The following is a 144179-nucleotide window of genomic DNA, read 5'->3' as shown; positions in this document are numbered from 1 at the left end:
AAGGGATGGAGCTCTCATTTGGCTAAATTCTTGGATGGGATTAAGTATTGGAGTCATTCTGGACACAAGAAAGCCAAAGAAGTTCAATGTCACAGTTCAGAACCGCGCCACAACAATCGCCGGGAGCCAGGGGATTGTGGTCCTCTCGTATGCCTTTGCTTGGCGTTTGACGACGGAAGCACAGATTTTTACCTCCCACTGATAGAGATAGAGCTGCAGTAGGCTTGTGGTTTCGGCATTATATGGCTAGCCATATATTCGAGACGCTGCCTACCTGCATCCGCGTTATGAAAGTGTCCATTGTTAATTGGTAAGTCAAATGCAAGTTTTGTTAACATATATACTCCTTTTGGTTTGAAAATGTTTGGTTAAGTACCTAGAATTCAATAATTTGCTGTTTGTAGGTTTTAGATGTGTAGGAAGTCTTGTTTGAGCAATGTTTGGTTCTGCAGGTTAATCCTTAAGTGAGCTCGTGAAATGGATGTACGGGGTCACAAAGTTGTTGATTCATTGATTCAATAATTGATGAAGAAATAAGAATTATTATTTTTTTGATTGTTTAATTGATTTGTAAAAGATGATTTGTAAATCTTGATTTGTTTAATTGATGTGTACAGAATTTGTGTTGAAATGTAATAGTTGATTTGTTGATTTTCAATCTGCTTTATGTTGAAGGCAAAACAGACTATCGCAACGCGAAATGGCTATCGCAACGAAAATCGCAATGCGAATGAAAATCGCAATGCGAAATGAAATCGCAACGAGAAAATCGCAATGCGATTTTCATTTCGCATTGCGATTTTCTCGTTGCGATAACCATTTTCACGTTGCGATAGCCTTTTCGCGTTGCGATAGTCAATGAATGTCTAATAAGTGATGACAACTGAACATATCATAGCAATGTTCAAACTCAAGTTACTAATACATGCCTAACTGAAAATGTTAAAAGTGCACACATAAAATACACATAATGCAAGTTTTGTTAACATATATACTCCTTTTGGTTTGAAAATGTTTGGTTAAGTACCTAGAATTCAATAATAATTGTTAAAAGTTTATGCATGTTAATCCTCGTTACCTTTTTCATTTCGCATTGCGATTCTATCGTTGCGATTTGCATTTCGCATTGCGATGGTCAAATGATTGCCTTTCGCAACGCGATTCTGACTTTCGCAACGAGATAATACAGAATCGCAATGCGAGTTTCAAAGTTCGCAACAGGTTTAGTTTCGCAAGCCAAATTTTTAGTGTATATATACGCAGCAGCAACAACTAACCTAAATCCCTAAATCGCAACTCATTCCATCTATCACTCTCTCCGGCGACATTCGTTCCAATATCCAACGACATCCTTCCCCATCCGGCAACAGGTCTTAGTTTCGCATCTCGTTTGTTTAGTTACAACCATGAATCATCTAATGTTGATCATGTTTGGATAGATTTGTGTTTGGAGGGTCATGGGAGAATGTTCATGGTGTTTTACAATATATGCCTTTACCCATGAATCTTCAACAAAACTGTCATTAAAGAAGTTAACTTATGAAACCCTAATGTTACTGTTCAAAGAAATTGAATTTAGAGCCCCTAAGTGGATTTAGCTATCTTATCAGAGAAATGGTAAAGTTTATTTGTTAACCGACAATGAAGATGTTGAACGATTCATTGCTTTCATTAATGTTTCAAGTGATGATGTTACATTGTATGTTGTTGAACCTAGAAGTAGTATTGGGTCAGTACGGGTAGTAATCAACTAAGTGGGTCAAAAACCCACAGCCTTTCTCTAATCCAAATCCAAGTCAACTTTCAGCACCAAATTCCGGTTTTCGTATTGACCAATTAGACGATGATGAGCCAAGAGAAAAATTGTGAGTACTAGTCAGTATTCGAAATTTGATCTTGGTCAATACCCGGACTTTGATTGGTCAATACACGGATTTGATGATGTTTCAGAAGAAACAGACCCTGCGTGTAATGATTTGATATTGGTTAATACCCGAATTTTGATGATGAAACACCCGTTGCCGAGGAAGATGTTGTTGATGATAATGAGGAGGAAGTTACGACTGTGAATGAAACATTGAACATCCATTCTGTAATTCATATAATCCTGAAGAAGAAAAAGAAGAAGAAAAAGTCCCCGAAGAAAAGAAAATGCCACGGGAGTATAACTGGAATATGCCAGAATTACTTCAGTTACCGGAAGAAGAGTTGGCAAAGAAAACAGTTGATTGTTACACAAAAGTTATTCGTATCAAGAAAGATGATTGTTTTGATACAAAGGAAACTTGAAGATAGCTTTGTATACGAAATGTGTGGAAGATGGCTATCAACTAAAAGTTAACAAATCAAGCAAAGATCGTTTTGAAACAAGGTATACGATTGACAAAACTGTACGGCGTATGATTGCAAAGAGGATAAAAGATTGCGCAATGTTTCAAGTTAGGACTTTTATTGATATACATACATGTTCAAGAACCCAAGTTTTTCCTCACCATAGACAGGCAAACAAAAAGGTGTTGGGTGGTTTTCTGGCTGAGTTAATGTTTTTGAATGGTAGGGTATATCAGGGACATGAAATTATGACTGACATGAATGCTCGGTTCAAGATTAGTATATCATATTCTCAAGCTTGGAGAGCCAAATGTTATGCCTTGGAATTGTTGAGGGGGTCGCCAGAAGCATCGTTTGCCCAACTGCCGCTTATTGTCACAATTTAAAGCTGAAAAATCCTGGGTCGGTAACTCATCAAAACAGATAGAGATGGACGCTTTGAGTTGCTGTTTATCGCCATTGGTGTTGCGGTTAGTAAATCAATATAATTCTGTTGACTCATTTCTGTTAGTTACATACATTTAACATTTAAATGATTATATTTCTTGTGTATATTATTTTGTAGATTCGTTCGTTATTACTTGCATGCGCCCAGTTATTATAGTTGACGGAGCACATTTGAAAGGTCGATACCTTGGAGTAAACTTATTAGCAGTAGCCATGGATGCTAACAATGGGATATTGCCAATAGCTTACGGGGTTGGCAAATCTGAAACCTCTGATTCATGGACATGGTTTATGGGGCATCTTAGGGATTGCATAGGTCCTATTAGCAATCTGACAATCATATCCGATAGGGCAAACTCAATTGACAACGCTGTTAGAAGGTGTTTCCCAGATGCTTTTCATGGACTTTGTGGTGTTCATTTGTATAGAAATCTAAAATCAAGGTCTGCTGGTATAAAAAAGAACAAATGGACATACTGGAAGGCTGTAAAGGCTTATCGAGAAGTGGATTTCAATAAGCATATCAACTGTTTAAGACGTGTTTTGCCTCAGTGTGCTCAAACACTAGAAGATGTCGGGTTTGAAAGATGGTCAGAGTACATCAACTTGGAGCAAGATATGGTTTCATGACGTCTAATAGTGCAGAATCAATTAACGCTCTAAGTCGTCATTCCCGGAAATTACCCATTACTATGTTAATGGAGTTTTTTCGAGCCTCTATTCAACAGTGGTACTACAAGAAAAGAAACCATGCATGTATTATTTCTTTGAATTCGTAACTTATATATTTTACTAAGTATTATTTATTTAAATTTACAGGAACATTGGAACATCGTGTTACACCATGGACTGAAAAAAAGATAACGAAACGTGTTGTGAAGTCAACGTCATGGAGAGTTGAACCATGTTCAAACACTTTGTTTGAAGTACTGGATAATAACTTAAATGGTCTTGTCGATCTAAATGCAAGGACGTGTAGTTGTATGAAATGGCAAACATCTGGTTATCCATGTGGCCATGTTATAAAAGTTGCTCTTCATCTAAACCAAGATGATTCAAGCACATACGCTATGGATTGCTACACTACAGAAGTATATCGACAGACTTATGCCGAGATTGTCTACCCTATTTCACATCCTTCTGAGTGGGACATACCATATGACTTACAAACAGTTTTGCCACCAGCCATGGACAGAAGGCTACCTGGCCGACCAAAAAGTCACGATCGTATACCGTCTAAGGGTGAAGAGAATAAAAGATCGACATGTAGTCGGTGCAAGGAAAGTGGTCATACAAGGTTGACATGTGGATCACCAGTGCCATCACAATCATCTTTTCCTCTACCAAAATATGGATCATCATCAAAATCCAAAGCTCATATGGTGTCAAGAAAAAGGCAATCAAAATCGCAATCATCTTTAAAATCCCAATCACAACTGGCTTCACCTTTTGGGACTGTTAACTTAGGTGATTTTTAAATGCAAACGTTGTATTATGTAGATTTTATGTGTGAACTTTTAACATTTTCAGTTAGGCATGTATTAGTAACTTGAGTTTGAAAATTGCTATGATCTGTTCCAGTTGTTATCACTTAATAGGCAATCATCTTAATGTCCATCGCAACGCGGAAATTACTATCGCAATGAGAGAATCGCAATGCGAAATGAAAATCGCAACGCTAATTTCGCAATGCGAAATGAAAATCGCAACGAGGGAATCGCAACGCGAAATGAAAATCGCAACGCGAATTTAATTTCGCGTTGCGATTTTCATTTTCGTGTTGCGATTCTCTCGTTGCGATTTTCATTTCGCATTGCGATAGTACTTTTTGCCTTCAACATAATGCAGATTGAAATCAACAAAATCAACCATTACATTTCAATCAATTAAACAAGCACAAATAAGAATTATGTTAACATCAATTAAACAAATCAACTTTTACAAATCACCTTTTACAAATCAATTAAACAATAAAAAATAAGCAATAATTATTAGAAAATAACACTTCTACTATTGAATCAACTTTTGCAGCCATACATCATTTTCACGCAGCTCACTTCTGAGATTAACCTGCATAAACCAAACATTTGCTCAACAACACTTTCTACACATCTAAAACCTACAAACAACAAATTATTGAATTCTAGGTACTTAACCAAACATTTTCAAACCACAAGCCTATAAACATACCAATTGTTTATGGACATTTTTATAACGCGGATGCAGGTAGGCAGCGTCTCGTATATATCGATCTAGCCATATAATGTCGAAACCACAAGCCTACTGCAGCTCTATCTATATCGGTGGGAGGTAGATACTTTATACTTCCTGTGATCAAACGGTCCAACGCCAAGCATACGAGAGGACCACAATCCCCTCTGGGTCCTTTCGTTTGTTGTGGTGCGGTCTCGTCTCTGCTAACTGTAATATTGAGCTTCTTTGGCTTCTTGTTTCCAGAACGAGTCCAATAATTTATTGCATCCAAGTATTTAGCCAAATAAGAGCTCCATCCCTTAATAATATCTCTTAAATCAGCCAATGATATGTAATTTATCATGCTCATATACTATTGCCTTAAGGGATGGGATCTGAAGCTCGACGAGAAGCCAATGGTTACGTTCCAAAACAGGGATAAACACCTGCAATCATAAGTAATTCATTCATTTGCGCACTTATTTATGAATACCTTTAAACTCAATCTAAAATAAACACTAACCTTATCGACCTCCCACCATGCAGGATAAAGTTTAGCTTGTCCATTGCCCAACGCAAATGATTCTCGTTGATTCTTCAAGTGAACGGCGTTAAAAGACGTCAGCATAATTGTATACCGTGTATTTCTTTTATTTTCCTTAAGTTTCCTAATTATTAGAAGACGTGACACCCACGCATCGATATGTTGTTTTTACAAAAAAAGACATATATTAGTAACTTACATAAATTTACAAAAAAAATAATCAAATGAAAATATAAGAAAATATAAGACTTACCCCTCCATCGAAATAGCCATTGTCTTCGACCCCTAATAATACGCCCCACCAAGACCGATCAAGCAACAAATAGATATCATCATTGAGCTTGCATATGTCAGTGAAACACCCCTGGCTTCGCTCATGTAGATAAAAATCAACTGCGGTCTTAGCCCAAAGGGTGTTATCCAGAATTGTGTCCGGTAGTTGTTTCCTCTCCTCTTCAGATACCGGTATGGTACTGGTCGGTAACTCATACGAGAGCCAACTTGAATCCATCATGTCCGGCACGTCAGAGGGTTTCTCAAGAATCCTACATATGACGCCATGTGAATCGGGCTCTTGAATGGTGGGAGGGACCTCTTCAACGATGACAGTGGCCTCTTGAACGGTGGGAGAGGACTCTCGAGGAATAATAGGGGCCTCTTCAACGATAGGAGTGGACTCTTGAGGGATGATAGGCGAGTCGGGCTTCTTCTTGCGGTGTCTTCGCACTATTGGGTATACGGAGACTTAATAGCATGTGCACGCCGTCTGATGCGTGAACTCTGTCGTGCAAGAAAAACCCGACGTAAAGCATCCACCTTATCGGTCCGCTAAATAAAAATACAAATATCAGTAAATAAATAGACATGATATTTAAACAGTGAAAACAAAGAAATATATTTCAAACTTTCAACCAAAAGACAAAACAAGACAAATACTAACTTCACAGTGTTAAAGTAAAAGTTTAGCAGTTTTGGCAGCAACCGAATAAATTTACTAAGCAATCTAAGTGAAATGGTTAATTTAAGTGAAATTACGAGTAAATTTATCATCAAGTTAATATGGAAAATCTTAAACTTACCTCGTTGCGTAGAGTATGAACCTCATTCTGCAACGATACTACCATCTCACGTAGAGCGGCAACCTCACCACGTAAAGTAGACACCTCCACACGCCATGCACCATCGTTATCGCGTAGAGTACCGATCTCCTCACGCAAGGCATTGACCTCATCACGTAACTCCCTTGACTCATCCCGTGGAGGTGGAGAACAGGGAGATAGAAGTCGTGGCATCTTTGTCGGTCGCCTATCATGAGGTGATGGTGGAGAAGAGACTCGATGATGTGACAGGATAGGTGATGGCTCTCGTTGTAGAGGTGTATAGTCGGGTCGATCAGGTGATGGCTCTGGGTGAGGTGATGGCTCTCGAAGTGGAGGAAGTGGAGGCTGCTCATCATTCGTTCCATCAAAAAAACGCTGACTAGCTTGCCACCAATCAGTGGCAAGCTCAGCCTCCGTGGGTGTCAGTCAGTCTCATTAATGGAGTGTTGGCCTCCAAAAAATATAAAAACTAAAACAAAGTTAAACGTATACTATTAATAACTTGTTTATATATGATAGTATTTGTGTTAACTTACATTATTTATTGTCGCATATGGTATTAAGTCTTCCCAATCCAACATACGTTTCCTCTTCCAGGAAATAGCCCTAGGAATATCATCTGAGGATTTTAATGCATATGTCCGCATGCTGGGGAAAGCCTCGAATATCCAAATCTACAAACAATATAATAACAAACATTAGTAATTGTTAAATAATTAATTATAATTTTGAAAATATTATATAGAAATTCTTACCTTAAAGGCCCAAACAAAGCCTGACAAAGTGTATTTTGACCCATCGCCCCGCAAACTTTTGCGGTCATCAAAGGCAGACGACAACTTAGTCCAGGTAGCTTTCCATATATACGAACCCCACGGAAACAGATTTCATGCATTTAGGTCCTCTACCAATAATATTAGCTCCTGAGGAATAGGTTGTCTGGCCTCTCTACCTAAAAAGCTGGCATACAAAAGTAGTAGAAGGCATACTCGGACAACATCGACGTCATTCATCCGAGTAAAACCATCTTTTTCTTATTAAACAATTTCTTCATGTCGTCGACGTGTAAGTTCGGCTTCTCTATTGACTAATCAGGAAAAACCCTGGATAACTATGATGGGCGGGTGATATGACGAGTGTACCGGCCTACATCATCGTGTCCGAATTGTAGACCAGTGATTAAGCAGAACTCCTTCCGCCTAAAACAAGTATACACCGGTGGAAAATGAAACCATATCTCTTCCTCACCACGTTGTATACTGTCGGGTAGATCGCTAGTCATGGTCTGAAGCCACAAATGGGTCAAACTAGTATCTCCACCCGGATGTTGTACTCTCAGCCATGGCCCGAAGCAGGTTCTTCAAACAATTTTCTTTGTGCAGGTGAAAGCTTCGAAGCAATTGTAGTGGCTAGGCTAACTTTATTCCTTAATGTCAATGAAGCCGAAAAAAATTTCTACAAAAAAAAATAAACATACCAAGTTAGATATACCAAAAATTACACTGTCAAGATATACCAAAAACAAAACAATAAACATAAATAGTAGTTTATTCTTGAAACTAAAATTTGCAACACTGTTTTTGTCTTTTGGTTGAAATGAAAATCGCAACGAGATAATGAGAATCGCAACGCGGAAATGACTATCGCAACGAGAGAATCGCAACGCGAAATGACTATCGCGACCAGACAATCGCAACGCGAAATGAAAATCGCAACCGCGAAATAAAAATCGCAACGCGAAATGAAAATCGCAACGCGAAATGAAAATCGCAATGCGATTTTGGTTCGCGTTGCGATTTTTATTTCGCGTTGCGATAGTTATTTCCGCGTTGTGATTTTCATTCTCGAAACTATTCTTCTTCTGCATTACTTCAACCAAAAGACAAAGCAAAGACAAATACTAACTTCACAGGCTAAACAGTTTAGCAGTATTGGCAGCAATCGAATGAATTTAATAAGAAATCTAAGTGAAATGGTTAATCTATTATTGAAATTACCAGTAAACTTATCATCAATCTCAATATGAAAAACCTAAAATAATGCAAAAATTTCAAAATAAAAATAAAAAAAACTAACCCTCGGAGGTTGATTTTCCATTTCTGAATGATTGTGAGGGATTTTTGACTGTGAATGGTTGTGAGGGATTTCGCTGGCGATGGGGACGAAAATCTTCGGAGATGGGGACGGATTTCGCCGTAGAGAGTGAGAGATGGAGATGGGACTGAGTGTTGTGTTTTTGGGTTTGAGGTTATGAGTTGCGATTACTGTGGACGGTTCAGTTTCCAAGTTATTAAGAAAAAATTCGTGTTTGGAATTTGAAAAAAAAAATACGCGTTATTACAAATGGCGCTATGTAAATCGCGTTGCGAAAGTCAGAATCGCGTTGCGAAAGTCAGTATCTCGTTGCGATTTTGTATTATCGCATTGCGATAGTAAGTATCGCATTGCGATTTTCCCAATTCGCGTTGCGATTTACTTATTCGCATTGCGAATTGGGAAAATCGCAACGACACTGTATATCATCGCAACGCGATTTCCAACTATCGCAACGCGATTTCCAACTATCGCAACGCGAAATGCAACGCGAATTTGCGATAATGGAGATCGCGTTGCGAATTAGCGATCGCATTGCGATTTTGTTGGTCATTTTGGCAAATCCGGAAAAAGTTGGTTAAAATCGTATATTATATGGGATTTTTGGTCACTGAGGTTATTTTCTCTTATTTTTAATGTGATTAACATGTGTTTTATGTATCTTTAGTCGAACCCGGTTTACTGCGAGTGTTTAATAATGTGATTAATAATGTGATTAATATGCATTAATGATGATTATAATACTGGAGTATCAGATGTCACAAGTATTGCCTGAAATTTTAGAATGTTGTGTCAAAGAACAAAAACATTATGTGTTTGTCATTTATGTTTCTAGACTTTAATTATTTCTTTTATTATGGTGTTTTATGCACTTTAAGATCTATATTAACACTTAATTCAGATAATCATTGGTTTATTTTTTATGTTTCTTAATGGACGTGTTTGTTTTATGTTTGTTGCTTATGTATAACTTAAGTTTGCTGTCAGGTGGGTCTAGCCGGGTACGTCTCTAGTTAGGTAGTGGGTGTGGGGATGGATTTGAGAATGTACCCGCGTAGGCGGGTGTGGATTTGAAAATTTTTACCCATCATAGGTAGTGGGCGGGTGGTGGAATGAAAAATATTAAGTAGGTATAGGGATGGGGGAGGGGGTATCCACACCCAACCCGCCCGTTTACCATCCCTAATTGAAATATCCATAAATATAAAAAAAATATAAATAATCTTCCAAAACACAAAATATTCAAATCTAAAGACAACCAAATATCCAAATACCAAAATATCAATGTATGAAAAATAATATCCAAAAGCATAAAATCATCCAAATAGCCAAAATAAAAAACACAAGTCTAATCCAAATGCAACCAACAACACACTAGCACTCAATCATCCGAGGGCAGAGGAGGTGGAACGACATCCGATGAAAAGGTATGAAAAGATGGAAGTCACAAGCAAGAGATTCAACTCTTCTCGACATCGTGTCGATCTACTTCACTTTTCTTGTCCACGTCGTCCCAAGCTTTTTTCATCTCGATTTATGAAGAGATTTAAGATCAATGTACGAAGATAAGGGAATAACAGGATCTAGATCGACATTGATACCGGTTTTGACAAAGATATGGCTAAGAAGACAACCATAAACTAAGGTATCAATTTTTTTAGATTGAACGTTATTGATGATGCCGACAAGCTCACCAAAGACTATTTGGGGAAAATTAATATGTTTATTATTTTGAAGGCATTGGATCCACCAAATTTGTACGGTACGAAGGATAGAGAACTTACCTCAGGATGGTCAAAACCACCAAGGGATAATAAGATGCAAGAAACGCTCATGAATATCTAAAGTGTTGACACTATGACTGACCGCATAAGGAGATTCAACAATATCTTTCTCATTATCTATACCCTTAACCTCTAGACTTAAGTCTCAAGCTATGGAAGCGACATAGATGTGAATGTATTACCCCATGAAATAGGAGTGAATACTAACGGTGGCATTTTGAGCTTTATCAACAACAAACATCATTTGAATAGAATGTAGATACAAGCTGCTGAAATATAATAGGTTTGCTTTTAAAGGTGTTGTCTAATTTTCATGATTTGAGAATTGGAAGATATTTAAATTTTAGCTAATTCTTAGCAGAAAGAGAGGGCATGCGCTCACCAATAAATGCTAAATTCTCAAAGAATTGAGTGTACCTATGCCAAAGGTTTTGGCGATCGAGTTCATTAAAGCAAGAGCTTTTTTATTGTGGACTCATTTGGATTTTGAATGGAGATAGAAATAGGATTTGAAGGTAGATTTTTAGGAAGAGGTTCTCGGGGAGGTTGAGCTCGGGAAGTACGTGGCCATTTTGACATTTTTGGGATAAATATCGGGATAGGATAACCTGCACAAATAAACAATATATATGTATGTTAACATCAATTCCCAAAACTCAAAAAGAGTCTACAATATTCAAGGTATTTAAGTTCAAATTAAAAATAAAAAGACTAAACGTTAAAATAAAAATGATATATATAATGAAATGGTGTTGAAAAATAAGTAATATATTTATATTTATATTTAAAAAACAGTAAGTGTATAAATATAAATTTGTATTTAGATTTAAAAACATGTATAAAGCAAGTTTTTATGTTTATATATATATATAGTAAATTAAAAACATGTATAAAGCAAGTTTTTATGTTTATATATATATATATAGTAAATAAAAAATAAAATTTAATTTTTTAATTCAAATTTAATATATATATATATATATATGTATGTAAATATGTAAGTAAACACAAAATAAAATTCGATTTGTTTAATTCGAATTTAATATAAATTAAAAAAAATTGAAATTTTTGGAGTGAAAACCGTATATTAGGGTGCGAAAATGAAGTATAACCAATACCCATTGACCAATTTAACTCAAACTAGCAAGAAATTAAACTTGACCTTTAAAATGCGAATCTGACACCGATCATCGGTACTCTTATGTTGAAAGAGATGGTATTTGATTAGTGTTTTATTTTGTTAATATTTTATTGCTAATTACTTAGTGTTATCTCTTTGATATTGCTAATTTGGGTTGTTTAGCTTTAATTCTGTGCAAAACTCTCTAGAAAACAACATTTAAAGGGTGAGTTCTTCATATTTTTTTATTTTCTAGAATCAAGGCAGGATACATGGGCATGATGATATCGACGTGAAAAAATCTATAGTTTAGTCAGCGATAACTTCTAGAAGACGACCCAGACAACGATATTAAGGAAGAAGGCCGAACGGACAAAAATTTATTTTATAAAACCATTTAGAAAATACTTTTAACATCCATTTGATATAAAGTAAAACCATGATAACATGAAAATGCTAATAACATTCTAATTGCCTTCATCCTAGCTACGGGCGTATAAGTTTCATCAAAATTTATTTCTTCTTCTTAAGTACACTCTTAAGCAACAAAACTAGCGTTGTTCCTCACTATGTTACCACTTTCATCTAATTTATTCATAGATAATCATTTTCATCTTTAGCTACTAGGCATACATTTAAGGAAACAATACCATGTACCATGTAAATGTTTCCTATTCTATATCCAACAAGCATAATCATGTTTGATGCAATGTCAACTATTTTACAATCATTAGACTAAAAAATAACATCATATCCTTTATCACACAATTGACTTATACTAAGTAGATTATGTTTCAAACCATTGACATATAACACATTTCAATTAAAATGGAAGAATTGTTACCAATTGAATTGATTCCTTCTATGTGTCATTTAGAGCTGTCACCAAAAGTTTCTACTCCACTTTTAGGTTTAAACTCTTTAAAACGGTTCTTTTCAATGGTCATATGTCTTGAGAATCAAATATCAAGGTGTCATGAATTTGCGCTTACATTTTGTTCCTTTTGGTAATGATCCTCCACCTACGACAATAGAATAATTTTTTATTTTTGGTACCCAAATTATTTTGAGTCCATAGGCATAAGTGCCCAATAATCTAGTCTTTTTAGGTATCCATTTTTCTAGGATATCATTGTCCTTAGTAGTAATGAGTCATTTGGGGTCTTATATGCTTCTAGCAACTTTCTTATTAGAGGTTCTTTGGGGACCTTTATGTTTGTATTGTCTAAAGCTATTTTTAACATAGTCGGATTTAGAAACTTGAATTTTTGAAATCGGTTTAATCTAACCTTGTTAAAAGAAGTTTTGAGATCATCAAGTTTCTTTTGATGATCATCATGAACTTTATAAAGTAAGTTATGCAAATCTTTATTTTTCTTTTCAAACTCATCAAATTTGACTTGCATAACTTTCATCTTACTTTCAAGTTCATTATTGGTCTTAACTAAGAGATTATTTTCATTTTTCATTTTTTGAAATATTTTTCTTATTCTTTGAAAGCATGATCTCAAATTCTAAAGTTAGATCATCATAAGCCTCTTGTAGTTCATCAAAAGAATATTCATTTAAATTGGATGAACTAGAGGTTACCTTAGTTTCTCCCTCGATGGTCATAAGACACAAGTTGGATACTTCTCGTTCTTCTTCATTGGAGCATTCTTCATCGCTCCATGTAGTTACATGTACCTTTTGTGTCTTCTTGGATGACCCATTTTTCTTCAATTGTGGATACTCAAACTTGATATGTCTCGATTTCTTGCACTCGTAACAAATAACGGTGTCATTCTCCTTTGATTCATTCTTAAAGCCTTCATTTCTTTGAAATCTTCTTCCTTTGTTGGACTTCATGAATCTTCTAAATCTTTTGGAAAACATTATCATTTCCCCATATTCTTTCTCAATAGAGTCACTCTCTTCCTTTGTGGACTTGAGAACAATCTTAACTTTCTTCTCCACATTCTCTTATTCTTCCTTCTTCTTTGAAATCTCACCTTGTGAGTGAGTAATGATCCAATGAGCTCGTCAAGGGTGTATAACTCCAAATCTTTTGCTTCTTCGATAGCGGTTGCTTTGTCTTCCCAAGATGTAGGTAATAAGGCAATCATATTTCTTACAACTTCTTCATTGTGATAAACCTTCTCAAAGTTCTTCAAGTCGTTGATGATGGCGGTAAAATGATTTGGCATGCTTTTGATGTCTTCATCGGCCTTCATTTTGAAATTCTCATTATTGAGTGTGAAAATTCTAATCTTTGATTTCTTCACTTGAGTTGTACCTTCATATGTAACTTCAAGTTTATCCTAAATCTCTTTTGCATTTGAGCAAGAAAATACCCTACTATACTAATTAGGGCCTAATGCACAGAATATGATGTATATGTCCTTAGCATTGAGTTGAGCAAGTCTTCGGTCTTTATTGGTCGATTTTGACTTCACCTTTGGTACAACAAGCTCTCATTGCCTCTTAAAAAGAATTGATGCTAAGTTGGTAATGACATCCCACACCAAATAATTGGTGGCTTAAATGAACAACATCATTTTATTCTTCCGATAAGAATAGTTAGCATCATTGAAATAAGGAGGCTTCGATATGGATTAAGACTAACCAAAAATTTTGGAAGTAGATGAAGTATCCATTGAAGAGAAATGATTAGCTTCTTCAAATGATCTTCTCAAGAGGATGTTAAGCATTCCAATGAGATTTGCTATGATACCAATTGTTGAGTCAATCAAGAGGATGAAATAGCCAAGTGGAGGTGAATTGGCAAATAAAAAATTTGGTGAAAGCTAAAAGAAAATAGAAAAATGAACACAAGAATTTTAGAGTGGTTTGACTTTCTAAATCAAAGTCTACATCCACTACTTAGCTATCAACACTAAGAATTTCCATAAATTCACTAATTTGTATCAACCTTTGAGGACAAGGTGTAACCTTACAACTCCCTTAAGAATTATACCCCAAAATTTTGAGACACTCTGTCAAAGAGAAAATTAAAAATTTGCAAACTTAGAAAAACTTTACAAGGAAATTGTTTACAGAATTCAAGAACAAAGAAGAACACTTAACAAATAAACAAATGAGTACAAAATTTCTCTTTCAAAACAAAATGAATATTGAAGAATATTGACTCAATTTTGGCTTAATGTGATTGTTTTGGCTTTCTCTATGATCTCTTTTCTTCACATATGGCTTGGAATCTTGTTATTATACCCCTTCATTCAATTATATCTGTTTGAGTTGTTGTGGGAGTTAATAGAGCCGCTGTGATGAAATTTTTCACAATAAATGTTGCCAGACGCCTTGAGTATCAATACTCGGGCTTGGAGTATCGACATTGCCTACATTAAATACAAAAATATAGTCATTGGTGAGAGAGAAGTATTGGTACTCCAACATGAGTATCGATACTGGTATCGATACTTGAACAATATCGGTACAAAATTGGCTATTGGAATATGCATTTGCCAAAATCACAAGGGGAGTATCAATACCAGTATCGATGCCACATTAACAATATTGGTATTGTTCTTGCAGTATCGGTACTCTATAGTTAAAAATTGATTTTTTGACTCGATTAAATTCTGAAACTCTTTATAAAAAAGTTTGAAAATTAATTCCAGTATATGACTTGAATTTTCAAAGAGTAAGGTGTAAAAATGAAGTTTTTTACCTTAAAATATTTTCCATATTCGAACAATTGAATCGAATATAAACTTAAAAATTGAATAAAAAATAATCTTAAAATTTCTTTAAAATGTTTATTTTTGGTTATATCAAAATATCAAAGTATGGTTGAACAATAAATCTTCTCATTTTCTTATGAAAATATTAAATATTTTTGTTTGTTCTTGTATTAATTTTTATCTTGTTTTTTTACTTATCTTTCTTTTTAGGGTTAGATTTATCTTCATCTTTTCAATAGACCATTATTTAATTTATTTTTATTGGTCTATCTTACTTTGATCCCACATATTAATTCTATCATATTAATATGTATTTGTAATTTTTTTTATTTATATCGTGTTTGAATTGTAATAAAATCAATTATTAAAGTGTATCTATTATACTAATTCTTGAAATTTATTGGATATACATTTTTACTATTTTAGTTATTTTATAATTGTTTTACATATTATTATATTATACATTCATTCATTCATCAAATACTAAAATTAGTTATTAATTTATATGATTTTTAAATTTTTTAGTTTTGACCTAGAAAAAAATCAATGATTAAGATAAAGTTCCAACCGTGTAGTTTTGGGAGTTCAATAATTAATATAATAATGAGAATATCTGATGGTAAGTCGGCACATGGCTAAGTACAAACAATAAAGACGTGTACACGGCAATTATTTGATAAGATGTATTTTAGATTTATAAAATGATGAACTATAATGATAATTAATCATATTGTCTATGTAATAAATATATATCCTCTCGCATTATTTCTATCCAAATTGATATTCTTTTTAATTTTTTATATTAAAAAACTTGGTATATTAAATTTAAACATCGTTATCTGATTTTATAAAATTATTTAAAAAATAAATTCTAGATGAAATGATTGTTTTTTTAATCCTCAACTCACTTCTTGGTCCCGTAAGTTACATATTCTTTTGGACTGTTTTTAAAATATTTCCTTTATGGCAGCGGTAGTGGTCTTCTCCGACTATCACCCTGTCATTTTTAGTTATATTTTATTGTATTTATTATAATAATATTTTTGGTTTTTTTTTTAGTAAAATGTATCATGGCTACTGATGTTTTTGAACTCTCGGTACATGTTTTTAATTAGTCTTCTTCTAGGTTTTTATTTTCTTTGAATTCATGGTTGTTGCTTTCTCGATGTATGGTTCCTCTATTCGTTTGTACAAGACGGATTGTTGGTTATCGCATCTATCTATTGGATGGGGTTGCTGTTAAAGGGAGATCTTTATTTATGTTGGTCATTTTGGTTATTCTTCAAGTTTCTCTCCTCTATATTTGATGCTCGAAGTCGTTGGTGTGTTCAGTGTTTGTACGTCGTTGCTTTACTTGTTAATAGTTTTGTTTAAAGAGTATCTCTAAGCGATCGTTGTTATATTTATTTTTGATAGTCTCAATTGTAATTGTTCAGTCTTTCATTGGTATGACGTTTGTTGATAAGACTTTCGATAAATGAATTTTCCTTATTATTTTAAATTTAATATATATATATATATATTAAAACTTTGAAAAGAGGTTTATTCATGTGAAATTAGGGACGAGATTTTACGTCATCTATTTAGAATAGTAAATGAACAAATTTTTATAGTAAATTTACATGAATATAGACTTGATTTACAACAATTTTTACAAAAGGGTATTATTAGTAATGGACCATTTAGAAATGCTACACACACCTTACTGACAGGTCTTATGTGCAAGACAAGTGAAACCAACATAATCATGACATATAATGAGATGTGTATCTGTAAAAACGGAATTTCATTACTAAAAATGATGAAATATTGTCTGAACTAAATGCCAGTAGTGCCTTGGGTCATTTACGTGACAAGATGAATGCGACATATCCTTAAGAGTGTACACTTTAGTACCTAAGGTCACGTTTACAAAGTAAGTACCTTCATTCGGGGTCGATGGGGTCCCTTGTTTCAAACCTATTCTTAATCTCCTTCTCCATATTTCTATATGAAAAACATGTATCTTGATATTATTTTGTATACCCATAAATATAGAGAGATGAAGTAGGTAATTGTTAGGAATTTAATAAGCGAAAAAATAAAAAATAATATCAACGTAAAATAAAATAAAGTCAAGATAAAGAAAAATAAAGAATATTGAATAAAATTAGGTTTTTATATAAATAAAAATAATTTTTTACTTCTAATCAAACTAGATTTACTACTTACGTTAATTATCTCTTAATTAATTTGTATCACATCAAATTTGAGTCGTACTCCCATAATAATCTTATGGGCCAACTTGAATTATAAAATTTTAGAAGATTTAAAACGTAATTATATTATTATTTTAGTTGATGATTTTATAAAATTTAAAGATAATAAACTACAATTTTCCCATTCGAGGGGATGACCAATGATGACGTTTAATGATGCTGTCAAAATAAAGCCTGCAGAAAGTAACTTTCTTTTCATAAGCCCCCCAACTCAAGGGGGAAAAAATGAATTCCTTGTTTGGAAAAGGATGGAACTGGGGAACCCAAATCAATGTTCTAAAGGAAAGAAAAATGAATTAATTGACTGAAGCCAAACAAAGAAAAACAAGATAAAAGGGGCAAGCAGGACCAGCCATGGAAGTCCTTGGTGCTAGTGGTGTCAAATATCAATATCGTTAACATTAATGTTTATATATATTAGTTGACTAAAGAAAACAGCTCATGTGCGTGCATATGACGAGCTCACGAATGAATGATGAGACACATGATTGATATATAATTACAAGTATGTTTTGTTTTCTTTGTAACGAAAAAATATGATTCTTTTTCTAATAATTTATATTTTGATATTGTTGGATGTATGAATTGGGACGGTACTAAGGTCAAAGAAGCCTTCGTAATAAAAGAAGATATAATACGAAATATACGAAAACAATTAATAAAAATAAAAGAAAATTAAAAGATGCTCGTAGCCATTGTGCAATGGACAGGGTTTTGTTGTCGGTATATAGACTTAAACCGCATAAAGGAATATATTTGCCTGTGCATGAAACTTTATAAATGCAATTTGCTATAGGATGGACTTTTTCAATGTTTTTCTCCGGATACATTAAACAACCTTAATCGTCCTATTACTTTTTTTAAGAGAAGTAGTTAGTGTTATTAAAAAGTTAAAATATCTAAAATTACAGTAAGGATTTATAACTATTATTGCAAACTAAATACATAATTTGAATATTTTATTATAACATTGAAATTAGTCACTTTAGATCATACAATGACCAAACATGAAAAAGATTAAAAATTCAATTAAAAGATTCGAATGAAAAATAGATACGAAAAAATCTGACTACATCAACGAACGAATCACAAAAAGAGATTTAGCTATTGAAAGACTACATAGAATTGTAAATCAGGGTCGAGCGTCATGAGAAATAATCCATGACTACAAAAATCATGTGTCTAAATTCAATCTGAGTGTCCATAGTAGGGAAGATCAACAAGATTATAAATAAGCGTCATATTTATCAGTCGTGACGTCATCAAATTCAACCATGAGAAAACATAAAATAAAAAGAACGACCAAACGATCGAAAAAGAAGACAAAAAATGTGTCACAAAGATAGATAAAAACGTGTCATAAAAACAAAATTATTCTTACTAAAAAAACTAAAAAACAAAGAAAAAGAGAGAATCAACAATCGACAAACAACATCAAAATCTTTATTGCCTCCAACTAAACAAAGCTAATGAAGAAAACATTAATCTAATCTATAAAAAAAATTGGCACAATCCCTAAAGGAGAAAAAAGAAAGAAAGAACGGTTGAGGTATTTCTTCCTACTAGTTTTAAATATTACATATTTGAATGGTTAAATAAATATATTTATATGTGGATAAAATACAAGGAATCTTATGTCTTTGGTTTTTTTATTGTTCAATATATTTATATATAAGGATGGATAGAGAAGATTAGTGGGGCAATTGTTTATTTTGAGAATTTTAAATTTATATAATTTAAATATTTTTTAATGATAATATATTTTTATCTTCTAACATTTTACAAATTTATTTTCCAAGAAAAAATTATGTGTATGTCCTTATATATATGGAGAGAAGCTAATTCTATTGTGGCTGCATGGGGAAGCTTGCAGAGAATTATGATGCTGGAACCGCTGTATATGAAACAGCTGCTAATGCTGTTAAAACCAGGGCCTTGCTTATGGTCTTGATTTTAGCCATTTAGTTGCTGCCTAGTTGTACTTTTTGCACAACAAAAATTGTTTTCAATGATATATTTGTGATTGCAAATAAGAAAAAAAAAGATATAATAGTTTTTATTTAATTAATTAAAGGGTAAAGTATAGTAATGGTCACTGAACATTTCTGAAGCTTGCATTTAGGTCCCCCAACTTTTAAAACTTGCAATACAGTCCCCCAACATTTATTCTGTTTGCAATATAGTCCCCCAACTTAAATCACTGTTAGAAAATTAGGGTAAAATATATAAACGGTCATTGAACTTTTCAGGCACTTGAATTTAGGTCCCCAACTTTTAAAACTTGCAAAACAGTCCCCCAATAATTTTATTTTCTTATTAAATATAGATGTATAGAAAATATAAATGATTCAATTTATATTTAAATGTATGAATCATTTATATTTTTGATATATTTTATTTTTCTTGTATAAACTAGTATTTAAAATGTGTTTATATTTTAATCAAAATATTTCAATATACGAATAAAAATATATTTATATAAATGTGTATTTATATTTAGATGTATAAATAAAAAAATATATTCATATATTAATGTATGAATCATTTATATTTTTTGAATATTTTATTTTTAATAAGAAATTAAAATTATTAATTATATTAGAAATACTCAACTTAAGATTATATATATAATCATGAATTATAAATATGAAAAATATAATTATTAAATTTAGTTTAAAAATATATAAATCTTAAATTTATTCTTTTAAAATATTGTATCAACTAATATTTAAAAAATATATTAAATCTATCAAACAATTTATCAAATATAATATTTTTTATTGTAAAGAAATATAATATTTTCCCATCATTTATTGCTTTCAAATTTTTTGCCGAAGTTCAAATCTCATTATTTCCATTTTCCATTATATTCTTTTTTTTTTCTGGCATTGGTCATACTATTAGTATATGTATTATTGTATATCTCTTAACACAAACGATGGTGTTAGCTTAGTGGCTCCACCCTGTATCTTTCATTTGCGTGACTCAGGTTTGAGTTTGCCCAAGACCCAAATTTTACTTCTTTGTAACTTAATTTTCTTCTAATTAGGTGGTGACATGTGTCACCAATAACATATATCATGATAATGTGTTAACACATGTCAGATCCTGGTTAAATGATTAATTTATTAAATTTTATTTAATTTAGGACCAAATTGATAGCATATATAAATAATTAGGTGGTGACATGTGTCACCAATGACACGTGTCATGATCATGTGCTAACACATGTCAGATCCTAATTAAATGATTAATTTATTAAATTCTATTTAATTTAGGACCAAATTGATTATATAAATAATAAAGACTGAATGTATAATAATGTCAATTCCTTTTAACTGCCACTTCATCATTTGTATCAATTGGTAATGACTAGTGGCTTAGTTGAAACAGTTAAATAATTATGTTGTATGATTGATAAATTTAAAAGATCGATGACAAAAGTAAAAAGGGCTAGATAGTTAAGTTGTCAACCTAGTAGTTTACACGTTTATTTATACGTCAAAATAACATTTTATAAATTTAAAATTCGAATTATTTTCAACCTCTTTTATATCCTAACTACTTTTTTTAATTAAAAAATTTCTTCAACAGATAAGAATTATACTACTATTATATTTATATAAAAAATATATATCACATGAAATAAGATGAAATTAAATAATAATAAATCTGACATAATTGAATTTAATTGAATTATTTTAGAATTTAGGGTTTAGAATGAAATTGAATTACTTTGGAAATTGGGATTTAGAATGAAATTGAGGACTGTTTTGCAAGTTTTAAAAGTTGGGGGACCTAAATTCAAGTGTCTAAAAAGTTCAATAACCTTTTATATAATTTACCCTAATTTCTAACGGTGGTTTAAGTTGGGGGACCATATTGCAAACGGAAAAAATATTGGGGGACTGTATTGCAAGTTTTAAAAGTTGGAGGACCTAAATGCAAGCTTCAGAAATGCTCAGTGACCATTACTATACTTTACCCTTAATTAAATTTAAAAAACCAGTAAAGAAGATAATGAATGATGAGGAAGTCTGTCGGTAGAGGAGTCCGTATATTACATGTGTATGTATTTATTGTATATCACATATTATATGTAATTGAACTGAAAAGGGACAAAACAAAAATAAGCATTTAATCAATCATACTAGGGCCCTTTTCCCTTCCCTATGACATGCATAATTTAGAGACATTTTGGGACCCCATAAAGATGGCGTAGAGATATGTTATCTCTACAGTACACCGTCTCTTCTCTCCGTATAATTTTGGCATGCATGCACTCCCCACTTACTCACTCATTCTCAACCGTCCCATCCACTTGAAGTCCATATCAGCCCTCGATCTTCAAAATCTCTAAAATTAATATACTGTACAATTTGGAATCTAAAATATCCAAATTATTATTCTAATCTTGAAGCAATTATTAGGGTTAAGAAATGTGTGAATTGATTATGTTACACGCCAAACGAATCACAAAGAAGATGAAAGAGAAGTAATTGATGTTAAGAATCCTGTGTTGCCGCCTATCGATGCTTTGTTTAACCCTTTTTATGGAGATTCCCCCTTTGGCCCCCTGGGGTTTCACAATTTCAAAGCGGGGTCATCCCTGCCCTCTACTGTACTACGCCTAATGATTTGGATTAATTTTGCTCCCTCATCTTTTGCATCCAATTTGTCCGGGTTTTAACCAGAGCTCAGATCCAAAACCCTAAAACTCCAGGCTTGATTACAAAAAATCAAATTAAACTGTTTTGGGTATTGGAACCCTTAAAACGATATCATTTTAATCCATTTTTCATACCCTAAAATATTTTATACGTTTAACCTGATTTTTACCTGTGACGCTACAAATCCAACCCGAAATAGGTAAGAATTAAGGGCTTTACTACCGTTAGCAGGTGACAATAGGGATAATTCGAGTATTTTTGCATAAACCAAACCACGTAGTAAACCATAAAAGCTCATTTGGATTAGATTTAGAGTCATGTTGAGCCTATACCCATTAGTGAATTCCAGTATCAGTACACGTGGAGAACACTCCTAACTCTTGTTTGTCTTTGCTTGCTTTGTATTGATGATGTAAATTAAGCATGATTGTTTTTTACACAATGATCATGAGGGTAAAAAACATGTGTGGGTATGACCTTAAAAAGTCATGATGTGTAGTAAGCATGTATAGGATAGGACTCGTGTTCGTAATTTTGCCCTTTGTATGTCATTTCTTTGCACTAATTTGGATTTTTATTGTTTCTTTCTTGCATGCGTCATTTTTCATATCATATGATAAAAAGGCATTGATTTATGTTTGGTCGTTGGTTTTTAAAATTTTAAAATCTCAATGATGCATTAACCCGGAATTTTAAAATTTTCCAGAAAATTTGTAGTTTTTAAATCAGGCTGTTCCTAGTTGACCACCTGTCAATTGGGAATTTATTATCACCTTTGTCCTGGCTGGCTAAAGAAAAAGACGAAGAAAAGGAAAGGAATATACAAACAGCGAGGATTAGGGAGTTTAATAGAAACGCAGAAGAAGTTGATTCTGTTTTATTTTAATATGCAGCGTTCAGAGTTTACTTTATTTTTAGGAATTTAAATATTCAGTTTCCGGGCATTATTGGCTGCATCGTGAATTTCTGCTGTAATCTTATACTCATCAAGGTTTTGAATTGTGCAAATCAAACTCCAGCAAACATTTGAGATTCTTCTCACTGGAAGTCTTGTCTTGTCTATGGACGGCCGAAACCAGTAAACTTGTGGCATTTAGAGGGGTTTTTTTCACCCAGAATAACATGGAGCATTAATCAAAAGGATAAATTGTGTTGAATTTTCTGCTGGTTTCAATCATTTCTGAATGTTGAAAAGTCCAATTTTACTGCTGGATTTAGATTCATGAGAAATTTTGATACTGACAGTTACTTTATTTGGTCCCCAAAAGTTAGCATGCACGTTGTAATTGGTGAGTACCCTCTGTTTTGCAGTCGTGTACCCTCTCCTTCTCAGTCGTCAGAATTCATGACCAGTCGCCTCAAAGCTTAAAATACATTGATTCGCTTTTGGTTCCCCTTTTGTTTAAGATTTTGGTTTCTCGAGTAACAGAGGAGTTAGGTTTTGCTCAATCCGTGGCATTTCAACTTATACCTAATTGACACAGTCTTTACCATTATAAATCCCAAACACAAGATTTTAGTTGAAATATGTCGGCTGATACTATGGAAGGTTTAATCATTAGAATAAGTGTTCGAATAGTAAAATTATAATTCTCAGGGACTGGTTTAAATGATAAGTATTAAGCAACTTAATATTGTTTCTTCATTCTCGTTTACTTTTACGAAAATAAAAAACTTTAAATCCAAAAGTTTAGAATAAAACACTCTGATTCCGAAAACCCTTCTACAACATAGTGTAATCAACACTTCAACTCTAAAAATAATACTAAAACTCTTCGATTTCACTTGTAAATTGTAATAACGAGTTAGAGAAATAGAAAATTGAAGAGTTTGAAGAACCCATCGATAAAGTAACAAAATTTTTTTAAGAGACCGACTTGAAATAGTTAAAAAAACAAAACATTACGTATCTATTTGAACAAAAAAAATCAATAAAATATATACTTAGAATACTTATTTTAAAATAAGGCTAAAAGGAATACGTAGTCACCTTCAAGGAAGTAAATATGTGAGGACAACAGTTTTATTCTGTTTCTCAATTTCGATGATTTTCGTGTTGAGAAAGGATTCCGAATTGCAAGGAAATTGGGAAATTTGGAAATTTAGGGAATTAGTACTAAATCTCAAAGTGGACACTCTTTGTGAAGTAAGGCAAGTTATAGCACTGAATGGAATTCATCGAAAACAGGAAACGCATTCTTAATTGTGAAATAATTGCTAAAAATGGTCACAAGAATTTCCCTAAAGTGCTGGTGGAGTAAACAACTTGTGTTGCGTGCATACGCGTAAGGAACATTTATTTGTTGCAGAAGCGGACACGTTATTACATTTGAGAAATTATTTACTTTTGACTTGTGTAAAACCAGAGTTACTTGTAACAGAAATTTCACCACACCTGCAGAGGACATTAATTCTCAGACCTTGATGAGACACGTGCAACTCACACTATTTATCTTGATTTTTTTAAATAATGTGTTGGAGACTTTTGTATTAATTTAGAGTAATAAATAGATACTATGTTAAAAAAATAACTTTTTTATTGATGAGATTAGTTAATAAAATTTTTGTTAGTTTATTAATAACGAGACTTGTTGTAGGTGTAACTATTTAAATTTAATCTTATAAAAATTAATATTTTATTTTAAGAAGATTTTATAACGCTCGACGGGTACTGTTGAGTACCGCTAACGATGAACACTATTAATTTAATTTATAAAAATTTAAAATTTTAAAGTATAATTATAAATTAAATAAAAATTTGAAGGTAAATTATTTAAAATAAAATATTAATTACATTATTTTTCATAATCTTTTTGGGTAAATTATACCAAGTCCACCTAACTATAATTCCTTTTCATTTTGATCATTATTTTTGAATTTTTTTCAATCAAGTCACTTAACAATTTAAATGTATTCAATCAAGTCACTTTCGTTAACATTTAACAGAAGTGTTGACTTGGCAATTAAAAAAATTGGTATAATTAAACATTTTGTCATTTTTACTTATATATTCTATCATTTGGGTCCAAATTGTAATAAATTAAAATAAATTTAATTTTCAAATCAGATTGTGCCACATGTCACTAATGTCAAATATCATAACACATGTTGCCACCCGATTGGAGGATTTAATTATTTTAATTTAAATATTATTATGTTAAAGATTTTACGAGTTTTGTTTTTGGATCTTTAATTTATTAGAAATATTGTTGTGATTAGAAAATTTATGATATGATAAGGTGATAGTTGAGTCTAATTGTTTGAAAATTATTCGTGATTATTTGTTTTTTTTTCTTTCAAATAATTCTTTTAATTTTGGGTTGATTATTAATGATCACCATATTTATCGACATGTTAATTAGGTCATTCATGTAGAGGCCTTGTTGATGACCAGACCTATCTCCTTTCTGTCTGGTTTAAACCCCCGCCCCTTGAGCTTGGTTCTACATTGTTTTGCGGTGGCAATATACGGTGTTGGTCGTTTATTACTGCCATTCCCTTCGCCTATGCAAATCTGGATCGGAGCTCGATTGATCTCCGTGCCGATCGCTATCTAAATTCTCTCATTTTGTTTAATTTCATCTTTTGGTATTGCAGAGTATTATTTTTATCTACTCAGATATCGTGCGGTATGTTACAGAGAGTGTCGGGAATCATCTTCCCCATTATCAAAGCAGGAGTTGGGCAGATGTGTTTACCGGCCATGGTTCCTGCAATAGAGCTCCTCCGCTTGTAAAGTAAGGCAAGAAAAATATATTCATATAATAATCTATATAGAGAACAAGATAATTAACATTTTGGACTATTAGAAATTTACAATCCAACCCAATTGATCCAATCCTATATCCTTTAGAAGTATAAATAACAAAAAAACTAAAAATATAATTATAATATCATGAATCTAAAAGGAAGAATCTCATATAAGTTGATATGTTCGCTATAATACTATTTGTGTTGTGTTAGACAATGAATGACCTAATTAACATGTCGATAAATATGGTGATCATTAATAATCAACCCAAATAAAAAGAATTATTTGAAAAAATAAATAAATAATCACGAATAATTTTCAAATAGTTAGACTCAATTATCATCTCATCATATCATAAATTTTCTAATCACAAATATATTTCTAATAGATCAAAGATCCTAAAACAAAACTCGTAAAATCTTTAACAAAAAAGACATGTTTCGCAAAATATTATGCCAAATATCAATGGTAATTTCGGCCTTTAAGGGAATTGGGTGTTTTTGGTATGATTTGGGAAATTTGGCTGTACAGAAATGAAGTTAGGTTCAAGGGGAGTTTTTTCAGTGGAACAAATTTTTAATATAGTCATGATCCAGATAGGGGTTTGGGCAAACATTTAATGGTCGACGCTGATTCCGGACGTTCAAGATTTTGTGCGAAGTCCTTAGTCCATCATTCTTGGCGTGTGTTGATAGTGAATTTATGGTGTTATGCATTGTCTTGTTGTTGTGTTTTAGGAGGTTTGGTCAATCCGGATTCCGCTGCTGTTCTGATGCATTCCATTGGTACTGTGTTTGCATTAGATCAGTATTTGCTTTCGATTTTGTTCTGATTACTTATAGATGCTTGGTTTGTATTGGTGATAATATCAGTTGGGTTGTGGATTGGTGAAGGGTTGGGTTGTAGATTGGTGAACTTATGGTGTTATGCTGTTGTGTTTTAGCATGTTTGGTGAATATGGTTTCCACTGTTGTTCTGATGTATCCCATTGGTGCTGTGTTTGAGTTAGATCAGCATTTGGCTTCTATTTTGTTCTAATTACTATTAGTTGATTGGTCTGTATTGGTATTAGTATGAGTTGGTTTGTGGATTCGGGTATGTCTTGTATGATGTAATAGCTTTACTTGTATAAGATCCTTTCCACCTCAAGGTATACTTTTTTTCTTCTATTTAGGGTTAGGGAGGTTTTTTTTAATGAGGTCCTTTAGGTGGTGAACTTTGTAATTGGTTATAATACAAAGTACCATCTTTAAAAAAAAATCAATGGTAATTGTATGATTCGAATTAAAATTAGAGTTAAAATAATAATAAAATTACTCCTTTGGAATCATAGTCGACATACTCCACTCCTTGTTGTAAAAAGTGAAACAAACATCAGTAATTATATTATTATTTTAACTCTAAATTTAATTCGAATCATAAAATTACCATTAAATTTATTTTAATTTATTAAAATTAGGCTCAAATTAATAGAATATATAAGTAAAAGTGATCAAATGTGTAATTATACCAACTTATTAACTACCATGTCAGCAATTCCGTTAAATGTTAACGACAAGTGGCTTGATTGAATGCACTTAAATAGTTAGTTACCTGATTGACAAAAATTTAAAAATAGTGGTCAAAATGAAAAGGAACTATAGTTAGGTGGTCACTGATACAATTTACCCAAAAAAGATCATATAAAATAATATAATTAATAATTTGTTTTAAATAATGTAACTTTCAATTTTTAATTAATTTTTAATTATATTCTTTAGAATTTTAAATTTTTATAAATTAAATTAATGGTTCTCATCGTTAGTGGTGTTCAACAGTACTCATCGAGTGTGGTAGACTCATCATTTATTTTATCATTTAGATTAATCAATAGTTTCTCGTATTAAATATTAATAATATTGAATAATTTGCAAAATCTCTTTTGACAATTGATAATACATATAATTTATTGTATATAAGTAAATGTTTGAACTCAAATCTCTTTTAGAATAATAATAATTTTTTAATACAAAAGATATTCAAATGTATTAGATGTTAGAATATATATATACATATATATATATATATATATATATATATATATGTTAGAAATTAAGATGTATGATATGTGGTAATTTCAATATTCAAACATCCGTTACTTTTGTAATAAACAATAAATAAAATTGAAGATGATGTGGGGGAGGGAAACTATAGTTAATGAATGCGACTTTTCTTTCATTGAGAGTCTCCTCTTATATTAATTCGACACCTTTTCTCAGTTGCTACTTCACTTCCTAGGCCTCCACCCCTCTCTCTCTCTCTCTCTCGCAGTTCTTTTTTTTTTCTTACCAAAGCATTTAAAAGAGCACTGTTGAGAAACCAGACTCCTAGTCATTTGCTGACAACATCTCACCTAGGACTCAGCGAAGGTTGCTGTTTTAGGAAAGTTTTCTTCCTCATTGCGATTTGGTCTGGTCTACAAATGGGGCGACACTCTTGTTGTTACAAACAGAAGCTAAGGAAAGGTCTTTGGTCTCCGGAAGAAGACGAGAAGCTCTTAAGGCATATCACCAAATACGGCCATGGCTGCTGGAGCTCTGTCCCTAAACAAGCTGGTAACTTTTTTTTTCCGAACATCATCCTTAATTTACCCATTTTTTCATGTCGATTTCTTCTTTAAATCATTAACTTCCCCGAATTATTGACGAAAATTGCAGGCCTGCAGAGGTGTGGAAAGAGCTGCAGATTAAGGTGGATTAATTATTTGAGGCCTGATTTAAAGAGAGGTGCATTCTCTCAGGAAGAAGAAAATCTCATAATTGAACTTCATGCAGTTTTGGGTAACAGGTATTTTTTTTTTCCTTTTTTGGTTATTTGATTTTATAAATTATTCTGCAGGTTTATTTAACATTCTTTGCTTTGTTTTGGTTCGATTCTCAGGTGGTCCCAAATTGCTGCACAACTGCCAGGAAGAACCGACAATGAAATTAAGAATCTATGGAACTCTTGCTTGAAGAAGAAGCTTAGGCAGAGGGGCATTGATCCTACCACTCACAAACCACTCTCCGAGGTTGAAAATGGGGAGGACAATAAGAGTAAACAGCACACCAACAGTAAGGACATGGCGGCTTCAGACAATCCGAAGGCCGGAACGTCGGTTACGTTACACGGCTACCGACAGGAAACGGAAGGCTCTCCCAGCTCCAAGACAATGAACATCAGCAACAACAATGGAAACAACCACACCAACGACCAGCAGCCATCTGATTTGGAGGGGCATCTACCGGTTCAACAATTGAACTATGTGTCCAATCCCAGGCTCTCGAACCAAATTCTCTGGTTTAATCAAACTAGGCCAGCCTTCCATATCGATTCCGAATTTCCATCGGCCACGATGACCACTTTTCTCCCGTTCCTCTCTGCTCCGATGGGGTTCGAGCCTTCTGTTGTCACTGTAAATGGTTCTCACTATTGGGAAACCGGTACGGCCTCGGCCAACAACAGCAGCAGCAACAGCACCGAGCTACAAAGCAACAGTTCGTTCTACGACAACAATAGCTCGTCTTGGGGATTACCAGATTGCAGCACACCAGAGAAAGAAGCTCCTCCAAACCCAATTCATCTAATGGAAAGTCAAGCTGATGAAATCAAATGGGCCGAGTATCTTAATAACCCATTGTTAATGGCGGCTGCTTTGCAGAACCAAACTCCACAATCCATGTACAACATCGACATCAAATCCGAAACAGATTTCCTCACTAATAATTCATCAAACACCATGTGGCCTCATAATCAACAGCAAGAAGAACCTATAACAAATCCCAGTATGTGTGCTAAGGATATCCAGAGACTTACAACAGCTTATGATCCATGAAAGTGGGGGAAGTACTTGAATTGAATTAATGCAACTCTCTCACATATCAGGTGTGCATCACAGAATTTTCTTTTCTTTTTCTGGTCTTTTATTGTCGTGTATATAGGTCTGATACAAAGATTAATTATCAGCTCTGAGTATATGTGAGCAAATCACTCTTGTTTTTAGCTTCTTTTGTTGCGTTTGTGGGGTAGAATTCTGCAGAATAAGGTGTCTTTTAGTCTGCTTTGCCTCTTTGCAAATGGCCATATGTGAGGTTTGGAATGTTGGAATTCTATATGTAAACAACTGTTGATAAAAAGGCGGAAGAAGAAGGATATATATATATATATATATATGGTTCATCCATGGCCATGGGGCTCTAAGCATTCATATCTTTGATATTTGAACCACAGTTTGCTTTAAAAATTGAAAAGTGTTATTAATTCAACAGCACGTGAAAGTTATTTTGTCAGCACTTTTTTTAATTTCAGTTCCCACACTCAAAATTGCTTGTCTCTGTCTATCGTTGTTTAGAGGACACAAAGAAATCGTTATCCCTTTACAAAAGCTTTATCACATTAATTTCAGACTTTTTTACTAAAATCATTTAGTTTTTTATTTAAAAAGATTAATGATAAATTTGTTCACGAGTAGAAAGAAGATTCGGCCCGGCATGATGGGCTGGGCTTTAAAATTCAATTATTTTTTAAAAAAATAATGATAAATTGATATTTGGTCAATGCCTAAATTTGTCATTATATATTATTTAATTATTATTTAGCATCATACTTTTAAATCGATGATAAGATTATTCCTATATTTTAACCCTATGTGACAGAACTTTTATTGAGTACATTACAAATCAAAGCAATAAACAAGTTCAAATTCAAAGAAAAATTGGAGAGAAATCAATCATGCAGTGATTGGACAGCAGCCACTTGCCGAAATGTAATTGGCTTGGACACATTCAGCTCGGTGTTTGGTATGATTTTTAGAGGTCGGAATAATACATTTCTTTTGTTTGGTATTTCAGTTGATTGAATCATAGACCTCTTGTCAAGCACAGTCCCATCTTTTATGATGTTAAAAATAAATAAAGCATGCTAAGGCCCAAGGCCAATGCCGAATGCCGTTCTCTGGCTATTCATTCAATCAGAGATTCATACAAAATAAAGTGATAGAGAAGGAGCTAACACTGATTCCATTGGTGAGCATATGTATCCGGGGGGAAAGGAAATTAAAACTCGAATCAGATTGTTATTCTACTGTCCATGTTTTAACTTCCCAAGGTGAAATTTCAATAGAGGTCTCAAGAATCTACCACATTTTAATTAGGACTGATTGTCGGCTTGGCTCAATTGTCTAGCGGGCCTTTGGATGGGTATGATGTGGTTTTGTATATGAATCCAATTACACATTCATATGGGCTTAAGCATACAAGACCGTCGTTTTACCCTCGCCATTACCAACAAAGTTGGCTTCAAATCAAAGCCTAAAAAATATAATAAAATAACATAAAAGAAAGGAGACTGGTCAAGGATCAACGGCCGGTGAGTGGCCGTGTTAACCAGATTATTATTATTTATCCAAAAAATATATATTTTAAGGTAAAAAACTAAAATGGTTGGATAAAAGAAACAATTAAATTTTAAACCAAAATTTTAAACATAAAAAGGAAAATCAACAGCTTCGTGCTAATTGTAGCGTTGGGTACATGTTGGCGAGGCCACGTGCCAAGATATGGACCTTCACCCATTTTGGAGTCATGATGGGCCCACCTGATTCTTGGAAAACCCGAAAATCCGCCTTTGGTCCAATAAGAAGGGGTTGTCGTTTTGAAGATAATAACGACATAAAACGCGGACAGCTGGCTCCGTAGACGTGGCTAGATTGTATCAAAATCAAACACAATTATGGCGTGCCTAATGCCTGCCAAACACCCCCACAATTAAGCTTATCCGTTACTCGAAATTGCCCCTTTGTTTTGTCCTTGTCGGCGAGCTTTCGTGGTCAGTCTTTGGATCTTCTTTGAGGGTAATATTTGGATTTTACATGCGGATACGTTTGAATTAACCCATTTTTAAAAAATTAGCGTCGGCTTACTCCCAAACTATATCGAATTCAACTTATAATGCAAGGTAATAATTTTTAAAGGCTAATATGTCCCTATATAAAATACTATACAGCTAGGGAGGAAGAACGGAGAAAACAATGATTGAATCATCTAGGGATAGGTTCATTTTGGCAAGAAAGTTGGCTGCAACATTTGTTTCTCTGTAGATTTTCTAAAAATCGACGTACCAGACCTTGGAGTAAAAAACAACAATCGCTCGTACTAGAGCAAAAGGACTTGAGCTGACGGAGGGATAATAAGCGGTGGGCATCTTCATTATCAGTGTGCACGATCAGACGTTCGAAGCCATGTTCCCAAGCTAGCTTTAGCCCTTCATAAATTCACCAAAGCTCAGCTTTGAAAACTGATGAGTTACCAATTTGCTTGTTGAAAGCTAGGAGGGTTGTACTTGAGGAATCACAAAACAAGCCCCCCACAGATCCACAATTATTCAGGATTGAGACGACAACATCTGTATTTAAACAAATCCAACCATGTCTGGGTGGCTACCATTGGACGTTGAGATTTGTTGTAGGCAGAGCTGGGATCAAAGTGCCTCGTAAAGCTTGATTGTTGAGATAGTGTCGACTCCATTTGGTACTGATCCGCATAATGGTATTGGAATCAATATGTTGTCCTTGAAAAACATAAGAGTTTTAAGCTTTCCAAAGCTGCCACACAGTGGTTGAGAATATTATATTCCAAGGACCATTTATTTCAACACACAAAGTGGAAGTTTGTGTAAGACCTGAGATTCTGGTGCAACCAATTCTTAAGGGAAATGTTGTAAAATTGAGTACGAGGGTATTTACTTAGCAAGCAGTTCCAAATGGTCTGAGCGACATGACATTCTCAAAGAATGTGGAGGAGAGTTTCAGCTGGTGCATGGTAGATTGAACAAGAAAGTCAATGGCTTAAACCTCGGTTACACCGATTGTAGTTCGTGAGTGCCCCCCGTCTTTCATTGCTAGCCAAAGAAAACCGCAGATTCGTTCAGGGACACTCAATTTCCATATTAAACTCCAGCAGGGGTCTTTTAAATCCCAATGGGAACTATCAAGTGACACAAAAGCACTCTTCACTAAAAATACGCCTATTGGAGTCTTCCTACCAGTAACAAAAGTCAGCTCATGAAGAAGGGCACGGTGGTTCAATGTTCTGCAGACGAGGAAAGTTGGTCGTGGGAAGCAGTAGATGGAGTTTATCCCAATCCCATGAGCCATCGGGGTTGGCCATTTCATTTACCAGTAAAGTATCATCAATAGTAGCAGTTGAGAGTGCACGGTGGTTCAATGTCGCAGAATAATGCCACCAAACCAAGTCATATTTTTAATGTTCATTTTTTCAGTTCTCAAACTTTTTATTGCTACTATAAAAGTGATAGTATCAAATGATCTCAAATTATGAAATGTCAAATTATCAAAATCAAAATTCATAGAGTGCAAGTAAGGTGTATCCAATCAATACTTAGTTAAATTAGAAAAAATATTCATACTCAATTAATGATTTTCCATGTTGTAGCAATCATCCTAAAGCTAATGTTGGAGATTCCAACTTATTCAATTTCCTAAAACTATGTTGGAGCATTCCAACTTATTTCCTAAAATGTTGGAACCATTACCAACTTTTCCAACTTATTCAATATATACTTTTTTTCTTTCTTTGTTTTTTCTCTCTTTTTTTTATATGATTGCTATAGCATCTAATAAAGATATGGGATTTAAAGTTAAAAAATTTCTATTTTTTCTAAGTATTGAGAACATACACCTATTGTGTAAAAGGGTTTCTAGGGATCCTAATCTTAACAAGTATCTAAAACATTCCCGTGACACTTCACAACTAATTTTTCATCACCGAGCATCATAAAAAAATCATTAAAAAAATTTCATTAATATAGCAGCATTATACATACAACATTATATATGCAATATCCTAAATGCTCTAAACAATATGAATAACAATACACACATCAAAGAAACAAATATAATATGATAAATGCAAATATGAACAACATAAATGAATGACAGTATGACACAATATAAACAACAAAGATGGACAAAACACCCCAAACCTAAGATGTGCATTGTCCTCAATGCATGTAACAAGAAAATAATAGAAATTTGAATAAAAGTAAATGTGAGAAGGGAAGTAATACTCCCCTAGCGAGTATTTCTTGGGCCTAGAAAAGTTGGGTGAGTCTGTTTTACTGATGTCTTATCTTTCGGTTGCATTTTGTTTTTCTAGCTGGCAGATGATGCTATAACAATGATTGTTTGTAACTCTAGTTGATGTTGTTAAGTAAAGATAACATTGTGATGGATGATGGTGCGATGATCAATGTGGAAGCACGACTTAAAATGAGAAGAAAAATAAAACTAATAAAATAACAAAATGAAATAAATAAAATAAAATAAAATAAAAAATTAAACTAATCGGGCTTGAGTTCATAAAACCAAATTGAGGTAATGTGTTTGGGTATATTTCCACCATAGTGTTTCATCATGTGCTCATTAAACATGCTCCAACATTCATCTAAGTGTGTGTGTTTTGTTCTTTCGATGAAGCCAACAACATAACATTCAACATTGTCATTGCATTGCAAAATATTAAATGTAATATGCTGGTCATTTAGCCACATTGTGAGTTCCCCCTTATGGACTTCAATCAATGTTTGTGCTATAATAAGGAAATGCCTGCCTAGTATTATTGGCACATCCTTGTCAGCTACACAGTCCAATACAATAAAGTCTGCTGGAAAATGAATTTGTCCACTTGTACAAGTACATTGTCTATTTTTCCAAGATGGCCAATGGATTGGTAAACAAATTGTAATGTAATAGTTGTGCGTATTGCTTCAATCCCAAATTTTCTGAAAATAGACAAAGACATTAGATTAATGCTGGAAGCCAAATCACACAATGTTGTAGCAATGAATTGATTGCCAATAATGTAAGAAATAGTAAATCTCCCTGGATCTTTCAACTTCGGTGGTAATATTATCTTGACCATGACGCTACACCCTTCAGTGAGTGCAACGGTTTTGAACTCGCCAACGCTATATTTCTTTGAGAGCATTTTTTTATGAATTTGGAATAGTTTGATATTTGTTCTAATACATGGATCAGTTGGATGTTGATCCTTAATTCCTTTAGTGCATTAAGAGACTACTTGAATTGTTGGTCCTCCTTGGTCTTTTAGAATCTTTAGGGAAATGAAGGTGGTGGCTTTCCTTTATGTTACAGTAGCAATTGTGGCGGCATGGCAGCTGGCAGTGTTGTTGGTATTACTGGTGGAAATGTCCAAGAAGTACTACACTGGCCTGCATCATTTGTTGTGACATCAATGTTGGGTAGCTCAATCTCTACTTCCAGCTCATTGTCTTTTGAATTATTGTTTAGGCCTCTTATCATCTTTCTTTTTTAGCTAATCATTCTTCCTAAGTTGGAGTCTACTTCTAGTTGTGATGGTTTCATAATGCTGGTTACAAGCAACTTCAATGTCATTTGGCAATGCTCTTTGCTATTTGATGTTCAACGTATTGGCAAATTGGTCAACTTGATTCTCCAATGCTCTCAACAATGTTAATTGGCTTTAAATGTGTTATATCAGTAAATACTCGAGTGATAATGATGCTAAATCATGGTTAAAAGTTTTCCATTGATAGCTTTGTTAGTTGTAGCATTGTTGTGGTTGTATTGTTTTTGATGATGCGTCTGCTGACATGGAAACATCGGTTGTTGCTGCATGTATTGTTGTTGCGAATGATATTGTGGTTATGTACTCTCAAAATATGGATACAATACTGCATTAGGTTCAACTACATTATGACTTCCCTATGAAAGATCAAAATGATTCTCGAACTTCGGATTGTAGGTGTTATCATTGTCATTCCAATTGTAGTTCATCATGAAATGCACTGAATCTTTAGGTTATTGTATCTTCATTATTATCTCAGTCAATGTTGTGATTTGTGAAGCCATTGAGTTCAGCACATCATTTTCCATAGCTGCAACAATGCATCTCCCTGGCATCATCCTTGTGTTAGGATATTGGTATTAATTGTTGGAGATCATCTCAAGGATGTTGTAGGCTTCATTGTAAGACTTGTCCAATAATGCTCCATTGGCAGAGGCATCTACAACCATTCGGGTTTGCATGTTAAGACCATTGTAGAATATCTCTATTTATGTCAAATACTAAAAACCATGCATCGAACATTTACGCAGTAATTTTTTAAATCACTCATATGCTTCGTACAAGCTCTCATCCTCTAATTGCTTGAAAGATGTGATGTCGTTTTCAAATTAACATTCGTGCTGAGCAGATTGAAACACAACAAATTTTTTGTGCCAACTCATTCCTTGATGCTATAACATCAGGCAACAGCAAGTTAAGCCATGTTCTAGCATTGTACAGAGCAAATAAAATTTTATCTTCAGTGCTTTTACGGGCACTCCCTGATGTACAAAAGAATCACACACTTCCATGAATCCTCGCAAGTGCACTCGAGGGTCCTTAGTGTGCATCCCACTATATTGGCCAGTAAACTCTAGCACTTGGAACATCATAGGCTTTAGTTTGAAATGGGAAACATAGATGGCAGTCCTCACGATGCTATGATATAGATCATACAATGTCAGCACAATATGTTCTTGGATTGGCCTGTTGCAGTCAACGATGTTGTAGCAATGTTACGACATTGGATCATTTAGTAAATGTAGAACACAATATTGAGCCATGTTTGGTTATTGTGTTGAAATTGATGTCCTGGATGTTGCTGCGTGGCATGCACCAACAACGCTATGCTAAAAAAATTACCTACAAAAAGAAAATAAATAAAGTTAGTAAAGACAAAAGAAAAACAATTCTATATATTAAGGCAATTTGTCTTTTTTGTGTCTGATCGTGAATGAGTCATTTGTCTTTCTGTTACTATCAAGGTAATTTCAATGCTAAATTTATTTTTAAAAAATGTTTTTATTATTATAGAATGGCATATATATATATATATATATATAATATATATATATATATATTATATATATATATATATATATATATATATATTAAATAGGATGTCATCAAATAAAAAAGATCATCGTAATATCCCACTAAAATTATAATATATATGATTACTCATTGACCAGAAAACTGGTGTAGAGGTAAGTTTTTTAATTTTATTTTTCTCATTTAATTATTTTTATATAATTTGAATTTCAATTAAATTTTGATTAGAAATGTATATTTTGTTTTAGTTCAAATGGTTACCCTTTTTGAATTACGAAACGAGGCCTTGCATCCCACCTGACTTGAGTGGGTAAAATTGAATGTATGGTTAGAGGTTGTGCCTTTTATTTGTTATGTTATTTTTGAGTGGTATCTGATTGAACGTGTGCTTCGTCAATATGTATAACATCAATAGACAGGGCAAGAAAGAGGTTAATTAGTTGGTGAAGCATAAAGATTGATTAGCAATGTGTGAGAAACAACATCAACACTTGCCCCATCAAGAGTATATATTAGAAACTGGTATCGTGGTTTCATATGACTATATTGAATGGTTCAATGCAAACGGGAAACCATTCTTATTTTCAGAGGGAGCACGAGGGGGTAATTTATCGCCGTAAAGGAAAATGTCCACCGTCACAACATCATCGTCCCCCACTTGTGGATCAAAAGAATAAGCATCCAGGCCATACTTAGTTATGCCACCGGAACCATCACATCAGCAACCATCACATCCCTAGCCCACAAGTTCAAATACCACTGCCCCACTTTCAGATGACACCACCCCACTTTCAGATGCCACCACATCTGTTTCAAATGTCATATCCATCGATTCAGATGCCTCTACTTCATGGCTACGTACAAAGCCCACTGGATTTTATGACACCCTTTGACGGATATTATATGACTATGCTTATGCATCCGGTATTTACTTCACAATATGACTCAAATTCCAAATGACAGATGATAAACCCATAATGGATCAAGTCAATGACTACGAGAATCTGGTGGCCAACATCATTGTTGAAGGAATGCAATTGTGTGAAGTACTCCAAGCCAATGTCCTTATCGTAAAGCTTCCCAAGTCCTGGTCCGACTATCGTAACTCTCTCAAGCATAAGAAGAGAGATATTTCACTTGAGAAATTGGTGGGCCATATGAAAATCGAGGAGGCTAATTGTCTAAAGGATAAGGTTACAAGTTCCTTTAGAAATATATCTTTTAAATCTAACTTGGTTGAATTTGGTGGTGTCTCATGGTCTACGTTCAAAAAGGCTGTGAAATGAGTTTTAAATCTAACTTGGTTGAATTTGGTGGTGTCTCATGGTCTACGTTCAAAAAGGCTGTGAAATGAGAGAATCTGAACAAAAAGATGAAACCTCATAAGGACGCCAATATCAAGAAACTGGAAAAAGCCAAAGCTGATGGAAAGATGCTCAATTGTTATGTTTACAGTCTAGCCGATCACAAAGCCTATCAATGCTAAAGTCGTTCAGACCGTCAGAATGACAACAAGCCAAAAATACATGTTGGGGAGAAAGATGATGAATTCATTGTTGCGGTGGTTTTCGCAGTCAACCTGGTGGAGAACAGTTCTAAGTGGATGGTTAATACTGACACTTCCAAACACTTCTACGCAAGAAATGATTTTTTCACCGAGTTTGACGATGAAAACAGAGGTGAACGAGTGTACATGGGGAACTCTAACAGTTCTGAAGTGCTGGGTAAATGAATGTTTTATTCAAACCGACTTCCAATAAAACTTTAGCCTTAAATAATGTTTTGTATGTACATGCCTTGCGTAGAAATTTAATAAGTGGTGAGCTTCTGAATAAGGTAGACATTAAGTTAGTTTTTTAGGTATATAAACTTGTACTTTCTTGAAACAGTGATTGTAGGGAAAGATTTTTTAAACGGGGTTTATTTGTCATTGAAACTCAATTTAATGAGAGTAAAACTCCCATTTTCACTTATATTGTTGAATCAGTTGATATGTGGAATGCTAGATTAAGACACGTTAACATTCATGCTTTAAAGAAATTGATGAAAATGATTGTTATACATAAACTAGACATAACTAGCTTTAACAAATTTGAAATTTGTGTAGAAGCCAAGCATGCTAAACATTACATTAAAACTGTTTCTAAGAGAAATACTAAATTGTTAGAACTCATTCATATTGATCTAACAGATTTTAGAAACACTGAAAGTAAATAAGGAAAACACTATTATATAACATTTGTATATGATTACTCGATATACACAAAGGATACGAATCGAATTTCTTAAAAGAGTTGTGTGAGAAGAATCACATAATTCACGAAACTTCAGCCTCTTATTTTTCTCAACAAAATGGTATAGCCAAAAAGAAAAATAGAACTTTAAAAGTGATGATGAACTCATTGTTGATAAGTGTTGAATTATTTGATAACATATGGGGGACATCATTCTATCAGTAAATCATATCTTAAACCAAGTACCTCAGAAGAAGTTAGATTCTACTCTATACAAGATATGGAAATGATACACTCTAAATGTATAATACCTGAAAGTGTGGGGGTGTCTGGCTAAAATGGAATTGATGGATTTTAAGAAGTTCACCATCAGACCTAAAACCTTTGATGCAGTGTTCATAGGGTATGCTACAAACAGCCTCGCATACATATTTATGTTTCTACAGGACTATTCTATTTGTAAGTAGAGAGATTTCGCTTTCTTCAAAGATTCTATCCCCTTAAAAAACCTAAACTGAATGAAGAAACACAAATATAAAACATTCCATCCACTTCTTCTAGTGTATATGCTAGGTCTACTCAAGAAATTGAATTCAAACCTAGAAGAATTAAAAGACAAAGAACTGAAACCTCTTTTCGACCAAATTTCATAACTTTATTTATTTATGAGATAAATGATTTAGATTATCTTTCTGATCCTATAGATTAAATATTTATGTTAGATTAGGATCCTAAGACTTATGAGGAAACTATACGATATATCGATGCTAGTTTATGGAAAAACGCTATTAATTATGAAATAGAATCATTAATGTCTAATCATATTTGGGATTTGGTTGACTTGCCTAGGTGATTTAGAACTATCAACAACAAATGGGTCTTTCGGAAGAAACTGAGGTGTTGAAAACATTTTTGATATTTCGATATAACAAATTAAGTTAAATGAATTTTAAGATTTCACAAATGATTTTACAAATTCGATTCAATTAACCGAATATCAAATTATTACTCCAAGTTTTTTCAAGATCAATTAATCCTTACTAAATGTGTAAAATTGTGATTTGTACTTAAACTATTTTTGAAACAATTTTCACAAAGTATTTTGAACCAAAAACAAGCCTTAAATCAGTTATTCAAAGGCATGCACCGATGCATCAGTCCATGCATCGATGCATCGATGAATTAATTGAACATCGAATGCATTCCATGCACCGATGCACTCTCCATGCATCGATGCACTCTGAATTTTTTCAAAACATCGAATGCATTTGATGCATCGATGCACAAGCCATGCATCGATGCATCAGGCTATTTCTCAAACATCGAATGCATTTCATGCATCGATGCACACTTGGTGCACCGATGCATCAAGTGTTCTAACGGTCAAAATATTTGAATTTTACACGAATGCACCGATGCATACTTGATCATGCATCGATGCATGAGACGCTCCACCTAGAAAAATTAATTGTTTTCACACTTAAACGGCTCTATTATCCCCACTAATTATCACCAACGTTCAGAATTGATTCAAGGGGTATTTAAACAAGTTTTGGAGCCATTGATCAATAATAAGAAACATCAATCAACTAGAATCAAGAGAGAATCAAAGAGAAAGCATCAAACCTCAAGTTTGAGTATTTCAAGCCTATTTTTCATCCAATATTCATTTGCTTTCAAGAACACTTTTGTACTCAATTGTATTATCCTTGAGTGTTCTTTTCTTTGTTCTAGAATTGTGCAAACATCTTACCTTGTGAGGTTTTCTTGTAAGTTTGCAAATTTGTAATCTTCTCTTTGGGAAAAAGAGTGTTCTCAAGAGTTGGGGTATACTCTTGAGGGATTTTGTAAGGTTATCTCTTTGGCCTCAAAAGAAAGAACAAATTAGTGAATTTGTTGGAAAATCCTTAGTGTGGATAGCTAAGGTAGTGGACGTAGACTTTGTTTGAGAAAGTCGAACCACTGTAAATCGCTGTACAATTACTTTAAATTTTCTGCAAAAGCTTCCACGAAATTTTTAATTGCCAATTCACCCCCCTCTTGGCCGATTCCATAGATCGATTAACTCAACAATTGGTATCAGAGCCTCACTCATTTGAAGGTTTAATCGCCTCTTGAGTCGATTCGGGAAGAGTTACATCGATTACCAAGTCATCAATGGCCTCCACTTCAAATTACGACTCCGGTCTTGATTCGATGCCCGTCAACAAGCCTCTTTTCTTCAATGGAGCTAATTACGCCTATTGGAAGAATAGAATGATGTACTTCATTCAAGCAAGTGACATGGGAGCATGGAATGCCGTAGAAGAAGGATACATCAAGCCTATCACTCATCCAAGGTTGTGGAGTGAAGGAGAGACAAGAATGTTCCAGCTCAACTCCAAAGCCATCCATATTATTTTTTGTGCTCTTGGACCAGATGAATACGGAAGAGTTTCATTGTGTACAACTGCCAAAGAAATATGGGACAAGCTTCAAGTCACACATGAAGGTACATATGAGGTAAAGAAATCAAAAATTAGTATTCTAACGCATAGCTATGAAAATTTCAGGATGAAACCAAATGAAGACATCAAAGCTATGACGGATAGATTTTCAATGATTTTCAATGGTCTCAAATCATATGGAGAGATCATCTCAAATGAAAAGCTTGTGAGGAAGTTAGTCTACTCCCTCCCAAAATCATGGCAATCAAAGAAGACGGCAATCATCGAGTCTAAGGACCTATCGTCCTTAACTCTTGAAGAACTTATTGGTTCACTCCTCACTCATGAGATGATGCTCGAAGATGAGGTGGACCTTGATAAAGTTGAAGAGACACCAAAGGAAAAGGAGAAGAAAAAATATTGGAGTTGCTCTCAAATCCACAAAAAGAGAGTGATTCTAATAATGATGATGATGACGAGGAAATGGCATTGTTTGCCAAACGGTTCAAAAAAATGATGAGACCTTACCAAGGAAGAAAATTCAAACGAAACGAAGGCCTCAAAAATGAACCAAAAGAGAAGGACCCAATCATTTGCTATGAATGCAAAAAGCCGGGGCATGTCAAATATGATTGCCCACAATTGAAGAAAAAGGGTCAATCAAAGAATAAGCACAAGGCTCATGTGGCTACATGGAGTGATGAAGAAGGTTCCGATGAAGAGGAACAAGAAGTAGCAAACTTGTGCTTGATGGCATTCGGGAAGATTCTAAGGTAACCTCTAACTCATCCGATTTTGATGATTTATCTTATGAGTTATTTGAGGAGTACAATGGGTTGGCTTCGGATTATGAGAAATTGTTTTTAAAATATAAAAATGATGTTTCAAAATTGAAAAATGAAAACAAACTCATATCCAAAACCAACAACGATCTTGAAAGTAAAATCAAAGACTTGTAAATCAAACTAGAAGAGTTTGAAAAGAAAAATTTAGATTTGCAAAATTTACTTTCAAAGATCAATGATGATCATCAAAAGAAAATTGATGATCTTAAAACTTTTGATAAAGTTGGAACAAACATTTTGAAAAAGGTGGAAATTCAAATCCAACTTTGTTAGAAAAAGTTTTAGAAACTACAATCATAGAGGTCCCCAAAGAACCTCTAATGGAAAAATCATTAGAAGTATGTGGGTTCCTAAAGAACTCATTACTACTAAAGATAAAAATATCCTACTCAAATGGATACCTAAGGGGACTAGGATTTTGGAAACTAATGAATATGGACCCAAAGAATTTGGGTACCAAAATCAAAAATTAATCTATGTTTGTAGGGAAAGGAGCATTGCTACAAGGCACGGGAAACAAATTCAAACTCATGGTACCTTGATAGTGGATGCTCAAGATATATGACCGGAGACAAAAGCCGGTTCATTGAGCTTAATGCTAAAAATAGAGGAGAAGTGACTTTTGGAGACAATTCAAAAGGTCACATTGAAGGTATTGGTACAATAGGTAATACCTCTTCCATACAAATTAAGAATGTTTTATATGTGAATGGATTAAAGCATAATCTATTGAGTATTAGTCAATTATGCGATAAAGGATTCAATGTCTTATTTGAAATTAATGGTTGTAAAGTCATTGACATTGCATCTAATCGGATTATGCTTGTTGGTCATAGAATAGGAAACATTTACATGGTGCATTTAGATTCTATTGATATGACTAATTTATGCCTAGTTGCTAAGGATGAGCATGATAGTTGGTTATGGCATAGGAGACTAGGTCATGCTAGTATGAGTGTTTTGCAACAGTTAATTCAATGAGACTTAGTAAGAGGGTTGCCTAAGCTTAAATTTGATAATGATAAAATCTGTGATGCTTGTGCTAAAGGAAAACAAAAACGAGTTTCTTTTAAATCTATTAATGATGTATCAACTAGTAGAGTATTACAATTGATCCATTTAGATCTTTTTGGGCCAACTAGAACTACTAGCTTGGGAGGAAAACAATATGCATTTGTCTTGGTAGATGATTCTAGATACACTTGGGTTCTATTCTTAAGTACTAAAGATGAAGCATTAGAAAATTTCACATTTTCAAAAATAATCCAAAATGAAAAATGTTACTCTATCACTAGTGTTAGAAGTGATCATGGAACTGAATTTGAAAATCTTGGATTTATTGAGTTTTGTAATTCTAATGGTATTAGCCATAATTTTTCAGCACCTAGAACCCCTCAACAAAATGGAGTTGTTGAGAGGAAAAATCGAACTTTAGAAGAAATGGCTAGAACCATGCTTTGTGAAAATAATTTACCAAAATATTTTTGGGCGGAAGCCACAAATACCGCTTGTTATGTTGTAAATCGAGTAATGATTAGGCCAATTTTAAAGAAAACTCCATATGAAATTCTCAAAAATAAAAAGCCTAACATTAGTTATTTTCATCCTTTTGGATGTAAATGTTTTGTTTTAAACAACGGTAAAGAAAATCTTGGCAAATTTGATGCTAAAAGTGATGAAGGAATTTTTCTGGTTATTCCTTAAATTCTAAAGCTTATCGTGTATTTAATAAAATAACTTTAGTTGTAGAAGAGTCTATACATGTTGTTTTCGATGATAATCCCCTTCCAAGGAAGGATTCTTCTGTTAATGATGATGTAGGTATTGTACAAGCAAATGACGTTAGACATGACGTTGGAGAATCATCATCAAAGGAAGAAACAAAAGATGAGGAAACTCATGATCCCCTCGAGAATCCAACCATTTAAGAAAGGGAAATATCTTTTCCAAGAGAGTACAACTATGTCAAGGATGGTGAAATTATAGGTGATCCATCAAAAGGGGTAACTACTAGATCTTCTCTTAGAAATATCTGTAATTATGTTGCATTTATTTCATGCATAGAGCCTAAGAACATCAAAGAAGCATTAAAAGATGAACATTGGATTATGGCTATGCAAGAATAATTAAATCAATTTGAGAGAAGTAAAGTATGGACATTAGTTGAAAGGCCTAGTAATAAATCTACTGTAGGTACTAGATGGGTTTTTAGAAATAAACTTGATGAAAGTGGTAATATAGTGAGGAACAAGGCTAGACTTGTTGCTCAAGGCTATACTCAAGAAGAAGGCATAGACTATGATGAAACATACGCTCCCGTAGCTAGGATGGAAGCAATTAGAATATTATTGGCATTTGCATGTTTCAATGAATTTAAATTATATCAAATAGATGTTAAAAGTGCATTTTTAAATGGTTTTATAAAAGAAGAAGTGTACGTGGAACAACCTCCAGGTTTTGAAGATTCAAATTTTCCGGATCATGTTTTAAAATTGACAAAAGCTCTTTATGGTTTAAAACAAGCTCCTAGAGCTTGGTATGAAAGATTGTCAAATTTTTTAATTGAAAAAGGTTTTTTAAAAGGAAAGGTTGACACTACATTGTTTTTAAAGAGAAAAGGTACAGATTTATTAGTAGTTCAAATTTATGTTGATGATATAATATTTGGTTCTACTAATGATGTTCTTTGACAAGAATTTTCTAAGCTAATGCAAAGTGAGTTTGAGATGAGCATGATGGGGGAGCTCTCATTTTTCTTGGGACTCCAAATCAAGCAAAGAAAAGATGACATCTTCATTAATCAAGCTAAGTACGTCAAAGATATGCTCAAGAAGTTTGGACTGGAAAATGGGAAACCTCATAACACTCCAATGAGCTCTTCAACAAAGCTTGACTTAGATGAAGGAGGTAAATGTGTAGATGTTAAATTATATAGGTCAATGATTGGCTCTTTGCTTTATCTAACTACAAGTAGACCGGACATTATGTTTAGTGTTTGCTTATGTGCTAGATTTCAATCATGTCCTAAGGAATCACATTTACTAGCTGTTAAGAGAATCTTTAGATACCTTAAGGACACTCCTAGTTTAGGACTTTGGTATCCTAGAGACTCTAGCTTTAGCTTGCATGCCTTTTCTGATGCGGATTATGGAGGATGTAAATTAGATAGGAAAAGCACCTCCGGTACTTGTCAATTCCTTGGAAATATGTTGATTTCTTGGTTTTCAAAGAAACAAAATTGTGTTGCACTAGTTTAGGACTTTGGTATCCTAGAGACTCTAGCTTTAGCTGCATGCCTTTTCTGATGCGGATTATGGAGGATGTAAATTAGATAGGAAAAGCACCTCCGGTACTTGTCAATTCCTTGGAAATATGTTGATTTCTTGGTTTTCAAAGAAACAAAATTGTGTTGCATTATCTACCACTGAAGCGGAATACATTTCAGCCGGTAGTTGTTGTGCACAAGTTTTATGGATGAAACAACAACTTTTTGATTATGGAATTGAAGTATGTACCATTCCTATCAAGTGTGACAATACTAGTGCTATTTGTCTCACTAAAAATCCTATCCAACACTAGAACTAAGCATATTGAATAAGACATCACTTCATTAGGGACCATGTCACTAAGGAAGATGTAGTTCTAGAATTTGTTGATACTTTGCACAATTAGCGGATATTTTTACAAAACCCTTAGAAGAAGATTTGGACACTTAGAAGAGAATTAGGTTTAACTGACCTATCTCACTTAGTGTTTAAAATAATTTAGCACTTTTAAAATACTGAAAATGCTTATAATAATAAATTGTATTCTTGCTATTAGTTAGGGGAGTTTATGATTCTTAATAAAAATTAATTTTATGTTCAAATAAAGTTTGAAGATTAATTTGATTGATTGAACATAATTAATTTTTGATATATGAGTTGCCATTACCATTAGAGCCAAATTATTTAGCATTTTAAGTGTTTAAAACGGATTTTTGACATTTTTGTGCTTCATGCACCGATGCATTTAACAATGCATCGATGCATCCTTGAATATGCATCGATGCATAAGACCATGCACCGATGCATCCGTCGGGTTTTAGGTTTAAAATCTTCATCTTCTTCATTTTCTCAAAACCTAAAACATAAACTCACGGCCGTTCGTCCCACTCTCACCTCAAATCTCTATTTTGCTCAAATCTTCGGGAAAACATCGGATTCTTCAAGTTTTTCATCCTACAAACCTGCTACACTCATTAATCGTGCAAAACATCTCCTCATTCCCTCAATCCGAATTTTTCAAGTTATTTTCACAAAAACTCTATTTCATTAAATTTTTGAACTTAGGACTAGTTTAGATTAGTTCTAGTTTGAAATAATTATCGGCATTGGCTATATGATGATTCTAAACTAGTTTCTACAACGAATTTCATCAAAAACGCATAATTTTTCAAAATTATTTGGAAATTTTGAATTTAAAAAAAAATTCGAAAATTATTGATTCAATTGTGTTGTTTTCATGAAAACTATGCGCATATGATATTAATTTTAAATAGTTTTCAAAACTTTGCCCATTAGGATTATGTTAGAGAACCTTGAATTATTGAGGACTCATTTGAGTTTTGGGATTGAATTTTGTGCATACATGTGTTTTTAAATTGCAGGTGATATTTCTTTTCCGATTTCCCTAACCATGTCTAATCCCAAACGTCCTAGATCATCCTCGAGTCGGTCTCACCAAAACCGTCCTCCCTCTCCTAGACCTCAAAATCCATCCAATATTCTTTCATCCCTCATTAGTACTTGTTTTAACATGCCTGAAAACCGTAGGGATGAATTATACTCTAGGTACATGAACTCCTTCCAATCCTATCATATTAGGGAAGAGCGTATTCCTTCTCTACAAGCTATGATAAAACTTGAATTTGAATACCTCTCAATTCTTCGCCGATGGAAGTTTGATAAACTATTTTCTCTTCAACCCATCATCTTTCACCACCTTTTCCGCATCTTTTATTCCAATGCGGTTTGTATTCAGAACACAACTCAGTGCGGTACTATAGCGATTAGATCCTATCTTTTAGGACAATATATCAATATTACTTCTGAATCCATCGCATCTCATTTTGGTTTAGATGACGAGGGTTTATTTAATGAGAAGGAAGATGTGGAATATCCATATCTTCCTAATGCTAGTGTCAGTACCTTTAGGTCTCACCACGATCGATTTCTTCACTTAATGATCTCTTGGTGGTTTAGACCATCCGCAGGTCGATACTCCACACTACGTACTACAGACTTATGGTGGATGCACTGTATAAAGAACAAAAAGAAAATCAATTTTCCACATATTGTCTTTAGCGCGCTTGTCGATATCATAAACATCATTCCCTCAAAGCATGTAGAAACCCTACCTTATGGTTGTCTACTAAGCAATTTGTTTATCAAACTCGGCCTAGATGTCTCCCTTGACAATCCTATTCCGCTCCAAAACCCAATCAATATCACATCCTTAAAGAAATCGGATTGGAAATTGGATGAGAACACCGGACTAAGGTCTTTTCGACCCGGTAAGCAAACCCCGGGAGCTAGTTCTTCACGAGCTGCTCCTAGTTCTTCTCGTGCTCCTCCTCCTCCTCCAGCTCCTGACGCTGATAATGATCCAGAGCTTCAAAGGCTTATGAGAGATATTGACGAGGAAGTACCAGCTCGGCAAGATGATCAAACGCCACCTTATTTTCAATCTTTTCTAGAGTCGTTTGATCTGCGTTTTGCTTCCATGGAGTCTACGATTACCGAGTTTCAGAGGGAGATGCGTGATCGTATGGATGCTCTTACTCTTGAAGTTAGAGCTCATTATCCTCCTCCTCCACCCGATTCCGCTATGGATGATTAAACGTTATTTGATGATATTTGGTTTTAAACTTTAAGATCTTGGATTGTTAAACTTTTGATTTGAATGTTTATGTTTGTTTGGATGTTTGGATGCTTGAATGTTTGAACTTAATTTTAATATATTTGGTTTGAATTTTATTCATTTTGCATCATTAGATATATGACCAATTATGCCATTTCACATTTTATTATGAATATTGTTTATGAAAACTAATGGCTAATCTCTCTTTTGATTGTGATCTTAGCAGCTTACTATTAATAAATCAATTGGCTAATGTTTTTCAAAATTCTTGTTTAAAACGTTTATATAGAGTCTTTTTGATTTAACAAAAAGGGGGAGAAAATTTAAGATGTGCTATAGTAAGGGGGAGTAAGTTTTTCAAAATCGATTTCAAAATAATTTCTTAACAAATCTTAAAATTATTCAAATGTTTTGTTATATCAAAAAGGGGGAGATTGTTGAAAACATTTTTGATATTTCGATATAACAAATTAAGTTAAATGAATTTTAAGATTTCACAAATGATTTTACAAATTCGATTCAATTAACCGAATATCAAATTATTACTCCAAGTTTTTCAAGATCAATTCTAATCCTTACTAAATGTGTAAAATTGTGATTTGTACTTAAACTATTTTTGAAACAATTTTCACAAAGTATTTTGAACCAAAAAACAGCCTTAAATCAATTATTCAAAGGCATGCACCGATGCATCAGTCCATGCATCGATGCATCGATGAATTAATTGAACATCGAATGCATTCCATGCACCGATGCACTCTCCATGCATCGATGCACTCTGAATTTTTTCAAAACATCGAATGCATTTGATGCATCGATGCACAAGCCATGCATCGATGCATCAGGCTATTTCTCAAACATCGAATGCATTTCATGCATCGATGCACACTTGGTGCACCGATGCATCAAGTGTTCCAACGGTCAAAATATTTGAATTTTACACGAATGCACCGATGCATACTTGATCATGCATCGATGCATGAGACGCTCCACCTAGAAAAATTAATTGTTTTCACACTTAAACGGCTCTATTATCCCCACTAATTATCACCAACGTTCAGAATTGATTCAAGGGGTATTTAAACAAGTTCTGGAGCCATTGATCAACAATAAGAAACATCAATCAACTAGAATCAAGAGAGAATCAAAGAGAAAGCATCAAACCTCAAGTTTGAGTATTTCAAGCCTATTTTTCATCCAATATTCATTTGCTTTCAAGAACACTTTTGTACTCAATTGTATTTATCCTTGAGTGTTCTTTTCTTTGTTCTAGAATTGTGCAAACATCTTACCTTGTGAGGTTTTCTTGTAAGTTTGCAAATTTGTAATCTTCTCTTTGGGAAAAAGAGTGTTCTCAAGAGTTGGGGTATACTCTTGAGGGATTTTGTAAGGTTATCTCTTTGGCCTCAAAAGAAAGAACAAATTAGTGAATTTGTTGGAAAATCCTTAGTGTGGATAGCTAAGGTAGTGGACGTAGACTTTGTTTGAGAAAGTCGAACCACTGTAAATCGTTGTGCAATTACTTTAAATTTTCTGCAAAAGCTTCCACGAAATTTTTAATTGCCAATTCACCCCCCTCTTGGCCGATTCCGTAGATCGATTAACTCAACATGAGGCCATATGGTTCTATTCAGAGGTACAAGGCACGGTTAGTTGTCAAAGAGTTCACTAAAAAATTTAGTATAAACTTTTTTTTGATATCTACTATCTCGTAACGAAAATCTCAATGATTTGGGCGTTAGTTTCTTTAGCCTTCATTTACAAGTTGCGAGTACATCAAATGTATTTAAAGATTGTATTTCTAAATGGAGACTTAGATGAGGAGATATATATGGAACAACCTATTGGTTTCGAGGTGCTTAGCATGGAAGACAAAGTATGCAGACTTAAAAGTCGCTTTATGGCCTTAACCAAGCTCCTAAACAGTGGTATGAGAAATTTCACATAACTATTCTTAGTTTAGGTTTTATAGTGAATGGTTCAGATGCATGCGTATATTCGAGGATGTTGGTGTTGATTGCATCATCATAAGTATATATGTTAATGACATGTTGATTTTCAGTGACAACATTAAGTTCATTAACAAAACAAAAGATTTTTTATCCATTAAGTTTGAGATGATGGATTTGGAAGAAGTCGATGTAATCTTAGGAGTCAAAGTTACCAAAACAGAAAAGGATTTCTTTGAGTCAAACACACTATATTGGAAAAATGTTGAAGAAATTTGAGACAATTTTCACGTTGTCCCTGTTCGAACTCCTTATGACCCTAGCATACATCTCTTTAAGAATAAAGGAAGTAGTGTTTCCCAAACTGAATATGCTAAAGTGATTGGGAGCCTAATGTTCTTAATGAACTATACTCAACTTGATATTGCCTATGTTGTGAGCAGACTTAGTAGATATACCCCATAATCCTAGTAGTGAGCACTGGCTTTCTCTCAGACCCTTACTCGAGTATTTTAAGGGTACAATGGATTGGAAACTTGAGTTTATTGGCTATCATGCGGTACTAGAATGATATTGTGACGTCAACTAGGATTTTGACAATGATGAGGTAAGCTCTACGAGTGGGTAAGTTTTCTACTTTGGGTGGAGCAACAATCTCGTGGAAATCTGTAAGTGCTCGTTCCACTATGGAGTTAGAGTTTATAACTCTTGACTTAGCTGGGCAAGAAGCCGAGTGGCTAAGAAATTTATTAGCTGAAATTCTGTTGTGAGAAAGGCTAAATCCTCTTGTTTCCTTATTGTGTGATTCGTAAGTTGTGATATGTGTGGCGAAAAACCAAGCTTACAATGGTAAGAAAAGACACATTCGCATAAGGCATGAATATTTTAGACACTTGATAAGGAATGAAGTACTCTCCTTAGAGTATGTGAAGTAAAAAAGAAAGCTAGTAGATAGGTTAAGCCGAAAGCTAGTCCTAGATTCGTCGAGTGGGATATGTTTAAAGCCCATTGGTTGAGGAATTTGTGGTGGATACCTAACTTAGTTATCTAAGTTAAATGTCGTCAAATGAAACCATGGAAAGATTCATAGAGTACATTTATCAATCTATCCCTATGACGAATAATGTACATGCTAAGGTTGAGCTTAATTGCTATTAATAAATTCATAGCCCAAGCTTTGGGTGGTCTTAGTGAGAAAGACTTGATGAATTTACCGATTTTGGCGGAATATATATTCTTAATAAATTCATAACTCAAAGTTGAGTGGGTAGTCCTAATTGAGAAAGAAGATGAACTTACCGCCAGAAAAGATTGAGTTTTATGAAAATCTCTTAATGAATTCAAATCCAAAGTTTGGATGGTCCTAGTGAGAAGGGTAAATTGAGTTCACCAAGTAAAGAGTTTGAATATTTATTCTTAATGACTTCTTATCCCAGAGTTTGGGTGGTTCATTTATAATGAACTTGAAGAAAGTCACCATACCCTCTGTGAGGTTGAGTTGTTGTATAAGCTCTTAATTATTTCATAGTCCTGTTAAGAGTGGTTTATGTCGAGATAAACTTGATGAAATAACCTATGTAAGTGAGAAGGGTTAGCCATCTTCTATGAAAAATAATAGTTCGTTTTTCTAGCACACTTACTAGAATCATGAGGTAAGATTCCCAAATATATACTTTTGTGTATATATATATATATATCTTACACATCGAGGACTTAGGTGGATGAAGGGGTTAGTTGTGTATTATGAGTTTACCCCTATCTTAGAAAGTTCAAGACTAGTTTCAAGTGTCTAAGAGAAGGATTGTTCATTATCACTATGTACTAGTTCAAGATACATTCACTAGTGCTTAAGCAACTAATCTCAATATTGTTCTTTTGGAAAGGTTGTTTTTGAGTTTCAAAAGAATTCTTTTTGCATTAGTGGGGGAATGTTAGTAATGCTCAATCCCAAATAGAGTGAGAAATATATTGGGATTGAGTATTTAAGGTTTTCATTCTCTAATCCCTTGTTAAGTGATAGAGAACAAGGGGATCCTCGAGCACAGTCGCCGTCGCCTGTCCGTCTCAGCTCGTGCTCGTGCGCGTGCTTGTGGTCGAGGTCGAGGCTCGTGTCAGTACATGTCTTTGACACGTACACACGGTTGCTATCTTTTTAGAGAAAACTCGTAAGGAATTTTTCTCTAAAAGAACAAATGAAAAAATGTGAAAGAATTTGTTTGGTATTTATACGCTACTAAGTTTGTATGAATTTTACGTTAGAATGAACTTGGCCAATTTTACGACTCTGTTCAAGATAAAAAATTGAGCCATTAATTATGCTAGTTACGAGAGTTACAGAAGTAATTGGCCAATTTTACAATGTATCTTGACGCTTTGAGATTCAGATTCATCTGTTTAATATAGCAGTTTCATTTGTTTAAAGATAGCAGTTACACATAGTTAATTTCATGAAATAAAACCAGATTTAATTCTGATTTGTGTTGGACAAAAATGCCCCTATATCTAACCTATAAATAGAGAGCTCATTTGGCTTCTCAATTCATCCCACAATTCACTCAAATATCTCTGAACTCTCTCAAAGGTTTCTAAGCTTATCAGTCTTTCCGACGACCAGATGAGCAGTACCACCAATAATCCACTTCAATTCCGGGTGTATATAATTTTGAGCGACCGTGTTAACTTCGGGGGACGCTCCGCCTATTGGAACGATTACACACATCGGGGTGAATTCGTTTATAAGACAATGCTTTTTACCACGACACATTTTCGGTTGATCAAATATTTATTTTTATTTATTTTTTCAGTCAGTGCTAATGGCGTGATTTTGCAGTCAACTTTACCGGTACTTTGCACAATATCTTTTTCTTTCCTTATTCTATTGAATTATGTTTTTCATCTCTATTCATCATCATAGATGTAGCTAGAAGGGTGCAAGCAGGGACCCTGACCAATACCCTCAAATTGGATAAATTGTAGTTTCGATCTTAAATTTTCAAAGTTTTAACCTGATACAATTATGAAATTTCATATAGCCCTTGAAAAGAAATAGTTTAATACCTTCAGAAACTATATTTAGAATCTAATACAATGGTAAAAATGTATATTGACTCTCCAAAAATTTGTATTTCGTTTCAATTTTTCCAAAAATATATATATATATCCTACCTTCGTCCTTACTATTCGTTACCAAGCATCTAATAAAGTAAATGATTAAAAACTAATATCTTTTTTTACAAGTGTGGGATAAATAAAAGGTAGTGTCTGTTCGAAGATTATTAATTATTTGACAATAAATACTCATATTCGTAGTTTTCAAACTCGAACTCTTAAAAAATAATAACAAATCCCTTAAAATTAAATAGAAATCTAAAAGATTATGCACAAATGCTTTACTATTATTTTATAAATTCTGTTGAATTTTTCATATAAAATAATTTTTATACATCATGATATAGATTTTTATTTGATTTTTTTAATTATGTAGTTAAAATTAATTCTTAAGATCCAACTTAATATTTAAACTTTTGACATAATTAAACATTTAAATTTGATTTATTAGTTTAAATTGATATTCAATTTTTATTTTGATCTAATTTAATACTTATGATAAATAATTTATCAAAATAAATTTAAACTATGAAACTAAATTTAAATTCTACTTAAATCTACATATATATTATTAGATAAAAATTTTAAATACAAAATTAAATTTGATTATTTAGTTAAATTTAAAATTAAATTAAATAAAAAATCTTAAAATCAAATTCGAATATAAATACATATTTATCCTTTGTAATTTTTGCATGCAAACATTGAGATTGTTATGAGAGTAAATTTGGAATTTCAGAAAGAAGCATAGGTTTTGGGAAATGGTGCGGGCAGCTCTCAATCTTTGTTAATGGAGTGACCCAGCAACGGCTTAATGACTGTGCTCACTGCGGTTGTCAGCACTACAACACCTTGCCTCATGCTACGTGTCCCTCACTCAGTGGTTGTGGGTCCCCTCTCTTTCACCCAATCCTCTAAGTCATCGACATTCCTCCTAGTGTTGCCATGTGGTTACCCTCATTAGTTTGCACTAATCTTTTAATCCTCATTAATCAAACTGATTCCAAACATCAAATTACAATCTCACCCTTATCCTCTTTTCCTCAACTAACACGTAGCATAAGTGGAGGGAGCGAGGACGGAAATGGAAATGCACAAGATGAAAAACGAGTGAATATTTGCTATATATGTGGTGCTTAGAGATTTGATTTAGTTAACCCTTTTACCTTATCTTCAACAATGAGGTATGCATGATTGATTGAAGCAAAACCCCAAACGTTTTTGTTCAACAAGTTGCAGCCGCTCTTAAACCCAAACACTTTACCTTCTTCACTTCACTCTTTCTGTTTTCTATTTTCTCTTTTCTTTTGAGTTACAAAAGATGGCCTCGGATGAGAGTATGACGGTTGTTTCTTCTATACTTGAAGATGAGTTTGATGATATTGATGTTGTGTTTGATCATGATCATCATGCTCATCCACATAACTTGTCCAGGCTTTCCATGTGCACTAGTTCCATGTCGAGATTGTCAATCGAGAGCTTCGATGCTGATGTCGACGAAGAGTTCTTGGACAAAGAAGACTCGGTTCAGCTGTCTTCTGATTCCGATAAAGAACCTGGTTGTTATTCTCTACCGGCGACGCCGCCTCGTCGGAGGAGGAATCGGACCAGGGAGGCGTTGGCTGATCAGTTGATGGGAGTGGTCAAGGATTACGCCAGTGAAAATGAAGCTCTGAAGGGGGGTTTCGGGAGGCCGAAAGGGAGCAAGAATTTGAGGAAGAGGAGGTTTATCAGGGAAAGAAGCGCGGATATGGAGGGTAAGAATGATAACCAAAAGAAAGACGGGGATTTCATGGTGGGCTATAGCAATTACAGTGGGAGTTTCAGCGGGGAGAGTGACGGCGGTAACGGCGCCGGCGTGGTGGTTATCATAAGGCCAAAAGGCGGCAAGAGGTCACTGTGTATGGATTTGGAGGAAGTGAAAGCGTGTAGGGACCTGGGTTTCGAATTAGAACACGAGCATATGTTGGAGATGCCCAGTGCCACTGCAGGCCGTGTTTCATTCTCGGGTTCCACATTCGACACCGCCAGTAGCGGCGGAGATTCTCCCATTTCCAACTGGCGTATCTCTAGCCCTGGTTAGTTCAAAATATAGTTTTTCATCTGCTTTTCGTGATTTTTTTTTAATTAACATAAAGCATCAACATTTTCAGTACGTCTGATGGGAATTTTTCCTCTGTAATTTTAGGTGATGATCCAAGGGATGTTAAGGCTCGGCTGAAGGTGTGGGCACAAGCAGTGGCGCTTGCATCCTCATCCAGGCCTTGCAGTTGACATTCAAGCTACGCTCGACTATCATCCGCTACTACTTTTGTTTCCCTGTTTTAGCTTTTTTCTTTAAAAAAAATGAAGGTTTTCCGAGGTTTATTTACTTTTCCCACTTCTCTTGGAGAAATTCAGGCACTCTTTCAATCATGTATAGCTTTTGCGCTTGTAAATATGAATATGATTGGCTTAAACTAGACTTTCTGTTCTCTTTGCTGAGCTGGTTCTCTATTGTTCGTATTCAGTCTGATTTGTGTTTAAAAGTGGAGAATTTCGGATGAATTTTATTTGTTCCAAAAAAGTTGCATTCAGAGTTTTGTTCTGCAGATTGAGTTCCACTCTGTTTTAACCTAACAAGTCAACAATGTCCCCACTCAAAATGATGATTTGCACAACTTTTTTTATATACCCAAAGCAATAAAGCAAAGCCTATGGGGTCAAATAATCAGGCTCTTTTAGAATTAAGAAAGCAAATGCAGAATTTTTAACTCTTTCATCAGCTTGTTTAAAATCAATGCTTTCTGCATCTTCTCCTGCATACGTTAAGAACTTCTTCAGATCATAAACAGATGAAAAGAACAACAGACTTCCAATATGGATGAGGCAATCCCACACCATAATTAGTTATTAAAATATCTCAGATGCTACCGATCCGAAATAAAGCTAGAAAGGACGTAGGAAAACTGTGGAATATATTTTAACCCGAAATTTCCATGATACAGAAAAAGTAGAGAAATACAGGAATCAGTCCCATACCGAGACTGTCACCGACAAACATCCCTCGCTGGTGCTTAATTTCTTCACTTTCTTGCAAATCATTCCAGAGCACTAGGTATGGTAACCACAAAATAGTAGAAAAGAAAGGCAGTGCCTACCAAAGAGGCGCTTTAAATGAATGATTTGAAATGCAGACAAAAGGATCCACCATATCTAGCTAGGATGTGGACTTTAAAGTTGTAATTGTTAGTCACTGGCCAAAATGAGACCCCCCTGATGCATGTGGAACACAATTAGGTGATCAAGAAGGCAGTAAGCTGATTTAGGAGAGTAAATGTCAACCTTGTCGACTCTGAGATCGTTATGGTTGATGTAACATCGTCACTGCAGAGGAAGATATTAATTTTCAGTCTCATAATTGAAGTCGAGTGGAAATTCAGAAAGGGTGCATTAAGTATACCTAAGGCCAATAAACTAGAAAGAGAACATATTTTACAATGTACTCGACCGCAAATGTGCAGTAGAGTTTGAACTAGTGGGGCACTAGGGAAACAACTGCATTCTTTTACCGTTAGAACAACGCCTCACTGGTAATTGCATCCGGGATAATAAATTAGTGTAAAACAAAACTTACCAGAAGCTGGTGGTTGGCAGGCATTATGCACAGTGAGGGTTCCATGTGTTTGTGTTATGGAATAAGAGAAATAGAATAGGATTCGAGAGAAGAAGTAGAGAATTTAGAGAAGAAAATAGTCATTCATTCATTGCATAAGGAAATTCTTGATTACACAGCAGGTATTATTTAGTTACAAGCTGGTACAGGGAATCTAACAATGCCAGTTGGCATTCTTTACTAACAACTTATAACAGACTCATTCTTATCTTCTTTCTCCTTGCAGGATATTGGGCCACATGACATGTGCTGCTTCAACTCGTCATGGGCTGGAGACTTGGGCAAATCAGACTCTGACTGGACCGGGAACACGGGTGACTCCAATTCAGAGGGTAAGTACCTCATGCCCCTTTCTCGTGTTTCAATCCCTAAATCCCCCTTTTCAATTCCCTCAATCCCTAACCCTTGACTTATATTTTCCCCAATTCCTTCTTCTCGTCCACGCTCATCTCTTTCGACTGTGACAATACCCGCTGCTGGAATCGATCCTTGTCCCCAATGATTAAACCCTGGAAACTGGCCTCGAAGAACAATATATTCTTCCCATGTATCACTGGTCTCATCGAGGTATGTCCAGTGTACCAACAAATGCGTTACAAGTTTGTTTTGTCGATTTATTATTCTTCTGCTCATATCCTTATACGGCTCGATTCGAATCTGACCATCATCGTCCATGGCAGGAGGGTCTATTGAAGAAACTATTGAGTCACCAATGTGCTTCTTCAGGATGCTCACATGAAAAACTGGATGCAATCAGAAAGAATCTGGTAAGTCCACTCGATACGCGACCTCGCCAATTTTCTCAATAATTTTGTAAGGTCCGTAGTATTTTGCTGTTAACTTTAATTTTTTTTGTAGGACAATGGATGTCTACCTGTAGGGCTGCAATCTTAGGTATTCTTCTTCTCTCATTTGAAACTGTCGTTTACTTCGATTTTTATCAGCATGTTGTTTAATTCTGTTCTGCAACATATCTGGGACCGTATGCACTGTGAATTTTGAACACCATAGCAGAGTAGGTGATTTATTCACTTCATACCACACCTCATCATTGTTTTGAGAAACTTTGCTCTTCCCTATATCTTTTGGCCTCTCATTTCTCCATTTCAAGCTAACAGGTTGCCTAACTCGAAGACCATCAGATTGGAGAGGTAGAAACCCAATAGCTAGGCAGGGTTCTTGGATTGGCAGGTGTAAGCTTATAGCACTCCAAAATAGTAAATTTTGGCTAGTATAGAAACTGGAACAATAATCTTCTAAAGCTTTGTAGTTCACCAAATTTCCATTGTGACCAACCTCAATAAACTCAAACTTATACCCCACATCTTTCTTATATTTGCCTAAACTCAATTTTGGGTTTCAACTGTTGGAATCACTTCAACAACATTTAGTACATCACCTTCTATTTCCTTTCCGATAAGAGCAAGCATCTCTTCCATTTGAAATTTAAGGAAAAAATTTCCAATTGATTTAGACATTCTAATTTCTCCAGCAACCGAATCTGATCGAACTGATGTGTACCCAAATAACAAACGACTGTTATAATCTGTATCAGTAACCTCATAAGTTTTAGCATTAACCACATTGATAAGAATGATTGTTCTGTCAATAATTTCTCTATACCAACTAAGGAGAGTTGATCCTTCATAGCCATTAGAATATTCTTCCTCCCTAGAGTATATCCTTAAATCCAGAATAGATTGACGTAATACACCCGCATATTCCCTTAGATAAGTAAACATATTCCAAATAGGTTGAGTTTCATTTGTAAGATCCCAATCCCAGTACCTCTCCACAACCTTCTTTGTTTTCTTCTTTTTCTCATGTTTTCATCTTAACCAGGCTCTTTGGTTTCAACTGGGTCCTTATCAACTTTGACCTCTTTAGTGATTCCCTTTTTCTGCCATGTATAAATTTGGAAAGAAACAAATTGTGAATAATTCTTCACAAGTTTTTGAATCCATTCTGGATTTGTCTCCTCCCAAATAGAATAGGAGCTTTCATTTGCTTCTCCTTTCCATACGTATGATTTCAGACTCTTTGTTGAAATAACTACCTTATCAGAAACCAAATATGCTGAATAGAAATCAACCCCAAACTGACCGATCAAATTATTATCTGTACCAACATCTTTCATTTCCTTCATAGCCTTCAAAAACTTAGCAGTTCCACTCTGTGTAATTTCCAAGACAATTAACAAGTTCGTGTTTTGTAATACCAATGCCTAAGTCAATAATTGTTATTATCCCATTGTCTTTATCAGTTTGGATACGAATGTCAAGATCAACAGCTTCTTTTAAAAGCTGAAAATCAGTATCACTTAGATGCCCTAACTTGTCCCCATAAAACTCAATGAATTTGCCAACAACACCATGCTTCCTCAGCATTTGTGTCACGGTTAGAACTAAGTCAGTAGTTGTCACGCCAATTCTTAATTTTCCAGATAACTTGAATCCAACAACACCAAGAAAAACCATGCTCATAGGCTGACCAAGCATGGCTGCCTCAGCTTCAATACCACCAACTCCCAAACCAGCTACTCCAAGACCGTCTATCATAGCTGTATGGAAATCAGTTCCAACCACACTATCGGGGTACAACATTCCGTTGGTGTTGAAAACAACTCGCCCGAGATATTCAAGATTAACCTGATGCACAATACCAGAACCAGGAGGAACAACAAGCATATTATGAAAGCCAGTAGATCCCAACTTAAGGAAATAAAATCTTTCCTTGTTCCTCTGAAACTCAAGTTCCATGTTTTCTTGCACTGCATTTTCTGATCTGATTACATCAACTTGAACCAAATGGTCAATGACAAGATCTACAAGAACCAAAGGATTAATTTTGCTTGTATCACTGCCAAATTTGTGCATTGCGTCACGCATACGAGCAAGGTCAACCATAGTAGTCACTCCAATGAACTCCGCAGATTCAAGCAAGATTCTGATAGAGTATGGCAGTTTATCAATCCTTGGATCATTCAGGGCAGGCAAGCTGTAGAACCTTCCAAACTTGCCACCCCTGGCTTAGGAAGACTTGTCAACACTGCCTTAAAGGGATGTTCAGTAGCAGATTTTTGGCACTGTAGAAATTGATTCACATTTACCGTTGAAGGAGATCCGTCTAATTGTTTTGTTGCTGTTTGAGTTTTATTGTTGTCCACCCTCCATCCCGTATCATAATAAGGGGTGATTCTCTTTCTTAATGCATCTGAAATCTCCATTTGATTTTGGAGTTGCTGTGCAAATTCCAACATATTCCAATTTTTTGTTCTGTCCATGTAGAGGTTTAGCCCCTCGACATTGAACTCACATTTGATGAATTTATCAACACCACCTGTGAAAACTTGTCTTAACATTTTGTCATTACTGTCATGATCTGTCCAAAGCTGAAACGTTAGCTTCGACATTTTTTCAAACAGTTTATGCCCTCTATTGTGAAGTACCCTAATATCATTGGCTGTAAACTCATTGGTGGAATCACGATGTACTGGTTTAGATTTTAGGATTTCGGTTTCATTAGGCTTATATGAAAATCGGGATTCATTCATCCTGTCACTAACATAGGCTTCTTCTCATCAGTCTTAGAAGGTTAGGAATATTTACCTGTTCATTCTCTGACCTAATTTGTTCTTGTAGTTGAGTAAAGCAGTCCCCATTCATTTGCTTTTGCTCACTCTTTTATCATTCAAAATCTGTAAGATCTGCTCTACATATATTTTATTTGTTGTCAGTTTAGATTCCAATGTACTCAATCGGCTTTCCTGCTTTTTCCACCATTTAGGTGGATTAGTATCATCTTGGCCTTGTTTCACCAACGCAACCAAGTCTTCAATTTGTTTTTGAAGTGCAAAAAATTCAACTTCAGCTATATTCTGATTTTTCTTTGTCATACCCACTGAAAAATTGCCAGGAATTAAGGCTCCTGATACCAATTTGTTATGGAATAGAGAAATAGAATAGGATTCGAGAGAAGTAGAGAATTTAGAGAAGAAAATAGTCATTCATTCATTGCATAAGGAAATTCTTGATTACACAGCAAGTATTATTTAGTTACAAGCTGGTACAGGGAATCTAACAATGCCAGTTGGCATTCCTTACTAACAAATTATAACAGACTCATTCTTATCTTCTTTCTCCTTGCAGGATATTAGGCCACATAACTTGTGCTGCTTCAACTCGTCCTGGGCTAGAGACTTGGGCAGATCCAACTCTGACGGGACTGGGTACACAGGTGACTCTAATTCAGAGGGTAAGTACCTCATGCCCCTTTCTCGTGTTTCAATCCCTAAATCCCCCTTTTCAATTCCCTCAATCCCTAACCCTTGACTTCTACTTTCTCCAATTCTTTCTTCTCATCCATGCTCATCTCTTCCGATTGTGACAGTTTGGCATTCTTAAAATCTTGAACAGAAGTTAGTAGAAGTAATATATTTTTCCGCTCAGCTTGAGCCTTTACATGCAGTCAATGAGTTCTCACTCACTTGATAAGATTGTCACAGTGGTACAGACAGTCAATAGCTTTACCAGCCGTTCGATCAAAGAACCAGTCTCCAACAGGCACTGTGATTGTCTGCATATTGATAACAAAATCAAATTTGCAAAAGACACTAGTAAATTTTGACCAATACGTGCACACGGAGAATCTATTTGCAACGTTACATTCAAGCATTTGAACAAAAAGTTCAGAATTAAGTTTTATTAATAGATGGGGCATACCTTGTTTCGAATACGAGGAGAATTGTTCTCATAATATGTATCCTGTCTCTGACTGCCAGTGAGCAAAACAGGAATCTATGAATAAACCATTTTGATTGGACTTTGAGAAACCATTTATGGCATTGAGCATTTGGTTCCTGAAGTTTGCTTCAACAGGAGAAAGAAGAAAAGAGCAGTTATGGGCAATTCATCTATATTTCACTTGCCATTAAAAATTGGAGTCAAAACATGATAGAAACAAACTTGAAAAACACCTTGCAGAACTGCATTTGTGATGAGTTACAATGAGCATGATCCATTTTGCAGTCATGCCAGAAGCCGTCAGGATCAGCAGACGATGGAATTAAACTCTCTTGGACCTGAAAGCAGAAATTAGAGAAAATTGTTGTCATACATTAGCTAATGATCTTTCCAGACAATCCCACAGTTTTGTTTTTGACAACTGAGTTCAAGAGGACTTGAAGTTTAGTGTTTGAATTCTTGCCAATCAAGAAAGCAGGGATATTTCCCGAAGTTGGATCCGTTTGGCTATTACAAGTATTTGGCAGAATCTCTTGCACACCCTAAAATTTCATAGAAATTTAATTTTAGGCAGTAGAAAACTTGTGTTCTACTTAACAATTGAGTTTTCATCAATCCAGAAAGCCTAGAGAGGTGCAAAAGTGGTACCTGTAAGGTAACCACACACCCAAACGTATCTCTTAAGGCATGTCCACCAGCTACATTGGTTCTGCATAGATGATGAAAACCGTGAATTAAGACTATTTTTACAATTGATAGTAACCTACTGTAACCAAAAAGGAGAAGAATGGAGTATACTTCATTCCGCATCAAGGAACAAGCACAGACCGCTAAGACGTTTTATTTTGCAGGTTTGGGAAACAAATCCTTAAGTTCATCAGAATGAAGAATGGAGGCTAGAACCCCAACAGAGAATCCAGAATGAATAGCATGAAGCACAATCAAATCTAACATTTAAAAGAGATCCGGAACTAAAATGAAAAAATAGCAAGCTAAATGCAAAGCCTGCATTCCGTTGGCCATTAATTCATCCATAGAAACAGACCAGATCTTTTGTCCTCTAAAATAAAGTTGGGTAGCCTGGAAGCAAAATCATAGAATACCATGAATGCCTCACCAAATTACAATAGTAAAAAGTTCAATAGAATTCAAGCTACAGAAGAAAAACAATTTGTTCTTAAACCGAGTAGTTATAAAGAACTTGGCATATTATTCTTTACACCCTCCCCAATTTTTTTTAAAAAAAGAAAATCCCCACTTGTCTATTTAAAAGTGTCTTACAATGACCATATCAACTTCGATCCACCTCCCTAAGAAAAACATAAATTCCAGTGAAGTGACTAAAATTGGCTACAAGGATATCAAACAGCAAAAGACTATCTTGACATAGGAAATGTCAAATGACTAAAGAATCTAAGCCAAAAATAATAAAAAAAAATCAATCTTTATTAGGGTTATGCACTGTTAAAGTCTGTTAATCAAACCTCCAAATGGATGAGCCAGCTGTTTGATTTTTGAACCAGACCCGAGATGCAAGAAGTAAATGATATATTAAAATTCTGAAATTACTAGCTTCTTGAATGAGAGTGAGGGGATCCATAAGTGAGCTGGCAACAAGGGAAGCTACATCGTTTTCCAACAACGAAAGTAACTATCTTTAGCGCTAAGTTCTTCAAACCCAGCTTCAGACCGTCTCAAACCAATCCCACCTATCAAAACTCTCTTCATTGTTTTCTTTTTCTCCCATGTTTTTTTTTTCACTCCCCTTGTAGATTACAGTTAACTTTACCAACCAAGGATAAAAAAGAAACTCTCTTTTTTCTGTCTTTGAGTTTGAAAAGCTTTACAAGAGAGCTCAAACCTAAAAGTGAGGATGAAAGTGGAAACCTTTTTAATGGAAATGATTGGTATTGTTGGCCAGAAATTCCAGCTATGATTTTGATAACCCATTTTTGAGAAAACAGCAAAAAAGAAGGCAAGTTGCTGTAGTTGAGCGACATTCACTTCTTTGTCAGCCATATGAGACCGCTGTATGACTTCTTTCCCCACTGTTTTCCTTTCTTTCTTATTTTATAATTTGAGAATTGAGATTTGTCAGTGCTCCTGGAAACCAAAATAAATTTGGATTTTTTTCCTTCTATGGATTAAATTTTGTTCTTGTTTTTTTACCGTTACAAACTTACTATTAGTAGAACTTTAGGGTTCAATCAAAAGAGGATCTATTTAGAGTGAGTTTGGTTTACGTAATGTAAGATTATTAGTGAGAATAAAAGATTATCATAGAATAGGATTATTAAGAATGTTGTATTTTGTGTTTGGTTGATTTAATAGGAATATAAAATTATCGTATTTGATTAAAGGAATAAAAGATTATTGAAATGTATATTTAACCAAATTGTCCTTATTATATATTTGTATAATATTACAAGTTAAAAAATATTTATATATTTTCTTTAAAAAATTAAATTCATAAAATTTATATAATTTTTTACAAAATTAAAAATATATAAAAGGTTTAATGAAAGGGTAAAATTTTATTTTAACCCCTGAACTTCATATAAAATATTAATTATAATTTTTTTTTGTAAATCTAAAATAGTTTAAGGATAAATTTATAATTTAATTTTCATAGAATTTTTATTATTCAATGACAGAAGAAGAATATTTTTAAAAGAAAAAAAATTAAAGACATTTTAGTCCAAAACGTCGGTAATATTACAATACCTAAGAGAAGACAGATAATGACATTCGCGATAATATATCCAAAAAATCTACTATTGCTAATAAAATATTATTGAGAATGACATTCCCGATCAAACCAAATTAGGTAATATGAATTTCATTCCCAGAAAAATCTCACTTTCCTCCATCTAAATGGCCTTAGAGTGCTTATATTCATAGTTCCGAAGATTAGAACCAAATCTTGGGTTAGACACATTTTCTTTTCACCTAAACAATTTGTTTTTCTTTGTTTATTTTTATTTTTCGGTAATACAAACAAATGAGAACAAAATAAGACATCTGGGTTTCCTGAATGGGATGTGGTACACTTTCCCAACTGCATCCCTAAAGATTTATTACAAATTTAATAAAGACAATCAAAACCTGGAAACTAAATAATCACGCCATCAAGATGCTGAGGCAGCACTTGATAAAGCCTCCTCAACTACAACAAAATGGTAGTTCTCATACACTTCAAGTAACAACTCCCTGCACGGGGCAATGGCCCCCAACTTAATGCAAGCAAAGAAAGCACCCGAAAGTTTTCGGTGAAGACTGTAGGCTTCATCTAGGGGTGGTGTAAGACGGTGCCCCAGCATCGTTTCCCCAAGGTTCGAAATGCTTTGAGTAATATTAGTTGAGCGGAAATCATAGCCACCCATCTTTGAGAATGGCAATCCCACAACAAAACCAGCTTGAACATGAGCGTCCAACATTACATCTGATTCCATTCCTGTGAGGAATCCAAGTCTCTGTGTCATCTCAACAACTGCTTCTCTGTCATTATTTGCACAAGCCATAACCTGATTGAATACATACAAGGAAGTAATCCTTCAGTTAATTCGTATGGACAGAAACCACATAACATTAAGAAGCTTGAAGAAAAGTCATCTACAGAACAAACCATATAAAATAGAGGTTTATGCATGAGAGGTCCAAGTCTAACAGTATTTTCTTTTTAAGAGTCTAAGTCTTAACAGTATAAATGGCTGGTTTAGAATGTCAACAGCTGATTATGGCATTCATGCAGAAACGTAACTGAAGCCACTAGCACTATTTTAGGGGAACTGACCATTCTCAAATAGTCATCAACAAATCGTTTAGGATAATCTCGAGCAGCTCCAAAATCAAAGAGATTGATTGTTTAGGTGGCCTCATTAAATAGGAAATTACCCCAATTGGGATCAGTCTGTATCACAGCAAGTAAAACGTTTAAGACACAACTTCACTTCTTCAACATGACTATAAAATGAAGCAAAAATGTTACAAAGCAGAGCGTTTTAAGAGAATAAGAGCTAAAAGATTATCTAAAAAGTCACTGAAAATCAAAGTCTAGATTCTTCTTGAATAGATTGCATCAGGCTTAGATGGCAAAGCATAAATAACCTTCAGGAATTTAAATGCTTTGTAAAGAGAAGTAGGCAAGAGAGAGAAACACACAAACAAAAACTTCGTAGAAAAGGAGAATGAAACTAAACCTGCATAAAGCGGAATACGAAAAGCTCCATAAATGTCAGTTGCAGCAACTTCCTCCCAACATGATTACGAGTTCCTTGGTCTAGTAATGCAACCTTGTCAATTGGAACTCCTGTAGCAAGTAACATTTCAAAGTAAACAAATAGAAGAGATAACTCTATCAACCCTATAAATATAACTGTTTTAGAGACAGGAAAATGAGATTTATGCACCTTGATCTACAAGATTTTCCAGCTAAAATATTTTCTTTTATACTGTTGCAAGAAACTGTCCTCCGAATGCTAAGAGAACATAACACAATACTATCCAAATGTGATGCTTTAAACTAAAATAGGAACATAAAAGACACGAGATGATTACCAGAAACAAGTTCTGTTGTCAAAATTCTTTTGCTTGAAATATCGTCCACAACAAGCAGAACATAAAAGCCCTCACAGCCAGATAGCATATCACAAAATCTTTTCTGATTGGATGCCTCCAACTGATAGTCACATTCACGAGACAGTTCTTCTTTGGCCACCTGCAAGAATTCAAGGACATAAACATCCAAATTTTCAACACGGAATCTTCAGTAATCAAAAGCCCCAGATGATGTCCTCCAAAAGCCTCTAGCATTGAAATACAGGACTAAGCAACCATTTTGAGACGGGGAAAAGTATGGTCAGAACCAGTTAAAAGGTGTGGCCGTGTGGGAATAAATATCAGACGATGCAAGGTAAAGATACTCTAAATCTAGTAATATGACAGGTTGGGCCAATCAGCATTGTCAATTAAATCTGTAAATCCCTGTCATTACTGGCATTGGAAAGCCAATCAACATAGTCTCTTAGAAACTTAATAATGCAATTTCATATGCATAAGTGGATACCATCATTGCTCTGTCAAGATACAGTCCTTCAGGAATTAGATTTGTATAATCTAATAGAAGTTTGACATTCTCAATGTCACTCTCAATGCTATTTGCCACACCAGGGTACTGAATTTTCATTGCTACCTCCATACCATCCTTCGTGAAAGCTCTGTGAACCTAGAAATAGGAAAGGGGGAAAATGTTTTACGCTAGTTTGAAACTGATATGAAAAGACAAACTGGATAGCAGTTGTTTCATCCAAATCACCTCACCTCACCTCATTGAGCAATATTTTCTGTTTGAAATGATGAAACAGAGCACATAGATGGGAAACCGAGAAAGAGTAAATGGTAAAACAAGCATGATAACTTTTCAAATATTAAATCATAAGAAAAACTTAAGAACTGAATTTCATATATAAAATAAAGGAAACCACAAATAGTAACAAGCATCAAACTCCCAGGGAAAAATTAACTTCCACAAGGCAGTTAAATGATCACGTAAAACACCATCTAAAAGGAAGAAACAGAGAAGGTTGATGGGAAAGCGAGAAAAGGGTAAATGGATAATGAAGCATGATAATTTTCAAATGCCGATAACCGAAAGAAAAACCTTAAGAAATGAATTTCATATATACAAAAAAAAGGAAACCATGTGTAAGTAGTAACAGGCATCAAACTGCCAGGAACAAATTAAATTGCACTCGGCAGTTATAACATAAAACACCAGTGAACACAAATGAAGGTTGAAAATAATAGAAATGCCAGAGAATTACACAGTGAGCCATTCCAACCAAATAACACCACCGCCAGAAATAATAATGGGTGAATGATATCAACATCTCAACATACAGATAAAAGATTTTGGAGATAAGACTCTTTGTAGCATGATCAATGAATAAGTAACATAGAGACAAGAGAACATTCTGCCTTAAGAGGTTGAAGACAACATATAAGGAACATTCTAGTCGGCACAACAACACAATAAACATGCAACCATTTGCCTTACCTAGCCAATACTTGCAGCGGCCAGGGATTCATAGTCAAAACTAGACAACTTTGTGGACCAACCAGGACCAAGTTCAGCATCCAAAATTTGATTGACCTGGCTCCTTGGCATAACATCTGCGCCTTGACAGACAATATCCAGAGCAGCCAGTATCTAACGGAAATGAAAGAAGGTAAAAATATTGTTGAGCCACCATACAAAGTCTATTAGGCAAGTAAACTTGATGAGAAAATCAGAAAATATAAGACATAACCTCCGCAACACATATTCTTAAATTGCTTCTGAACAAAGAACCAAAAATATACCTTTCCCACAATAAACTTTATCCCACTAACAATTTACATTAAACACCACTGTAACACACAGCAAAAAAATAAATAAAAAATAGCACACCGGAGCTGGAACAAGGGATTCATCCTGTATGCTTAGCATTTGTTCAACTTTTAGAGCTGCGCCACACATCTTACATAATGCAAGGGCCAATCTTTCTGCATTTTTTTGGGACAAGAATGGTGAAACAGAAGACTGCTTTTCATTTGAGTTTGGAGAACCATAAACAAGCCTCTTGGCGGATTCCTGAACAGTTCCCCAAGCAAGGCCAGCTCCTAAAGCAGCAAAGCTTTTGATGTTAAAACAACATGTAACTAGTTAGCAAAGTAGCAAATATATATATATATTTTGCAGTAGCGATAAATGATAAAATATTAAAAAAAAACACAAAAAAATTACCCAAATGCCCTAGAAAATGGAGTAGCGGGAACCTTCCTTTCCCTTGGCCTTCGTCTCTTCACGGGTACTGGCACTTCTGCCTCCGTTTTCACCACTTTGGTACCTTCCACGTATCCTTTATTATCCGAATTGGTGTTGCATTCTCTCTCTAATCCATCATTAAGAACTTTCTCCGCGAGAATTGATTGATCATTATTACTGAAGCCATTATCAGAATCGACTCTTACATCATTGGTAAAACTCGCACGTGCGGTGTCGTTCGAGGAAGAATTCACGACGTCCTCTTTCAGAAAACTCACGGACATTCCCTTTCGTTAAGCATGTAAGGTCCGTAGCCGAAACTACAACGTTTTTCAGAGAAGAGGCTATTAAGGTTTCGAGGTCGCCTTTTTTAACGTGCTGGATGGTTTGGGAACGTTTAGCGACCTCTTTAGCGATTAAGGCGAGTGCATTCACGAGCCTCCCTAGCTGATTCAAAGAACTCATGGCGCGTTTTATTCAAAGCATCGCCTATTTCAAACCCCCCCCCCCCCCCAAAAAAAAGAATTTTTACCCTACCTAACTAGAAGTTAAACAGCCATATAGAAAGTTTGAAGAAATCGAGAGATTTGAAACGAGAGGTAGGTTGTATCCTAAAACCAAGGTCTCAACTTTCGACCCAATTCAAGACAACGTGGATTTTGTCGTGTCCATGAAAATTGCGAAGCAAGAAGGTGGGTGACGTGGAGCCTTCTGGTCCGGTAAGCCCTAATATATATTTATTTCCCCTCTTCTTGGGCCTGCTTCAGCCAAAATCCCGAAAGGAGAAGTCGTCATATCGGACTTTGTTGGTTCATCTATAATATATTCCTCACATGATCAATTTTAAAATACAGAACTCAATAAATAGAATTTCATTTATCTATAATATTTTCCATAATTTTTAATTCGAGTATCTTATAGCGACGAATACTATAGTTTAATCTAATAAATATAATTAAATGCAAAACTCAATAAATAAAATTTCATTTATCTACAAACATATGAGGTCATTTAAGTTACTTTTGGTAGAGTCAGGAGAGACAAAACAGTGGCTTAGATAATACTGTTTCATACTGAATTTTATAAGTGGATATCCCAGGAATATGATTTTGTTCCATATACCCTCGAAAGAATAATAACCACTTGGCCCCTATTCCATATTCTGTTTATGAAATGCAATGCAAATCATGCACCAATCTATTGCCTATTGCGTCTTTCTAGAGGGAAGAGAGGTGGCCAACATGCATGACAACACTCTTGTTTTATTTTAGGTGCAAAATTTGCTGAGAAAATCAATCACTGAAAACGACAGGCAACAGAAGGTAGGATAGCTTTAACAATTCAGAATCATACATTTTATTTGTAGAGCAAATTCGTAGGCTGAGTAAAAAAAGAAATAAAGAGGAAATATGCTCACCACCTCAGCCATTTCGGCATCAACCTCAAATGTATTTGGTCATCCTTGACTTCATATAAATAGGCCCCATCACCCACTACTGGGATAGTGCATAACGAGTCTGTTTTTGGTTAGTACTACTGGTCTAGGTATTTGTTTTTATGATGGCACTATGATTCTTTCTAATGTTTTCTTGTGTATTTTCTTTTCCGTTCTCCGTGTTTGAGCCTGTTCTCCATGATTCTGTGGTTAATATTGATGGGGTTGTCTTGCTTTCATCGTAATCTAAGTGGAATATGCTGTCGTTTTCAAAACAAAGAGAGAACACCATCTTTTTCTATTTATTACTAAGCTCTTAGTTCTGGCTCTTCCACAGCTCTCTTGGATGGGTTCATTCACGAATATGAACACTGTTGGGAGGGACACTGAAGCTAAATATGAATGCTTGCTTTTTGGTATGATATTGTTGTATACCGATTAATAACTGATTTTGCTCAACAATTTTGATTTCTGGAGCTTTCGATTTTGATTTACAGACATGGATGGTACTTTATACCCTTTGAGTCTAGGTGTTAACTTAGCATGCCGCAAGAATATTGAAGGTATGATCCTAAAATGTTAACATTTTCTTTGTTTTGCTTACCAATATTGAAGATGTAAGCAGGTTGACTTGTTTTTGCTTGTAGAATTCATGTTGCAATATCTTAATATTGAAGAAAGTGAAGTATCAAGAATGTGCTTGGAATTATACAGGGAATATGGAACAACAATGGCTGGTTTAAAGGTGATTGAGATTTCAGAGTTTATCTTGTCCTAACTCCCCTTATTATATCTGAAAAATTGTTTAACAAATGTCAATTTTTTAGGCTCTTGGCTACAAATTCGACGACGACGAGTTTCATGCGTACGTTCATGGAAGATTGCCATATGAAAAACTTAGGCCTGACCCTGTGTTAAGAAACCTGCTATCATCCCTGCCACAGCGGAAAATCGTAAGTGAAGTTGATCCCTTTAGCCAAATCGAGGGGAAAAAAACAGACACCATATTTTGGCTGTTTCTAAGACGTTTGTTGATGTTTTTTTTTTTAGATTTTCACCAATGCTGATAAGGCGCATGCACAACAAGTTCTGAAAAGGTTGGGTTTAGAAGATTGTTTTGAAGGCATCATATGCTTTGAAACTCTTAACCCTCCCCTTGAACCAGCTGATATAACTGATGCCTGTAGCGTCTGTTCCAAGCCACCAATTCTCTGTAAACCCTCACTGGATGCTTTTAAAGCCGCTATTCATATTGCAAATGTCGACCCGAAGAAAACAGTAGAAACTCGGATCCTTTCTGAATTTCAACACATTTTCCCCCTTCTACCCTATCGATATAATATCTATCTATTCCCTTTTCGTTTTCCTATCTCAGATTTTCTTTGATGATAGTGCTCGTAACATTGCAAGTGGAAAAGAGGCTGGGCTTCACACGGTTATTGTAAGCTATGATATCATTTCCAATGGAATCACGTAGAATCCTGGATAACATACGCATGAATCATTGGCCTTCTTTTCTAACATGCTAGTATAACAATGGCAGGTTGGGAGCTCCATCCTTGTGCCCGGTGCAGATTACGCCTTGAGTAGCATCCATAATATCAAAGAAGCGATACCGGAGATATGGGACGGCGAAGAGGAGCAGATGGAGCAAGTTATCCAATCTTCTGCAATTGAAACCGTGGTCCTAGCATAGATTTCACTTCAAAGTTGAATCTGTCCTTGTTATATAATCTACATGGGGAAATGTTTCTATTAAGCTTATAATATGGACTACAAATTAACTATATCCACATGTACTTACAATATAAGAAATGCTTATGTTATGTATCTTTAAGATTCATTTATTAAACACAAATCTACGGGATAGAAAGAATCAATGGGAAGGAGAGTATAAAAATTAGCAAAATCAGATGTTCCATTAAGAGCAGAGCTTTGATAAAATCTGCAGGCTTGTATCGCCCTAAAACTGATAAGAACAACACTGTCCTGGGCTCATGGCAAGAGCTTACAGAGTATAAATCCAAAATTCTCATAGAAATCACATATTACCAGGTAAAGTCATCCTGCTGCAGGAAAAAAAAAAGCAATATTAAAATGTGCATTACTTGTTTTTGTGGTTACATGAACAGGCTGGGTTAGCCTTCTATCGGCAGCTCTCCACAATTAACAATTCTGCATGGCAACTTTGGGCTATCCGACCTGCTCGTCTCTTGGGATTCCAGTTTGCGCACAACATCCAATCCATCAATAACATGCCCAAAAACGACATGTCGATTATCTAGCCATGGAGTCTGTAAAACACAGACACAATGAGCCAGGGGGGGGGGGGCAAAAAGTGAACGAAAAACTTAAACCAGATAAAAATTTTGGGGCAACTGAAAATTCAAGCTTTGCAACTGATTCAGCAGCATGATCAATTAGGTAAGTATCAGCAGAGATGAGAAGTAATCAGCTATAAGTGAGTATACACAAAGAAACATCTATCTTCTAGTGAACATTTACACATTCTTGATTCCCAAAGACCATCATAAAACATACTTCCAAAAAATAATGGTAAAAATGAAGGAATCAAGGCAGCAGAAGTTAGCTCACCTTTACTGTGCAAATGAAGAATTGGCTCCCATTGGTATTAGGACCTGCATTAGCCATGCTTAATACTCCAGGTCCAACATGCTTCACTGCAGATAAAAAGCTCAAAATATCATAACCAGGATAACAATTCATTAAGGAATATAGATTAGCATAACAACACGGAATGAAGCTCCCAAAATTTGAGCTTAGCATGCTCATTCTACAACTTACAGGCAAAGCTCTCATCTTTGAACATGGATCCGTAAATACTCTTTCCACCAGTTCCCTGCAACCAGCAAAAGCACCAGTTTTCTACTGATCAACGGGAAGTTCCTCTTACAAAAAGATAGCAATACATCTTCAGAAAGCCAAAAGATAAATAAAGAGAGGGCTTACATCTCCATTAGTAAAATCACCACCCTGGATCATGAAATCTTTAATGATACGGTGAAAGGAGCATCCTTTGTAACCATACCCATTCTCCCCTGCAAAAGAAGAAGAAAAAAAAAGACCCTAGTAAACAAAATACTAAGAAAAAAAGAAGAGTACTTTCAAAGAATGGATATGGAAGTCTGCTCTAAGCTTAGCTTGCCTGTGCAGAGGGCACGGAAGTTCTCAACAGTTTTTGGAACAACATTCCCAAAAAGACCAATCACAATCCTACCAACAGTTTCACCTCCAATTTCGACATCAAAGAAGCACTTGGTTGTCACTTCTGCTTGTAATTCAACTTCCTAAATAAAACCCCAAAAATGTAAAAAGATTCCGAATAACGGATAATTTATCCAGTGTAGAGAAACTGATAATAAAGTACATACATTGACCATGGACTTGCAAACCATTCTCCGATACTTAACCGAAGAAGATTTAGGAACTTGGGTAACAGGGAAACTTGGTGCATAGTTTAGTTTCGATGTCAAGGCTCTTCCGAGAGAGTTAAAAATTCGACCTTGGGAGTAACCAGACCATGAATTTGCTTTTCGCGGCCTATACGCATTTGAAACAACTTGACCCTGTAGGAAAGAAAAAAAAAGAAAAAAATTAAGGACAAAGGATAATATTATGAAGCAAAAGTAAGAATCAGCTAACAATAACTCGCCTGGGAAGCAAGGCGTGGGCTATGGACCATCTGCAGTGAGAAAGCGGAAGCCATTGCGGTGGTTGAACAGCAAAAAGAAAAATGTTTTCAGTTCTTGGGCGCGTCTAGAATGAAAAAGGAAAAGGAGTGTGTCTATTATATGGATAAAAGAAGCCGGTTAGTGTGTACTCGTCGTCGGCCTCGGCTCGGGTGCAGTCTAGATTAAAAAACACCAGATAGATTTACGTTGTACAGGCTGGCGATGATTGGGTTGGGGACTTGGTAGGTGAGGCTTCGTTTGCATCATTGTTTTCACCGGATATTCTTCAAATTATCCGTCGCCACGGCCCACGCATTGCGGAATGTTGTCTTTGCTTCGACGATTAGGTTTGTGTACATTAGAATTGGGCTGATGAGTAAGTTCCGAGCTGGTGACTTGGGCTTTTTGGCCTCTGCGAGGTAAAACATGAGTTATGAAGATTGTACGTTATCCAATACTTAACAAGAGATTTGATACTAGAAAAGAAAAACATTTAGAATTTTAATGATAAAAAAATATTATTCTTTTTATAAGTTTTGGGTTTAAACAATTATATGTTTGTAGGGCATGTATGCTATCAATTTATTTTATGTGTTAACAAGTGATGCATAGCGGTTTTGAAAGTTTATTTTGGAATATATATAAATGTGTTAAAAATGAGTGGAACAATTTCACTATCCATGGATGAGTGAGAAAGGTTTTGTCCATATAACGTTGATTGTGACAACCATTTTTATAAGTGTTTCAAAATGTATTTGAAATTGTATAGGTGTATAAGCTATGCATCATTTGATAATCACTCTTAGTGAAATTAGATTAATTGACTATTTGTTCTTATGATACCTTTGGATATGAAAGACATGTCTAGGAAAGAATATTCTAGGTGTTTTGTATAGGTGTATGTGATATCGGGTTATACGGGGTAAGGTTGGTGCGTTGAGCAATGCTCCGAGAAAATTACGGGGTAAGGTTGGTGCGTTGATCTTTGCTCCAAATCATGTGATTTTGGACCTAAGTGAGTCCACAAATAAAAGAGGGTTGCATGGAGTCTGCTTATCCAATGAGTGATTTGTATTTTGATCTAAAGACCATTGGTCTTAAATAGAAACAATGTATGTGTTGTATGTGACTTTATCGAAAAAGTAATTGTGCATGTGATTTGCTGCAAGGCATACGATAATGTAAAACATGTTTATAATTTGAATTTTGTGTGCATTTATGATGCATTAAGTGAACACTGAAACATGACATTATGGTATGATCATTGAGGTAAAAACAAGTAAGATTTCATGGCATTTAGGTATGTTTTTCTTTAGCCTTGGCATGCACATCATATTTGAATGTTTAGCCATTCACTGAGCATTATAACTCACATTTGTTGTTTAATATTTTTTTAGATCTTTACTTGTCGGTTTAAGAGCTCGAGGGACAAGGCACTTGGTGGTGATCAAAGCAAGGGAGCTTTTGTAAAGTTATTTATAATCTTGGTTTTAGTTTGAGTCAATATGGGATCCTTAGTTGAGCTTTAAGTTAATTTGTTCTTGTGACACATGCTAATACATAAGTGACCTATAATGACTTAAGTTATACTTTGATTCTTGAATGAATAATGAAATGATGAGTTTTGATATTGGATTACATGTTATGCAATATTACTAAGTATGCTTAAGTTGGCCAAAGTATGATTTATGCCTTAAATACATGTCTTGATCACCTAGACAAGTTATAATAAGATGACATAATATGCAAAACTTATATGAAGCATGAAAAGACTAATAATGCAAAAAACGATTAGTTAACTTGTGTTTAAGTCGACTTTTTATGTAAAATTTGACTTTGGATGTTAAATATTTGTATGTTATTTTAAATGATGTTATGAAGCAAGCACATGTATATTATGGCATGTTCTAAATGGTTTAAGAGTGCCCAAACATATACGTAGACCTTAGGATCGATTGCATGACTAATTGGATACATGTTCATGCACATTAATATGAATTTTCTGTTTTTTTTTCAGAAAAAGGATTGATCATTTAGGCAAAGGATCAATCCCTTGCTCAATTTTTAGCTAAAGGATAGATCCTCATGAAAAGGGATCGACCCTTCATTGTGTGCTTGATAAAAATAAGTCAAATTGCATTTATTAAAGGCCTAAAGTGTTCCCTAGGTCTTTAGATGGTCCCTAATGTAACATCCTCGATATTGGGGGTGTTACACCTAAACTTTAAAATATATTTAATTTGGTCTAGAACTTGATTTCTTAATTAAAGAATGGTTTTAAGTCAGATTTGGTTGAAATTTGTTCTTAGACTCTATAATAATAACAATTTCATAATTTAATCTTCAATTTCATATTTTTTTTATTTTCATATATTGAAAAACTTATATTTTAGTCCCTAAATTGAGTATGTTCAATTAGTCCCTAAATGATGTCTGATTAAGCTGAAATTTTACATGTGACTAATTAAGGATTAAAAATGAATATTGATAAACTTAATTTAGTATTTCTAGATTGAATTATTCGATGATGTGAAATTATCGATTTACTCCTACTTGGTTAATAATGTATGTCTTACAATGCATCGATTGTTTAGGTGATGTTAAATTGTTATTTGTTTATTTGTTGTCAAGTGTTGCATGATGTATGTTAAAATGTTATTTGTTTATCTGTTGCCATGTGTTGAGCTTGTAAGACCAAGTTCGAATCCTACCACCGTCACTCTTGGTAGACAATATATAAATTCTTATGTAAATCCAAATTGAGTCTTAAGTATACCCTGACTTTAGAATATAAGAGTCACACCTGACTTAAATTTTTATGTAAAAAAAAACAAATGATTTAAAATACGATTTATAAACATGTAGGTTATCTAAAACTTTTAACTTTCCCTCACCGGTGAGCAATCATATTTATGCACATCACACGAGTTTAGACACCCCCACAGTAGAACACGTTCGATTGTGTTGAGTCAAAAAATTTTGAGTTATTTAAGTTAATTAGTCTTATTTTACAATCCAAAGTTGACTTAAAAAAATTTAGTCGAGTTGAGTTTATAATATTCGAATAGAGTCAAGTGGAGTCGAATTTTTGTGTTTTTTATTTAAATTTAATTGTAAATATTTATAATATTATGATATTATTTGATTCAAATTTAAATATTTTATATAACTATATACAAGACATATATATTTCTTTATATTTTTTTCATATGCGATATATATATATCATGCAGAGTTAAAAGATTCACCGCAAACTTAAATTTTCTACAAGTATTTGATTCTTCACTCCATTGTCGGCTTTTAAGTTCTGTTTTGCTTTTCAGATTTTATCGATGGCGTGAAGCCGTGAAATTATTATTATGCTGGTTTCCTTATCAGTTTTTAACTTTGCAGGATTGTGCTGTGGAATTACTAAGCTTCCGGTTCTAGTTGGAACTTCTGCTATTCTTCGTGGGAGTAATTCCATAAAAAATCAAGTTAAAAAATTAATTGTCCTATTATTCATGTTTTATGGTTTCATAAAGTAATCAAGATATGCTCAACATAATAATACATTGCAAGTTTGAAACAAGCCTAAGGCTTTGAATGCCATTGTCCTATTATTGTGATTACTTGTTCGATGTTTTGTTTAAGCACGTACTTCAAACTCTAACTTAACTAACAACTATGTGTAACGTTCAGGATAACACTATGAACTCCTAAGAATATTTTGAGTAACAGTCATGTGTGACACTCGAGATGATATTAAGAACACCCAGAATTAATTAACTAGCAATCATAAGTGACACAAGACTTAAATTTTATTTAGATAAATATTTACACCACGCTATTTACAAGTGTTGAAATAAAAAATTTCTGTTTCCTATTGATTGAACAACGAGAGGAGTGGTAAAGATTTTAATTTTAAATTTTCTATTGATTAAACTATGAGTGAGGTAGTAAAGATTTTAATTTTAAGTCTTCTATTGATATTAATCAAATCCATTCTATATTAGTCTAATTCATCAAGCACATACTTTAATAACACAAGGCAGACATAGTTATCAAAATATCAAAAATACTAAATTAATCATCTAATTAAACCTAGTTATCATTGGGTGCCAAAGTGATTCTTAGGTAGTAGGTAAACCCAACAGCGGCCAGATTACAGCTTACCTTTGATATAGTCTGTATAGATTAGGGTAAGTTCCATTCGAAGATCGATCATGGTCATTAAAGCATTTGCCCTGTACCTCGATGAAAGTGGAGCCACAGCAGAGTCATTGATACTCTCATGTACCTTTATCATCTCATGGTATGCTGTATATAGACTTCAATTGGAAAAGCTCTAGATTTCTTGTCAAGAATCCCACAAGCAACCTCAAACCACTTGCTCGAATCATCAATATTTCCCCTAAGAAACAGAGCCTTTCCCATCAAAACAAACGCCAGAGCTCGATCTTCACTGTCTTCCTCCGCCCGCTCAACTATACGTACCAAATCGTAAACCGCCTCATCGTGCTTCCCCGACTTGATCTGCTTATTGGCGGCTTTGATTTTTGCACGAATTGACTCCGAACCAACGCCCCAACTCTCCAAGACTTGGTCCCAGTTTCTGTAACGCGAATACTCAGCATCACTCACAAACTCCTCCGAGTGGAGTGCACCATATATTGCCTTGATATCCTCAGTACTGATGAGATCCTCTTTCTTTAACCGCTCAAGTATTTCAACGCCCGTCTGAAAACTCGATATGCTGAGATGATCATATTTTTCTACACCGTGAAGAAAACACCCTAACAACTGCAAAGCCATGACATATGGTATTGAAAGTTTTCCATATTCACGCAATAAGTCCATTGCTTTCATAGCGAAAGGGGAAAACTTTTTCGGGTCTTCACCTTCTCGTTTGATTTTCCGTCCTATTTTCAACGAAGCTATCCCCAACACTCTCTTATCAAAACACCCTTCCATGGTTTCCATATCTTTGAACACCCTGATCATCTCTTCAGTGGTTTTAGCAGATTCGAAAGCTTCCACGAGACCAGATTTCTCTCTCGGTTTCGAGGACGATTGGGTTGGGTTTTCCGAAAGGGTACCGAGTTTACGAAATGGGTTTGTTTGGAATCGGTGGGATTGAAAGATTGAGCCATGGATTTTGGCAGGGGATTGGAACAGGCGAGGGTCCGTCGAGTGAAGCGGTGAAGAAGACAATGTAGATGGAGAATAATTTCTCCGGAGGAGGGGAGCAGATGCCCTAAACATTTGGCGGTTCAAGTTTGAAAGAAGTAACCTAGACTTCATCTTGGAAATGGACAAGTTTGCCGGCGAATTTGTAAGCTATGGACTAGGGTTTTTGTATATTCCTTGCAAAGTAAGACCCTATCAAAATAACTTTTATAATAAGCAGAAAAATAACAATTTCTTAAATAAAAATGATGTTATATTTATAAATTAATGGAATATGGAAATTCAGGATTGGGTTAATATCAATTTACCCGGTTCGGAGCATCTTGGTTGCAACTATGAGCGTTGGGATTTTCTGTTTAGTTATGTGCTTTGGAATCCTTGGTTGGATCGGAACGCCTTTGTTTTCAACAATTTCAGTGATGCCAATGAGCCTGTGCTTGACCGTAGTCACCGCTTAATGGATCTTACTATGCGTGCAAGGGATGACCAACGTAGAGATAGTGCTTGAGATGTTAGTTCTTGTCGAAATAATTTACGATGGCTTCCTCCCCAGCGCAACTGGATTGAAATCAACTCGGATGGAGTTCGATGTAACGATAATGGTCTTGTCATGTGTGACGGGGTCGTATGGAACGATTGCGGTGAGTGGAGAAATACTTTGATTGTAAAGAAATGTTTATGCAAAAGTGAAATCAAGATTTCAATTTTTAAAAAAAATCAGTTTAAGGTCACCTAGACTTTGCTTTTAATGATGAATATGGTAAAATAAAAAATTATATGGTTTGAAGAACTCATTAATTAATGATAACGTATTTTTTAATGAATGACCTGAAACTGGTTGCAAAATGAATAACAACTCGATTTCTTGGGGTAATTTATTTTGAGTTCGAATTTTGTTGAACGTATTTTAGAAGGATTTTAGACCTTTTTGTAAGAAAATAAGAATGTTTGAAAGCTTGTGTAAAGTGGGTGAAAGTTGGATAGCTAAATTTGTGATTATCCCATTTATTCACAAAAATATACTCTCCCATCAATTGGGAGAATGTGAAGGGCATCCTAGGGGCGTGGCAAGCATGCATCTTTGTTCCTATTTTCTAATTTTATAAACTTTTTTGTAGTTCTCCCTGCATCTTCCCTCACTCGATTTTTATCTTATTTTTTCTTCAATCTTCTTCTTTCAAGTTTGTGTAGAGATTCTATAAAGCAAAATTTTCTCCTCCATGTGCCATTTTTTCAATTTAAAAAGTGGACAAAGATGGTGGTGGGTATTCTAAAGTTAAAGAGAAGATGGCAAAGAGCTAGGTCAAGAAGTCTTGTTGTGATTTTTTTTTTATAAAGGTGACATTTTTTTAACTCTCTTGTACTATTTGATAAGTCATATATATGATACCTGTGATTATAATACATGCATATTGTATGTCTTTAGGTGAAAAGTATGTTGAAATAATTAAAATGAAACTAAAAATTTAGCTGTCAAATCTGCCCAAAAGAAATAGTTGCATGCAAAATGGGTTTGAAAATTTGTATTAAATTTCATATAAATCATTAGGAAGTTAACTATACATCACTATAATCGAGATTCAGTCTAGTTTTAATTTAAATGATGAGAAATGTTATTGAATCTGGTTTCTTATAGAATAAACAAGACATGATTTGGAATGTAAGTTGCTACATTTCAATAATTAATATTTTAGTCATATTTTATGATTTTATAAACCCTAAATGATCAAGATATACTCAAACATAATATACCTTGCAAGTTCGAAACAAACATAAGAGGAGGCCATTGTTCTATATTTGTGATTTGTTGTTTGATATTTTATTTGCGTGTAGACTCTAAACTCTAACCTAACAAACAATTATGTGTGACGCTCAGTATAACACTATAAATACCTAAAAAATATTTGACTAACAATCATGGGTGACGCTTGAGATTACGGACACTCAAAATTATTATTTGACTAACAATCATAGTGACGTGAAACTTAAATTTCATTTAAATAAATATTTATACCACGCCTACTACAAGTGTTAAAATAATATTCTTCTGTTCTCTACTGATTGAACCATGAGGGGAGTGGTAACGATTTTAATTTTAAATTTTGTATTGGTCAAATTACATGCGAGTGATAAAGATTTTAATTTTAAGTCATCTGTTGATATTAATATCGGGATAATATCGAACCCATTCTATATTAGTCTAATTCATTAACCACACACTTTAATAACATAATACATATATATTTGTATTCTATATACAATCAAATTCAATATCTTAAGCAAATTCTGGTCTGTCCCTGTTAAATCCAATATGAGTTGGAGTTTTAATTAAATTCTGATGCTAAGGGCTGAAGCTTCCACTTTTCTGCCTTCGGTCTCCAAGAACGTTAATGACCTTTGGAATGACATCCGAGTGAAAAATCCTAAAGTCCATTGGCATTCATTGCTTTGGTTTCCTCTTCTTATTCCCAAATACAGTCTCATTGCGTGGATGGCTTTCCTCGACAGACTTCCTACAAATGAGAGACTTCACAGAATGAGTATTGTTCAAGACTGCCAATGCATTATTTGTGGTGCTGGTATGGAAACCAGAAACCATCTATTTTACGAGTGCCCTGTTGCCACTGCAATATGGACGAAAATCTACTCCCTTAATGGTCTTCGGCTTAGTCACTCCACTTGGACTGCTCACTTTGATTGGGCAGTGGATAATTGGAAGGGTAAATCCCTTCTTACTTCTATTATGAAAATCGCTTCTAATGCGTTGATCTACATTATCTGGAAAGAAAGAAATAGGACTTTTCCAATCTCATGCATCTACTGTTGAGGCTATGTTTGGAGAGATCAAGGAAATTGTTGGGTTCCAACTTAGGAGCAGGTTAACACATAGATTAGACAATGTTAACACTACTCTTTGTAATCTAAGGGTATAGTCTAATTTTGTTTTGATTAGCATTTTATTTTTAAGATGATCCTTGTATTTCTGAACTTTGTTATTTGTAGCAGTTCACTGCTCCTTGGGTAATAAAATCTAATTATCCAAAAAAAAATCAATATCTTAAAAGAAGATGAAAGATGTGTGATTCAGTTTATGCTCTCTTCTTTGAAAATAAAATGATTTTAAAAAAGAGTTGTAGGGTTTATCATCCCTTAAAGAAGCATAAATAAACTTTGAAAATAAGAGCCCTAACTCTAGCAGGAAGCTTAATGAGTAAATAATAAACAGGGTAAGATTTGAACCTCTACGGGGGTGGCTCGTTCGATTCTTGCTTTAAGCCTACAAAATATCGAAAGTATTAAATTAATCATCTAATTCAGTAGCTTAAAAAATAAATAAAATTAATCTAAAAACAACAATAACTAGATAAATCTTAATAAAGGCTAAATAACTCGATAAATAACGCCCCTGAAATTTATAGTCGATATCGTAGTTAAGGCAAAGAGCGATTCTTAAGTAGTAGGGGCCAAAATTACGGCTTACCTTTGATATGGTCTGTATAGATTCGGGTAAGTTCCATTCGAAGCTCGATCATGGTGAGTAAATCATATACCTTGTACCTCAATAAAGATGGAACCGCAGCAGGCTCGTTGATACTGTCATATAGGTTTGTCATCTCATAGTATGCTGTACAAACTTCAATCGGAAAAGCTCTGGCTTTCTTGTCAAGAATCCCACAAGCAACCTCAAACCACTTGTTCGAATCATCAATATTTCCCCGACGAAACAGAGCCTTTCCCATCAAAACAGACGTTAGAGCTCGATCCTCACTGTCTTCTTCCGTCCGCTTAACTATACGTGCCAAATCGTAAACCGCCTCATCGTACCTCCCCCACTTGATCTGCTTATCGACGGCTATGATATCGGCACGAATCGACTCGGAACCAACGCCCCAACTCTTCAAGACTTTGACCCAGTTTCTGTAACGCGAATGCTCAGCATCACTCACAAACTCCTCCGTGTGCAGTGCACGATGCATAGCGCTGATATCCTCAGTAAGACCCTCTTTCTTTATCCACTCAAGTAACTTAATACCCTTATTAAAAGACGCTATGCTGTGATGATGAAATTTTTCTACAGCGTGAAAAAAATACCCAAACAACTGATAAGTCATGACAACAAGTATTGAAACTTCTCCATGTTCACGCAATAAGTCGATTGCTTTTTCCGCAAAAGGGCAAATCGTTTCCGGGTCTTCACCTTCTCGTTCGAGTTTGCGTCCTATTTTCAACGAAGCTATCGCAAGCTCTCTCTTATCAAAACAGCCTTCCATATATGTGAAAACTCTGATCATCTCTTCAGTGGTTTTAGCAGATTCGAAAACTTCCACAAGATCAGATTTCTCCCTTGGTTTCGAGGACGATTGGATTGGGTTTTCCGCAAGGGTACCGAGTTTACGAAGCGGGTTTGTTTGGAATCGGTGGGGTTGGAAGATTGAGGAATGGATTTTGGCAGGGGATTGAATCATGCGAGTGCCCGTTGAGTGAAGCGGTGAAGAAGAAGACAATGTCGATGGAGAATAATTTCTCGAGAGGAGAGGAGCAGATATCCTAAACCTTTGGCGGTTCAAGCTTGAAAGAAGTGACATTAAAGCCTTCTTCATCTTGGTAATTGACAAGTTTCCGGTGAATTTTGCAAGCTCTGGACTAGGTTTTTGTAAGACCCTATCAAAACAACTTTTATAAAGCTCTGAACCACGGTTTTTGCAAGAATTCATTTTCCGCAAAAGAATAATAATTCCTTAAATAAAAATAAGGTTATATTTATAAATTAAGGCCTAATAGAAAAATAAATAATTAAATTATACATTTTTTCCATTTATATATTTAAATTATTTTTATTTAGAGTGGTTGATTAAGGTTCCATTCCGTTCTTATTTCTAATAAATGCATGATACATTATATTTGTTTTTTTGATTCAATGTTTGAGCCTTGACTTGAGTTATGGTGGATAATTTATTTTTGATTCGGGTTTTGTTGAACGTATTTTGCATGGTTATCAAAATCGGACCGGACCGGCCGGTTCAACCAGTTGAACCGTGAACTGGTGGCCTGTCCGGTCCGATTACCTCACAAAACCGGTCTGACAATGAACCGGTTAAAAACCGGTAGAACCAGCTGAAAACCGGTAAAACCGGGGTGAACCGGCTGAAAACCGACAAAATCGGTTTGAACCACCGATTCACTTTTTTTCTTTTTTAAAAAAAAACCAAATAACGTCGTTTGTTCAACGAGCCAAGTCAAATTCGAGTATTGCTGAGCTCGACTTGAACTCGAAAACTATAAAAGTAAGCTAAACTCAACTCAAAAACTCACGAGCTAAAAATTATCAAGTTCAACTCGAACTCGAAATATAATATTAAAACTTGAACTCGAAAAGGCTCGAACTCAAAAAAATTTAGAAGTTCGATTGAAGCCTAAAATTTGAGCTCAATTGAAGCGAAAGAATAGTTCGCTATGTGCTCACCAATAGGCTCCATGATTTTGAATGTCAATGTAATACCCCAAATTTTGACCAGTGACTAAAATGTAAGTTTTGAAAGTTAATGGCTAAAGTATAGAATTTGAAAAGTATAGAAACCGAAGTTGTAATTTTAAAAGTTATATAGTTTAGCCTATAAATGAATAGTTTGGATTAAAACATATATTTTAGTGGAATTTTATAAAGCAGTAAAGTTTGGTATTGAAATACAATATCCGGATCGAATCATAAGTTTATAAAAATCTCAAGGGAGGTATATTGGGGTTGGAAAAATTATAAGGATATTTTTAAATAGTGAGATTTTAAGTTGGATTTGTGGAATTTGGTGAGAATTGCACGATAAAGTGAGATAGTGCAATTTAGTGGTTAAAATGAAATTTTGGAAAATTTGAGGGTCAAAAGTGAAAATTTAGAGATGATATTTGATGGCTATTTGATAATATTAAAGTAGAGATAATGGAGTGACATGTGTGTAATTTTTGAAAGTCATTAATGGCAATTTAGTCTTTTGACCCCAAATGAATAAAAACTTAGTTTTAAATTGTTTTTAAAGGCCCAAGTAGGAGATATTTTGTGAGAATTTTCGTGAAACTCCTCTTATCTCCTCCAGCAAGCTGCCGAAACCATAGCCAAGGTGAGCCAATTTGTTTTCTTCCATTTTTGATCAAATTTAGTGAGTTTTTGGACTAAAGGGTGAAATAAGAAAATAATCCCCATTAAATTCTCTACAAGTTGGTATAATTATTTCATTTTTTTCATGGCTTAAATTATTAAAGTAGTGATTATGGTGGATGAAGGGAAAATTAGAATTAAATGAAATAAAGTTGAATTAAGATGTTAGGGGTGTTGTGGAGTTATAATTAAGCAAGAAGGTGGAATAAAAAAAAATTATTATTAGAAGGATTGGTTTAGTAATTCGGCCAAGGAATTACATGAAGGAAATGGTAAAGTTGGAATTTTAAGTTTTGCTTTAGTGGCTTGCAGTTTAACATGAGCGACATTTCATTTGTTTTGGTATGTGCGTAAATGTGATATAGTGGTTTTACCATGAAATATGGTTCTTACATGAATAAAAAATTCTTGATTCGGCCAAACAAGGAAAATTAAAAAAAAAATTTAAAAATTTCATATGGTCTAGAAATGATATTAGAAGTATTCTATGTGATTTGGGAGTTCATTTGGATCAATTTGGAAGCATAGATAAGAAAAAGAGCTAGTTTCCAAGTTTTGAGAATTTTGAGACTTTATTGCAAGAATGTAATTTTTGAAAGATTTAATACTGATTTTTGGTACTTGAGATGCTGAAATTTAATTTAGAAAGTTGATTTGAGTTAAATTGCAAAATTTTGGAATTTTTAGGTTGGAATTCGGAAAGCCTTGATAATGGTGGGACTTGGGTGTTAATTTTTAAAGGTAAAAGTACCATTTGGGCAAGTTAGAATAATTCTGGAAATTTTGGAAAACTGTGCTGATTTTGGAGTTTAAGTATTAAGTTGGGATTGAATTTCAAGTTTATCATGCTGATTTTGGAGTTTAAGTATTAAGTTGGGATTGAATTTCAAGTTTATCAAGTTGTAAGGTTGAAATTGAAAAGCCTAAGAAAGTTTAGGATGAAATTGTAAGCTTTTGAGTGTTGAATTATTGATTTAAACTTTTATTTTAGCTGCTGGAAATTTTATATATTTGATGGGAAATAATCATAATAGTGAAGAGCTATTATGAAATTAAAGGAAAAGTTGAGTTGAATTCTAGAAAGAATTTAAAATATGTGGTTAGATTTTATAATTCGTAAAAGTTGAAGAATAATGCTGAAAATAATTATTTATGGAATTGAATAAGTGTTTCGATAAGTTTGAAGTTATAATGGAGTTATGAGTTTGGTTGTTATCGATTTAGTTATCGATTTTACTATATAGATTTTCAAATGTTAAAACGAGCTTATATTAGTACGATACTAATATGTAGTTCGAACAATTTTTGTTTTATAATTTGGTATTGTCAGACTACGTTAAATCTAGCAATCCGAACGATTCAAAAGGAAAGGACAAAGCTCGTGACTAGGATTATTATATACAAGTTCTGTAGTGAGGCAAAGGTGAGTGCAATTTATTTATTTATTTATTTTTTATCGAGGACGACTTGCGATGAGTCAACCTCATTCAAATTTACAATATGATTTATAAAGTTTATAAAGAATATTTTTATAATATTCTATATCAGTTTATGAATGATTTAGGGTATGAACTGCCCAAACATGATATTTTTTATTATGGATTTAATTATGGTATATGAGCCATTGCATGTATAATGAGAATTATTGGTACACTTGGCATGCCATTAGTTGAGTATTATCAGCTTTGGTACATTCGTGTATCAATGTTATCATATCAGCTTTGGTACATTCGTGTATCAATGTTATCCTATCAGCTTTGGTACATTCGTATATCAATGTCCAGCACCGTTGGTGCTTATTCAGGTTATGATGGCACTGAAGTGCATCATATCTCAATATCAGTTACGATTTGCACCGTGTTGTGCATAGTGCGCACCTTACTCACGTATCTTATATTCTTATAAATATGCATTGGGCTATGAAAATGAATATGCAAGTTGTGAATGATTTTCAGTTAACAAAAAACATGATGTGCTTATTTTATTAGATATGATTTATCAGAATTTTCATGAGTTCATGATTTAAAAAGAAATTTCAGGTCTCAGTGAAGAAATCGACTTGGATAAGTTGGTTTGCTAGTTTAATGTTTTAAGTTGAATTATTTTATTTATGTTTATGATATTTTCAGATTTTACTCACTCTAGATTATTACTGCCTCACTAAGTTATACTTAGCACGTGATGATTTTCATGCGTAGGTTCTAATAAGGATAAGTGCGATCAGTAAGGAGCTATCGAAGCATCTTTCTGGAAAGACATACATATCATCAGTATCAGTAAGACATCTATAATGTTTCTTTTGACTTATAGTGGCATGTATAATTATATCAGTAGTTTCTAATTATCGTAGTTATTTTAAATAGTTTGTAATAATAAACTAGAACTATTTAGTTTATTTTACTTAGTTTAGTTTTATCGGTATATATGCATGACAAGAATTTATTACATTATTATGTTTTTAAAAGATTTTACGAAAATACATGGTTTAGTAAAATTACTGAATAAATAATGAATTTATTTTCCTGTAATAAAGAAATGAATTATAAGTTGAAATATACTTTAAAATATATTTTTAAAGTTAGAACAAGAGTGTTTTCAAAATAAACAATTTTTTTACGGAAATTTTAGTTCAGTAAATGTTTTTAAGTTGATGTGACATCTTTGACTAGTATATTGAGACATATACGGGTTAAGGGTGTTACATTTATTGGTATCAGAGCTACAAATTTAGCCGATTCTCGGCCTAAACCGAGCCTATAATATGTCGGAAATATGTACATGCCACTAGGATGTCGAAATTACTGATATGGTATAGTTTGATGATTTTATTTATGATGCTGCTCCTTACTAACGTAAAATTGTGCTTTTGTTTAGATGTCGGGTTCGGAAGGCATAAGACGGGCCACCGAACAAGAGGTTCCTGAGAGAACCGGTAGTGGGAGTAGTAACGAGGTAGAGCACGTACCCCAACGTTTAGGGAGAACATGTACCTCAGGAAGTACCCGCTCTAGATCAAGGAACGTTCTTACAAGCTCTAAAGGTTATCTTAGCTCGATATCAGCCGGCAACAGCACCTTCCCTTCCTCCGCCTCCACCTTCTCCTCCAGTTCCAAGAATATCGGTTCTGAAAGAATTAAAAAGTTTAGGAGCTGCAGAATTTAAAGGTGAAGCAAATAAAGGCCCAGTAGTAGCAGACATGTAGCTGAATGATGTAAAAATAATGTTGGACAATCTTCATTGTTCGGAGGGTGAGAGATTGGGGGGAGTAGTTTCATTGTTATGAGGCCAGGCTCGTATATGGTGGACGAACGTGACGACACGTGTTCCTCCAGATCAGATCACATGGCAGTTTTTATTAGAAGCATTTCAGAAGAAATATATCGGAGAGCAATTTATTACTCAGATGAAGCATGATTTCTTTAATCTGATCCAGGGTGGTAAATCTGTTTACGAGTATGAATGTGAGTTTAATAAACTTGCTTGATATGCCTCAGAGATGGTTCCCACCTAGAGAGATATATGTTAGAAATTTATTCAAGGTCTCCGTCCCAGACTCATAGAACTTTTGTTGGCTGCGAACTTAACCACTTTTCAGGAAGTGGTGAACAAAGCAAAAGATTTGGAAATGGCGCAAAATGAGAATTTTCTGATATAGCAGAGACGACAATCTAAAAGATCTAGAGCATCATTCTCATCTCAATCTAAAAGAGGTCGAGGTTCAGGTTATCAGCACCAGAGTAAATCCGAAGTTGGTGCACCTAGTCGCAGAGGATCCGAGGCTAAGGAAAATAGGCGTCAGGTACAGACAATGACTACAAGAGCTGGTAGATCAGCTCAGTCTCAGGGATAACACCCATTATGTCCACAGTGTGGAAAGTATCATTATGATGAATGTAGAGCGGGATCATGAGTTTGTTTTCGTTGTGGAGACCCAGGTCATTATATCAGAGACTGTCCAATGGCAGGAGAGAGATCTGTTCAAACAGAGCGATCAGTGGCAATGCCTCAGAGAGGTGGTCGAGGCAGAGGTAGAGGGAGGGGATATTCAGAGACAACCTCTCAGTCTGATGTTCGTGCTCCAGCGAGAATTTACAACATCAAGACTAATGAGGATCGTGACGATCCAGAGATCATAGCAGGTACTTTCTATCTTTATGATGAGCCTGCATTTGTTTTGATTGATCCGAGTTCTACGCATTCCTATGTTAGTTCGGAATTAGTTAAAAATAAGAATATTCCGTTAGAACCCATCAATAGTGATATGATAGCTATAAAGCCATTGGGTCATAGTGCTAGAGTCACACGGATTAGTAGAAATTGTCCGATAAAGATTTAAGGGGTTATATTCCCGGCGAATCTTTTTGGAGTTACCGTTTGATGAGTTTGAAATTATATTGGGCATGGATTGGTTATCTAGGCATTATGGTTGGGTAGATTATCGCATGAAGCGATTATTTTATAAAGGATGTAGAGGGTAACGAGATAATAGTAATTGGAGAAAAAGCGAGATCTTTGCCTAATGTAATATCAGCAGTGACGACAACGAAAATGATGGAAAAAGGTTGTACAACTTTCTTAGCAAATGTGATTGATACCCGAACATCTAAAATTCGATTGGAGGATATTCCAACGATACGAGTATTTCCAGATGTATTTCTTGATGAATTACCTGGATTACCTCCTGATCGAGAAGTGGAGTTTAAAATTGATATTTTTCCGGGCACTGCACCTATTTCAATGGCTCCATACAGGATGGCTCCAACGTAACTCAGAGAATTAAAGGCACAATTACAAGAGCTATTAGATCGAGGTTTTATTAGACCGAGTGTATCTCCTTGGGGTGCACCAGTACTTTTTGTTAAAAAGAAAGATGGCTCGATGCGATTATGTATAGATTATTATAAACTGAATAAGGTGACGGTGAAGAATAAATACCCTCTTCCGTGGATCGATGATCTGTTTGATCAGCTCAAGGGTGCTTCATTATTTTCGAAAATTGATCTTCGATCATGGTATCATCAGCTAAAGATAAAAGAGGAAGATTTTCCAAAGACGGCTTTCAGAACTCGATATGGTCATTATGAGTTTGTTGTGATGCCGTTTGGACTAACCAATGCTCCAGCAGCATTTATGGATTTGATGAATCGAGTCTTTCAGTCGTATTTGGATTAATTTGTGGTTGTGTTCATTGATGATATTTTGGTGTATTCTAAGACTATGGAAGAGCACGACACACATCTCCGTATCGTACTACAGACGTTGCGAGATAAAAAGTTATATGCTAAATTGTCAAAATGTGAATTTTGGCTGTCAGAGGTTGCCTTTCTGGGTCACATGATTTCAGCAGAATGAATCAGAGTAGATCCCAAGAAGGTGCAAGCTATAATGGAGTGGAAACCTCCACAAAATGTTTCGGAAGTCCGAAGTTTCTTGGGGTTAGCTGGATATTATCGGAGATTTGTGAAGAATTTTTCAATAATTGCATCTCCACTTACCAAACTACTTCGAAAGGATGTACCATTCGTTTGGAATGAAAAGTGTCAAGAAAGTTTTAAGAAGCTTAAAGAGATTCTGACTAAGGCACCGGTATTAGTACAACCAGAGTCAGGAAAAGATTATGTAATATACAGTGATGTGTCCCATAATAGTTTGGGATGTGTTTTAATGCAAGAAGATAAAGTGGTAGCCTATGCTTCAAGGCAGTTAAAGACGTTCGAACGAAATTATTCGACACATGATTTGGAGCTAGAAACTGTAGTGTTTGCTCTGAAGATATGGCGCCACTATTTATATGGTGAGCGATGCTATATTTATACAGATTATAAGAGTTTAAAATATTTACTCACTCAGAAAGAGTTAAATCTAAGATAAAGGAGATGTGTTGAGCTTCTCAAAGACTATGATGTGATTATTGATTATCATCCTGGGAAGGCTAATTGGTAGCTGACGCACTTAGCTGAAAAACCTTTGCTGCTATGAGAGCGTTAGATGCACAACTATCAATGGAAGATGATGGTGCATTAATTGCAGAATTGAGATTGAGACCTGCCCTATTGGATCATATCAAGGATCTTCAGAATAAAGATAAGAAGTGTTTAGATAGAATGGAGCAAGCAAAGAAATGAGAAATGACAGATTTTGAAATTAAGCCTGATGGATGTTTGTATTATCGGAATCGAATTTGCATACCTGATGACGACGAACTGAAGAAAGATCTTCTTTCTGAAGCTCATTGTAGTCCTTTGACTATGCATCCAAGAGGAAACAAAATGTATCAAGATTTAAAGAGTCGGTATTGGTGGACAGGTATGAAAAGAGCTATCACTGAGTTTGTTTCTAAATGTCTAACCTGTCAGCAGGTAAAAGCAGAACACCAAGTACATTCGGGGTTGTTACAACCTATCTCAATTCCTCGATGGAAATGGGAACGAGTTACCATGGATTTTGTGATAGGTTTACCTTTGACACCCAGTAAGAAAGATTCAATCTGGGTGATAGTGGATAGATTGACAAAGACATCACACTTTATCCCAGTTCGAGAAGATTATTCTATGAACAAGTATGCTGAGTTATATATTAGAGAAATAGTACGACTTCATGGAGTACCCATTTGGATAGTTTCCGATAGAGATCCGAGATTCACTTCGAGATTTCGGAAGTCTTTGCATGAGGCATTGGGAACCAGACTAAATTTCAGCACATCTTATCATCCTCAGACAGATGGTCAATCTGAAAGAACTATTCAGATACTTGAAGACATGTTAAGGGAGTGTGTTATTGATTTCAAAGGATCATGGGAAAAGTATTTGCCTTTAGCAGAGTTTGCTTATAATAACAGTTATCAATCAAGTATCAAAATGGCTCCTTTTGAAGCATTGTATGGAAGAAAATGTCGAACGCCACTGAATTAGTACGAATTAAAGGATCGAGATGTAATTGGTCCAGATCTAATTAAGGAGATAGAAGACAAAGTGAAAGTAATCCAAGATAATCTCAAAATAACAGCAGATAGACAGAAATCTTATGTTGATTTAAAAAGAAAAGAGATTGAATATCAAGTAGATGATAAGGTATTTCTTAAGGTGTCACCTTGGAAAAAGATTTTAAGATTTGGACGAAAAGGGAAATTGAGTCCAAGATTTATCGGGCCATACGGGATTGTAAAGAGAGTTGGACCAGTAGCTTATCAGTTGGCGTTACCTCCAGAGATGGACAAGATTCATAATGTATTTCATGTATCGATGCTTCGAAGATATCGATCAGATCCTTCACATGTAGTTATATGAGAGGAAATTGAGATTCAGCCAAATTTATCATACGAAGAGGAGCCAATAAAGATTTTAGCGCATGAAGTCAAAGAACTAAGAAATAAAACGATTCCATTTGTAAAAGTTCTTTGGCGGAACCATAAAGTTGAGGAAGCAACTTGGGAATGAGAAGAAGACAGAAGAAAAAGTTTGAAGTTGTAATTTAAAAGTTATATAGTTTAGCCTGTAAAAAGTTTGGATTAAAACTATATTTTAGTGGAATTTTATAAAGCAGTAAAGTTTGGTATTGAAATACAATATCCGGATCGAATCATAAGTTTATAAAAATCTCAAGGGAGGTATATGGGGTTGGAAAAATTATAAGGATATTTTTTAAATAGTGAGAATTAATTTGGATTTGTGGAATTTGGTGAGAATTGCACAAAAAGTGATAGTGTAATTTGTGGTTAAAATGAAATTTTGGAAAATTTGAGGGTCAAAAGTGAAAATTTAGAGATGATATTTGATGGCTATTTGATAATATTAAAGTAGAGATAATAGAGTGACATGTGTGTAATTTTTGGAAGTCATTAATGGCAATTTAGTCTTTTGACCCCAAATGAATAAAAACTTAGTTTAAATTGTTTTTAAAGGCCCAAGTAGGAGATATTTTGTGAGAATTTTCGTGAAACTCCTCTTTATCTCCTCCAGCAAGCTGCCGAAACCATAGCCAAGGTGAGCCAATTTGTTTTCTTCTATTTTTGATCAAATTTAGTGAGTTTTTGGACTAAAGGGTGAAATAAGAAAATAATCCCATTAAATTCTACAAGTTGGTATAATTATTTCATTGTTTCATGGCTTAAATTATAAAGTGGTGATTATGGTGGATGAAGGGAAATTAGAATTAAATGAATAAGTTGAATTAAGATGTTAGGGGTGTTGTGGAGTTATAATTAAGCAAGAAGGTGGAATAAAAAAAATTATTATTGGAAGGATTGGTTAGTAATTCGGCCAAGGAATTACATGAAGGAAATGGTGAAGTTGGAATTTTAAGTTTTGCTTTAGTGGCTTGCAGTTTAACATGAGCGCCATTTCATTTGTTTTGATATGTGCGTAAATGTGATATAGTGGTTTTACCATGAAATATGGTTCTTACATGAATAAAAAATTCTTGATTCGGCCAAATAAGGAAAATTAAAAAAATATTTAAAAATTTCATATGGTCTAGAAATGATATTAGAAGTATTCTATGTGATTTGGGAGTTCATTTGGATCAATTTGGAAGCATAGATAAGAAAAAGAGCTAGTTTCCAAGTTTTGAGAATTTTGAGACTTTATTGCAAGAATGTAATTTTTGAAAAATTAATACTGATTTTTGTACTTGAGATGCTGAAATTTAATTTAGAAAGTTGATTTGAGTTAAATTGCAAAATTTTGGAATTTTTAGGTTGGAATTCGGAAAGCCTTGATAATGGTGGGACTTGGGTGTTAATTTTTAAAGGTAAAAGTACCATTCGGGTGAGGTAGAATAATTCTAAAATTTTGGAAAAATGTGCTGATTTTGGAGTTTAAGTATTAAGTTGGGATTGAATTTCAAGTTTATCAAGTTGTAAGGTTGAAATTTAAAAGCCTAAGAAAGTTTAGAATGAAATTGTAAGCTTTTGAGTGTTGAATTATTGATTTAAACTTTTATTTTAGTTGCTGGAAATTTTATATATTTGATGGGAAATAATCATAATAGTGAAGAGCTATTATGAAATTAAAGGAAAAGTTGAGTTGAATTCTAGAAAGAATTTAAAATATGTGATTAGATTTTATAATTCGTAAAAGTTGAAGAATCATGCTGAAAAAAATTATTTATGGGATTGAATAAGTGTTTCGATAAGTTTGAAGTTATAATGGAGTTATGAGTTTGGTTGTTATCGATTTAGTTATCGATTTTACTATATAGATTTTCAAATGTTAAAACGAGCTTATATTAGTACGATACTAATATGTAGTTCGAACAATTTTTGTTTTATAATTTGGTATTGTCAGACTACGTTAAATCTAGCAATCCGAACGATTCAAAAGGAAAGGACAAAGCTCGTGACTAGGATTATTATATACAAGTTCTGTAGTGAGGCAAAGGTGAGTGCAATTTATTTATTTATTTATTTTTGATCGAGGACGACTTGCGATGAGTCAACCTCATTCAATTTACAATATGATTTATAAAGTTTATAAAGAATATTTTTATAATATTCTATATCAGTTTATGAATGATTTAGGGTATGAACTGCCCAAACATGATATTTTTTATTATGGATTTAATTATGGTATATGAGCTCATTGCATGTATAATGCGAATTATTGGTACACTTGGCATGCCATTAGTTGAGTATTATCAGCTTTGGTACATTCGTGTATCAATGTTATCATATCAACTTTGGTACATTCGTGTATCAATGTTATCCTATCAGCTTTGGTACATTCGTATATAAATGTCCAGCACCATTTGTGCTTATTCAGGTTATGATGGCACTGAAGTGCATCATATCTCAATATCAGTTACGATTTGCACCGTGTTGTGAATAGTGCGCACCTTACTCACGTATCTTATATTCTTATAAATATGCATTGGGCTATGAAAATGAATATGCAAGTTGTGAATGATTTTCAGTTAACAGAAAGCATGATGTGCTTATTTTATTAGATATGATTTATCAGAATTTTCATTAGTTCATGATTTAAAAAGAAATTTCAGGTCTCAGTGAAGAAATCGACTTGGATAAGTTGGTTTTCCAGTTTAATGTTTAAGTTGAATTTTTTATTTATGTTGATGATATTTTCAGATTTTACTCACCCTAGATTATTACTGCCTCACTAAGTTATACTTAGCGTGTGATGATTTTCATGGGTAGGTTCTAATAAGGATAAGTACGATCAGTAAGGAGCTATAGAAGCATCTTTCTTGAAAGACATACATATCATCATTATCAGTAAGACATCTATGATGTTTCTTTTGACTTATAGTGGCATTTATAATTATGTCAGTAGTTTCTAATTATCGTAGTTATTTTAAATAATTTGTAATAATAAACTAGAACTATTTAGTTTATTTTACTTAGTTTAGTTTTATCGGTATCTATGCATGACAAGAATTTATTACATTATTATGTTTTTAAAAGATTTTACGAAAGATGGTTTAGTAAAATTACTGAATAAATAATGAATTATTTTCATGTAATAAAGAAATAAATTATAAGTTGAAATATACTTTAAAATATATTTTTAAAGTTAGAACAAGAGTGTTTTCAAAAGAAACAATTTTTTACGAAAATTTTAGTTCAGTAAATGTTTTCAAGTTGATGTGACATCTTTGACTAGTATATTGAGACATATACGAGTTAAGGGTGTTACAGTCAAATTACCTCTATTATTTATAGAAGTAAGTTGGGATGCTCTTCTATGTTTCTTAGCCATGTGGGATTGTTTTGTTCTCATATTTTTACTCTTTAAACTTTTGGGATGCTCTTCTATGTTTCTTAGCCATGTGTGATTGTTTTTTTTTAAATTAAACCAAATGACATCATTTGTTATAATTTTTTATGCCCCAATTTTATTTTTCGATTATAGTTATATAATTCTATTTATTATTTAATATGTTTTACCTTAAATATTATGTTGTAGTTGAGTTGAATCATTTTGTTTCACTTGATTTTATGGTTTTTAATTTATATGTTTATAACTTGTGATTTTTTATTTTAATTGTAAACTTAAAAAAAGTGTTACATATATATTAATATTGCTTTGAATATTATGTAAAATTTTAAAAAAATTATTTTATATAAAATCCGGTTCAACCGCGGTTGAACCCGGTTGAACCAGTGAACCAGTACCTTCACCGGTTCAATGTCCGGTCTGGTTTTAAAAACATTGGTATTTTGTAAGGGTTTTAGACCTTTTTGTAAGAAAATAAGAATGTTTAGAAACTTGTGTGAAGTGGGTAAAAGTTCTCCATGTTCACGCAATAAGTCGATTGCTTTTTCCGCAAAAGGGCAAATCGTTTCCGGGTCTTCACCTTCTCGTTCGAGTTTGCGTCCTATTTTCAACGAAGCTATCGCCAGCTCTCTCTTATCAAAACAGCCTTCCATGGCTTCCATATATGTGAAAACTCTGATCATCTCTTCAGTGGTTTTAGCAGATTCGAAAACTTCCACAAGATCAGATTTCTCCCTTGGTTTCGAGGACGATTGGATTGGGTTTTCCGCAAGGGTACCGAGTTTACGAAGCGGGTTTGTTTAGAATCGGTGGGGTTGGAAGATTGAGGCATGGATTTTGGCAGGGGATGGAATCATGCGAGTGCCCGTTGAGTGAAGCGGTGAAGAAGAAGACAATGTCGATGGAGAATAATTTCTCGAGAGGAGAGGAGCAGATATCCTAAACCTTTGGCGGTTCAAGCTTGAAAGAAGTAACATTAAAGCCTTCTTCATCTTGGTAATTGACAAGTTTCCGGTGATTTTGCAAGCTCTGGACTAGGTTTTTGTAAGACCCTATCAAAACAACTTTTATAAAGCTCTGAACCACGGTTTTTGCAAGAATTCATTTTCCGCAAAAGAATAATAATTTCTTAAATAAAAATAATGTTATATTTATAAATTAACGCCTAATAGAAAAATAAATAATTAAATTATACATTTTTTCCATTTATATATTTAAATTATTTTTATTTAGAGTGGTTGATTAAGGTTCCATTCCGTTCTTATTTCTAATAAATGCATGATACATTATATTTGTTTTTTTTATTCAATGTTTGAGCCTTGACTTGAGTTATGGTGGATAATTTATTTTTGATTCGGGTTTTGTTGAACGTATTTTGCATGGTTATCAAAACCGGACCGGATCGGCCGGTTCAACCGGTTGAACCGTGAACCGGTGGCCTGTCCGGTTCGGTTATCTCACAAAACCGGTCTGACAATGAATCGGTTAAAAATCGGTAGAACCAGCTGAAAACCGGTAAAACTGGGATGAATCGGCTGAAAACGGACAAAATCGGTTTGAACCATTGATTCACTTTTTTCCTTTTTAAAAAAATAAACCAAACAACGTCGTTTGTTCAACGAGCCAAGTCAAATTCGAGTTGGATAAGTTGGATAAGTTGGTTTGCCAGTTTAATGTTTTAAGTTGAATTATTTTATTTATGTTTATGATATTTTCAGATTTTACTCACCCTAGATTATTACTGCCTCACTAAGTTATACTTAGTGCGTGATGATTTTCATGCGTAGGTTCTAATAAGGATAAGTACGATCAGTAAGGAGCTATCGAAGCATCTTTCTGGAAAGACATACATATCATCAGTATCAGTAAGACATCTATGATGTTTCTTTTGACTTATAGTGGCATGTATAATTTAATTTATTTTACTTAGTTTAGTTTTATCAGTATCTATGCATGACAAGAATTTATTACATTATTATGTTTTTAAAAGATTTTACGAAAAGACATGGTTTAGTAAAATTATTGAATAAATAATGAATTTATTTTCATGTAATAAAGAAATAAATTATAAGTTGAAATATACTTTAAAATATATTTTTAAAGTTAGAACAAGAGTGTTTTCAAAAAAACAATTTTTTACGGAAATTTTAGTTCAGTAAATGTTTTCAAGTTGATGTGACATCTTTGACTAGTATATTGAGATATATACGGGTTAAGAGTATTACAGTCAAATTACCTCTATTATTTATAGAAGTAAGTTGGGATGCTCTTCTATGTTTCTTAGCCATGTGGGATTGTTTTGTTCTTATATTTTTACTCTTTAAACTTTTGGGATGCTCTTCTATGTTTCTTAGCCATGTGGGATTGTTTTTTTTAAAATTAAACCAAATGACATCATTTGTTATGATTTTTTATGCCCCAATTTTATTTTTCGATTATAATTATATAATTATATTTATTATTTAATATGTTTTACCTTAAATGTTATGTTGTAATTGATTTGAATCATTTTGTTTAACTTGATTTTATGGTTTTTAATTTATATATGTTATAACTTGTGATATTTTTATACCTTTTAATATTGTAAACTTAAAAAAAGTGTTACATATATATTAATATTGCTTTGAATATTATGTAAAATTAAAAAAAATTATTTTATATAAAATCCGATTCAATCGCGGTTGAACCCGGTTGAACCAGTGAAGTAGTATCTTCACCGGTTCAATGTCCGATCCGGTTTTAAAAACATTGGTATTTTGTAAGGGTTTTAGACCTTTTTGTAAGAAAATAAGAATGTTTAGAAACTTGTGTGAAGTGGGTAAAGGTTGGATGGCTAAATGAGTGGTATCTCATTTATTCACAAAAATATAGGCTTCCACGAATTGGGAGAGTATGGACCGCATCTATAGGTGTGACAAGCATGCACTTTCGAGTTGTACACAACAAATGTCGCGTATCAAAATATACGAAAACGCACTATTAATTTGATATATTAAAACATATTATTAATGTGAATCGAACTTAGGTGTCTTGCTTGTGATGCAGAGACTCAATCATCAAGTTAAATTAGGCATTTGTGTTGGTTTCATTGTATTTTATATTTAACTTATATGCATCACGAAATTAATATTTTTCGATGATTACAAAAATTGAATCGAACACTTTAAATTAGTGACAAAAAGTTTAATCGATCAATTATATTGTGAATCTATTTTTATCATACTAAGCTTAATGCTTACTTATATCATTATTAAATTAAAGAACAATTTTTCACTTTATTTCAGAATAAAAATAATTATTTATATATTTTTATAAAATTTATATTATTTTTTATTAAAAATTTATATTAAATCATTCTTAAAAATATTTTTTTAATATTATAGAAATATTTTAAAATTTAATTTAATTTTAAAATCATATTATCTATTTATTTTAAATAATATCAATTATTTATTTAAAATAATATTATTTTTAAATAATATATTTAATTTAAATAATATTATATAAAACTAAAGTGATAGTTAAACTCTAAACGTGTAATTTATCCTAAATTTTAAATTATTTAAAATAAATATAAGCGAAGAGGAGCAGCTTGGTTCTCTACTTGGAACCCCACCAGTCCCGGCAGTTTTAATATCATACAATAGGAGTAAGGCATCCTCATTAACAGTCGAATTTGAATTGCCTTAATTGAGCTGTTTTATTGGGCCGCACTGCATGATCAATGATCTAATAAGTAATCATCACCAAAGCCCAAAAGCAACAAGGAGAATGGGTAATTACGTACGTTCAACTCCCTCAAAATACCCTATTCTATTCTCTTATATCAGGAACCTAGCCGCTTCCTTCTACCTTCATTTTCCTCTTTGCATCTTTTACCCGCCACCAAGGATGCAGATTTTCGTCAAAACCCTAACGGGGAAGACCATAACCCTAGAGGTCGAATCTTCTGACACCATTGACAATGTGAAATCCAAGATTCAGGACAAGGAAGGCATTCCGCCTGACCAACAACGTCTCATCTTCGCCGGGAAGCAGCTCGAGGATGGCCGCACCTTAGCCGACTACAACATCCAGAAGGAATCCACTCTCCACCTCGTCCTCCGTCTCAGGGGTGGCGCAAAGAAGAGGAAGAAGAAGACGTACACCAAGCCCAAGAAGATCAAGCACAAGAAGAAGAAGGTCAAGCTCGTCGTGCTCCAGTTTTACAAGGTGGATGAGTCCGGGAAGGTTCAGAGGCTGAGGAAAGAGTGTCCTAGTGCCGAATGTGGAGCCGGGACTTTCATGGCTAACCATTTTGATAGGCACTATTGTGGTAAGTGTGGACTAACTTACGTTTACCAGAAGGCTGGTGTGGACTGAATAGGGAATGGGTCCTGCAAAAATTTGAATCTATAGCCGTTTTTACAGTATGGACATTAGCGTTTTATATTTCAGTAATTGCTGAACTTTTTACATTTTTTTATGTTTTATCATGTTATAATATTTTGGATTTGGTTTTGAATGGTTATCAGTGATTCAACTGACTCAAAAAATTATCAAATTAACTTTGAGTAATAAAATAAGACTTGTTAACTTGAATATCTCGAAATTTTTTGACTTCATTTGATCGAATGCTCACTCTAAATTAGTGAATATCCCTTTTGTATGCACACACTTTTTTGGGGTTATTGTTCTGTTGATTTCATTTTATCGAATCTAAAATCACCCGTTTGGAAACTCTGCTTTGCATTAGACTTTAGTCTCTGCTACTGTCTGTATTGGGTTATTAATGCTCTTTTAACTGTGATCCATGCCATTGTATATTAAATTGGCAAATGCAATGTAAAGCTTGTTGTTGTTGAATGTTAATTGCTTTGCTGGAGGTTGTGGTATAAGTTCCATATAATGGTACTTGTTATAAGGTATACTTCATTGTCTTGGAATATGAAACTGAAATTGATTGCTTTCTTTGATCCATGTATGTTTTCGTTTTGCGGAAATTCTAAATTACAACTTATTAATATAAGGTTAAAAACGATAGAAATCGATTGAAAATGAAGTTATTATTAAAAGTTTAAGATTTTAGGTTGGATATCTTAAAGGAAAGAGAAAATAGATTTTATATTTATTATTTTAGAAAATCGATTGAAAATGAAGTTATTATTAAAAGTTAAGATTTTAGGTTGGATGTCTTAAAGGGAAAGAGAAAATAGATTTTATATTTATTATTTTAGAAAAATGTTAAATTTAATTTAATATGTTAAGAGGAAAAAAATAAAGATATTTATATGCTTTTTAAAAATATTAAAAGTTTAGACTTTTATTTTTGAATATCTTGATTCTATAGTGTTTTGAGACTTGAATAGAGGAAGGTCTTTCCCTCTAGCTTATCTTTTTATCCAACGGATGACTCTAGGGGGGCGTTTGGATGGGGGAATGTGGGATTCCCCCGGGAATGGAATCCACATTCCCTCGTTTGGTTTGGCCGGTAATGTCATTCCCGGTAATGTTTTATTATCAATAGTGGATTTTTTGGGGTATATTACCGGGAATGTCATTACCTCCCTTCCCTTAGGTATTGTAACATTACCGGCGTTTTGGACTAAAATGCCCTTAAATTTTTATTTTTTTTTCAAAATATCATTATTCTGTCATTGAATAATAAAAATTCTACGAAGGTTAAATTACAAATTTATCCTTAAATTATTTTAGATTTACAAAAAAAAGTCTATAATTAAAATTTTTATGAAGTTCGGGTGTTAAAATAAAATTTTACCCTTTCATTAAACCTTTTTTTTATTTTTAATTTTGTAAAAAATTATATAAATTATGAATTTAATTTTTTGAAAAAATATAAATATTTTACAACTTGTAATATTATACAAATATATAATAAGGACAATTTGGTCAAATATACATTCCAATAATCTTTTATTCCTTTAACCAAACACAGTAATCTTACATTCCTGTTAAACCAACCAAACACAAAATACAACATTTCCAGTAATCCTATTCCCTGGTAATCTTTTATTCCCACTGGTAATCTTACATTCCGTGAACCAAACGCACCCTAGGAGTTTTTAGTATTTAGTTTTAATCGAATTAATTGATTGAATTAAATTAATTTTATTAATTTGATCGGTCACCTACTTAGTTTGATGGGAAATGGTTAATATTTTTTTAATATTTGGTTAACGATTAATTCAATTCGAAATCGATTAAATAACCGAATTAATTGAAAACCTTAAATATTATATACATTAAATATATATTTTAAGCTCAAACTCAAGAATTAATACCTAATTATTTTTTAATCACATTACACTCATTAAATTATCAATATATAATTAAATTTTAATTGAAATAAAAAATATGCATATATTATATTTATATTAATCTAATTATAAAAAATAAAATTTTTTTATTAATTCAATTAATAGTAATTCAATTCGATCCGACCGAATTAAATTAACCGTTTGAACAACTATACATGACACTCCAAACATTTCTCAACCAAATGAAAAGAGAGAATATGAGGTCATATTCAAATCAAAGAACAAAATCTAATTGGTGACCATCAAACTATTTAAAAAGAAACTGCAATTCATTTTAACATAATAAAAACATCCTATAAAAGCTAACCATTAATATAATTTATCTCATTTTTAATTTTAATATTGATTAATCGTTTTTTGTCCTTTCGGGATTCTAGTCTCAGTAAGGAGCCGTGGAGATAATGGCAGACAAGACTTGATGGATCTGTTGTGTATAAAAACCCAAAAAAAGAGAGAAAGTAACATCGCAGATTATAAGGAAATCGCACATGCCATGTGCTGGTAACAAGGTTTGACTCGCGACTCAAAGAAACTTTTCGCTTAAATTACCAATTTATAGTATAAAATAGTGGCTTCTACTTACAGCCATTTATTCGCAAGTGATGAGACAACGTGCTTAACCACCGTGAAACCTCCATCAACCGCCAAGTTCTGCCCGCTGATATAAGCGGATTCATCAGAAGCAAGAAACAGCACGGTCTCTGCAATATGCCTAGCCTTCAACACTATGCCTTTCAAGTTGGCCGCGGAATAACTACTGGCCTCCACTTCACTTGGTTCCCAATTGAATGCTTTACAAGCCAGAGGCGTGCCCACTCCGTACGGAGAAACGCAGTTGACTCGGATTCCATGATCCCCGAGCTCGCTACACGCTCCTCGAACGAGCCCCACGATAGCATGCTTCGATGCGGTATAACCATGGGGACCTGTCCCTCCTAAACAAGACGCTACACTTGACGTGCATATGATGGATCCGCGAGTTTTTTTAGCCACCATGGCTCGAGCGGCGTGCTTGATCATGGCCGCCATGCCTCGAACATTCGTGGCCATGATGTTGTCGAAGGCGTCGATGTCGAGTTCTAAGATCCCGGTTAACGGGCCTAGGATACCAGCGTTGCTGAACAAGATATCCAGCTTCCCATATTTCTCCACTGTGAAACTCACTGCTTCCTCAACCTGATTCTCGTCTCGTACATCACAATGCCGGTAACTAACCTTGTCGGGGACTATCGATTCAGCGACTTGGTTCCCGAGATCATCCTGCACATCGGCAATAACAACGAATGCTCCATGTTGCACAAATAACCTCGCCGTCTCCTCACCGATCCCGCTGGCTGCACCGCTGATAAGAGCTACCTTACCTTCCAGCCTAAAAAGTATCATACCATTATCAGCAGTGGCAGATCTAACAGAGATATAAGCAAACATAAACAATTAAACTTACCTTGCGTTAGACATTTGGGAAAGTTTCTTAGCAATTCCCTGGGATCTGCTGTTGTTTTGACCTTGAGATCTTTCCTATTTATAGTAGTGTTTACCCGTGGCAAAGCTCAATGCTTAGTGTAATTGGTTCTATTTAGGCAAATTTTACGTTAGTTGTCGGAAGAATTAGACAAATATTGGTATCGGGCTGATTATTTAGCCCAACATGCCAACTCCAACTTTATTTTCGGATCTACGGTAAAAATTAAAGTGTAGCTGGAAATCGTCACGTCGCCTAACGAATTCCGCGAGAAATTATTTTTAAATGAACCTTGGGATGTGAGTCTCACAAGCCAAATATATTTAATAATTTTTCCCGCATGACGAGTCTCTATTAAAAAATATTTTTTAATTTAAAAAAAGATTGATATATATATATATATATATTATTTTAATGGCAACGAGACTCGTCACGCCGGTGTGACGAGTTTCAATGGTAAAAATTTGAAATTTTCTACCGTTGGCCAACGGTTAATTTTTTTTAAAATTCAATGGAACTCGTCACGCCGGTGTGACGAGTTCTAACGACTATTTTCAATTTGAAAAAACTAGTCGTTTATAGTTGTTTAATAGAGTAGTATAAATAGAGGTTTGAGTTGGATTTATTTTTCACTTAAAATCAAACATTCTATTGAGAGTAAAAACTTTTTTGTTGAATGAAATGGCTTCAAGAGAAGAAATGTTACGTCTTGATGATGTTCATATTTCGTCGATTGAGTTGACTACGTTAAATTTAATTTGAAAAAACTAGTCGTTTATAGTTGTTAATAGAGTAGTATAATAGAGGTTTGAGTTGGATTTATTTTTCACTTAAATCAAACATTCTATTGAGAGTAAAAACTTTTTTGTTGAATGAAATGGCTTCAAGAGAAGAAATGGTTACGTCTTGATGATGTTCATATTTCGTCGATTGAGTTGACTACGTTAAATTTAATTTGTTTTATTTTATTTTACTTTTGAAAAATTATAGTATTAATAATAATTTTTTATATAAATTTTTATTAATCAATTTATTTTCAAATTGTAGCAAGAAGAACAAAACATTCGTCATCGAGGAATGATGAATAAAGAGCCACATCAGCGGATTGTGATATATCTTCAACAATCCGGATTATATCTAGCGACGTTTCTTCGTGGTTTTAAGGTGATGTCGGCACTGATATCGGCGTCGATTGAGCGTTGGAGGCCCGAAACACATACGTTTCATTTTCCTTCTGGTGAAGTGACTATAACATTGAACGATATCACGTATCAACTTGGCGCTTCGATTAATGATATGCTATTGGTGCTTCGCAACAATTATGCGCGAGATACAATTATTTCTGATTTATTAGGAAAGAAGGTTTCAGTCGATGTCATTGATGGGATATGGATACAAATGACGTGGTTAGAAAGAGAATTTAGAGTAGATGGAAAATCAACGGAGCAAGAGGTGAAATATGCAACCCAAGCATATCTTATGATGTTGATTGGAGGGATCTTGCTACCGGATAAATCAGGCAATTTGGTGCACACCCAATATCTTTGATATTGAAGGATTTCCTTGTATGTCGCCAATATAGTTGGGGTTTTGCAATTTTGGCTTTTTTGTATCGTGAACTTTGCAATGCGACCATAGTGGTTAGAGGACAAAAAGCGGATGTAATGGATTGTTTAGTTTTGCTCCAATCATGGGTGTGGTATCGTCTCCCCTTTTTGACGCCTATTGCATCCGCTCCTATAAAGTTTTCTCTCGCCGCAAGGTAAATTCCTATATTTAAAATTTTGATATTTTATAATATTTATTTAAATATTTTGAAAATGACAATAAATAATGTGTTTTTTTTGTTTAGATGGTGACATCGAATAACCAATACAAAGTTATTTGGTGCAACCAAAGTAGATATCCGGATGAGGATCAATATCGCCGGTAGATATTCGGTAAATATTAATAATCTTTGCATTAACATAGAAATTTGTAATATTATTTCTTTAATTATACTAACATAATACTTTTGACAGTTTAATTGGTTGTCGTATTGTGAGTCGGAGATCCAACGGTGTCTACTGCCATTTTTATTTGAAGGAGCAGAGACATGGTATATCGTAACACCATTGCTCCATTTCGCAATTGTTGAGATCAATGCCGCCGATAGAGTTTTACGACAATTTGGGTTTCACCAACTGGTGGAAATGTCCATATATAACATGGACACATGAGGTGATTGTGGTCAATTTCAAGCTTTTAGATTCATGCGCTCACGTTGTTGTTGCATGTATGCACATTAATGTTGACTCATACTTATATGCTGATGACTGTTATAGCTTGCACATTATGCGTAACATTTACAGCTGTGTGACTTTAACTACCTCTCAAATGAAGCATACTGGCCTACATCAACAATTTCTGAAGAATGGTTGTCAAATCCTGAATTGCGTAGGAAGTTAAGAAGTCACCTGAATCTAGCCGAATTCATACCGATATGGATGATCCTTAAAGAGATCCAGGTCTACCGAAACTTTGTGGCCACTGTAGAGGTGAAGGGCATAACAGAAAGCATTGTCCTCATCTTCTTAAATATCGGGCTAGACTATAAAATAGCCGTTAAAAATATTATGTTATCTTTTTACTTTTACTCTTTTAACTATGTTATTCACTATGTTTTTAGTTTGTACTCTAACTATGTATTTTTTAAACTTATACTCTTCCCACTATGTTTATGAGTTTTTTTTAGTTGAACATCATTACTTCAAACTTTCACTTCAATTCTTATATAATTGCAAATTATTACTGAATAAGTTTACTTAATCTAATAATTACTTAAAAGAGAACTTCATACATAAATTAAAACCATACAAATCAATATTTTCACATATGCCATTTTCTATTTTTTAGATTTCTCTTCAATTCGTTCAGTACGTCGGATTAAGACACTTTTGTATTTTTCTTTCGTCGTTTTCTTCTTCTCAATTTCTATACTAAAATTTTTAATTTTTCTTCCCTCTCAATGAGTCGTTTGCTATGCCGCTTCGGTAAATCTTTATACTTATTCTTCTTTTTCTATTCCATTTTCATCATCTTCTTCTTATGCTCCTCAACTATGTACTTTATTGTCTCTTTTTCCTACTCTTCATATGACGAAGAGCTTGAATCCAAATCGTCGATCTCCAAGTCGGTGTTGTCAAACCTATAAACACCGTTCGCCAAATTATACCCAAAATTTTTCCACGACCACATTATTTGATAATCTCAATTTTTTCTCATTTCTCTCATACATCAAAACCTTCACCCTAAACCCTATTTATACTAAAACCATCTACCAAAATAGCCGTTGAAACTCGTCACACCAGGGTAATGAGTTCACTTTAAATATTTTTTATGAAAATAATAGTTAGTGTTTGATATGTAATGAAAATGAGGCCAAGCGAATTCAGTTTGCCCAACTTCTAAGACAAAAGAAATTCTCCCTTGGTTCACTTTTATTTCACATTAAGACAAAGAAAATGTAAATCATTTCATCCATTTTTAAAACATAAAAATAATATTAATAATGGTGTGTGTATATATATATATATATAAAGTATAGCCATAATTTTAAAATACATAAAAATTTATTAATTATGGCAAAAAAATGAAAAATGAAATAAAATGGAAATTAAATTAAAAATGTATAATTTAATATAGATACAGGCACGTACTATAAATAGCATATATTTACATATATACAATATATGTATACACATAAACATTACCATAGTCTAGGCCTATCCCGCGTGAGCTATATAAAATAAAATATATATGTGAACATAAAAAGATAAAAGAATATAAATTATAGAGACCAAAATAAAAATGAAATAAATTACATGCATTAGAAATGAAATAAAACTCATAATTAAATGAAGGGCTAAAATGAAATAAATTAAAATATAAAGCTCAAATTAAAATAAGTAGAAAACTAAATGCTGGAATTTAAAAGGACTGAAATGTAAAAGTTGAAAATTAAAGAGCTGAAATTGAAATGGCAAAACTTAAAAGGCAAAAATATAAATGACAGGAAAATAAAGGGTTGAAATGAAAAGGAAAAAAGAAAAATAAAGTTAAGGGATTAATATTTTAAATTTTAACCTGTACCGTAATAATGCGAGTCGTACATCGGGGGTCATCGCAAGGTCGTGCAATGATTTGAATACAAAAAAATAAAAGTTAGCAGTTAGTAGCGTTAGAAATAAAGAAAAATAAAATAAAAGTCATCGATTAGAAGTTAAAAGTTCAAAATTTAACCCAGACTGTAATAATGAGGATCGTACCTGGGACGGGTTACCACGAGATCGTACGATTGATTCGAATATAAAAATTAAAAGTTAATGGTTAGTAGTTAGAGCTAGAAAGCCAGTAGACAAAATAATAAAAAGGTCTGAATAATAATAATATGGGTCCTATTTCGGATCGGGTCACCACAAGATCGAGTATTAGTTGGAAACGATAATATAAAGTTAGTGGTTAAAAGAATAAAATAGAATAAAAAACATAACCATATATAAAATGAAGGAATGAAGTAGCATATCAACATCGAATATAAAAATAAAACATACATGTAGTATAAAATGCAATAAAGTCCAACAAGCAGTGAACAAAATATAATAAACACAAAAATGGTGCATCAAACTTGAAATAGATAAAAGAGGAGGATGGTGACGAAATGCAAAAAAAAAAAAAAACTTAAAATAGGGGGACTATTACGTGAAAAAACCTAAGAGAAATAACCACTTTCTAAAAAGGCACCTAAAGTCTAGGGGTTTATGCGTGATTTGACCCTAGACTTCTCATTCTAGACCACTAGTGAAAACTAAAATGGAAAATAGAAGAGTGAGGACCTCCAACTTTGTAAAATAAAAAAGCATGGGATTGGTGACCAAAACGTAAATATACGGGTAAAGTGCAGGGGCTTGAACGAGGTTAACCCCTTAACTTTGGTATATATTCCAAGCTTTTGCTATTTTGGGTTGAACTTAACCCTAAGCACAAATATGCTGTCGCCCCCGACTAGATGCAAGTGGCCAAAAACTTCTCATTTCTCTTCTCTAACCCTTAAAACTGAGACCCTAACACATTTTGACGAAACCAATTTTTTGAACACCCAAATCGACGATCCCTTTTGTTTTCCATCACAATGAGTCCCCTTTGACGGCCATGAGATAAGACCGGAGAAGACCCGATGATACTCACATGTCCTCGGGTAAACTAAATCGACCCCTAACTTTAAGTTTTGTTTTGTTTGCAAAACCATTGAAAAGGCTATTGTAGGTTGCAAAAATGTGAAAAACAATACTTCTGAAAATGACTATGGGTTCATGTTGCTTGCTTTTGATTTTCTTGAATTTACTCTGCGTTTCCTTTTTGATTCGAAATGGAAGAGTAGATGGAAAATGGGAAATAACTTAGAAAAAATGTTTTGGTCTTGGCATTAAGATGGGATCAAATGTTGAGTGACCAAAAGAGTAATTAAACCATTTTTATTTTAAAAGGTTGAAAACGCATTAATATTGACGATTTCACGTCTGAAGCATTCTCATCTCTTTTTCTTCACAATCTTTGTCTTCTTCTCATCTGCTTCAACTCTTTCCTTCTCTTTTTGAAAGAATAAAGGTGAGCACTTGTTAACCAGTAATCCCAGTTTGTTTCAGTGAAGGTAAGGATAAAAATCGGCGTTCTTAGAGCTTCAAATCGAACCTTCAATCATTGTATTTCTTCATGGTTCCTAAAATGTGGGTTTAGTGGTGTTTTTATAAATCCATAGCAAACTAGCCTATTTTTGAAAGAATTAAGCTGTAAGAGATGTTCTAAATTCCTTCTTAAACTTCTCAACAACATTAGTAATCTATATGTTGATTTTTTACTTAGTGAGAGAAATTGGAGAAAGCTCCAAGAGCAAGGGTAAGGAAAATGTTACCTTGAGTTGAGCCTTGGACACTTCCAACAGCTTAGAAATCAAATGTTACACACTTCTAACTCAACTGTACCACATGTAGATCATTAGATAAGTTTTGGTAGGTTGCATGAGTTATGAAGCATGTTCATGGTAATTTGCATATTTTGATGTTTGCAGAATGTTAAAAACCTATTATGATCCCCTTTAACACTCATAAGATTTTAATAACAATTGGGACCCTCAGTAGGGCATTTGGGTAGGAAAGTTAACTTTTTTTGTACTCAAAATAATGTAATTATGGGTACAAGTATCGGTACTAGAAGAACATTATTGATATTGTTCTTCAAGTGTTAAAAACAAAGGGACTTTGAGACAAAAGTATCGATACTTTTTAATGAGTATCGATATGTATCGATATTCGCAAGGTGGTATCGATACCGAGTTCACTTAGTAGATTATAGTAGGCAATTTTGGTACTGATACTGATAGGAGTATCGATACCAATATCGATACCCTCAGTAGGGATATCGATATTGAGATATTTTTCAAAACATCGAACTTAATTTTGGTATCAATACTCATACCAGTATCAATACCCTATCACTAGAGTATCGATACTCAACAAGGAATATCAATATTATTTCCTCTTATTAGCATAACTTAGTCAGTCAGTATCGATACCAAGAGGTGGGCATCGATACTCAAGGGTTAGTATCGATATTGAAGGGCCAATATCGGTACCAGGGGATAGTTTTTGATACATAATCAAATGATTTAAAGATTAGATTTGAGAGACCCAATAACATTAGAATATCAACAGATAAAACTACAAGTGAGAACAAAAACAAACTAATGACAGTTAGAAATAGTAATGGCTAGGATAATATAAAACTATCCTTGTTTGACACTCAGGAAATAGCCAGGACACCCGATTTCCTTTTGCAGAATACGACAACTAGTTGGATATCCCAGTCAGTGCAAAGGCACTTCAGTAGCCGACTGGGCGCAGATACCCCAAGACTCGAAGAAGTAAGTTGGTCAGGTGTATGTTTCCCATGTAGCTCCGGATCTCACCCCAAATACCTGAGGGTATCTTAGAAAGGATAGAAGGGTGTGTGAGCTCCAAGATGCAGAACTCTTAGCCGCACCATGATGTCTATTTCAACAGTACTTATCAATATTTTACTTGTATTCATACTTGTGCTGCTAGCCAACTCATTTAGTGAATACATGTAGTATAGTACAATTATTAGTCTGGCACTGAGCTCATAAGCTCAATGTTCAAAATATGTTTTTGTGCGCAAGTTCATAAGAGACTAGCCGATAAACATTATCGTCATCAGCAGTTCTAGCTCAACAGAGATTCAGAGTACGTCTTGATCTTGTTTAGAGGGTATGTACTATTGTAGACCCTATTTATGTTAGATATAACTTTATTTTGATTTTAAACTCAGTATTGTATTATTTTGAATATTTTAGGAGTTTCCCTGTACTTGAAAACCCAATTTTTTATGTTTTTAATTTATTATTATAGATGGATTTTACATAACACAGTTCACATGTCATTTTAAAAGAAAATTTTTTGGGTTATCCACTTTGGTGGTCCCGTGTGACACCATGATGCTGTGATCTTTGAGTCTGAATGGATTAGGGTGTTACAGGACCATCATTGCTGTCGGAGGTTTTGAGAGGGCTTGCACCTGGACATCTTGTCACACCCTGTAGTTGACACTCCCAAGGTATTTTTTGAGTTGTCTCGCCAAGTGAAAGCGCGAGAGAGTCTTGAGTAATAGAGCCAGACAATCCAGTAAGACCGTGGGATAGACTAAGAGATTCATCGTGCTAACAAGGTCATCACAAACTCCAGTCAAGAGGGCCAAAGATAGTTAGGATTCGTGAAGACCCCCAGTAGTGCAATCGAAGAGAGTTTGGACAGAGTTTGGATAGAGGGGGTAAATTTGAGTCTAGGAGAAGGCCCCTGATGTTAGTCTCCGAAGTGAGTTTTAGTGACTTGACGAGAGTCTTCACTCATCCTATATGTGCTCAATGTGGTATGTCAGTAAGGATCGAGGGGTTGCTTCAGTTGTGACTCCTTAGACCATTTTATAAGAGACTGTTTGGGGGCTCAAAGAGTGATCCTGACATCGATTCAGAGGTCAGTTCCATCTGTTCAGAGAGGCATAGGGTTAGTGAGGGGTAGTAGTGTTGCATCTAGGTAGCATAGTAGCGGGACAACCAGATCAATGGTCGATGCAGAGCCGAGGGTGACCTTCAGACAATATATAGTGAGAGTCTGAGAGGAATATGATGCAGAAGACGTGATATCTGGTACATTCGCAGTATTTTCCTTTGCAGTTACTACATTGATAGATCTCGGTTCTACACACTCCTACATATGCTTTGATCTAGCTCAAGAAATAGAAATTTCAGCTGAAGTCTTAGAGGTAAGAGTTCAAGTATGAGTCCTCTAGGTTTAGAGTCCTAGTAGACAAGATTCACTGGCGATGCCCAGTAGAAATTCAAGGTCAGACCTTCCTAGCAAACTTGATAGAGTTACCCTTTCGAAAGTTTATCATGATTTTGGGCATGGATTGGTTGTCTGAGCATGACGCCAGTTTAAAGTGTAAAGCCAAGCAACTTAAGCTCAAAGAGGATGATGGTACGAAATTGGTAATAACTAGCGAGAAGTCGGGACAGTCAATGATCGTGTCAGCAATAAAAGCTCAACGGATGATCGACCAGGGGTGTAAGACCTTCTTTGCTCATTTGGTCGATACCCAAATTTTAGTTCCAACACTCGAGGATATCTGGGTAGTGCGAGATTCCTAGATGTGTTCCTAGAAGAGTTATTGGGTTTACCGGTCAACCATGAATTAGAGTTTAGCATCGAAGTAATGTCATGTTCAATGCTACTTTATCCATGTTTAGTGTCCAAAACGACATCATTTTATGCATCAATAATTGCAATAAAACAATGGTACTTTGTCCATATCATCATGCCGTTGGATTCTTACAATCTAGTGGTATAATTGAAGTCAAAACCAGAGATTAGTGCTATAATTGGAGTAATTAAAAGTTTAGTGGTATGAACGAAACATCTACTAAAGTTGAATGGTATCCGATATAGTTTACCCTATAAATAAAAAGACAAACAAAGGGTGTTGTGCTGTCCGAAGGCGTACTTCTTTTGAATTTTTGCCGTGTGCTGCAATTATTTTCTGAGCTATGTCCTCACCAGCAATTTCCTTAATTTCAAGCTCAACATCTCTGAGACTCAGCCATGTCTTCCCAGCAAAGAGAAATGCAATTCTATACAACGCCATGTCCTGCTGCAGAGTCTGTCCTTTGAAGCCACCGTCTCTTAACAGAATCTTCATCAGAACTCATATGGGTCCTTTAAGAAAGCCTCCTTTTTCACTTCCTCCAGACCCTTTTCTCCAGTTATGGAATGGCAGGATTGCACGTAAGTTTCCCAACCTTCCCTTTTGGTCTTCTTTCTATTGACTACAATTTACTCGTTGATCCAAAATTGTAAGTGTAAAAATGGGTTCAGGGCAAGGATTGAAGTTGATGTGCCTGCTTCCGTGGCTTATAATTGTTACTCTGATCGAGAAGCAATTCCCAATTGGATGCCATTCATTCCATCTGTCAAGGTCTGTATGTGTTGCTAATGTGTTATAAAGGGTCATTCTCAAAGTGTTGTAAATGTACGGCCGGCGGAGATAATTTCAGTTGAGAGTTTGATTCTTTGGTTTTTCTGATCAGGTTTTGGAAGACCAGCCTTGTCTCGGTGGTCTTTGAAGTATAACGCATTTGACAGTAATCTTTATTACTCTTGGCTTGCTAGGAATGTGCAAGTAATGAAGATGATATTAGCTCTCGTTTCCTTGGCCCTTTTTATATATATATATAAAAATATCTTTTGGAATTGATAATTATTTTTCTTGTGCAGCCTATTTCGAATCAGAAAATTCACTGGAGATCTCTGGAAGGACTTCCGAACAGGCAAGCCAAAAACAACTTAGTATTAGGAATTGCATTGACTTGTTGAATCAAACATATTCGCATAACCCGACTTTGCATTCTTCCTTTATGCCAATTTATCATTTTCTTTATGATGAAGCTCTATGAACTAACCATGGAATCTCTCGCATTGCAAAACAATTTATTCCTTTGTTATGATGGAAATGACACAATGAAAGCAAGAAAGATGATAAGTACCTGCAGCCCACAAAGTAAATAATATTCGGAATCGTAAATTGACACCTTCTAGATGAGTCATAAGATTATAATACTAGAGCATATCCTTTTCAGTTTCCACCTGTTTTCTTTCAAGTATGCACTGAAACACAACTAATCAAAACAAATGAAAATGGCTGTCACCAAAGCTCTTTTGTCCACTTAAGCTTTGCCACTTGCGGATTGTCTTATAACATTAACTGAGAACCTTTTTTTATGGTTTTGTACTTGTACTCATGGAGTGTTGTTTGTGCTTGACCCTAAAGTACTTTTTATTTTTCCCCGATAAGGTGGTCTGTTTTCATTTATCCAAGTAAGCAGAGATCTGCTACAGTTGTACAATCACTTCAAGAACTATTACAAACGATCAACTCCCTATACATTTTGTCTAATACTCTGTTATACAAAGTTGATTGTTGACTATATCATTCATGTTAATTTAGTATCAGGCGATCTTACACTAACAATTTCCTTAATCATTCCCAAATAGCTCCTACTCAGTTCTTTTCCGTCCTCTAAACTGCCTATTATTCCTTTCTCTCCATATCCAGTACACATGAGCAATTCCAGGCCAACCTTAGAATAATTGTAATGACTGATGAGAGCTTTCCCCTTTTTCATTTTGCAATCATCCAATTTCCTGCTGGCTAGAGAAAGGCTGCCTTTGCAAATATCATAGTTGCAGCACCTCCTTCGATACACATCTAGAATATCGACACTCAACAAATAAATCATCATTTTTATCCTCTTCATCTGGCATATTGAACATCTGGCAAAATGAAATGAGTTGCCCGATAATTTTCATACAATGTTGAAGTTCCTTTTGCTTCATTTCTTGTACTGAAAAATTAGATAATTTATTTAATTCTACTTTGTTGCATTCCTTTAAATAGAACTTCCTTTTTATCTTTTGCATCGGCTTGTTTATAGAATGTTAACAAGCTGGATTTTACATGTCAGGGGTGCTGTTCGATTTTATCCTAAAGGACCTTTATCATGTCTAATAGAAGTGAGAATCTCTATACAATACTCGGCATTGATGCTTTACTGATTTATTGCTATTGCTTCCTCAAAAGTGGTGAACTGCATTACATCAACCTTTCTTCCTTATACCAGCAGTTACATCAAACTGAATTACAGTACTTTGCGTCGATGCCTTACTGATTTATCCCCACAGTGTAGAGTGCTAATGAGATTTTATTGGCTATTACTTCAAATTGTGCTCACTGGTTGCAATTTTCCTTTCCAGCTGACGGTTTCTTATGAAGTCCCACAGCTTTTGACTCCAGTGGCATCTGTAAGTATTCTCGGCATGAAAAAACATAAAATTTCTTACCTTGGGGAAAAAATAAAAGTTACCGCTAATGTTTAACTTGGTGTATAGCAAATCATTTAGTTTTTATAATTGAAACCTGGAGCTAACATGAAGTAATCAATCTTCTACTCTGTTAAATTACACAGGTACTTCAACCATTTCTTGAAAATTTACTCAAAAGTGGTTTGGATCGGTTTGCAGAATATGCTAAAAGCTCAGGTTCAACACGATAATCGCCTCACTTATTTTCTTCATCTTTAAGGTGCATTGAAAGGTTTTGGTTCAAAACATTAATTTGTATTCTTAAGCTAACATTGTTCAGAGCTAACATTCTGGAGCTGCATATGAAAGAGTGGGTTGGTTATATGTTGCACTTGAATCATAACTGCTTATGAAAATTATGTGCAATTTAACCAGGGGTTGTTCATATTTTTAACTTAAAGCTTCAAGTTTTTTAAAATTTTGTTTCTGTTGTCTTACCCCCAAAAAATAACGTGTTTAGTTAAATGATTTTATTCATCAATAATTGAATATCTATTCGTATAAGAAAATTGAAAATAATGTTGTTAGGATGGTAAAACCCTACAAACAAATGACCATTTCAGGATTGAACTTTGGTTGTATGTCTTAGGAGGAAGTCCAATGCTATTTCTTCTAATCATTTGTTAATATGTATTAACATATTTATTGTTTCTTCCATCGACGAATGAGATTCTACAAAACCAACAACAAAAGACTTGTGTCAATTTACCGCACAACCTTCTATTAACGGACGACATATGAACGAGTTACAATGAGGTGAGTTGTTAATATTTGCGACGACAGGTGGCTCTCGACGACTATAGGCAACTAGAGGAGAAAAAGATTTTGAGATTATGTCAAACAATGATTATGTGATTTTTTTTAACGAATGATAATTATTTACTTTAAAATAACAACGGAACAAAATATTAAACATCTAAATTTAAACACAAAATATTAACATTTAAGGAGAGGCTTGAATTTGCCAAGGTGTGTGTGGAGATTGAAGCTGGAGGTGTTATTCCTTATATGATCCATGTAGTTCTAAAAGATGGGTCCTCTATGAGAATTAGGGTGCTTGTGCCTTGGTTACCAAAATGTTGTGTTAAATGCAAAGCTTTTGGACATCATGTTAACTCGTGTGTAGAGGCTAGGCAGACTACACTGAAATCTAAAGAGGTCCAAGTCCGGAGGAAGAAGTATGCTCATAATACTATTGAATCTGGTAGCAAGGAAAGATTGCATGTGAATGTTACTGCTTCTAAGGAGATGTCTGTGAATGTTACTGCTTCTAAGGAGGTGATTAATTGCTCAGATTTCCTTTTTGGCAGTGATAACATTACAAATAGTGAGGTGATGAATTCGGGGTTGCAAGTTGGTACTTCTGTGGAGACAATTGTGCAAGCTTTGCAAGAGGACAATGAGGTTAATGAGGAAGTAGCCATGAAGAATGCTGTTAATTATTTACAGAATTTCACTACTGATATGATTATTACTACTGAGGCACAGAAGGAGGTAAACTCTAGTGGGTATGGAAAGGATCATGTTGCTGAGGTAGTTGGTATTAATACTCTACAAGAGGATGTCAAATCTGGGGATTTTCCTTTTCTTCAAGATTTTATGAAGAAGAAGATTAGGGGAATGAAAAAGGATGTTGTTGGCTCCTCAAGTAAGATAAAAGTTGTGGTTGGTGGTCCTAGAAAGGCTTGAGTAGCCTCTATGGGAGTGACTATGTTGCTTAATGAGATCAAGGCTAAAAAGAAGGATCATATTGAGAAAGCTAAATGTAATGTGATGAATTTGGGCACTAGCAGTGGTGCTCCTTCTATCTCCTTTTGATGATTGTTAGCTTTTGGAATGTTAGGGGAATCAACAATCCCCTTAAGCAGATGAAGGTGTTAAGGAGATTAGAATCTTGTGGTTTGGATGTCATCTGTCTTATGGAGTCTCGTATTAGAAGAGACAATTCTGCCAGTTTTTCTTATGCTTTGTCTAGTGACTGGAACTTTGCTAAAAATTATGATTTTGTAGAATGGGGGCGTTTGTGGATTTTATGGAAGAATCAACTGGTGCTTACTGTTTTAAGGAGATGTGATCAAGCTATTTCTATTATTGGTGTTATTGATGGGCATAGGACTAGAATCACGATTATCTATGGAAGTAATAATGGTGTGTCTAAAAGAGTACTTTGGGATCACTTAAGGATTGTAGAGAATGATTTTGGATCTTTCTCCTGGGTGATTGGAGGGGATTTCGATATCATTGCTAGAGTTGATGAAAGCTCTGACTTTGATGTTATGGGGGTGCATAGTACCTCTGACATGAAGGAGTTACAAAAATGTTTGGAGGACCTAGATCTTATGGATCACCCATTTCTTGGGCCTCTATTTACTTGGTCAAACAGACAGGAATACTCATATTTGGTTCACAAGTTGGACAGGGTCTTAATTAATTTTCAGTGGCTACTGGATTTCCCTGAGTCTTTTGTTGAATTCAAGGCCCAAGGAGTCTCTGATCACTGCCTTGGATAATTGTGGACACAAAAAGGTGCTATGACTAAAAAACCTAGGCCTTTTAAGTTTTTCAATTGTTGGACTACCTATGAAAAGTTCTTGAGCACTATTAAGGAATCTTGGCAAGGTCACTGTGAAGGTTCTGCCATGCAATGCCTGTTTAGTAAGTTGATGAGGCTTAAGCCTTTTCTAAAAGAGCTTAATAAGGTGTATTTTTCTGATATTTCTGGCAGAGTGAGTAATAAAAGGGCTGAGCTGGAGCAAATCCAAATTTTTAATCTGACTCATGTTGATCAGAGGAGGATAGATGATGAGAGGAGGATCCATGCTGAGTTAATGGACCTGAAAGTTGTTGAATCTAGGTTTTACAGACAGAAGGCTAAGATTCATTGGTTAAGGGAGGGGGACTTGAATACTAGATTCTTCCATCAGAGGGTTGAGTCTAATAAGAAGAGAAACACCATAAGAGTTATTAAAGGTGAAGATGGACAGTGCTATGATTCATTTGAAGGCATGGCTGCTGAGTTAGTGATTTTTTTCACTAACCTTATTGGTTCTGCTGATCCTCCAGTTAAAGGAAGCTCTGTAGAGAGTTTGAAAGGCTTGCTGAATTATTCCTTGCCTGAAGGAGCGTGTGCTTTTCTCACTAAAGAGGTGAATGATATTGAGATCAATGAGGCTCTGTTTAGACAATGGAAGGATAAAAGTCCAGGCCCTGATGATTATACTTATGGATTCTTCAAGGCTGCATGGGATATAGTTGGAATTGACTTTGTATCTGCTGTGAGGTATTTCTTTCAATCCTCTTGCTTACTGCCTGCTTTCAATGCTACAGTCTTTGTTTTGGTCCCTAAGTCTTTAAATGCATGTTTGCCAAAGGAATTTAGACATATTTCTTTCTGTTCAGTGGCATATAAAACCATTACAAGAATCCTTGTTAATAGACTAGTTCCTTTCTTCCTTGGCATGATCTCTCATAGTCAGTCAGCTTTTGTCAAGGGTAGGAATATAGTTGACAATACTTTGCTAGCTCAAGAGGTTGTTAAAGGCTACTCTAGGAAGAGTCTCTCACCTAGATATGCAATTAAAATAGACTTGCAAAAGGCTTTTGATTCTAACTGGAACTTCTTGTTGATTGTTCTTGAGGCAATAGGCCTCCTTGGTGAATTTTGTAATTGGATTAAGGCTTGTATTACTACTCTCATGTACTCAGTCTCTTTGAATGGTAGCTTGGCGGGGTATTTTAAGGGAGATAGAGGGATTAGGCAAACAAACCCTTTTTCTCCTTACCTATTTGTCATTGTTATGAATGTCATGTCTTCCCTTTTGGATGTTGTTGCAAAATAGGGAATTTTTAAATTTCACCCCAAGTGTAAGAGAATCTCTCTCACTCACCTTTGTTTTGCGGATGACTTGTTAGTATTTTTTCATGGTTCTCTTGATGTTGTGCTGGGAGTTCAAAGCACCATAGAGAAGTTTTATGAGCTGTCTAGTCTTATGTTGAATGCTCTAAAGACAGAATATTTTGCTTGTGATTTGAATGAGCATGTTCTTGAACAGATTCGATTGGCAACTGGGTTTAGGATGGGACAGCTCCCTGTTAGGTATCTTGGGGTGCCTCTAGTGACTCGAAAACTCACAGGGAAAGATTGTGCACCTTTGTTGGTGAGGATTAAAGACAAACTCAACCAATGGTCTAGCAAGAAGTTGAGTTTTGGGGGAAAGTTGCAGCTTGTTAAAACTGTTTTGTTTAGCATTTGTAACTATTGGAGTAGGCAACTCATTCTTCCTAAGGGGATCATTAGGGACATAGAGAGGCTTTGCATGCGTTTTTTCTGGAAGGGCAGTGACACCTTAGCTAGAGGAGCTCGTGTGGGCTGGAACCAAATTTGCTCCTTAAAATCTGAGGGTGGTATGGGGCTTAGGGACCTTGTTGTATGGAGTAGAGCCTGTTGTCTGCTGCTAGTCAAGAATATTTTGGCACACGAGGGTTTACTTTGGATTGCCTAGGTTAAAGAGTATTGCTTTAAAACAGCGAGTTATTGGGAGGTAGAATGTAAAGCCTACTTCAGCTGGATCTTAAGCAAGCTACTGAGAATACGAGAGGAGGCTAGGAGAATGTTCTATCCTTGTGCTAATTGGAATCAAATCAAAGAAAAATGGATATGGGATAATATTCGAGTCAGAAGGGAGAAGGTAAACTGACATAGGCTTATTTGGTTTCCTGCTCATATCCCTAAGTTCTCTTTAATCTCGTGGATGGCCATCCTTGATAGGTTGCCTACCAAAGATAGGTTTGTTCGGTTTGGTTTGGTTATTGATAATGTTTGTGTGGTGTGTGGCTCTGGTATGGAATCTCAAGATCACCTCTTTGCTAAATGCTCCTATGCAAAGGAAGTGCGGGGTGCTGTTTTAATATCTTGTGGACTCCGATATGAGTCATATAGCTGGGATGAACGTTTTAGTTGGTTGATTGAGAACTTGAAGGGAAAATCTCTCAGAGTGCGTATCCTTAAGCTTGCTTGGACTGGTTTTCTGTATTTTATTCGGGAAGAGCGCAATCATAGACATTTCAGGGGTTTGACTCGTTCAGTCGATGTAACTGTAAATAGGATAAAGGAGGCTGTAAAAATTAAATTGTATAGACACTGCATGTATATGCTTGATGATGTAAATAGGCATTTGTGCATAAATTGGGGTCTGAACTAGTGATGAGGGTTTGTTATGTTTTGTAGCAGTTAGTCTGCATTCTTTTGGATGAATATAAATTACTTATCCAAAAAAAATATTAACATTTATTTTGTAAACCATATTCTTTGCATCATCATTAACAACCTATCACCATCCTATTGGGAACGCACAAACTTAACCAATAGTTTAGTTTTATCTTAATCATGTATATGCAGCCGTCGCTTAACAAAAAATTGCGGCGCCCATATGCACTACAACACAAAAGTATAAAGGCATTAAGGTACTTTAAACACCGAGTGGAGGTACCTCTCTCGCCTCAAACTAGTGCACCACCGCCCCAATCAACCAACGCTTCCACCCTCACTGTTTTTGCTGCAAAAAACAATTCTTTCCTATTCAAAATCATGCTTTCTTGCATGCCTTGTGCTCACGTCATAGCCGACCACCACTGTCTAAAACGTCAACTACCCTACAGCAATCAATGTGTTATCGGAACCATCATTGGTTGTTACTGAAAGAAGCAACCGAAAAAACTGCCTTCCATGGTCGCAGCAAAAATGGCTTTATCATTCAATACATTTCTCGTCTATGAAAAAAGAAGAAGATGAGATTCCTCTTCGGATGTTCCTCATATTATGTTGCATTAAAAAGGGTCCACTGCATGTATATTAACTCAAGGTTGCTTGCGGCCAATGACAAAGTTATGGGACGAACAAGGGGCCTTTTTTTTTTCCAGAACTGCCATATGCAGACTCCACCTTCACTAAAGAAAAGCCAATTCCTATATGGAATTGGTCGGTTCCCGCCTCCAAAAACTACATTAAAATAATCTATAGTTGCAGATGTTTTTGATAATCCTTCCCACCATCTGTTTTTTGTAATATACTTTCATATAGTATATATATATGTAGACTTGCAGGTTCATCATGCACTCCAAATCGAACAAACCTAGTGTTCACTTAATCGAAGGAAGTCGCTTGCTTCCTTCTCTACTGATCTGTCCTCGTTGTTGGAACTAATTTTAGCTTAAAAATGGAGCATTTTCGTGTATCGTTATTTACATTTTGCATGTCTTTTGTCTGTTTCTTCCTTTCCACCCAAGGGAGATGGCATCATCACCATACTAAACAGAAACATCATACTCCCCATCACAAAACATCTGAAATTTCAGCAGCTCCTTTTCCAGCACCCGAGCCCTCTAGTCCTCTTGCACCGGAGCCTTTGAGTCCTTTTACACCCGAGCATTCCGGTCCATCTAGCGATGGAAATGCCGATAATTCTACGGGTGCTTTCAATGTAAGAAACTTTGGAGCTGTGGGGGATGGTGTAACAGATGACACAAAAGCATTCAAGATGGCATGGGACTCTGCTTGTCAATTTAATTCTTCAGTCCTTCATGTCCCTTCTGGTTTTTCCTTTGTGATTCAGTCCACAATTTTTACTGGTCCTTGTCAAGGTGGGCTGGTCTTTCAGGTTGATGGTACACTTATGCCTCCCGATGGACCCGATGTCTGGCTGGAGAATAACAGCAAGCGCCAGTGGCTCGTCTTTTACAGAATTGACGGTCTGTCCCTGCAAGGAAGTGGTCTCATTGATGGTAGAGGGCAAAAATGGTGGGATCTTCCTTGTAAGCCCCACAAGGGCATAAACAGAACAACATTGCCAGGACCATGTGACAGCCCAATTGTATGTTGACTGACTTCATTTAATTTTATTTCCCCAATATAATACGAAGAAATTTGTATCATTTTAAACTTGATAATGCAGGCTATAAGGTTTTTCATGAGCTCCAACTTGACTGTGCAAGGACTTACAGTTAAGGATAGTCCCCAGTTCCACTTCAGATTCGATGGTTGCAGGAATGTCCATGTTGAATCCCTTCACATAACTGCTCCAGCTCTGAGTCCCAATACTGATGGGATCCATATAGAGAACACGAACGGTGTCGAAATATATAACTCGGTTATCTCTAATGGTTAGCCCGAAATCCCATGAATCTTTCTGAAATTTCGATTCCATTTCGTTATACTTAATCTTAATGATCTTGCTTCACAGGTGATGATTGTGTATCTATTGGATCAGGATGCTATGATGTTGATATTAAGAACCTAACTTGCGGACCTGGTCATGGAATCAGGTAATCCCAAATGTTTTTATTGAACTGTACTAACCTTTTGATTTTGTTTTTGTCAAGCTTATTCTTATTGAATATGTTCCCTCTGTTATTCCCCTCAGCATTGGAAGCCTAGGTAATCATAATTCACGAGCCTGCGTCTCCAACATCACGGTTCGAGACTCGGTGATCAAGGCATCGGATAATGGTGTTAGGATCAAGACATGGCAAGGTGGATCTGGAGCTGTATCGGGCATAACATTCATCAACATTCACATGGAAAATGTTAGGAATCCGATAATAATCGATCAATTCTACTGCCTCGTAAAGGGCTGCACGAACCTAACGTCAGCGGTTTACGTCTCAGACATACTCTACGAAAGCATCAAGGGAACGTACGACATCCGAAGCCCTCCGATGCATTTTGCCTGCAGTGATTCGGTTCCATGCACAAACATCACACTCTCCGATATCGAGCTTCTTCCGGCGAAAGGAGATATGGTCTTGGACCCATTTTGTTGGAACGTTTACGGGGACATGGAGACCCTAACGATCCCGCCAGTCTCCTGCTTAATGGAGGGTATTCCTCGAACCATCTTGGATAATAAGGATATGGGTTATTGCGGATGATTTAGAATGTTAAAACCTTATCTTTTTTTTTATATATAAATCATCAGCAATACATACATTCATATAATAAGGCCATTAATGAGGCATGGAAGTCACAAACAAAGGATTTAGTTCAAGATTCTCTACACATTCATGGTGTATCTTAAAACCAACAAAAGCTCTTGTAAACAAACGAATCCAACTGCAAAAGTTAGGACGACAAGAAGTCTAAAGCAGAAACACATCATATAATTAGAGAATAATTCTGGGAATTTGAAGGCATGAAGTAAATTTGTCATCGAGTTGCTAAAGCAGATTTCTTTTGGTTGATTTATGGGAGCACTGAATTTAATAATAAATATTGTCTATCACGAAGCACGCGCAGCATTTATATAGATACAATAATCGTGTCTATCTATCATCGTGAATGTAGACTTAAGTGCTCTGGAAAAGTACAACAAATTGTCAATGCTTCCAGCTTTTCTTCTTTGCCCCATACCTTACCGTTCCTTTTGTAAACACAAAGCTTCAATAGGTTATGAGAGTTGCTTCAATGCTCGCACCCATTCTTCATCCAATCCAATTCGATGCTTCACAAACAAAAGATCAAATAAATACAAACTGTTCAATAGATTATGTGAGTTGCTTCATTTTTTATGGGTGGGTGTTTATGATCACTTTCATGTGAATTGACTGGAAAAGGAAGCGCTCAGCCTCATGTAATGCTGGTGTAAAAGATATATATTTAGGGTAAATTACATGTACACTCACTGAACTTTACTCTATCTCTTATTTCACTCATGTACTTTCAATTTTTTCAATTTACTCATAAACTTTATACATTGAACATTTTTTGTCACTCTTCATTAATATTGTAACAGCGTTATGACGTGGAATTATTTAAATGATTTTCAAGAGTTTAAAAATACTTAAATTAACATGTGGGAAAATAAATAAAATCCTTTAACTACAAACGACTATTCATTTAACCCTAAATTACCTAAAGCACGAGTATTTTTCCACTTCATCCCAAATTTCTCCCAAATCATTTACCCTGATATGATTTAAGGGGTTTAATCTTCGCACAACTTGAGAGATTTAAGGTTTAGATGATTGGTTTGCTAAATTCAGTTGAGGGTTTTTTGCGTTTTCTGTGTGGTTTCGATATCAGAATCATGGAAAATCTCGTGTTACATTCTAGGCATGTTGCTGGCATGACATACGGTGAGTTGTTTGAACTTCTTTCTATTTAAATGTTTCGATTGTGACCCACAAGTAGGATTTTAATTTTCTTCAAAAAAATTAGGGTTTTTTTGTTATTCTTTTCGAGGGTTTTAAATTATTTTGTTAATATATATGAAATTGTGGTTTTAAATTAGGTTTAAGATTCATGTTGGTTGGTTGTGGCTATTGATGTTAGTATATATGTGTGTTGCTTTACTATGATTCAAAATTTACATTTATTGTATATATGTATAATGATAAAAATGTGTTGAAGATTATAAGTTTGGTGGATAGTATGTGTTGATTATTGGTAGTGAGGACCACATAAGCACAGTTTTATTAGGACCACGTTATGTTGACACTAGTTTAATGTCTTTTTATTGGATAAAGTGAATAAGGACCACAGAGATTAAAAACAACATCTAAAAACATGTGCTTATTTATATTTTAATTAGTATATTGCGTTGGGTCCATGGGAATGAGTCTATATCTATTTATTTATATTATATTAATGTATTTTTTGTTTGTCATAGGCACATCTTTAGAGTACTGCACAACAATGGTTCACAATGGTGGGTATGTTGTTAATAGTAATCACTCCATAGTAGAATATATTGGTAAAAATGTTTCTTTCTTTGATATGTGTGAGATTGAGTCTATGTCTATGTTTGTTATCTTTGATATGATTAAGGAGTTAAGATATGTCAATCCATATAAAATTATTGGCAAAAAGCAAGGGGTGCATGAACTTTAAATACACTAAAAACGGATGTTGATGTGTTAAGTATGGTAAGTAAAATGCCTAGGAATAAATATGTTCATGTTTACATTGAAGAAGTTAATGATGTTCAACATAATCCCGAAACTGAAAGAAATGGTGAGAATGACTTTATTGATGGTGAAACTATTAGAAATGATGATGAACATTCAAAATATATGGTTTATGGGAGTGAAAGTGATGAAAGTTTGTTTGAGGATAGTGAGAATGACTTGGGTGATGGTGAGGATGAAATGTGTGATGTGTGTGGGAGTTGATAGGGATATCCTTGGATTTACAGTAGGCACTAAAAGTAAGGGAACAAATAATGAAGAAGACTGTAAGGGTTCAGAGTTATTACACAATGCAATTTACTTTGAAACAGTAGATCATAGGAGAAGGTGCCATGAGTTCAAATAGTGAGGTTGACTTAGAAAATCCCTAATTTAAGAAAGGAATGTTATTTACTAACCAAAAAATCATTAAAGTAGTAATGAAACAATATAAAGTGATAAATAGGTACAATGTGAGGCTTAAGCTAAATGATTCTAAAAGACTCTCGGTTGTGTATAAAAATGATTTCCCGTGGATGATTTGGGCATTAAGAGTGAATCCCAAATATGAAAGCGACACAACTTGGCAAATTAAGACATATGTTGGAGAGCATACATGTATTAGAGAAATTAAGAACAATAATTATACTTATAAGTGGTTACTAGATAATACCTTAATAAATTTAAGGTTGACCCAAACTACTCCATTAGTTTCCTCAGATAGGATGTGAGAAATGATCACATCCTTAATGTACCACTATCAAAATGCAATAGAGCAAAACAAGCAGTTTTGAAGATAATCCATGGGAATCAAGATGAACAATATATAAAGATGTATGATTACCTTGATGCAAGGATGGCTTCAAAGCAGGATGCATGCCAATCAATAGCCTCGATGGTTGTTTTCTTAAGGGTTATTATCAAGGTTATCTATTGATAGAAGTTGGGGTTGATGCAAATGATTGCATCTATCCCTTAGCTTATGTTGCGGTTGAGAGTAAAAACCATTCCTCTTGGACTTGGTTTTACCAACTTATTGGAGCAGACTTGGAGCTTACAAACTCTCATCACTATACATTCGTATCAAACAAGCAAAAGGTAAAATATTTATTTTTTCTACTAATTTCAAATTTTTGTATGTTATTTTGTATTAATTAATTGGTACTTAGAGGCAATTGTAGAACTGTTTCCTGATGGAAAGCATAGACCATGTGTGAGGCATCTATATTCCAACTTTAAGTCCAATAGAAGCAACCAAGGAAATGCATTAAAAGATCAACTGTGGAAGGCTGCAAGGGCAATATACAAGAAACAATTCACTAATGCAATGACTGAAATGAGATCAATGTCAGGAGATGCATATGATTGGCTGAAAAATAATGACCCTACAAAGTGGTCAAAGTCCCATTTCTCAACAAGGTACAAGTCTAACATGCTCCTTGACAACTTGTGTTAGAGCTTTAACAAGGTAAAATTATTATTGATGCATGTATGTGTTTTAACAAATGTAACATGATTCTAATTAATGCATTTTTTTGTTAAGATGATTTTGGAAGCAAGGGACAAGTTAATTCTAATCATGATGGAGATGATTAGATCAAAGATCATGCAAATAATTGCTAGTAAGAAGATATCTGCTAGGAAGATTATTAGTCAACTTTGTCCCAAAATTCAAAGGAAAGTTGACACTATTATAATGCAATCCATAAGGTAAATGTATTGGTTGTTTACTATTTTTAAAATGTATTGATTGTTTATTGTTTTATAAATTTTTTTCTTATATTGTCAGGTGCTTGCCTAAGCATACAAGTAAACATAAGTGGGAGGTCTCTGCTGGACATGAAGATCAACATATTGTAGACTTACAATCATATTCTTGGAGTTGTAGAAAGTGGGATCTTATAGGTACAATACATTTACTTGTATACATTAATTGTATTTATTGTGTAATTTAATATTTCACATTCATGCAGGTATTTCATGTATACATGTTGCATGTGTTATGTTAAGGAATCAAGACATACCCGAGTCTTATGTTAGCAATTATTACTTGAAAGAAACCTAATTGATGATATATGCAAACACGGTTTAACCAGTTAGAGGTTCAAAGTAATGTGATCAATGCAATACAAATGAACTCATCTTACCATCAATCATGAGAAGGCCTCTTGGCATACCTTAAAAGAACAAAAGAAAAGAGAATGGTGAACCATTACAAGCAATTAGAAGAATAATTTGAAAGGGGTTATAATGACATGTACTAAATGTGGTCATATATGACATAATAAGAGGTCTTGTGGGGGATAAATTGGTGGCAACACACCTATTCCACCACCAATTAAATAAGAAAAAAATCCAAAAGGTTTAATCCATCACCAACAAAAGAACCAAAACAAATAATCCTCAAGCAACATTGTCAGGTGGATGATGCCCTCTCAAAGCTATGTCACCCAACTTCAACCCCAAACATAAGTTGACAAACTTAAATTACCTGTAAGTTTTAAAAAAAACTATTTATTTCGTATGTATGAAGGATTATATATAATAGCAATAATATGTAAGGATTTTTTTAAATTTGTAGATTAGGAGACCAATTAGGAACAATCCAGAAGCTCCCACCCAACAACATCAAGGGAGCAAACATACACAAAGTTTAGTGAACACAAAGAAGTTCATGTGGAAATGAAGATGAACTTCAAATATTTTGTCATCAACTTTGTGCATTTTGCGACAACCATTAAGCGAATTGACAATTGTGTCTTTGGTGATGTATTTTGTCTCTAAAACTCATGTTATGGTTGGTCATTTTTTGTCAAACATTAATTCACAAAGTTAAGTGAAAATAGCAGAAGCTGCAGTTTAAATGTCTTTAATAGATTCTTACTTTTAATGTATAAACATGTGAAAATTATTCAGTGTAAGTAAAATCATTTTGTTCAATTACTTTCTAATGCCCTTAGTATGCATACATATGTTTATGATTTGTATCACAATAGTATAAACATTTGTAAATCCAATGTATGATTTATACCAAAACAATTTCAAACCAATGAACACAAATGTGAATCCATTCAACAACTTAATATTTCATAAATACCTTAACATTTCATAATACTTAACAAAATATCAATGACAAAAACTTATCTAATACATTTCATAATGCTTAACAAAATACCAATGACCTACATCTTCAAATGTCCATTCAAAAAGTATCTTCAACCTTCAACACTAGTTCATAAATCATCAACAATCTTCACTACCCAATTTTTAACCTACTGCATCTTCAACTTTCAATACCTAGAAATTATCCACAGAAAATGTAAGTAAGAAAAATAGAACATATCAAAACAAAAATTCAAAGAATTCTTTCATTTCTTCTCTACTTTTCGAGTGTCCAAATTTTTCTGAGAAGACTAACCATAATCGATTTCACACGTGGATTCATTAGTGGCTCATACCATTGAAAAAAATTGCAAGATTTGAGCCATTTATTCCCATAGTTACTACAGTTAAAAAATTATCTTCCAGGGTTGTCGTCCCAACCATATCGTCGTTAACATCGCCGGAATTCCACACCTGCAGATCGAAATGGAGACATTGATTCCATCTCCTCTTCTTTTTTTACGTTTAGGGTTAGGCATTTCCCCCCAAATGTTAATATTGACACAAAAAAAGTATTTTATTATTTGTTAACATATCATATGTAGTCAATCTGATGTGGTATTTTTATTATTAAATAATGTCACGTAAAATATTTGTTACTGAATAAATGGTTGAGTGATAAAAAAACATTCAATGTATAAAGTTCAGTGAGGAAATTGAAAAAGCTGAAAGTGCAGTAAGTAAAATAGGAGAGAGAGTAAAGTTCAGTAAGCGTATAATTTACCATTATATTTATGTTATTTTAAAATTAATATTTAACGACGACAATTTATGGGAAAAAACAATTCCCCATGATGGAGGGAAAGATGACATACTATATATTGTCTTCATAAAGATATCGGAACTACAAGGCGTCTTTTCGTCCAAGACTGAATTTGGTGTTAAGCCCAAGCAAGGACATAAGCATAATGTGAATAGGCCTGCGGACTTGGTTTTTCAAAGCCTGGCGGAGAAGAAAATGATTTTCTAGGTTCCTCCGGACCTAGTTTTTCAAAGCCAGACAAAGAAGATGTAACACATATTTCCCGTACACGAGTCACAAATGTCACATGACTTTTAAAACATTTTCATACTTGAAAACAAGTAAAATTTTATTTCTTTAAATAATCGGTTTAATACATATATATAATAATGTTTAATATCCATCAAACAGTAGTTTAAGTTCCAATATAATATAATACTACATCTAAGTACCAAATATCTTATCAGAGCATCACAACATATCTAAGTACATGCAAACTAGTAATATCAAAATAAACATCTAGAGATGTCATACTGTTACTGATGAGGCAATCCTTGACAGATGATATCAGTTGCACCCTTCACTCCAATTGTATGTTATTACCTATGCATGAAAAATCATCACACGTTAAGTATACACTTAGTGAGACATATTAAAGTAAGACATTTAAAAACATAGGTATATCGATAAAGATCAAATATGATTTGAAACCGTATAATATATAAACACTCAAAATTGACTTGATAAGCCAAGTTTCCATCATATAACTTGCAAAACAGTATTTCGTATGCCTAGCATACTTATCAATCATTATATTCCAAAATATACATTCACAACCCAATGTATGACAATTGAAAATGCAAGGTACACAATAACATGATTCTAACCACTTCCGGAATAGTAATCATGTACGGCTACCATCCTTGCACACAAAGTACTTTTACGAAAATGCAATAATGCATTTTCTGAAATCGATAGATATCCATCTCACACCAAGTATGTCAATTACATATATAGTGCTACAATACACATAGTACTACTACAATGCCATCTTATTTATGGTATTACTATTGCACCTATGACTCTCCATGTAGTTCATACCCTAAAATCATTTGTAAAAATCATTTTCACAAACTTTATGAAAATATTTTAAAATACGTTAAAAACATATTTAAATAAAAATACTAGAGGTTAACTCATCGCAAGTCATCCTCTTATCATATAAGTACATAATAAATGCACTCACCTGGTATGCCTCACTAGTATGTCTTACTATCGAAATCCGATTATTCTTGAACTTTTTCATTGCCTTTTGGTTTGCTTGTATTACGAATTTGATCACTATCTACACAAGCATCCATAATCACATATACAAAGATAAATTACAATGTTAATTTCCTTACTAACATTTTTACAAAATAATAATACTCAAAAGTACTATTATTTTCGAATTCTTTAAAATTTCATCTTAATTTTTCCTTTTTTATTTATAATGGACCCTTATCATAAATTCTTCAATTCAAAGCCCAAATAAGTCTAATAATTTCCATCATTAAGCTTTCAACCCAAATACCTCAACAATGTCATATTTACCAGTTAATCCACTAACTTTCTCAATGTTTACCATTTAGCACGAAAACTTTGTCAACTTTCCAAAATGGCTAACTTTCACATTCTAACTTTAATTTCATACCTGAAACAGTAATTTCCAGCAATGTACATAAATTATTGAGTAATTACACATTCATCCCATAACTTTTCAAAATTTTCAAATAGGTCCCTCAACTTTTGAAAAAATTACAAAATGACCCAAAATTTTTTATGAGGACTGTATAACCTTTATAATATCATTTCTAAGCCACATGAATTTTTTCACAATTTTTCCCCATCATCTTCCTCAAGGCCTAATAGTTTACGTACCCAAGACTAGGGTTTTCATGATTTTACTCGATTTTGATTCGATTCAAGCATGAAATCAACCTCGATTCAACCTTATACAATCTTTAAAATCAAAGCTCTAATCAAATTTCATCATAACATAAACTTCCTCCAATATTAGGTTTAGGTCGAAATTACCCAAAGCTTATATAGACATGTATAATTGATTTTAATCATAAATCATGCTTGGAATTGATTCTACAACCTCAAAAACATCAAAATCCTTAATCAATTCCACAAACCCTAATGTGAACATAACCCCTAGAATTTGGTATCTTTGAAAACAAACCAAATTAGCAAGCAATAAAGGTACCAAATGATAGCATTTTCGAAAAGAACAATTTTTTATTTCACATCCAAAATCCAAAGGAAATTTCTCAAAAATGAAAAATAAAATTTCCCTTACCTTGGTCATGGGGAGCACGAAATGGAGCTGAAAAATGACCTAATTTTCATGAAATTTTCATATAATTTCATGTTAATTTAATCTTTGTTTAAACTTAAATGAATAAAATATTCATTTAATGAGAAATGTTCATTTTGTCATTAATGAAACTTTATATTTACTATAATATCAAGTCGCATAAACTTATCATCTTTCCAAAGTCAAAGATGAACAAAATATTTTACCCTTTTTCCAATTTTACCAAGTAACTTTTCAAAAAATTACAATCTTGCCACTTTAATCCAACGATTCAAATTAAACATGGAAATAAGTTCTCAAATTCAATGGTCCATATTATTTTCCATCATTTTAACATGTGAGAATAATATTTTTAAGCCTAATTTATCATCATTCAATTTTTCCCGAAATTTCTATTCGATCCAATTTCAACATAAATTTCGGATCAAAAATTTGATTTTAATAAAACCACACTCTTAAAAGTGAACTATATATTTATTTCATTATTTTTAGAAAAAATACCACTTAAGTCCCTAAACTTTTCCAAAATTTATGCTTTAGCCACCTAACTTCTAAAATTTATATTTTGGTCACGAACCAAATTTTTTTGGTATTACAGAAGTAAAAATCAACATCAATCCGATTTATGCAAAATAGCGAAAGGTTTCAAAAGACATCCAATAATATAGAAGAAGTAAAAATCAACATCAATCCGATTTATGCAGAATAGCGAAAGGTTTCGGAAGACATCCAGTAATACAGAAGAAGTACAAATCAACATCAATCTAATTTATGCAGAATAGCGAAAGGTTTCGGAAGACATCCAGTAATCTCACATCTTTATTAAATCGTGGAATAGTCTAACCGACTTTCCTTTCCACTGTTCATTTCACTCTATTCGAGAAACTAAGGGCAACTTAACCATTTAACAATTTCATATTGGCAAAAATATTTAAATAATGATATGGGGAAAACAATTTATTAGATAGTGCCCTTGGAAGATTATTTTCGGAACTATAGTGAAATGAGAGTGTAAGGGGAAAGTCGGTCGAACTTCTTTGATGATTTCATGAAGACACTGAGATTACAGGGCGTCTTCCCAATGATCCATGCATGCCTCCCGCTGCTCTGCAAAATATGGATATCCAAACACTACGCAGAAGACGTCTAGCAATTCCAACATCTTCATGAAATCCTCGGAAAGTATGATCAACTTCCTCTGCACTATTAGATCATTATCCTAACATTTTTACCGTCTTATTTTATTTTTTAAAACTTATTTTTACTCTTTTAGGCATGCACAATGTTTACCTCCCCTTTTTTCTTTTTGAGTTTGTGCCTTTTTTATAAATTAAATCAATTTTTTCTTTAATTTTGTTTAGTTGGTAGCTAAACCAGTTTTATATTGATTATCGATCGTCGATTCTCTTTTCTCTTTATTTCTTTTTTAGTTTTTTAATAAGAAATTTTTTATTTTTGTGGCACATTTTTCGTTTCTTTCTCGATCATTTGGTCGTTCTTTTATTTATGTTTTTTAAGGTTGAATTTGACGATGTCACAACTAATTAATCAAAATGTTAGGTATGACTCATAAATATACTGGTAAATATGTATTAAGGTTTATTAATTATAAAAGGAGATGTAACCAAAACCTATGAGATATTGAATGAAAAACTAGCGTCGCCTAAGGCACCGAGGACGTAAGCACATTGTTGAACCTCATTAAAATTCTTTTGTCTTTCTGTTTTCTTTACCTGATTATTCAACACAAGATGACACTTATTTGTAATCTTATTATTATTCCCTGCTATGGACTCTCTGATTAAATTTTGATATTCGATTTTGCGTTCGTGGATAGTTTCTCATGACGTTCGGCTCTGATTTGCGGTTCTTAGTGATCTTTCAATAACTTAATTTCCTTTCGTTATTTATTTGTCTACGGGGGCTGAGGATGACCTGGGCCTACCTAGGCCATGACCCCCAATGCCAAGAGGAAAAAAATATAATTTTATTTAATTTTTAAAATTATATTTTTATTTAATCAAAATTAAACTAATTAGAATCCTATTTAATTTCAAATTTAACTGTAATTTTATCTCTTCAAAATCTTAAACTAAGAGCTACCTTCTTGTAACTTATATATTGTGATACTCTCTCTTTCTTATTTATTTATATTCATTCCGTGGTTTTTAAATTCAAATAATTTTTTTAAAGCCTAAAGGTAATCGAATATTTCAACTGAAATTTTATGATTTTAATCTTTTTCTGTAAAACGTTTATTACTTTTTTTAAATTTTCATGCTTTATTTTTATTTTGTTCGTTAATTACTTATAAACTTGTGGTGTTATTAGCGGTTTATTTAGCAATTTTTCAACATTACCTATAAGATTATAATAAGAATTTAAAGGTATTCATCATATGTTATTTTACTCAATCAAAATTATTCAATATTTCTTTTGCCTCGGTCATAGATGATTTTGGTTTTATGAAAAAGAAAGTTCATCTTAATTGATAAAAAAATTATATTTGGAACTATGTATTTTTACATAAATTTAAAAGTTCTTTAGAACATGTAATTATATTAATTTTAGTTGTTATTAAATTTTTATATTGAAATATTATATATATGAGTAATACTAGATAAAATTTTTATTATATTTATATTGGTCTAGTCAATAATATTTTTTTGGATTCGTCATTGTTTATCAAATCATTCAGATTTGTTCATATATATTTTCTATTCGAGTCTTTTGGTTCAATTTTTAACATTTTTCCTGTATGATCCTTGTATGATCTAAAAAATGAATAGTTTCAATATTATATGAAAATTTCTAAAATATTTATTTTGTTTGCAATGATAATTGTAAACCCTTATTGTAATTTTAGATATTTTCATTTTTCATGATACTAGCAGCTTATATTAAAAAAATACATAATGATTGTACTAACCAAACTACCTTAGTGGTTAAAAGGATAGTTGTTATCCCTAGAGTCCCAAATTCAAGTTTTAGTGTTTGCATGCCGAAGTGTTTGAATGTGTTCATCTATAAATGGATTAAAATCTTAAGAATAAATATTATCTTATAATCCGTTAGTTCAATAAAGAGAAAAGTACACAATGTTTTCGGTCCATACATGAAAATGGACCCAGTCGTTTACTGTACAATTGTATTAGGCCCAGAAACTCCGGAGATTAAACCATTCAATGTTTCGGGTTTTAGTTTTCATTGGTGCAATCTATCTTATTTTATATGTAAATATTATAAGAATATGTCCATCTGAATGTATTATACCTTTATTCTACCATAAAATAAAATAACACTAATTTAATGTGGGCATGTATGAGAAAATATAATTCCACTGTCTATTTTAGGAATGTAATTTTACAAACTTCAATGCATTGTTCATTATAGCGATAATATTAATTGTCCCGCAGCAGCCGGTTGAGTGTTGACCTGGAAAATTGAGATCAAATTCAGCCAGCACATTAATTAATTAATTAATTATCTGGCTTACATAATACCACCTTAGTCCATAGTCATAAATACCATCATTTACACGTGGCGCGAGTAAATTACTTGTGCTTACAAAGTAGACAATTTTTGTGATTTGAATCCACTGTATCAATGTAACTTTTTTTCAATTAAATATTTTTTTAAAAAATTTATGTTTTGACTTTCAGTTATAATATTATTATAAGAAAAGATAAAAAAAATTAATATTAAAATAGAATTAATTTTATCTTGAGATGTGATATGTAAAAAAAGACATGTAAAGATTTATCAAAAAATAATTTAAAAAATAATTTACTCAAATTTAAAATTAAAATAAATTTAAAGAGTGTTCAGACCAAACTATTTAAACTAACAAACAATAATTTTAATATTTTAAATCAAAATAGTTAAAAATAGAGAAACAAACATTTGGTAAATAACCTAATCCATGTCCCAAGTCAATTGAGAAGTGGTGTGTAAAGAGCAGAGCAGAGCAGAGCAGAGCAGAGCAGAGCAGAGCAGAGGATGTTGACAATTGGGCATGAAATGATAATAAAAGAACATAAGCATTCCACAAGGAACAGAGACTTCAAGGAGTCTCCATCAGTAAATTAGCCGACTCAAATCTCATATGTAATGGGGTAAGGGGAGGTATGGTAGTAGGCTCACGAAGACCTCTGATAATTATGAATTGTCTAACGTAAAACTTGATCCCACGACCACAAAGATTAGAGTCTTGCGCTCTACCAACTGAACTGGATGGACAATTCAAGGAGTCTCTATCAGTGATTCTATCAAATGCATGCGTCATGTCTGTCCTCTGCTGTGGCGATTGTGTGAATGTCACCCCTCCACCCTTCAAATTTACTCTTCACACCCCGTCCACCATCATTCAGGATGTCTTAAGTGCGACAATTTTATTATACGACTAAAAGTAAATTATCAAAAATATTAATATTTTTTTAATATGGGAGTAAAACGCAATCTAAATATTATTTTTTATATCGAAAATGTTAATATTGGGTTTTACCATAAATTAATTAATAAAATTAATATTTTCGAAAAAAATAATATTTTAAGTAGTGATTTACCAAAAATATTAAAAAATATTAATATTTTCAGTAAAACTTTTTAACCGTATATTAAAACTATCGTACATCATAACTACCCCATCCTCTATCTCTCCAATTCATAAAAAGTCAATACAATTTTAATATGATCTAAATTTCACACATAACTGATTTTGAAATATTTTTTATTGACAACGTAAATTTTTTTAATGTAATTAACATAAATAAAATTTTAGTATGATTATTATCAATAAAATAAATAATTATTTAAAAAATATATATTACAGTGTGTCTGTCATTTATATATTAAATAAATAATTAAAAAATACTTTAAATTGATAAAAGTTTAAAATAATTTAACTTAAAAAAATAATCTTAAACTCAAATGTTTTGAATCTAAAATAATTCTAAACTGAGAACACTCAAATTTAGAACGATTTGAACATAAAATTATTCAAAATCAAAATTAATTTATCTCAAAATAACTCCAAAATTTTACGCTTGAAATTAGATAGTGTAAATTGATTTCACTCTAAATCAAATGAACCATATGAATTTAAACCCATGAGATAAAATAAATTTTTAATCTAAGACCCCAATCAATAATTAACCATGTTTCCTCAAAAGATTTGTTTTAGCTCGAATTTTGGTACTGTTTAATATTTTTATATTCAAACATTATAGTTTAACTATACGAAATTATAATTATTACAGTAGTAATTAAACCCTTTTATAATTATAAAAAAAAAGTAATTACCTAAATATTTTTGGATAAATTCTACTTTTATATTATTTCGCACGTCATATTTGATAGTAAAAATTATAATTACATAAGTTTAAATTTTAAAATAATGTCAATTATTACTATATATACACCAAAATAATTTTTCACCCCAATTCCAAATTCTAAGCCCTGAAATCACAAATCTTAAAATATACGTCCTAAACTTTAAATCTCAACCCCTAAATTCAAGTCCTAAAAATATTTTATCATTAGTTAAAGAAATATTTATTTATAAGTTATAAATTTTGATTAAATCTAAATTATTTATTCGTTTGAATATAATGACTATAAATTAATATATATACACTTTTTGTTTTGAAATTTAATGGTAACAACATAGTACTCTAATCTTATTTTTTTTATTAATTTAAGATGTTTACAAGTGATAATATTTATTTTAAATACTCTCAATAAGTTGTAATAAATGTTCAAATACCATGTAGTCTCTGGTGATGGAACATAGGACTTCTATAAATAATAATCATTCATTTAATTATTGAGGTAACTTGGTTCGTGCTCTAATATTGGAAAGAATGTGATTGACTGGTATTATAATTAAAATTAAGTACTAATTTAATTAGGGTAAACTATGCAAATAATCACTAATGTTTGAATAAATTTTGGTTTTCACCACTGATGTTTTAAAAATCACAAATCAATCACTAATGTTATTATTTGTTACAAATTAATCACTCGACGTTAACAACTTTTAATAACCGTAACAGAAATAGGGATGACAACGGGCCGGGTATTGGTCTCCCCGTCCTCGTCCCCGTTTAAAAAACCGGTACCCGTCCCCGTTTAAAAAACTGCGGGGATTTAAACGGGGATCCCCATCGGGTAATCGGGGAAAACCGTGGGAAAACGAGTATTCCCGTTTAGCCATAAACGTTTATTTAAACGGGTATCGGTAGGGTTGTTCATTCGGTTAATTCGGTGGCCGAACCGACCGAACTACCATTAACCGATTTTTTTTTCTTTAACGGTTAATCGAACTAAATTTTTTTTCAAAAATATTAACCGAACCGAATAAATTTCGGTTAATTTTTGAATTAACCGAAATTTTTTAGAATTTTCGAATTTAATACTAGAGAGTAGTTGTTGTTCCATTTGCTAGGGAAGAACATGATGTTGGTATAGGTCTCGATGCTGATTTTAATATGACTAATTCACATGCTTCGCTTTGTCAGAGGAACGTTAAAGCTTGTGTAATGGAGACAGCTTGTATGAAGTTATTGGAATGCGAGGTGAAAATGAGGGTTGCTGTCGAAGAGACGAAGACAATATGCAAGTTGCATTGATTTTAAATTCCGCTGGACATAATTTCCAGCTTGCCAATGCTAGTGGTGGGCTTCAGGTGTGTAATGGTATACTGGACGAGGATCCTGCAGCAAGTACACGTTCGTTGGAAGTGGCACAATACCACCAAACCAACCATATTTTTCCCATTTAACTAGGCAATGTTTGTCTATTAAAAGATATTAAAGGTTCACACGTGATTGCAAACAAGAAGTGTAAGCATTATTTTTACGATTAAAAGAAAAAAAGAATATTATGTGACAGCGAAAATTGAGGTAAATTCTAGAAATTGAAGCGAGGACGATGTTTTAAAGTGTGACAGTATGGGGTGAAAAAAATAATAAAAAATATTTAAGGGTTAATTTAAAATATATTATTAATATTATATATAAAAAATAATTATTTTTAATATTTATCGGGTCGGGTATCTGGCCAGGTAATCGGGTCGAGTAATTGGGTAATCGGGGCGGGAATTACCAAACCCGTCCCCGTCCCCATTTAACATAAACGGATTTTCCCCGTCCCCGTCCCCGTCTCCGTTTATTATCCCCGAACCCGACCCATTAAATTCGATTTTCGATTTTCCCCGTCAGATTCGAATTTTTTTGCCATCCTTACAAAAATCATTGTTGGACAGTTATATGATAACTTAGATTGCCACATGTCATTCTTCTTCTTCTTCTTCTTCTTCTTCTCTTCTTCTTCTTCTCTTCTTCTTCTTCTTCTTCTTCTTCTTCTTCTTCTTCTTCTTCTTCTTCTTCTTCTTCTTCTTCTTCTTCTTCTTCTTCTTCTTCTTCTTCTTCTTCTTCTTCTCTCTCCTCTTTATTTCTCTCTCTTGTCTCTGTTTCTAAACTATCATCTTCTAAACTATCAATTTCCATCTCTCCACCCTAGTTCATTAATATATATTTATTCAATTAACTCAATATTCATTAATATTTAATATAAAATTAACCAAGCCTTCAAGTAGAGAGATGAATAGATAGTCAAAGGGAATCTGACATACACGTACAATAGAAGAAGAAGTGCAGTAGTAGCTATGGATCAGCATTTCCGCACTTTAATTCATGCACAAGAAAACCCCGTGGAGGGTCCTGCTCTCTTCCTTTTGATGATCATCTTTACTCTTCAGCTTAGATTATAAAGCTTTCATTGCTTTGTGTCTGGGTTCTTGAGATTGCAGGAAGATTCTAGGCAAACAAGCCAACATTCAACGCATGACTATTATCAAATATTTTGCTTTAGATTATTCATCAGGGGCAATAATTAGGAGCTGGACCGGTTGTGCAGGTTCTGAAAGGAACTAACGTGGCCTTGTCGGTTGTTCGGTTAGAGTACTAGCTCTCTCAATGACAACACTCGTTAATGCTAATCACTGGGTTTTTGTTTCTGTACAAAAACAACCCCCACACACCTGTTGCTTTGTTTATATGGATTTATTGGCTTTGATTGTTGGGTAGGAAACAAAAATCTCTTATATATCCTTCTTTCTTTTAATCACTTCTATGGCATTTCTTAAGACAAGTTTAGTGTTTTGTCTTAATCTTTGATAAGAAAACAAGCTTTCTCTCATCTGGTAGTTCCCCATACAACTGCTTTACATCGGAAACTTTAATATGTCAAATGTAAGTTCTTTGTAGACCATGTAGTCTCATGCTTACTATTGTTTATGATGGTGAATTAGGGTTGAAAAGATTGCAGGAAATGTGTGAAATTATAAAGGTTTTTCATTAGAAATCATTGGTTTAATGGAACCGAGGAGATGTGATAAGGAAATGGGGATACTAAGCTCTTTTAGCAGGAAACACGAACTGCAGGTTAAAGGTAGAGGCTCGTCTGCACTTGCTTTTGCTTTGACCTCGTTTCACTGGGAAACCTAGTTTAAGGTTAATAGGTGTGGGATTTGTACCTGAGCAAGAGTTGCTGCTTTCAAGTACGGATACTGGGGTGGAGAGATGGAGAGCAGAGATAGAAGAAGATGAAGAAGTGACACGTGGCGATTCAAGTTAATAGATAACGGTTCAACAGTGATTTTTGGTATAAATGTTAACAGTGTGATCAATTTGTAATAGATATTAACATCAGTGATTATAACTTTTGAAACATCAATAGTGAAAATTAAAATTTACTCAAATATTAGTGATAATTTGAATAGTTTATTTATTTAATAATTAATAAAATTTTATAATATTTTATCTAATTTAATTAATTAATAAATCGAATACGAAAATAAAATAAAAAAATTATTATTTCTTAATTTGGCAAGTGCGAGCAAACATAATAAAAAGTAGTGGAGAATAAATCGTCCAAGGGGGAAATGAGTGATGCCACGCGACCCCGACAAAACCAAATGATGGAACATTGACCTTGACCTATTCCTAATAATTTAGGCCATAATCTTCACTCTTGCTAGAAGCAACGACGAAACACCACGCTGCCTCCCTCACCTTAGCCGCCTGCAAACTAAGAAAATTCAACATGAACAGCTCCGCCTCAAGTTCAACAACTCCGAACAAAAAGAGAAATATAACCCATGAAGACGACGACAACGAGGATGATGAAAATATGGAGAAATTCTACGCTCTCATCAACAACATTCGTGAGGCTCGCGATCGTTTGATCGCAAACAACATCTCATCAGCAGCTGCTGCAGATGATCAGGGCGAAACCATGAAGCGAAAGCTTGAAGAAGATCAAGAGAAGCAAGCTGTAGCGTGGAACTCCTCATTTCAACGTGAAGATTTCATGGATGAGTCCGATAATAAACCGACGGATCCTCCTATGAGCTTCGCCAGTACTTCGCAAAACAAAGAGGGCAATAACCGGAAAGAGGAGGTTAAAGAAGAGTTGGACCTTACCCTTTCTCTGTAGATGGATGAAACTGTTGGTACATCAAAATAAAGTGATTGGGTGAACTGGATGTTCCCCGTTTAAAGGTTAGAAATTATCATCTACCCTTCACATGTTATTTGTCTAAGAATTTTCCTCGCTACCTGTATGTACGTTAATTATAATTAATGGAATCTTAGTCTCTTATGGCGACATTAATCATGAATGTAAATGCAGTAGCAATTGTTGTTTTACTTTTTTAGAATATATATTATTTTTTATTATCTTAATATTATTATAAGGTAACATTTGATTAAAATATTTTTATTCTTTAATAATGTATATATATTTTGTAAACATAGTTAATGGCGTATGTACAGTACCTATCTTGGAATTTAATTTTTTTTTTGTTTATTGTTCATTTTATTGAATGTTTCTACCTTAAAATTTTATTTGTGTTCGTTACATACGAATTCTTTTTGTTATTAATACATATATGTCCATTTTAAAAAATATTTCTGTATCATCCACCAAATATAAACTGCCTAAATTGAGATCCTAAAAAATAACATTTTTCTACACAAAAGTCACTCAAGAAAGTATAAGACAGCATAATTATTAAAACTATCCTAAACACAATATAAATTTTTGCGTTTAGTTTTGATCATAAAATTGTATTCCCCTTAGCATTTGCTAATCTCTATGGTAGGGACAGTAATGATGAAAAATTGAGTGAAAACAGGTTTAAAAGTCATTTTGCTCATGTAATAAACATAATTTATCAGTTTAGTTTATGTCGTTTTTTTCCATTAATTTATTCCTCAAAGTCTTTTAGGGTGTTTATCCTAACTCGAAAAGTCCATTGGCAGTTTTGATTAACAAAATCAGTCTTTTGTGTTTTTCAACACCAATAATTTTCAGAGCGGCCAATATTACTGACGTGATATAATGATGTGAGATTTATAAAAAAATAAATAATACAATATTTAAAATATTTACTAAATACGACGATTAGGAAAAAACCTAAAATATTTGACATAATCCCTTAATCATTGTATTTAATAAATATTTTAATATAATTTCTTAATCTACAAATGCAGAAAACTCACAGTTTTGTTACTCAAAATGGTCAACGGGCTTCGATGGTTAGGATGAACACCTTAAATAACTTTGAGGGCTAAATTGATGCAAAAAAAATGATAGGGACTGATAAATTGAATTTACTATAAGGGTAAAAGTGGCCCTTAAACCAAATTTTAATATAATCTAATAAAATAAAATAATACTATTGCTGAAATAATTTTAAAATTAATAAATATACATCCAACTAATTAAAATAGAATATTTCATTTTTTATGTCCCCAAATTCCTGTATAAGTAAATCTATACCAATATTTATAATATTTTTCTCATATACAGTTGCTAAAAGCAGATAGAAATTAAAACTCTTGTGGAGTTCATTTTTAATGATGTTAATATTCGAAAATAATTCGTACAGTAGTAGATGTAAATCTAGATTAAGGATAAGAGTCACTGCTATATATATACAGGGATGGGCATGGGTCAGGTTTGGGTTGGGTTTCAGCCAATCTGATCTGACCCGACCTAAAAAATATATACATTTCATCCGATCCGAACTCGACCTGACTTTTTGAGATAAAATTCAAATCTAACCCGATCCTAAATAATAAAAATATTATTTTTATTAAAAAACAGTGAATTAATCCAAAAAATAATATATAGAGGGGTATTATTGTAGTTATTCCTAAATATATAAAGAAATTATATTTTTTGGGTTGGATCGGGTCGGATATTTTTCAACCTAAACACAAATCCAACCTGACCCGAACATCACCTTTAAAAAATCCGATCAGACCCGAATCTGTTTTTTTTAAACTCAACCCGATCGGGTTTGGTCGGATCGGAACCTGTCGGGTTCGGATTCCATGCCTATCTCTATATATACAAGAATATAAACCTCAATTGTTTCGATGAACATGGATATTACTATAAATTTGCTATACGAAACATACAATATATTCAAAACATTCAAGCCCCTAATTTTTAACTTTAATATCAATAACACCAAAAATTTTAGCACGTCGACTATGATCAACATTTTAGGTATGAAGTCATCGTCAGGTTAAAAGAAGTCAGCTTTCAGTTTTTAAAAATCAACACTGTAATATAAAATTAAAACACTTTTAATCTTAGAATTTATATATTTTACATAAATTTTGATCTCTCAGTTCTATCATTTAATTATTTTTTTAATTATGCACGCTAGGCAAGATATAAAAGCTTAGGAAGACAATTTTGTTAATCCAATGACTAAGCTTCAAAGTAAAAATAAGATTATGAATATAAACAATTTATCATTTATAGTTTTCATCCTTTATACTAACAAGAGTCTTAAGGACTGGGTTGATTTTAAAGTCGACTAAATTAAGTCTCCGAACACTAGTATATTGGTTCAAGTGATAAGAAACTCAAAACAAGTGTAACAAGTGTATATTCTCATTCATTCCTTTTCAACGATCCAATGGCAAGTTTATATAGGTAAAACTATAACCAACTACTAGCCTTAGTTGGCATAACCGACTCCTAGCTGACAAGCTTAACAGCTTTGATAAAAACTCTAACAAACTTCACAAGCTTTCAACACCAACTTCAGCTACACGCAACATACAACCTTCATCTACACCAGCTCTTATTCTCTAATATTCTCCCTACTCTTTTCCTTCTCCTTGACTGAATGAGAAAACTTGCACTTTTGATCGAAACTGCTCAAACGAAGATTTAGACAATGGTTTAGTAAACTCATCTGCAACCTGATGACTAGCTGGAACATAATTGACAAGCACCTGTTTAGCATCAACTTTTTCCCTCACAAAATGCACATCTAGATCAATGTGCTTTCTTTGCATGGTACACTGGATTGCTACTCATGGCAACAACACCACTATTATCGCACCAGACAACCAGAACACCCTGCTGTGTAAGTCCCATTTCTAAAAGAAGTACGCTGACCCAAGTTGCCTCAGCTGTTGCATCCGCCACACTACGATACTTTACCTCCATGGTAGATCTTGAAACAAACTTTTGTTTCTTAGAGGTCCAAGACACAAGGTCGTTGCCTACAAAAACACAATATCATGATATTGATCTTTTATCATCAGGACTACCACCCCAATATGCATCAACAAATGTTGTCACCTTCACATCCACACCATAGGGAGACAGCATCAATCCATAATCAAGTGTACTAACAAGATAGCGAAGAATCTGTTTTACAACAAGAAGATGATCCTGACATGGGGCATGCATGTACTGGGCAACTTTATTTATACTGAAGGTGATATCTGGGCGAGAGTGGCAAGCATACAACGGTGCACCAACAATACTGTGATATTCCTTAGCATCACAGAGCATATCACCAGCA

At 34.0% G+C, this 144179-nt stretch overlaps 11 protein-coding genes, 1 long non-coding RNA gene and 2 pseudogenes across 12 annotated transcripts; 8 read left to right on the top strand and 6 right to left on the bottom strand.

The window, feature by feature from the left end:
* Nucleotides 1-28229: 28229 nt before the first annotated feature.
* Nucleotides 28230-30146, top strand: LOC120135340 (transcription factor MYB61-like). Its single transcript, XM_039151617.1, has 3 exons — nt 28230-28569; nt 28672-28801; nt 28895-30146. Exons 1-3 carry the CDS (start codon nt 28437-28439, stop codon nt 29826-29828), a joined length of 1197 nt encoding a protein of 398 aa, XP_039007548.1. The 5' UTR covers nt 28230-28436; the 3' UTR covers nt 29829-30146.
* A 17131-nt stretch (nt 30147-47277) lies between these two features.
* Nucleotides 47278-55675, bottom strand: LOC120135306. Its single transcript, XR_005517237.1, has 3 exons — nt 55539-55675; nt 52039-52044; nt 47278-47288 (listed from the first exon to the last, which is right to left on the bottom strand). It is a non-coding gene; the product is annotated as an uncharacterized LOC120135306 (long non-coding RNA).
* LOC120135302 lies at nt 54559-55732 on the top strand. Its single transcript, XM_039151584.1, has 2 exons — nt 54559-55471; nt 55582-55732. The coding sequence occupies exons 1-2, from the start codon at nt 54715-54717 to the stop codon at nt 55665-55667; spliced, it is 843 nt and encodes a 280-aa protein (XP_039007515.1). The 5' UTR covers nt 54559-54714; the 3' UTR covers nt 55668-55732.
* A 936-nt stretch (nt 55733-56668) lies between these two features.
* LOC120135305 lies at nt 56669-62285 on the bottom strand (annotated as a pseudogene).
* Nucleotides 62286-64777: 2492 nt separating this feature from the next.
* LOC120135300 lies at nt 64778-69151 on the bottom strand (annotated as a pseudogene).
* Nucleotides 69152-70180: 1029 nt separating this feature from the next.
* Nucleotides 70181-71873, top strand: LOC120135303 (uncharacterized protein C24B11.05-like). The gene is made up of 7 exons (XM_039151585.1): nt 70181-70446; nt 70528-70593; nt 70678-70775; nt 70858-70983; nt 71081-71308; nt 71406-71471; nt 71574-71873. Exons 1-7 carry the CDS (start codon nt 70377-70379, stop codon nt 71724-71726), a joined length of 807 nt encoding a protein of 268 aa, XP_039007516.1. The 5' UTR covers nt 70181-70376; the 3' UTR covers nt 71727-71873.
* A 57-nt stretch (nt 71874-71930) lies between these two features.
* Nucleotides 71931-73837, bottom strand: LOC120135304 (peptidyl-prolyl cis-trans isomerase-like). Its single transcript, XM_039151586.1, has 7 exons — nt 73704-73837; nt 73423-73617; nt 73197-73338; nt 73001-73089; nt 72836-72890; nt 72626-72711; nt 71931-72324 (listed from the first exon to the last, which is right to left on the bottom strand). Exons 1-7 carry the CDS (start codon nt 73755-73757, stop codon nt 72169-72171), a joined length of 777 nt encoding a protein of 258 aa, XP_039007517.1. The 5' UTR covers nt 73758-73837; the 3' UTR covers nt 71931-72168.
* A 7258-nt stretch (nt 73838-81095) lies between these two features.
* On the bottom strand, nt 81096-83606 carry LOC120135395. Its single transcript, XM_039151661.1, has 3 exons — nt 82373-83606; nt 82132-82168; nt 81096-81404 (listed from the first exon to the last, which is right to left on the bottom strand). Exons 1-2 carry the CDS (start codon nt 83604-83606, stop codon nt 82134-82136), a joined length of 1269 nt encoding a protein of 422 aa, XP_039007592.1. The 3' UTR covers nt 81096-81404; nt 82132-82133.
* On the top strand, nt 81230-81718 carry LOC120135396. Its single transcript, XM_039151662.1, has one exon. It carries the CDS (start codon nt 81230-81232, stop codon nt 81716-81718), a length of 489 nt encoding a protein of 162 aa, XP_039007593.1.
* Nucleotides 83607-96730: 13124 nt separating the features above from the next.
* Nucleotides 96731-100355, top strand: LOC120135363 (ubiquitin-40S ribosomal protein S27a-like). The gene is made up of 2 exons (XM_039151643.1): nt 96731-96742; nt 99663-100355. The coding sequence occupies exon 2, from the start codon at nt 99664-99666 to the stop codon at nt 100132-100134; it is 471 nt and encodes a 156-aa protein (XP_039007574.1). The 5' UTR covers nt 96731-96742; nt 99663; the 3' UTR covers nt 100135-100355.
* Nucleotides 100356-102668: 2313 nt separating this feature from the next.
* On the bottom strand, nt 102669-103472 carry LOC120135393 (short-chain dehydrogenase reductase 3b-like). Its single transcript, XM_039151660.1, has one exon. The coding sequence runs from the start codon at nt 103470-103472 to the stop codon at nt 102669-102671; it is 804 nt and encodes a 267-aa protein (XP_039007591.1).
* Nucleotides 103473-112663: 9191 nt separating this feature from the next.
* Nucleotides 112664-113327, top strand: LOC120135364. Its single transcript, XM_039151644.1, has 3 exons — nt 112664-112943; nt 113034-113133; nt 113246-113327. Exons 1-3 carry the CDS (start codon nt 112706-112708, stop codon nt 113286-113288), a joined length of 381 nt encoding a protein of 126 aa, XP_039007575.1. The 5' UTR covers nt 112664-112705; the 3' UTR covers nt 113289-113327.
* Nucleotides 113328-117607: 4280 nt separating this feature from the next.
* Nucleotides 117608-120277, top strand: LOC120135392. The gene is made up of 4 exons (XM_039151659.1): nt 117608-118793; nt 118989-119522; nt 119604-119764; nt 119810-120277. Exons 1-4 carry the CDS (start codon nt 117608-117610, stop codon nt 120275-120277), a joined length of 2349 nt encoding a protein of 782 aa, XP_039007590.1.
* Nucleotides 120278-121275: 998 nt separating this feature from the next.
* LOC120135324 (polygalacturonase At1g48100-like) lies at nt 121276-123062 on the top strand. Its single transcript, XM_039151606.1, has 4 exons — nt 121276-121945; nt 122027-122234; nt 122315-122396; nt 122495-123062. Exons 1-4 carry the CDS (start codon nt 121292-121294, stop codon nt 123000-123002), a joined length of 1452 nt encoding a protein of 483 aa, XP_039007537.1. The 5' UTR covers nt 121276-121291; the 3' UTR covers nt 123003-123062.
* The last annotated feature ends 21117 nt before the right edge of the window (nt 123063-144179 follow it).

The sequence above is a fragment of the Hibiscus syriacus genome, unplaced genomic scaffold (assembly GCF_006381635.1).
Source record: "Hibiscus syriacus cultivar Baekdansim isolate YM2019G1 unplaced genomic scaffold, ASM638163v2 tig00110607_pilon, whole genome shotgun sequence".
NCBI classification, from domain to species: Eukaryota; Viridiplantae; Streptophyta; class Magnoliopsida; order Malvales; family Malvaceae; genus Hibiscus; species Hibiscus syriacus.
This window is presented reverse-complemented; position numbering and strand designations above follow the sequence as displayed.

Coding starts and splice junctions, on each gene's coding strand:
- LOC120135340 (XM_039151617.1), top strand. CDS start 28,437: ATGGGGCGACACTCTTGTTGTTACAAACAGAAGCTAAGGAAAGGTCTT. Junction 28,570..28,671: donor CTCTGTCCCTAAACAAGCTG/GTAACTTTTTTT, acceptor CGAAAATTGCAG/GCCTGCAGAGGTGTGGAAAG. Junction 28,802..28,894: donor CATGCAGTTTTGGGTAACAG/GTATTTTTTTTT, acceptor TTCGATTCTCAG/GTGGTCCCAAATTGCTGCAC.
- LOC120135302 (XM_039151584.1), top strand. CDS start 54,715: ATGGCCTCGGATGAGAGTATGACGGTTGTTTCTTCTATACTTGAAGAT. Junction 55,472..55,581: donor CTGGCGTATCTCTAGCCCTG/GTTAGTTCAAAA, acceptor CTGTAATTTTAG/GTGATGATCCAAGGGATGTT.
- LOC120135303 (XM_039151585.1), top strand. CDS start 70,377: ATGGGTTCATTCACGAATATGAACACTGTTGGGAGGGACACTGAAGCT. Junction 70,447..70,527: donor ATATGAATGCTTGCTTTTTG/GTATGATATTGT, acceptor TTTGATTTACAG/ACATGGATGGTACTTTATAC. Junction 71,472..71,573: donor CTGGGCTTCACACGGTTATT/GTAAGCTATGAT, acceptor TAACAATGGCAG/GTTGGGAGCTCCATCCTTGT.
- LOC120135304 (XM_039151586.1), bottom strand. CDS start 73,757: ATGGCTTCCGCTTTCTCACTGCAGATGGTCCATAGCCCACGCCTTGCT. Junction 73,090..73,196: donor CTTCCGTGCCCTCTGCACAG/GCAAGCTAAGCT, acceptor CTTCTTTTGCAG/GGGAGAATGGGTATGGTTAC. Junction 72,325..72,625: donor TCTTCATTTGCACAGTAAAG/GTGAGCTAACTT, acceptor TGTGTTTTACAG/ACTCCATGGCTAGATAATCG.
- LOC120135396 (XM_039151662.1), top strand. CDS start 81,230: ATGCTAAGGGCTGAAGCTTCCACTTTTCTGCCTTCGGTCTCCAAGAAC.
- LOC120135395 (XM_039151661.1), bottom strand. CDS start 83,606: ATGAATTCTTGCAAAAACCGTGGTTCAGAGCTTTATAAAAGTTGTTTT. Junction 82,169..82,372: donor CTATACAGACCATATCAAAG/GTAAGCCGTAAT, acceptor GATATTTTGTAG/GCTTAAAGCAAGAATCGAAC.
- LOC120135363 (XM_039151643.1), top strand. CDS start 99,664: ATGCAGATTTTCGTCAAAACCCTAACGGGGAAGACCATAACCCTAGAG.
- LOC120135393 (XM_039151660.1), bottom strand. CDS start 103,472: ATGATACTTTTTAGGCTGGAAGGTAAGGTAGCTCTTATCAGCGGTGCA.
- LOC120135364 (XM_039151644.1), top strand. CDS start 112,706: ATGTCCTCACCAGCAATTTCCTTAATTTCAAGCTCAACATCTCTGAGA. Junction 112,944..113,033: donor ATGGAATGGCAGGATTGCAC/GTAAGTTTCCCA, acceptor AAATGGGTTCAG/GGCAAGGATTGAAGTTGATG. Junction 113,134..113,245: donor CATTCATTCCATCTGTCAAG/GTCTGTATGTGT, acceptor TTTTCTGATCAG/GTTTTGGAAGACCAGCCTTG.
- LOC120135392 (XM_039151659.1), top strand. CDS start 117,608: ATGACTAAAAAACCTAGGCCTTTTAAGTTTTTCAATTGTTGGACTACC. Junction 118,794..118,988: donor GTACTCAGTCTCTTTGAATG/GTAGCTTGGCGG, acceptor ATGACTTGTTAG/TATTTTTTCATGGTTCTCTT. Junction 119,765..119,809: donor TTCGAGTCAGAAGGGAGAAG/GTAAACTGACAT, acceptor CATATCCCTAAG/TTCTCTTTAATCTCGTGGAT.
- LOC120135324 (XM_039151606.1), top strand. CDS start 121,292: ATGGAGCATTTTCGTGTATCGTTATTTACATTTTGCATGTCTTTTGTC. Junction 121,946..122,026: donor GACCATGTGACAGCCCAATT/GTATGTTGACTG, acceptor TTGATAATGCAG/GCTATAAGGTTTTTCATGAG. Junction 122,235..122,314: donor TAACTCGGTTATCTCTAATG/GTTAGCCCGAAA, acceptor CTTGCTTCACAG/GTGATGATTGTGTATCTATT.